The sequence below is a fragment of the Pituophis catenifer genome, unplaced genomic scaffold, assembly GCF_029215685.1.
Source record: "Pituophis catenifer annectens isolate HBS135680 unplaced genomic scaffold, rPitCat1.0.hap2 SCAF_6, whole genome shotgun sequence".
NCBI lineage: Eukaryota > Metazoa > Chordata > Lepidosauria > Squamata > Colubridae > Pituophis > Pituophis catenifer.
The window spans coordinates 35889826-36033511 of NW_027256886.1; the positions used below are offsets into that span (position 1 = coordinate 35889826).

At 36.7% G+C, this 143686-nt stretch overlaps 9 protein-coding genes across 15 annotated transcripts in view; 4 read left to right on the forward strand and 5 right to left on the reverse strand.

Moving 5' to 3' along the window:
- Positions 1–7001: 7001 nt before the first annotated feature.
- On the reverse strand, positions 7002–40615 carry UBXN7 (UBX domain protein 7). Its single transcript, XM_070945102.1, has 11 exons — positions 40538–40615; positions 32950–33097; positions 31028–31095; positions 25531–25596; positions 20614–20726; positions 14082–14228; positions 13788–13878; positions 13218–13345; positions 12686–13076; positions 9810–9889; positions 7002–7928 (listed from the first exon to the last, which is right to left on the reverse strand). Exons 1-11 carry the CDS (start codon positions 40608–40610, stop codon positions 7767–7769), a joined length of 1467 nt encoding a protein of 488 aa, XP_070801203.1. The 5' UTR covers positions 40611–40615; the 3' UTR covers positions 7002–7766.
- A 1644-nt stretch (positions 40616–42259) lies between these two features.
- On the reverse strand, positions 42260–50208 carry RNF168 (ring finger protein 168). The gene is made up of 7 exons (XM_070945101.1): positions 50064–50208; positions 48821–49191; positions 48220–48296; positions 47818–47994; positions 45860–45969; positions 44057–44144; positions 42260–43776 (listed from the first exon to the last, which is right to left on the reverse strand). The coding sequence occupies exons 2-7, from the start codon at positions 49119–49121 to the stop codon at positions 42751–42753; spliced, it is 1779 nt and encodes a 592-aa protein (XP_070801202.1). The 5' UTR covers positions 49122–49191; positions 50064–50208; the 3' UTR covers positions 42260–42750.
- Positions 50209–52537: 2329 nt separating this feature from the next.
- SMCO1 (single-pass membrane protein with coiled-coil domains 1) lies at positions 52538–55330 on the reverse strand. The gene is made up of 3 exons (XM_070945552.1): positions 55251–55330; positions 54117–54254; positions 52538–53362 (listed from the first exon to the last, which is right to left on the reverse strand). The coding sequence occupies exons 1-3, from the start codon at positions 55298–55300 to the stop codon at positions 52978–52980; spliced, it is 573 nt and encodes a 190-aa protein (XP_070801653.1). The 5' UTR covers positions 55301–55330; the 3' UTR covers positions 52538–52977.
- A 57-nt stretch (positions 55331–55387) lies between these two features.
- On the reverse strand, positions 55388–61685 carry WDR53 (WD repeat domain 53). The gene is made up of 4 exons (XM_070945549.1): positions 61626–61685; positions 60805–61300; positions 58940–59514; positions 55388–55423 (listed from the first exon to the last, which is right to left on the reverse strand). The coding sequence occupies exons 2-3, from the start codon at positions 61285–61287 to the stop codon at positions 58957–58959; spliced, it is 1041 nt and encodes a 346-aa protein (XP_070801650.1). The 5' UTR covers positions 61288–61300; positions 61626–61685; the 3' UTR covers positions 55388–55423; positions 58940–58956.
- Positions 61686–62140: 455 nt separating this feature from the next.
- On the forward strand, positions 62141–65809 carry FBXO45 (F-box protein 45). The gene is made up of 4 exons (XM_070945391.1): positions 62141–62438; positions 64116–64472; positions 65160–65306; positions 65382–65809. The coding sequence occupies exons 1-4, from the start codon at positions 62169–62171 to the stop codon at positions 65490–65492; spliced, it is 885 nt and encodes a 294-aa protein (XP_070801492.1). The 5' UTR covers positions 62141–62168; the 3' UTR covers positions 65493–65809.
- An 8505-nt stretch (positions 65810–74314) lies between these two features.
- On the forward strand, positions 74315–83876 carry NRROS (negative regulator of reactive oxygen species). Of its 3 annotated transcripts, none has more exons than XM_070945670.1 (3): positions 74315–74340; positions 77075–77147; positions 81513–83876. In XM_070945670.1, the coding sequence occupies exons 2-3, from the start codon at positions 77112–77114 to the stop codon at positions 83466–83468; spliced, it is 1992 nt and encodes a 663-aa protein (XP_070801771.1). In that variant the 5' UTR covers positions 74315–74340; positions 77075–77111; the 3' UTR covers positions 83469–83876. The 3 variants fall into 3 exon arrangements, with proteins under 3 accessions (XP_070801771.1, XP_070801769.1, XP_070801770.1); XM_070945668.1 differs by lacking the exon at positions 74315–74340 and adding an exon at positions 79604–79712; XM_070945669.1 differs by lacking the exons at positions 74315–74340; positions 77075–77147 and adding exons at positions 79395–79439; positions 79604–79712.
- Positions 83877–90748: 6872 nt separating this feature from the next.
- Positions 90749–92558, reverse strand: CEP19 (centrosomal protein 19). Its single transcript, XM_070945067.1, has 2 exons — positions 91860–92558; positions 90749–91205 (listed from the first exon to the last, which is right to left on the reverse strand). The coding sequence occupies exons 1-2, from the start codon at positions 91987–91989 to the stop codon at positions 90844–90846; spliced, it is 492 nt and encodes a 163-aa protein (XP_070801168.1). The 5' UTR covers positions 91990–92558; the 3' UTR covers positions 90749–90843.
- Positions 92478–103415, forward strand: PIGX (phosphatidylinositol glycan anchor biosynthesis class X). Of its 2 annotated transcripts, XM_070945065.1 has the most exons (7): positions 92478–92633; positions 96886–96989; positions 97472–97529; positions 98537–98678; positions 101757–101970; positions 102164–102264; positions 102524–103415. In XM_070945065.1, the coding sequence occupies exons 2-7, from the start codon at positions 96917–96919 to the stop codon at positions 102671–102673; spliced, it is 738 nt and encodes a 245-aa protein (XP_070801166.1). In that variant the 5' UTR covers positions 92478–92633; positions 96886–96916; the 3' UTR covers positions 102674–103415. The 2 variants fall into 2 exon arrangements, with proteins under 2 accessions (XP_070801166.1, XP_070801167.1); XM_070945066.1 differs by lacking the exon at positions 96886–96989.
- A 3535-nt stretch (positions 103416–106950) lies between these two features.
- The window catches only part of PAK2 (p21 (RAC1) activated kinase 2), a 39402-nt gene continuing 2666 nt past the window's right edge, over positions 106951–143686 (forward strand). Inside the window, exons 1-15 of one of the 4 annotated variants that reach the window (XM_070944862.1) lie at positions 106951–107079; positions 119152–119359; positions 123417–123517; positions 123826–123976; positions 125421–125452; positions 126572–126673; positions 128285–128411; positions 129853–129916; positions 130466–130514; positions 131163–131275; positions 134520–134637; positions 138215–138314; positions 140491–140687; positions 141940–142077; positions 143045–143686. The exon at positions 143045–143686 is cut by the window's right edge and continues 2666 nt beyond it. In XM_070944862.1, the coding sequence (XP_070800963.1) occupies positions 119173–119359; positions 123417–123517; positions 123826–123976; positions 125421–125452; positions 126572–126673; positions 128285–128411; positions 129853–129916; positions 130466–130514; positions 131163–131275; positions 134520–134637; positions 138215–138314; positions 140491–140687; positions 141940–142077; positions 143045–143131 (1566 nt within the window). In that variant the 5' untranslated portion in view covers positions 106951–107079; positions 119152–119172 and the 3' untranslated portion in view covers positions 143132–143686. Of the gene's footprint in view, positions 107080–107721; positions 107767–119151; positions 119360–123416; positions 123518–123825; positions 123977–125420; positions 125453–126571; positions 126674–128284; positions 128412–129852; positions 129917–130465; positions 130515–131162; positions 131276–134519; positions 134638–138214; positions 138315–140490; positions 140688–141939; positions 142078–143044 lie in introns of those variants that run through there. The other 3 variants (XM_070944864.1, XM_070944865.1, XM_070944863.1) reach the window with 3 other exon arrangements.

A 143686-nucleotide genomic window follows, 5' to 3' on the forward strand; every position in this document is an offset into this window, starting at 1 on the left:
TCTTGGTTAATTACATTGTTAAAGGCTTATGCAATCTATTATTAAAGTAGACTTCCCAAGCAAGATTTGTATTAAGAACATGTTTAAGGATTTTCTTACATGCTGTAAAACCGATTACATATTTATTACTAATGATATGCTCATCTGATATAACTCATGTTTTTGTTTAATAAATTTATAGCTTCCATTTTTGTATACAAACACTAAAAAAACTTTAGTCCACTCTGCCCCATCCATGGTCATTGTTCTTCTAAGAGTCCTCAGTCTCATTGAAGATCTCTAGCTGACTTGCTAGAAAATAAAATTAGACAGCTGCCATTATACATATGAAAAATTTAACCATCATCGCAACTCACTAGAAAATCTGGAGAAAAGAAAATGGAGCTGAGCAAAAAGCACAAGTGCAGCTTCAAACACAAATATCATTAGTTCCATCTAGGTTCATGGTTATTCAGTATCCCTAAAACTTTTGCTGCACAAGTTTCTCCTAGTTCACTCATATGGAGTGTCCAAAGCTTTCAATGCAAAATGTGCTGGGTTCAGAGCTTAGAATCTCAGAGTTAGGGGCTGGAAAAGCTCTTGCCAGATACTCAAGAGAATTGAATTTCTCTCATTGATAACACATGATCAATACTGATCACAAATCAGTATAGAGAAGAATAGTCAACCTGCTGAAGGTTTAGAACAATTTGACTCTTTTAGCTCTCTTCCCAGCTGAGTGTGTGGTCAACCAACCAGTGCAAGAGATATTGGGAGAGTGGAAGATGAAACATTTGGTTTTTTTCTGAAAAGAGGCAAAACAGTCCACATGTCAGAAATATGGGAAGAAAGTGTGTTCTGACCCAGCCTTAGCAGAAACAAGAAGCAAGACTCCTTTTTGAAAAACCCCTCTTTATTTGCTTTTTGTGAATTAATTGCATTCACCCACCGAAAAGTCCAGGCAATAGTCCTTCAAGGTTTTGGTGAAATTCAGCAGGTTCTGACAGGTTCTGGAGTACTAGTAGCGGAAATTTTGAGTAGTTCGGAGAACCAGCAAATACCACCTCTGGCTGGCCCCCGAGTGGGGTGGGAATGGAGATTTTGCAGTATCTTTCCCCTGGAGTGGAGTGGGAATGGAGATTTTGCAGTATCCTTCCCTTGCCATGCCCACCAAGCCATGCCCACCAAGCCATAATATGCCCACCAAGCCACACCCACAGAACCTATAGTAAAAAAAATTGAATTTCACCATTGCTTCAAGGAGTTAACCACAGTACAGACCTTATCAGTTCTTTGCAATAATTGCAAGGCTGTGAGCTCCCAGCCGAAAGGCTGCAAATTAAGTTCTGGCAAGCAGTCTTTGTGGCACGAAACACAATTAACAAAATCTTCAGAAATACGAACTGTTGTCTCCTAAGACAGCCACTCCCCTTTCCTTCTATTTATTCCCTAGCCAGGGAGGGGCCATTCAGCGTCCACGTGTGCTTTGCTTCCCGAGTCGACTCTTTGTCCTCCATTGCTCACCTCTTCTAACTGCTCTGCCCATATGTACACCTGGAACAGGTCCCAGCTGTTCTTCCTCCTCACTCATATCAGTCTCCAAAGGCAGCTGCCTCTCTGGTGGCTGGGAAATGTTGGACAGCCCTGGCTCTATCTCTGCGTCGGATGCAGAGCATCCATCAGAGTCTTCCCCAGACTCCAGCACTGGCCCAAGTTCCTCCACAACCTCCTCATTGTCCGAATCTGCAGCTAGCTCTGCTGGTGGCTGGTGGGCCACAACAAAGTGTTTCAAAGAGACTCACTATAATTGAGACTGGGATTTTATTAAAGGTTTTCAATATTCTATTGTTAGCCAGGATTATCGTAGCTTCAAGAAAACTGTGTAATTCCTGCTACATTTATTTTGCCAGCTACCTAGGACTTGGCACCGCTGAAAAGTTTAAAATATCCAGATTAGCTTGGAGAGTCCACACAGAAGTACTGCGGATATAAAGTGTGTCAAGCAGGGAAACCCCAAATTTATTTTGAGAAAATTTCCTTACATTATAAGTTGTAATGCTTTAACCAGGGGACTCTTCAGATGACCATACTTTAGTTCTCAAAATTCTGAGCGTTTATTTATTGGAACCTATCCAATTCAGGGAAGTTGGCATTTGGTCTCAGCAGCTAGTAGGTAATAATTGCCTTCCAAACCACTATGTTTTTCCTAACCTATACCTTCACTAATGTTCAACAAAGAGTTCACAAAACTATTCTTTCCTGCTCCACCTAGAAGCAAAAGAAATCCATTTTTCAAAATTTTGAGTAGCATTCCTCCTATAGTATTATATCTTCTTTCAGAGTCTATAAATAATTCTTTTGATTCAGAGCTTGAAAATTCTTTCATCTGAAAGATCATGGACAAATTAACCCAGACTTCCACAATGTAACTCTCAAATGTGCTGACTTCAGCGACAATAATTCCCAGTGGCTGGGAATTTGGAAGCTCCTTAAAATATGAGGAACAGATTTTATATGACCAAAAAATTATATAAATGAGTTGTTTCTGGAAAAGTAGTGGGTGGTAACTAGTTGTGTTCTTCACACAAGTCTGCTGACATAATAAGTCATGTAAATATTGCACAAGAATGACAATTATAATTAGTCTTTGAATCGGTGCTTTGTTACAGTTTTAGTGTTCATCATGGTGACTCTTTAAACCCAACTAGCAAATTTTAAGCTTATGATAGGAAAATCTGAAAACCTTTAACTTTCAAACCAAAATGATGAATGAGTGATACATAACAGTTTCAATTTTGGATTGGCCTATTTGTTATATACCATTCTCACAAGTATGGCACAATGAAGAGAAATTACCCATTAATCTGAGTCCAATTTTTACTTTTGTAGTAATACAAAGTAATTACTGTAGTAATACAAAGTAATTTTACTTTGTGCCAGAGGATTAATAGAAGTCTAAGATACATTATGTGTTTCCTGGTTTGAATTTTAGTGAGATTTGTGACAAGAGAAGAGCCATTATTACAACAACATTCAACATAATACTGAGAATAGCTGTTTTGTAAAAAAATATATACTTTGGGTGGCTAGGTAGTAATTTTTTCATGGAAAATGCTCCTTTGCCCTACATCTCCCTTAAAAAAAGGTTTTATTAAATTTTGTTAATAGGGCAGATGATACTGTAAATATAATCCTATCAAGAATTACAGATGCAATTATGAATTAGCATAAGTGAAATGCTTATGCTACATAGATTTTAAGTTTTTATATCTAAACGTAACCAAGTGAATACAATATTTATTTGGCATTGTGCACTAATTATATACTCACTAGCATCTGATTAAGAAATACCTTAAGATGACTGTGCTGAAATCACAATTATTTCTTAATCTAATGTGTAAAAGAGATTTCATTTTGTGTAATATCTTGATTTTATTGATTTTACAAACCTCCCCCTCCATTCCAAAGCCTTCCTTCCTTCCTCCCCCATTCCACACACACCAAACAGGCTAAAAACTAGTGAAAATGTCTGATTTATTTTCAGGATCAAAATATTACATTAGGAAGGACATTTACACATATTTATAAAAATGCAGCAGTTGTACATATAGATCAGAGGTTGCCTTGAGTTTGATCATTCTCATCACAGCAAGTGAAATCTCTTCCCCCACTCATTTTAAAATTATATCAGAATTAAAAGAAATGGCTTCTATTACTGGTAAAAGGGTAGACAACAGTTTTACATAGCTCAAGCTATAACAATATAAAGCTAGCAATCCAACTTTAAAAAGTTAATGTTTTGAAGGAACCATAATTTTATCAGAATCCAAATCACATCATCCAAAGTTAAATATTATTAATATCTCAATTTCTCCAAACAGATAAAACTTTCATTAAAAGACTTTGGAATGCCTTTTGAATTCATCTTCTAATATTACACCTGCAGCAATGCCACATATTTAAAAGTGAAACAATGAAAATGAAGAGCTTATTTCAAATGATTTTGCAGATGGCAGGCTTGTCAATTATATCAAACATAATTGTTGTTTAGATTGTTTAGATACACCCTAAACTCCAACTGCTGGGAATGAGTTATCATTTAGTTATGTGTGTGGACAGGGGTGTTAGTCCTCCAAAGATCCTTTCAAAGTTCTCTGTGACCACTAATCTGCTTCAATAGTAAACTGAAATAGGACTAAAATACTAGAACCCCCAGTGGGTTCTATTTGTGTTTGCTAAAATTGTTTTTGAAATAACAATATAAAAATTATTTTACTTAAATGGAATGATGTTTAGGTCTAGAGACAAAAGAGGACAATCTAGAATCAGGCATGGATCTTTTACATAATCCGTATCCATATTCCTTGAACAGTAATCTTTAAAACAAAAACCTGTAAAAATGCTAGTAACAATAACTTTTAAATTATCCAATTATAATAATGTTGTTCCTAAGATTTATGTGCTGCTTTCCCGCTTGGAAAGCAGCACAATAATCTTAGGAACAAGAACTCTTAGAGAGAGTTCTCACTTTCTCAAGAGTATCTTAGAACCACCATTCATAAGGCCTTCAGCTGCTCTGCTAAACTGTTTTAAGGATATTCTGCTAAACTATTTTTCTTCAGACTGAAGAAGCTACTTAGATAAGCAGCGAAAGGTTTCAAACCAAAAAGAAGCCCAGTTGCCATGATTTAACTTCCAGACTATTTTAAGGATAAGAATAAAACCCAATAAAAGGAAGATATGTAAGATAAAGTTATAAAAAAGTAACTAAATGTTGAGTAAATGAAAATTTTTGCAGTTATCCTGGTTTCTGTGCTTGAATCAATTCCACTCCAAACGCAATTTCCACTTTTTACAGATTTTGTTAAGGGAAGTATGAGACATGCACAAACAGGTTTGCTGCTTACCTAATCTCTAGCATACACAGCAGTTTCTAGGGCAGAAATCTTGTGGGTTGTATTATAGGAGAGTCTATAGGGGTCTGCATTGGGCAGAAGTCAGGGTCCATATTCAGGGGAAGTGGGGGCTGGCTAAAGCTCGCAGTTGGCAAGGCAATGCAAAAAAGCAAATCACCCAAGTGGGCAGGCTGCAATTTCTAGGGTACATCTACTATTAATCCTGGTATTAAGCTTATGCAAACATTCTGTTTGCCTCATGGACAACAACGGGTATGAAATCTGAACTCTATAATGATCAGCAATGTGCTACCAAAATTTGCTGGTACAATTTCAGGGAATTTTGAGAACTGCTCCAAATATGAACGAAAATACTTTCCATTAAAGCAATGCCAGCATTAAGTGCAAGAATTCTAAGAAAAGTCCTGATCTTCTTATACTGCTATAAGAGTGCTATAAGAGTAAAACAAAGTGATTCAAAAGAGCCACAATGGCGCAGTGGTTAGAGTGCAGTACTGCAGGCTACTTCTGCTGATTACTGGCTGCCAGCAGTTTGGGAGATTGAATCTCACCAAGCTCAAGGTTGACTCAGCCTTTCATCCTTCCGAGGTTGGTAAAATGAGGACCCAGATTGTTGGGGACAATATGCTGACTCTGTAAACCGTTTAGAGAGGGCTGTAAAAGCACTGTGGTATATAAGTGGTATATAAGTCTAAGTAACATATAAGCTATTGCTATATGTTTATGATTAGGTGCAGGAGAAGGTAAATCACAAGGTGTCTCTTTTTATAGTAACTGTAGAAATCCTTCTCCAGAAAAGCTCAACTGGCATAAATACTGTTACATCCTTATGCTCAGCAGTGGGGAATAAAAGTTTGAATATGAGGCCCTGATATAATTTGCTAAGTAATACCTACATGGATTTGGGGTGGGAGGTGGGCTGGGCTAAATTGGTATAAACTAGTGAACAAGGAAAACAAATTTATTTTGAGTTGAGAGATTTAAAAAATACAGTTTAATGATTTATGGATATTACCACTGCCATTCTTCCAATAGTTTATAAATTGCTAATGAGTTTAGCAATCTGATTAAAGTCAAGGATTGTACTGTACTGTAGAAACTTCACATAGCTCATAGACAGATAGGAGCAGCTTTTTGGAGCAGACCAAGAACTTTAAAAGATTTCTGAAAGGTAAGGCAGGAAAGGTCACAACAAAATTGAAGGAAAAATGAAGGATGAAAGATGATTTTTTAAAAAGGTAAAGCAACAAGAGATAGTATTTGATACAAATGTTTAGATAAATTTTAACAGACTACTACCTACAGTATCAACCTTCACTGTTCTTTTTACCTATACCTCAAATGTTTGTAGGCATCAATTTTCAAAAACATTTCATATTTAAAGCTAGATCCGTTACTGAGCATATTGCTGGGTCTCCATTAATTTAGGAATGTAATAGCTGCATGGTTTTCAACATAAAAGCAATTGTGGCCTATGTATAAAACACTTATTAATCCATGCTACATTTGTCTTATATCTGTTACTAGTATCTGTACAGGAAAAAAAATAAATAGGGAAATGTTTTCATTCTACAATGCAGTATAAGTATCTTTAATCCTTAAGTTCACATACATGAATTAATCAAATGTAATGTCAATACAACCCATCCTACTACAGTTTAACGCCAAATATTATCAGATCCAAATGATCCAACACTCAGTTGCCATTGTATAAAATCTGGAGCACATCTATAATTTTTTGGCCACTTAGAAAAAATGATGGCAAGCAGCTATTTCTTATTTTTTTCAAATCATATTTATTGTTGGGAAACCATGTTTACTGGTTTGTACTTTTAATTAAATTTTATTAACTTAATTAAATTCAATTGTTACTCAAAAATATTTCAAAATTTCTGAAAAAAAGATGCTTGCTTGGGGCCCAGAATCTGCACACGTTCACTAAATGTCAATGGGAGAAACATCCAAATGGCAGAATAGTGAACGAAAACATTAAGAACATTACATTCAACCTCTATGAATGTTTCATTTCTGCTAACATTTTGAAGAAAAAAAGAGATAAATCAATTCCCTTTCTATAATTTTAATTGTGAAAAGGAAGAAGCCTGCAGTTCTGGGTTACACAAAGCAATTTTATATTACTAAGTACATCTATCATTTTTCTTTATTACCACATTCCTCTCTAACAAAAGCAATACATACAAATCAATTTAAAATAGACTCTTTCATGTTCCATATTCTACAGCCCCTTTTGCAAGATCACTGATTTATGAAACTGGGCAATGAATCTAGCACATCATTTGTTTTTTTCTTGACTTGTAGCCAAAACACAGAATCTCTTCACGTAGTCATTAAAGCCTGTGCACCATAAATGTGTGACAATTTATTACATGCAACCAGCAGCAGTATATGGTAGGAAGCATTCTGATTTCAAAACATGTGGAACCCAAGGAAAAAGAACACATGCTGAAAACCAAACAATGCACATGTCAATTGGAAACACAAAAACTCTTCCATGTAAATAGATGACACATATTGACATGGTTGTCTGAAGAATTCCTTAATACCTGGTTATATGACCTTTGAAAAATGAATGTATTAAAGAAAAGGTTTCTTTTCTTAGGGGAAGAAAATTATTCTTGCTCTCGGTGTTCTCTTCTGCAACATGCTGGATGTATAGGCAACTTTATTTTGAAACAGCAACAAACTACTGAACACATAAGCCTTCTTCCAGCATCAATGAACTTTTTCTGCCAATTTCACTTCGTTCACTTGTTAAGAATAGCATAAAGAATGGGAGAGAAATGGCTGCCTGCTTTCAATTCTGTATATGTACTGAGTTAGTACTGTAGGTGGAGATGACAAAGGGGAAAATTAATTCCTTTCCTGAACAAATACAGTTTCTTGTGGACAAAGACCAGCTTCCTGTAATGTGATGTTGTAGTCCAAATGGGAAAGTTTCCTCCGGGGAAAGTTGGTGAGGAGTTCAAAACGTTCATTGGGGTATCCTTTTGACTGTACGTGTCTGATAAGAGCCTGCAGAGAAAGGGGAGAGAACTATTTTGATCACAGAACACAACACATAATGGGGTATTAAAACAATACAGTATTTGTTACTGGACGATATATCAGCACAAACTATTTATATACTACAGGCATATGAAGTTAAAGAAATTGGGAAAGACTTGCAGGGCCTTCAATTAAGTAATAGAAAAACTATTGTATATAATGTTGTTTGTATACAATTGTTGTTGATTCTTTGTTTGAAATAGCAAATGAAATATTTAGGCTGATTTTCAAAAGACTTTGGTAAATCAGCACATCAGTAATTGAATCCCTGCAGTTCTATTCTGTAAATATTTTTAGCAAATATACAGAATTTATTCTTCCCTTTTATGTTCATGACCAATACTACAGATAGGCAATAGTTTGGGATCTATGTACACCATGCAAAAGGCACTGGAGAAAGTGCAGTCTGAGAGATACAAACAAATTACACTTTTTTTTTTTTTACTTTCTATCCCTTGGCTGATTACAAAAGCAACAAATATAAAGAAGTTTCATCAACTACCCAGAGGTTCATACAAGACAAGCATGTTTTTATGAACACATATATTCCATATGAGGACACGGTGGCTCAGTAGCTAAGATGCTGAGCTTGTCAATCAGAAAGGTCGGCAGTTCGGCAGTTCGAATCCCTATCACCATGTAACAGAGTGAGCTCCCATTACTTGCCCCAGCTTCTGCCAACCTAGCAGTTCGAAAGCACATAAAAATGCAAGTAGAAAAATAGGGACCACTTCGGTGGGAAGGTAACAGCGCTCCATGCGCCTTCGGTGTTTAGTCATGCCGGCCACATGACCACAGAATCGTCATCAGACAGTGCTGGCTCTTCAGCTTAGAAACGATGAGCACTGCCCCCTAGAGTTGGGAACGACTAGCACATATGTACGAGGGGAACCTTTACTTTATATTCTTCATCTTTCCTTCATAGATTCCTATAATACTTCCTATCCAGGAATGGGATTGAGCAATCTTTCTGCAGGAAGTCTGCAGTTTTACTTTCTAATTTTGAGGTGGGTTAGTGGTGGTGGCGGCTAGGGGAGACAGGTGGCAGAAGAAATGCAAGTGAAAGGACATGGATGAAGTTTTGGGTTAACATAGGGATTCTGTGGGACACTTACAACCCAAAATGGGAAGCTTAATATACTGTTTTCATTGTTGTTTTAAAAAAAGTAAAAATCACCTATTTAGCTGCTGAATAGAAATGCAAAATAGTCCACGCATGAAGGTAGTTATATTTTTGCAAGATGTGATACTGGCTATCAGCTTGGTTGACTTCATAAAGGGTTGGATCAATTCATGGAACTCTTGAGGATCAATGGCTACTAGCCTTAAGGAGAGTGTAACTCCTCCAATTGCTGCACTTCATTGTGCAAGTTGGTTTTCCACTGTGAGAACAGACTGCTAGATTAGATGGGCCAGAATTGGGCCAGAAGACCCGATGGCCTAGAGGTGGAGCTCTTGCCTCACAATCAGGAAGTTGTGAGTTCGATCCTAGGTAGAGGCAGATGTAGGGTTTCCTGCTTGGGCATGGAGTTGGACTCGATGACTTGCAAGGTCCCTTCCAACTCTGTTAATCTGTTACAGGGCACTGTTTATAGTCTTATTTTTTTGCATTTTTAAAATTTGAATTTTATTTTCACTTTATATTAAGATAAACAAGAATACAAGGTGACATCCAAATATAGCAAATCTTGAAATTCAATCATAGTTCCCATATATTGTTAGATTCAACAAAATTAGAGTTTAATAAACTGAAGCATACATATTTAATACTTATACACAAAGGTGAGAAATGGTAAGTACTAAAACAAGAATTATATCTATCTTGAAGTTTTCATTATGTCTACATACCAGAAGCTTAGCTTGTTCAGGTAATGAAATCTGTTCCCTCTTCCCATCTGGATATCTTAGCATTAGTTGTGCTTTTGGTCCTGGTAAAAAAAGTTAAATGCCAAATACAACTGCATTTAGTTTTTGCATTTATTACTTTGATAATGAAACAACCACCATATAAGATTTAGTAGGTTTAAAACTAAAGGTTTAAAACTAAAAAATTATTTCCAAAATGTCAGATTTAGAGCGGTGATTAGTGATCAGTCCTCAAATCTGGAAAGATTATTGTATAATGAAAAAAAAATCTAAATAATCAACTGGAAAATACTTTTTGGCTTATTAAAACAGGGGTTCCCAACCCCTGGGTCATGGCCTGGTACTAGACTGCAGCCCATTCAGAACCAGGCTGCGCAAGTGACAGGCGCACACGCTTGCGCATGCAGCTCCATTTGCACGAGTGGTGGGCACTCGGGCACACATGAAGTTCCATTTCTCACTAAACAAATGCAATTAAACTCTCCCTTCACTACAAAGTCATGCTTGTTTTGGTTTTGAAAGGCGTTGTGCATGTTTTTTTTTTTTTTTTTTTTTTTTAATTTGATTTATATGCCGCCCTTCTCCGGAGACTCAGGGCGGCTTACAATGCTTTAAGCAATAGCCTTCATTCTTTTGTATATTTTATACAAAGTCAGCTTATTGCCCCCACAAACTGGGTCCTCATTTCACCTACCTTAGAAAGGATGGAAGGCTGAGTCAACCTTGAGCCTTGGAGAGATTCGAACCAGCAGAAATTGCAGGCAGCTGTGTTAATAACAGGGTGCACTAAACCCTTGTACTATCAAGGCTCTTTTCCCCTTGATTGCACAGGCAGTAGCAAAGACCAACAAGAGTATGTATAATTTTTATTTCTTTTTCTGCTTTTCTGCTTCCTGTTTTAAGTGGAAATGGATTTTTTTACCCTTCAATTATTGTATTCCAGTTTAGTATACCTATTAAAGCAGTTGTTTAAATATATCGTTTAAAACAGAGCTCACTAAAAACTCAACAACGGATTGTTCTTTTTCATACTGAGAGTATGTAGACAATGAAGGCCATAATCTTTTTGAGCCGTTGTTCTAATTTGTATCTACTGGTTAAAAGGCACCACAGGTACCTACTCTCCATAAAATTCAATTTAAGCCCCACTGTAACAATAGCAATAGCACTTTACAGCCCTCTCTAAGCATATTACCCCCATCAATCTGGGTCCTCATTTTACCGAGCTTGGAAGGATAGAAGGCTGAGTCCACTTTGAGCCTGGTGGGATTTGAACTGCCAAATTGCTGGCAATCAGCAGTCAACAGAATTAGTCTGCCATACTGCATTCTAACCACTGCATCCACCATGGCTCTATAATCACGTTCACCATATTTTAACCAAATGTATGTTACTTGTTCTTGTGATGTGCACAATATTTTTAGTCAAGTTTATATGAATGTAGCAATTCTTATAATAGGATTTGTCATCACATATATTAGCAGGAAGAGATCACTGTCAGTGGACCTTATAATCCTTGGGATTTGCTGTCATATCCTTTATATTAATTCACAGACTGGACGCTTGGCATGTCAATAGCTACAACCAGCATATATTAGTTTTGATGCTCAATTATTCTGATTCTTCTTTTTGTTTTTTAATGAGACACAACCACATTCTTTATTCCTTTAAGAAACTATCATCCTATCTCTCAATATGAAGTATCTCTTATTCTTCCCCTCAATGTTCAGAGTTCGTTTTATCTTCAAGAATGTGAAAAGTGAGTTTTAACAGCTTCTATATCACTTGATTATGATTGTTATTTCCATACACTGGGCTTCTTCCTCCATTTGACTATCTTCCTCGGAGTTGTTTCCACGGTTAGTTTAAGTGATACCGCCTCCATTCTTTAAAAGGAAACCTAAATTCTTTCTCATTAGATAAAATGTGTCTCTTTCACAATAGTTGTGCAAATATGCTACTAGTGGGGGGGGGGGGTTTCTTCAAGGACTGCTATAAGCTTTATTTGCTGTAAACATATATCTCATTATTTTTAGGTAGAAAGACAAATGTAGCACAAACATCGAGCTCCCAAGTGCAGACTTCTCTTTGTACTCCCTAGGTTACTACCAATTGAAAAGCTTTTATTTATTTAGTGAAATTTAGAAGACACCTGACTCCTAACAACCAGGGAGGAAGGGATGTTACAATTTAGAAACTAAAAAAAATCAGAAAAGAATTCATGAGCTGCCTAAAGTAATACATGAAGAAATTTGCCATCTAAGACAGACTCAACTTTCCTCTTTCCAAAAAAGCACATCTTCATTAGCTTCATAATATATAATATATCCTTCCAATATTTTAACAATGTACTATGGTTGATAAATGTATTATGGTGGAAAAAAATATTTTGTATTATAATACTCTCCTGACAAAGAAACAATTATGTGAAGTTATGGAAATTAAAAAAAAAACCTATTCCCTATAAAGAAATCCTTCAGCTGAATTGATTCAGTATTGTAGAGTCACATAAAATTATACATTTTAGCATGCACAACACTTTTATCAAATTGTTATACTAATCAAGATATATTATATATAATGTTTTGATTGAACAATACGTATTGCCAATTCCCAGCAGATCCAGCTAGTTGCATTTCAGAAGATGCTGGAAGTTATAGTTTACCAACTTCCACAAAAGAACAAAATTTTAATCCCTCATGTAGATTATGAACTGTTTAGCCAGATTTATACTTTTTTACTACTTCGGTTCATTCAATTAAATGCAGCAGAAAGAAAGAAATACTCTTTGGTGATGATTTCTTGATGAGTCTTTTGTAACGCTCTGAAGTTGACTAAATGACAGGAACCATACTTACCATTGATGCTCGGTTCTTTCTGTAAATCATCTAGTTTAGTTCCAGTTTCTTCTAGCACTCCTGAATCTACAGAAGATAGTCCTCTGTGGTTTATTATCATCTCAGGTTCAGTTCTTGATGTTGGTTCAGGTTGAGGTTTTCTGCCTTCCTCTTTTCTACAACCCAAATCCTTGTGTGGAGATTTTCTAGATTTGGCAGAACTTTCTGGCTCATCATCATCAGAACCACAAACAGAAATAAATTCCTCACTTCCAGAGAAAAGCTCCGATTCAGACTCTTCATCTGATCTGCTTTCCTGCTTTATTTGTTCAGAGTCAAAATGTGTTTCCTGTAATGATGCCCTGATTGCAGCTTCCAACTGGCTATCTTCACTCGCATCAATTAAGCTCTCCTAATCAACCATAACACAAAAGAAAAAGATAAGTTACTTTAAAACACATATTTGAGAAGGTGAGAGGGGAAGAGAAAGGCTGCAGATACTTTTATTTCTTATTAAGAATAAAAAATATACCATTTTTGTCATTATACTTACTGAGCGAGTACGTTTCTGGGGAGGGCTGGTGGAATGTCCATCCAGTTGTCCATGTTCACCTAGGAACCCAGTCACTTGGTCCAAAAAAGAAGTTACATCTAACTGATGCCATTCCACTAGTTTCTGCCCTGTTAAAAATAACAATAAATTGTACTTCAGTAATTGAAATCTTAGATCATCAGTATCAACACAGATGTTATTTTAAATTTTTAATGATTCTGTAGAGGCAAGAAGCATTGTGAACAAGTCAGAAGAAATGAATGGCTAACTTGAAGTTTTTAATCCTAAGAATCACAATTGCCAACTACATTAAAATGGATTTAAAACAACATAGGCAAAGCAAATGTGAACATTTAATTTAAAATTAAATGTAAACATTAAATCTATTATATTTGATCAAGTTCATCTGATATAGACTAGAAGTATGACTAATTAGCCAGTTCCAGCAATCTTGCTGGCAAATATGGAAACTATAGTCCTTCCCTTGTTAAACCAATGAGATTATTTATTGTGTTATATAAGAATACAATTCAGAGTTAATATGCCTTCAGCATTTTTTCCTCTTCTTACCTGTCCTGGGGTCCAGGATAGAAACATAAGGGAAATCTCCCAATTTATAGAATTGTATATATCTTTGTCCTTCCTCACTATCGTGGTATACCTGTACAATAGTCAAGAAGGTTAGTTTCAAATGCTCAAAAACATTTGAATATTAAAGCAATTTAACACTTGTTAATAAAATTTGATACTGAAGCACAATGTAACTAGTTAATATAGCTCTACAAAATGTGACATGAATATGGCCAGAGTAAATAAATATTGGCTGTTTCTAATTTTTTAGCTAAACTGAAAATGCCTTCATACCTGCCAAAAAATGAAGTGTTCCCGGATAATATTTTTTACAGCATCATTGCTCCAAACATCACGATTGAGACACTGACAGGCAAAATCCTGCACATTCTGAATATTAATCATGAGCCACTTGTTCTGCATTTGACCACACTCTTTGGCCTGAAGACAAAAAGAACAGTAAGAGCATTAGCCAAAAAAGAAAAGTTTTCAAGGAACAATGCCAGCAATGATGGCTTCTATTTATTGTTCTAGGCTTTTATAAAACCCTTTTCATTTGTTAAGTTCTATCAGCACTCAACAATTTAATACACAAACAAGCATGACAAGCAGCGTGCAGGGTTAGAAGTCTCTGCAGGTCAACTTGTCGTATCAAGATTACACATTGGTAATCTCAGACTGGTGAGTGTTAACATGCCAAAGAGAGAGAGAGTTAGGAAAATAACTTTAATTTCAAAACTGACTGAAAAAAGGGAAATAAACGAACAAAACATTTAGAAGAAAATATGGAATGAGCTGCATTGATCCGATTACAAAGCAGATTATCTGATTCAACAGTCAAAATTTGGCAGATTAGGATTAAGATCTTGATAGATTTGCAGTTTGTTGTTCGACTATTCATTTCCTCTAATTTACCATTCATTCATATATGTTATATTGTAGTATTATTGGTGAACTTTTTGTTGACCAGATTGCAAGTGGGGGAGGTGGCAGGGTTTGAAGTTGCAGGAAGAGATCTTACTGGTTTGAGTCTCAAAGCTGGCATTGCCTGATTGGTTGGTTGCAAGTTAATGTAGGAGTTTGATCAAGAATGTAATTCTGATCGCTGAATTGTCATACCTGTTGAAAAAAAGAGTGCTATATCAAAAATTGGAATGGTCATATTTCCTAAATAACCAGGACAAAAATATGTGGGATTTCCTTAAAGGAAATTTACTCATGAGTTTATTTATTTATGAAAAGAAACACAGATTCATGAGTACCCCTTTTTGACTTTGCATCTTGGAAAATGAGATTTCACTTTTAAAAAGTGAAATGTCTGATCCATTGGCCATTGAATAAGCAACACAATGGACACAGAAGCACTCACCTATATTGGAATAAAGCAATATAGAACATAGTTTTCACTAGGATTTTCTAGCAAAACATCTTTCTCAGGTCAACCACTAAAACAATATTATAGTGGAGACATTTCGGTGCCAAATAAATATAAATAGGTTGATTTATTATTGGAGGAAAAGATAATTTGAATAGCCATTTTGATTGAAAGACAAAATTTATATAATCTTATAATAATCTTATAATTGCTTTTGAAAAATTTACAAGTAAATATTATAAATTGTATGTACACTCCCAGTTCAAATTTCATTTTGTAATTATATTCTGTAATATCTTTGCAAGACCCAAACACCAATGAGATCCTTTCTTTCACTCATGGAAAAATGTGCACAAAAATAAGCCTGGAATTTTGAAAGTAGGGTTTTCAGTTTTATACTTGATCTTTTAGGTTAAAATATTAAAAACCAAGTATTTATTAGTTTAACAATTTTTTGTTTATTAATTTAATTAATATAGATTTTTTTATGTTGACAACTAATTAAGCATTTAAATATAATTTATAAATAGCAAGATATACCATAAATTAAATAGAAACAAGTATTACTGTGACAGTTACTGTGTTTTTATTGTAATTTTAGTAATTATTTAAATTTCTGTTGATATGTAAATTAGTATTCTAATTTATCTTATTTTTTTGGTGATGGAAAAATGACCATTCTACAGTTAAAGTTACGTTAAAAAACTCTTTTCTTGAATTAAAATGGAAATATTTCTTCTCGTAATTTTATTCTGTATTGGAGATTAAGAGATATTCCTTTTCAGGCACTAATAACTGCTACGACAATTAAAATGCCAACATGCCAAAAACCACTTGAACATCTGAAGAAATATTTTAAGACAATTGCCTCTGAACAGATAATTGTATCAGGATTACAATATAACATATTGATCCAGGATGTTAATCAACTGACCAAGTACTGGAGTAAACCAACACCATAATAGTAAAAGGTTTGATCTTCTCCATTAGTTAAAAGAATGAAATGTATGGTAAATGCATTACTATAATATAACCATAACAAAATCTAGAAAATCTCAAAAAATGCATATATCAACTAAAATAATCTGTACTTTTATGACTTGTCTTAAAATTATAAAACTTAGTTGATTTAGTAAATACAGTGATTCCCGATGCTGACTTTTTCTCAACATGCTTAATATGGCTGATTCTTTTTTTAATGTATTTGAATTTGACATATGAATTCAGGATAAACAAATCTTGCTTATAAATTGAAGAAGCTTCTTGGATGAGAAATGAAATGTCTTCAAGGAAAAATAAAGAAAGTCCAATTGCCTTTTGAAAAAGCATCTTTGGTACTTGCTTATAAAATTTATAGTGAAGTAAGTTATGAGCATGACATAAAAATGGAATTAAAATATGTTTTATGTTTATCAGAAATAGCTGTAGCATTCAGAGAATTGAATGTACATTTTATTGGTTTCTCCCATGCAATGGAAATAATGCAGAGAAGACGCTTCAGAATGTGCAGTGGAACAAATATAGTACTGGCTCCAACTCTTAAAGCAACTGCACCTCTTACTGGGATTGTGCAACAGCTGCATAGTCCTATTTTCTGCTCCAGAAAAGGAAACTAAATAAACAAATGCCTTTTATATCTAGCTTGTTTCTGCAGTGCAATATTATTTATATAGTTTCACTTATATGGCGTTATTACATTCATAAAACTATGTATAAATTTGTCAAATAAGTTAAATATTTTTAGAAGAAACAGAAGGCTTAATAAATAAGTAGCGATAATAAACAAATATCAATATGCTAAAGCAATTGAAGAATTTAACACAAACCTGACAGTTGTGTTAAATCTGTTTATAGCTTAATTAAAATATTTAACTCAGAAGATAAATGAAGATTCTATTTTTTCACACTGGTTAAAAGAAACTAAATTATGTGCCATGGATGTAATTTTAATAAAACTCTTATACAGTTACATTTCCACATGAGTTGAACTTTTAATTGCATATAGAATAACAATAATGAACAGATATACCATGTTTCCCCGAAAATAAGACAGGGTCTTATTTTCTTTTGGCCACCCCCCCAAATAAGGGCTTGGCCTTATTATCGGGGGGTCTTATTATTTCAGGGGTGCAGGAGGCGGTGGCCTCTCCTCGTTCTTCACACCGGCCAAGCAGCCCAACACATCCCACCCCACCCCAATGGCAACAGCTGCTTTCCTTCCCCACCGTCTCTTGGCTCCCCTTGCCGTCTCTTCTCCCACCCTCGCCGGGCATGACAAGGCTCCTGCCCCTTGCTTAGCCACCTGCCCCCTTTAGGGATGCAATTTGGGGGTGCCAGGTGGGACGGGCGAGAAGCGGGATGCAGGTCTTACCTTTCAAACTCTGTCGCTTTCCTCAACATTGTGTCCAGGGAAACACGCTGTAAAAGAAGACCTTCTCGCGATTTTGAGAAGTTTGATTGGCTAAGCAAGGGGCAGGCGGGTGGCTAAGCAAGGGGTAGGAGCCCTGTCATGCCCGGCGAGGATGGGAGAAGAGATGGCAAGGGGAGTCATGTCTCGGTCCACGCATCTTGCTTTTCCCCCACCCCCCCACCTCTCTCGATGAAGAAATGGTGGGGAAGGGAAGCAGCCAGGTTGCTGTTGCCATTGGGGTGGGGTGAGACATGTTGGGCTGCTCGGCTGTCATTGGGGTGGGGTGGGAAATGTTGGGCCGCTCGGCAGGGAGAGGAGGGCACGTCCTTGCCTTTCCCCTCCCTCTGGCCTCATCTCCTAAACTCATTTTGGTTGCGTAGCAAGCAACCAGAGGAAATGGCAGGACCAGCTGCGCATGCATGTAAGTAGTGGGGGGGGGGGCTTATTTTGCAGGGGTGGCTTATATTATCGCATGCACTGAAAAGCCCAATTGGGCTTATTATCCGGACATGTCTTATTTTCGGGGAAACACAGTATATTGATCAAACTTAAAATCTGAACCACCCCCACCCCCAGAAAAAAATTCTTGAAAGCTTAATATGGAACACTAGTGTAGTGACTGCTGATATATATTTAAATCAGACTATAAAGCACAAAACCTTTATAGTCTTAAGACACAATTTATGGCTTCTCAAAACTGTTCATGCACTCTAACATACAACAAACTCATCATAATGGTTTACCTGTGTGAGAAGCTTTGTTAGAGAAGTGAATGTCTGTAAAAATACAACTTCTAGTATGCAGTAACATTATTTTTCAATAATGAAGAAAGAGCAAATATTTGAGAGGAAAGACTGAAAAGGGAATGTATTAATCTCTGTACAGATGTGGAAGCTAGGATAGCTGGCAACAATAAATATTAGAAGGAGATATATGATTCCTTCCCTTTTCACTTAACTTCTGTTATTTTGTTTGCTACTTTCTACTTTTTTTCTGCACTTTCCACAATGTTCCTTAATATGGAAGGGAACAGAGTGATGACGAGGCATGTATGTGTGTATGGGGAGAAAAAGGTCTATTTGGTAAGTTCCTATATCTAACTTGATTAATGATAAACTACAGTACAAAATTGTTAAAGACTGCATATTATTAAATAAATGAAGAAGCTTCTTAAATATATGGTCAATTCCATTTTATGAAAATTCAAAGTATAAAGTAAATGGATTGAAAATATAGTGCTTAAACTAAAACTCGATGTTATGATATAAACCAAACAAAAACCACCAGATTTTGCCTTAAGGTACTAAAAACTAAGAAGGTGATAAAATATTAATACTAGAGATAATGCAGAATAGAGACATTTAAATTAAACAAAGCACAGTAGAGTTAGTTATAATAAATTGAGGAATGTGAGCCTCTAATATATATGGATATATATTTACTAAGAAAAGAAAGAAGTAACATAGAGGTAGTGAGAGAGATTTAGATTTTTCTAATACTTCATTGAAAAAGATTGAGGAAAAAAACAACTCTACTCTGGATTTAGTATATGCTTACAGGCAAATAGTACACTGCGTCTAAGGCAATCAGTCAAGTCTTGATAGGAAAAATAACTCTGAAAGTGACTTCAAATGCAAATAAAAGATATAAAAAGAAGCTGATATTATTTTCACATATAAATGCTGCACAAAATGTATTACTTTTGAATAAACTTATTTCCATTTCCCCCTTGATGCAACAAGAAAACTGTTGCAAGGGGGTGGGTTAGGAAATCAGGTATTTCATCAGGAATGGTTTAAAGATTAGTAATTTAGCAAACTACTGATCTTCAATCTGGAAAGTCCAAATCTGTAGTTCCAAGTTTACTAACCAAACAGTAAACAATAAAAAATTCAAGATTCTGTTTTATACTGATTATTATACAGATCATTGGCTATTCTTGTCCACTAATGTTTAGTTTGGTCATACTTTTCTCCAGTAAAAATCTTTCTCAATCATGTCATACTAGAGCAGTGGTTCTCAACCTGTGGGTCGGGACCCCTTTGGGGGTCGAACGACCCTTTCACAGGGGTCGCCTAAGACCATCGGAAAACACATATTTTCAATGGTTTTAGGAATGATTTTATGGTTGGGGGTCACCACAACATGAGGAACTGTATTAAAGGGTCGCAGCATTAGGAAGGTTGAGAACCACTGTACTAGAGATATTAATTTTTAATGTAAAGGAGACAATGTGGTATATTTTTGAATTATAATTTGAATTATATTAGTATAATATACAACAATATAGTAAATACAATAATATAATATTGAATTATAATTCTTTCTACAAGAATTATAGGAAATGTAAAGGAAATGATTGATTGCAGATTTTTAAACTCAGAGATAGAAAAAGACCAATCTTTAGTTTATGTATATAGCAGTGATGGCGAACCTTTTTCGGACTGAGTGCCCAAAGCGTGCTCGCCCAAACCCCCCAAATGCAATGCACGTGCAGCACCTGCGCATGTGGGCCCCTGCACGACCCCGCCCCTGCGTGCATGCCCCCCGCATGTGCCCCGCCCCATCTGTGCTTGCGCCCCTCGCACACGTCCTGCCTCTCGCGCATGCGTGGCAAAGACCCGATGACCAGGTGACGGGTGGGAGGCGCGGGCACACATGGAGCTGAACTGGGGTGATGGCTCACGTGCCCGCAGAGAGGATGCTGTATGCCACCTGTGGCACACGTTCCATAGGTTCACCATCACTGGTAAATAGCTTGTCATTAGAAAATCATCATTTAATGCATATTATTCAAATCTATTTCTTAATCACTAACTTCTACTTGAATACTTCTTAATGAGGGAACACAGTAATGGACTAATAGATATAATCAAAAGCTATTTCCTCAAATGATGTTATTAATTAGAAGTAACTTCGTATGCTGCACTAATAAAAAGGCAGATTGCTGGAATTATTTATACACATTATCATGACACGGTTGTTTACACATGCACATGCACATCTATACCAAAGCAAATCCAAAATTCAATGTGACCTACTGTTTCAAAGCTTCCTTTATGCATCAAATCAATTGGCGGCCTGAAGAGATCTGCAAGGGTAGTGAGCTTCTTATCTATGGCTCCTCCATTTCTCAATTCTTGCTCCTGCCGAACTGTACAGCCCCAAAAGAAAAACAAAGAAGACAAAATATTCACAAGAGCAGATTCAGTTACTTTCATCAAGTGCAATGTGATTCTACTAACGTGATTAGCCTAAATCAGCTTTCTACAAAATATCTTTTAGTAACAGCCATTACATGTTTATACATTTTTGGCATCAAAGCTGACAGCATGACAATCTGGCTCTAGGCCAGTCACTCTCTCTCAGTCCAACCTACCTCACAGAATTGTTGTGTGGAAAACAGAAGACCAGAATATTAGGTATGTTCATCATCTTTGGCTGGTTATCTACCTACCTACCTACCTACCTACCTACCTACCTACCTACCTACCTATACAAAACCATCACCACCATCACCTTCATTAATAGATATCCTAAATTTGTGATTTAAATTCACAAAATATTTACCGGTAAATATTACAGAATTATAGTTTTTTGCTTCCTGGCAAAGACTGTTTTGTTCTCTTCATTTAATATCAAAGCAATGTGTTAATAATCAACCAGCTTTTTAAAAATATATAGTAATTAAAATCTTGATTTCTAAAAACTGAGATATAACAGAAAATCTCTATAGTATCCAGTTTTTACTCCTTTCATCCAATTTTTACAATACTTCATATGCCCCTTTAATCTATTTATAAGATCCAGAATGGACTTGGGATGGTTTAGCCCAATGATGGCGAACATTTTTGGCACCGAGTGCTAAAAAGGGAGCACTTTGTGCATGCTCGTAAGGGCCGTGACAAGGAAGAGGAGCTGTCCAGGGGACATGTGCAAGCCAGATAAAGTACTTCCAGTTTCTGATGCGCGCATGCACGCCGGCCAGCAAGTCTTCTGGTTACTGCCACGCATGCATACGCGCCAGTCAGCTGGCGGGCTGCATGCTCACACGCATGTGTGTCTGGCCAGATGCTTCCAGCCCCAGTGGAGAAATCAGCAGTTCTGCATTGGGGGGAGGAAGTGTTTATCTCAGACTTTTGAGATGGGAGACGCCAGAATGAGGGGCATCAACAATGAGAATTCTCCCTGCTTGAACATCATCTGTCTCTGAGAAGAGTCCTTTGGGACTTCACCTGAAGGAGGGGAGACAGTTCTGCGGGGAGAGAAAAGCGGAGAAAGTGGGAGGGCCTGAATAACCACTTTGGGCTTCTTCTCTGCGCGGAACTCTCTCCTCCAGTGGATGAAGTCAAGGGAGACTCTGCCCAGAGCCGATGACGCTGCAGAAGGGAGAATTCCCAGGGGTCCTCCTTTCTGGACACTCCCAATTCTGAAGTTTGAGGAAGCCCCATTCCTGGCTCACAGAGCAGCTCTTCCAGTTTCCAGCATTGCCGCATGCACGAAGGCCAGCTGATCAGCACATGTGCGGTAGAAACCTGGAAGAGAAATGGGTGATGCCGCGCATGCCAGGCGACATGGCTCCGTTTGCCACTTTGGGCACCATAGGTTCGCAATCATGGGTTTAGCCCATTCACTGTGCAGATGTTCCTATATACAATGCCAGCTACTTGGTTGTGCTATACAGTATATAGTGTTTCTGCTTGTATCTGATATTCTGCCATTATATGTTAAGATTGTGTCTGAAGCTTTCTACATAACCTGCATCTCAAGATTTGGTATACCACTGCTTCTATGGAACTGGTACTTAGTGCCTATTCTTGTTCTTGTGCAGCTATGATCAATGCCTCATTGTCGTCTTTAATACAGCCCTTTCTAGCCATTGGTAGAATTACCCAATGTCTGTCACCTCAGTTATTTGTCTATAGCAGGTCTGTCAAACTCACTTCCCACAGGCCAGATGCGTCATGTGCTGCCATGCCCAATTTAGTGAAAGGGAAAAAAGTCCTGATACGTCACGTGACACCCGCCGTGACGATGTGAGTTTGACAGCCCTAGTCTATAGTATATCCTATGCAGGCTCTTATCTTACTATGGCACTTCCTCTCCTTGATCTTCCTTCCATGTTTGCTGTTGCTGCCTCATTTTCTCAGCAGCTGATCTTTGGGTGCCATCTTAGTGATGTTCTACTGGATGCCCTGAGTTTCATCCAGGACAGTGGTTTTCTCATTCACCAGACCCCACCTGTTCTTTTTCCAAATAGTGTACATTCCTTGGGTATTGGACTTGGGAGTGGAAGCCTCCATACATTGAGAAGAGCTTCTAGGTATTCACATCAGCAATCTCCATATCTTCCTTTGGCCAACTTACTATATTGGCAGGGCATGCACGTTGATGGCATGGATCTTAGTCTTTCCAGTAAACTGGCTCTTTAAGACCTGTCTAATCCTTTGGTGGTATTTGGATGCTGCTATCTTCCTTGCTTCCTCATTGTGGTTCCCAAGTGACTGCAGGATACTAAGGTACTTGTAGCTAGTCTCTATCTGCTATGTGATTCACTGAGAGTTCCATCTCATCAGTCTATGACTGCAATTGGAATTGGAAATCTAATCATTAGTTGTGACCTTTTTTGCAGTGGTCATTAGCATGAAATTGGCAAAAAATGCCAGAAAGCAACAAAATACATAATCAATCTCAGTCATGTGGAATGCTATGACCTGTTCTAAAGGTCACAATCATTTGATGGCCAGAGGTGCTTTACAGGTTGAATCTTATCCTTAATGTTCACACCTTTTTGTATTTCCATCAACTGACTAATCTCTCACCAAATTGCTTTGAATATAGCCTCTAATCTCATTTTCCAGAGGTGCAGGCATGATTCTCCTTAATTGTGTAGCTAAGTATCTCAATGATTACAGTAGTAAATTGTAGTAAATAGTAGTAAATACTAGTTTATTGATTTTAGTTATGATGATAACAGAAATTGTTGTGAGGGAGTCTTCTAGCATACTAATGGTACTTCTCCATTGAGCCTTGGTAACCAGTCTCAAGGGTTGATTATAGTTACTTTATCATGATCTTATGCCTCATATTAGCTGTTGTACTCTATAATGGAGGGAGTGGCAGTGATGATCCAACTTCAGGTGTTGGCTGCACATCCATTTGTTCTTCCAGTTCTTAAGTCTGGGTTGTAACATGTAGTTGATCTACCTCAAGTTATGAGAGCAGTTTCCTCATTGCTATGTTGAAACACTGGGTAACTAGCCATTTCTCAATTAGTGTGGATGGATGGATCTTTTGTACATCCATAATTCCCTTATATTTCATATATCCTTTCTCATTAGGTCTACTGTTGCTCTAGCATTCAATCAATTCCAGGTTATATAATACCATACCATAACTATGACTGCACGTTTCCTACTGTAATGATTATTATTTGTGAACTTGCTGTAATTATCCAAAATTGTTACTATTCCTTCCATCACTTAATTACATTCTCAATTGTTTTAATAGTAATAGCAAAAAATCCAAAATACTATTACAGATGTTGAATGCTGGTAATACTGAACATTATATAGAGAAAAATCAGAAAATTTTTCAAATACGTTAAAATGAAGTTTCTATGCATATGATTGACTGTAAAAAAAAATCGGCATTTAGTGAACAAAACCATTTTTCACAGACATAACTTATTTTATATGCATGGAATAATTGATGATTTGATTCTTCCTTTACACTGAATCCAAGGTACACATTTTTTCTATTAATGAAAAGGGGGGTAAATGTGCCACTCAACATTAGAAAATTAATATATTTTTGTATATAACAGAAATCGTAAAATTATCTTTTAATTTAAATAAAATTAACCAAGTTTATTCCAAAATTATTCATAATTACATATAAATGTGCTCATATCAATTTAATGACTCTTTTGAGTTCATATCTATGTAGTAAAACCTTTGAAAGAACTGGATTAAAGTTTCTGGTCATTACTGAATTAAATTCTCAGTTTATTCTTGCTCGTTAATATTTAATACAAGGCCCCAACTGACAATCTAATATAAAAATCAAATTGCAGTTTGGCTTATTAGTTTGTGAAAGTGCTTCAGATTAATGAAGCAAAAGGCATTCATATTATTCTTGGCTTCATGTGGGATACGCAGCACCTGGTCAGGATTATTACTGGCAAGGAATGTGTATCAGATTTCTTCTGGTAATAGCTAAACCAGGTAATTAGTCTTTCAAGTTTGGTTAGCAATATTTATTGGAATGCAGGTGAATTGTTGATTTTCAAAAATATATAGCAGTAAACCCAATGCTGATATATTTGTGCTGTTGCAATGAAAGTGGATGGAAAGGTTGCTGGAAGCATGTTGTTTTTGTAATGAAGGTGGTATGCATCAATAGCTCCAGCCCTTTTATCAATCTGAGAAATGATTCTCCCAATGTGGAATCCCATGAATACGTTAGTTACTGCAATTAAACTGGTTCTCAAATCCTAGTCATAATAAAAACTAAAGTAAGAGAAATGGCTCAATATCTGGTGATTTCACCCAGTTTTCTGACCATAATATCAAATTGGCTTGCCAATGCTATTTTTTTTTACTTGCCATTCTAGCTTTTAATTCCTGAAATGAAATGGTACGTAACCAGATTTTTCTGACTGTACCTACATTTTCTTAAGCTGACGAAGAGATTATTCTTAGTTATAACTTGCTTGGAAAACAATGTCTTGTACGTATGGAAATATAAAGCATTTACTGTGTGAATAAAGCAATCACTTTAAATTTTTAAAAAATTTTCCTTGCTAGTATTGCAAATTTCTTATAATGCAGAATGAAATTGTTTGAACTCTACAGTAGCACCATTACTACATGTTCTAAGGAGCCTATACTGTTACCCTTGGACATAAACCATAAAAGAAAAAAAAGTTATGAATATAATTATCCACAGATACCTACTAGTTTCTGTCTGGAAATCCCGAAAGCCATCAAATATTGAACGAGCTGGTCTACGTCTTTTTGGTGCTTAATAGGAACAGAATTTAATAAAGAGATTAATAATAAAATCTTACCATATAGCCACATTGTGGATTTGTGGTAAATACCTATAGTAAAGGATGTATACAAATTCCAGGACATCAATAATGCATCATACTAGATTCATACATGAATTCATTAGTTCTTAGGTTTCCAGGTTCTGTATGCCTATCTTGATGCATATTTGAAGACAAAATATTTACAGGTTGCTATTCTATCTCAATGCTTTTAAAGCAAATTAAATTTGCCCCTCCCCCCACTGAAAAAGTTTAAAATCAGAAAGACTGGAGCAGCAATATCCATTGGCATAATACAATGGCAAGCCAAAAGTGAAATTAAAGGGCAATTAAAGTAAATCAATTGTTACAACTGAATCAAAAGTCTGCAATGTGCAGGCCATATAAGTATAAGGAAGGTAGTAGGAACTGCTGGTTTGTGATGTAATTATAACTTACAAATACCCTGTTTCCCTGAAAATAAGACATCCCCTGATAATAAACCCAATTGGGCTTTTGAGTGCATGCCCTAAAATAAGCCCTCCCCAAAAATATTTAAACGCATGCACAGCCGGTCCCTGCCATTTCCTCTGGTTTCCTCCACGCGCCCTAAAATAATAAGACCTCCCTGAAAATAAGGCCAATAAGGGGTAAAAAAAAAAAAAAAAGAAGAAGAAGACGACAGGGTTTTATTTTCAGGGAAACATGGTAAACTATCTGACCCATGATTACTTTTGTTCTCTTCTATCCCATCAGCCTGTGCTATCAAAAGCAATCCTGCTTAAATTTCTCAGTGAAATGCTATTATCTTTAATTTATTCCAAGTCAGTGGAAGAGTGCATTTCTACAGTCTTTGCTGCAGGAATATGCCAGAGCTTGAGAACAAATTTTGGGATAGTTTCACTATTCATTTTATCAATGGCAGAAATTATTTATATTAATACCATTATAACATGCTTACTAATGCATAATTACCCTAGAAAAACAGTCAGCATCACAGAAAAATAGCTCCTTGATAGCCATATAAAAGTTGAAAGAAAATCTATTTATAACTTTCTCAGATTTGGTCCAGAAATATTTCTTCATTTCAATCCACTTGCCCTTGTAGTTATAAACAGGTTTTACATTCTAAATGTATGTATGCCTAAATGGCTCACTAGCCATTAAATTGTATACCTGTTGATTCAGAAATAAGCGTCATTAATGCTACTGAAACTTTATAGTATAAATTCAAATGATAGATATTGTAAAGACCCATTAACATAGGAAGATGATATTTAGCTCTCTTAAACTACACAAAAATGATTCAGCTGAAGCTATCTATTTAGACTTTTCAAAACTTCCTAATAAAGTAGAATACTGAGTAAACTCAGATGTTCTCAGGGCTCAGAAACTGCCCCAAAATATGAAATAGTTGGACTAAATAGTCAATTTTCAAGTTAGGCAAATATTTAGTGGGATCCCATAGGGATCAGATCTGGTGAAGTATTTTTACATTTATCTGTGGGCAATCAGGAGTTAGCAATGAACAGAAAGGTAGCCAAGTTTTCTTATAATGTTAAGTGATCAGGTTGGTAAAAACAATAGGTTAATGAAGAGCTTCAAATGAATCTTTACACTTGTTTAATATTTTAATGTGGCTCAAAATGAGAAAGTACAAAAGGTGCATTCTGGCACAAAAATACAAATTTCACTTATGGAGTTACCTAGGGCAGTAACTGATCAGAAAAGAGTAGTACAAAGGAAACATCTAAATAGTAGCTACTGTAAAAATGGCAACATCTGTGTCTGAAATGATAATGAAAATAATCAGATAATATACTACTGCTTTTATAGAAATGCACAGTGAGACCATGCCACAGACAAAAGTGGATTAAAATAAACATTTTGGCCAATTGGCAAGACAAAAGAACAGTGTTCTTAACTAGTCTCTTACAGACTAGATTTTGCAGTCATTTTTTAGATTCAAGTCTGATGGAAAAGCAATATGTGTAGCAATATAATTCCCATCATTCTCACCAGTACTAATGTAAGTTGCAGAAAGGCAATTTGTGAAGACTTTTAGAATGAATAGGTACAGCATATTCAGAAGTATTCAGACTCCTTGGGATACGTTCCCAAGGAGTTCAGTATATATTGGAAAACAACAGTGTGGAAAAAGCCGCAATTGGGAACGATCCATTTGTATTGAAGTAAATGAATAATAAGTTATTCTTTTATAAAGGTATTTTAATGTATTAAAAAGCTATGTTGCAAACTGACCACAAATTGTAATTAGTAGAGACAACGTGTCATACTTGCTAAAAGCTCCCTTGGAGACAGGAACCTACGCCTTGGGCAAAACCATTATCAGTAAAGAGGAACATCTGCCCAAGGTGAAGTTAAAAGTAAACATGGTAAGATAGTTGTTGTTAGGCAGGAAATGTCAAGATGACCCTTTAAAGTGTAAAACAACTTGGAGAATGACTTAGGAGAATAAAGGGGAGTTGGGAGGGATTCTTAGGCGTGGGGTGCATTGTGTAGGAATATAAAATGTGTAGCTTGAAAACTGCTTTTTGGCACTCCTTGAACTCAATCCATTTGGGAAGGGTCTAAGAGGCCGCGCTTGCAACCGCTTTTTATTTTTCTTCATTTTATCTCCCATAAACCTTTGATTTTGTGAACCAGACTTGTTTATGAATTGTGAGGATTAAAATATTAGGGTCTTATATCTCACAGTATGCTGGTATTCTGATTTTTGAATGGAAGATTTGGTTAAATCTTCCATTCAAAACTGGAAATTACCTCAGAATCCAAATCAACCATACAGCAAACCAGAGACAGCACTGACCCTCAGCCAATCCAGGCAATTCCACCTCCCCCCAGTTCACCTCCCAACAATCCTGATCTGTGGTAATATCCTTATCACAAGACCCATCACAAGACTCACTGATGTCTCACAACTGACCCATCACAAGACCTGTCACAAGACCCTCACCTGACACACCCATACCTGAAGCCCTTATAAACAGAACACTGACATCCCATAAACTCCACTGAAGATGTTACCTAGCGTGGTAACAAAATGTTCAGAAACCAACCCACAAGCTTGAAGAATGAACCTTTACTCTCAAAGTCTGGTTAGTTGGAGTTTGCTTCTGAATTCAGCCAAACGAATGCCTAAAGCCTACTACATTGATTCCTCATTGGAGCTGCTACACTGAGTTCTATGTTCAATGTTGTGGCTCACATTACCATTTCACTGATCTTCTGGATTTGAAGCAACATAGCACATGGATGACTTCATCTAAAAGTTAAATCTGTCTTGCACAGTGAAGCACTCTGCATTTTGTTGTGAAATTACTGTTCCTAGAAAAAATAAAGATGTGGCCATCCTTGGAATTTCAAAATCATCCCAAGTGTAGAAGAACAGCAGCCACAATAATGTTCTTATAGCTTTTAAACTGTGAATGGTGGACATTCTGCCAATACTTCTACTCTGGGGATCCAGAAGATGAAATACAGACTGCTGCATGGCTGCACTTAGGTTGGAATAAAGAAAAAACATTATGCCATATTAAGGAGACCAGAAATGGAGGGGGCTAGAGAGTTCTTGGTTTTATAAAAGGCCTTGGGTTCATTACTGACAACTCTGGAGCATTATGGGGCCTAGTAATGGAGAGGCTCTTACAAGAGTCATCACCGTGCCAACTAAAACACAAATAACTCAAATGGGGTGAGCTATGGATTCTGAACAAAGCTATCTCTAGCTGGGAGACAAGACTGGCAGTAGAAAGGCTCCTAGCTGTTATGTAAGAATAGGTACAGGACAGCTTTGCTGCTCTGAGAATGTACTCAACTGTGGGAAGCCCTATGGGCTGGAATTGATGTTGGAAAGATGAGAGGTAGTTGCAACTGGGGACTGAAGGAGGATTGCTTGTAATAGCAACACTATACTTCTGACCTTGGGTTTGGTTAGTAAGTTGGTCATTGCAGATATTATTGAAAATTAATGATTACAGCTGTTGGATAGCATTACTTGGTCTGTTGTGTGGATGTCTGGATGGTTTAGGTGTGGGGAATTTATGGTGGATGGGAGTATGTTTGGGGATTGTTATGTGAGTTGGACCTGGTCTTTGGGTGTTAAGTGAATTTCGTTTTATGGGTATACTGTGTATACACGTACAATGACAATAAAGTTGTTGTTATTATTAATTATTAATTATTATTAATTATTAGACACTGGGTGACCGTATTTGTATCCCATCTGTAATTATTTGAAAGAGGGGGAAATCAGTTGGACTGTTACAGGATAAAGGAAGTTATCAGTAACAAACATATCTTCTTATAGAGTAATTGTGAATCCAGGTGCCATGCAGTTGGGAAGAGCTCCCCAGGCACCAAACAGACTGTACATTGGAAAAATCCCTATTTTGTCTCTGTGGCCAACTAACAAACATAATTTATGACAGTTTGAGATTAGAACCCATTCTTACACAAAGAATATTCTTTCTTTAATCTGAGGCTCATCATGAGGCAATTAAGTGACTGCATGAAGATTCCGTTACGACCTAATTGTTTGATACAGAAGACAGGACTCCTTAAACAAACAAACAAATCGTATCTATATACTTAAGAGTGGTGATGGTGGAGGAAATATGTATAAGCAACAACCAATGGTGAGCATGACTGAATGAGGCATAATGAATTTGTGATACTTTTGAAAAAGAAGAATGTATCATCATTCTATCTGACTTGCTATTACCATGCACTCCTGAAAAGAGTAAACCAAAGATATGTGCCTCTTTCCTACACACTCTGGTGGAAAGATGCCAGCAAAGACTTTTTATCCACATGCTTTCTGTATTAATAGAGTACTGCATGTGTCATAGATTATACATATCAGGAGATACATGTTCAAAACATATAATTATAAAATCCATTCTATTATGACATGCTATTTTGTGTCTGACTGCATGATGGTATAACCTACTGCTTTGTTAGGTCATAATCTAGTGTAGCATAATCAGAAATATATTTTTAAAAAAATCTAAGACCCACTTATGATAATAAACACAAAGACTCCCAAATTTTCCAGGCTGAATTACCATACTTTCAGGATATATACATTGTTATTTACAAATCTAGAGAAAAATCTACTGTACATAACTAAACAGAAATATATAACTTCTTAAAAAGAATCTTATTAGGAATTACTACTACAGTGATATTAATACTCCTCTACCTCAGTTTCTTATTTACAAAATAAAAACAGTAACAGTAATGAACTAATAAAAATCTCACTATCTTAGTGGGTATTAAAAAAAGTTGCCTGTTATACATATTTTTCAGTATATAAGATCTTACTATCTCCATTGTAAGGATAATATAGAATTTCTGTTCATTCTCTGAAGACCAAATGTAAACATAAAAAAGAAGCTTACCACCAAATAAGGGCTCGGGTTCTACCAGAATTTCTTGTTTTTGAGGAATAGGTGCCCTCACTTCATCTCTACGAAGACAAAAAGCACATAGTAGCTTGAAAATGTCAGTATTACTTGGGCAAGAGAAAAGTCTGTTCTTCATACCTATATTGGAAGCATGCATTGGAGTTAACTATTACCATTACCACTAATTATTACCAGGAACAAGAAAAGAATGTTTGGAAGTTGCTCTTGTGATTACACAGAAGGAAAAAGTGCTCAAATGCCTGGATTTAGTCTTTACCATTTTATGTCAGGAACAAGACAAAATTCCTGCACATTTTCATTTTAATAAATCTTTAATAAAAAGGTATGGGAAGAATCAACCTGGCTACAATTACTTGCAAAATATTAAAATTACCGTATTTTTCAGAGTATAAGATGCACTTCCCCCCCAAAAGAGCCATTTTTGGCCTCTTGAAGCCCCGCTCCGCTCATCCCATTTTTGTGAAAAATGGGGCCCTTTTTGCGAAAAACGGGGCCTGCAGAGAGTTTGGGAGGCCTGCAGAGTGCTCCTGGGGGCTGGGGAGAGCAACAAGTAATTGTTAGTGATGTCAGCTTTATTTCTACAGTTCTCAACTAAAACAATTTTTCAATGTTCTAGACTGGATGTATGGGGGTGTGATGCTCAGCGGTTAAAGACACTGAAAAGCTGACAGCTGGGGTTCAAGACCAGAGCACAGTGTGACAGGATGAGCTGCCATTACTTGCCCCAGCTATCTGGACATCGCTGGCACCCTCGGCTAAGAAATGGAGATGAGCTCTGAGCTCTGCCCCCTAGAGTCAAACCCGACTGGAAAGGGGAAAATTTTACACTTTACCTTTAGACTGGATGCAAGAGCATTTTGTATCTAACTATTTACAGGTACTATGCAGTTGACTATTGTTTAATAAAGCAACTAAGGGTAAATTTTATGGAAACAAAATAATCCAAATAAAAGGAGACAAAATATCAATTGCAGATGGAAGTGCAGTTACTGGGCAAATGGAATATTGGAATGTTATTATACAAAATACAGATGAACTACAATCAACTGCAATGACATTGAAGGTCTAATTTCAAGACTGGCATTCGTGCAAAGGGAAACATTGCCAATGTTTCAATACAGGTATGAAGAACATAACATCATAAATAAGCCAAGCACAAATTAGCAAGAAAAAAAAAGGAAATTTATATAGAATGTAATTCCCTAATTAAGTTTTTGATTTGTACTTCACCAGCAATTTCATAAAAAATTATTTGAATAAGAAAATATTAAATAAACTATTTAGTATTCCATGCCTTGTTTTGAAGCCCTCCCACCCAAAAAAGACCCAATAAAATCTATTTCCTATAAGAATTTGTGAAACTGAAGCTTTAGCACTTTCTCCTAAACTTTCCCAAGAGAGGGGAACATTGGAGTTCAGCCAGTAGCTGTATCACACAACTGGATCAAGAAATGGTCATTTTAGAAGGGGACATACTACTGCTTCCTTCAGATTGCTAAAGGCAGCAATCTTGTCTGCAGTAAAGTATCATCTACCTCTCAGATCCACCCACACATATCCCACATAAATCGGTCAAGTGGGGAATAGCAGAATTTATGCTGCAGATTTATTTTGTGCTTTAGTTTCTGGAAATTGAAAAGAATCCAGATAAACTAGATAGGTGTTGCCTGAATCATGCTAGAATAATTATACTGCTCTCTGTTAATTTTGTTAATTGGTAGTGGTAATACAAGTCTCACAAAGGATCTGTGCTTTAAAAGTTTTGATGATTAAATAGCTACCCAGAGCAACAAGCAGCTGCATAAGAAAAACTAAGAAGGTAAAAGCAAAAATATCTGAAATATACGTACAAATTTCAAAGATAATTTAATTATCCTCTTTACAACACTACGTACTCTGTATGTGGTCGCAGATTTGATACACTTGCAGAACTAGTGCTGGGTTCTTCAGCAATTCCTCCACCATCAAGGAACATAGTGACAGCCATTTCTAGATTATTGTTGCATGCTTCAAGCATATGTTTGCCTGCACTTTCACTGGCACCTATGACACAATAAAAACAGTATTAACAAAAGCTTTAAAAGAGAAAAAAATATTAATTTAATAAAGTGAATGTAATGTATTTTTACAAGAGACTAAATATTTTTTATATATTAAAAATCAACATAATCCAGTCATGTAAATACTTTATTCTGATTTGTTACTTTTGTATTCCTAATGATTTCTGGAGAGATCCTACAATTTTCTTGGCAATAATATTGAGGTGGTTTGGCTATCTTTTTCTGGGAAGTTTTTCAACTAGGGCTGAGAGACAGTGACTCACCTAAGGTCACTTACTAGTTTCTGTGTCTGAGTTCAGTCTAGAACATGGGCCTTCTCAATTCTATAATTTTCCCTTTTCTGCATGACGAAGTGTGTGTGTGTATAAAGTTTACCAATAATAAAACCATTTCAATACAATTTTCTTTGCCAGATTTTAGTATATTCTGTTACTATCTCCTCTCACACATCCTTTGTTAACTACAGAGGATTCAATGGCGTATTCCTATAAAATTTAGTGCAAGGACAACAATCTAATCCTTTCAACCTGGAAGTACTTCTGCACTTCCAACACAACTGCAGGAGTAGTTACAGACCTTTTACTGAAATGGAGGACTCTGGAGTATATGCATGTCTCATATTATCTGAACTCTAAAGCAACCAGAAATACACAAGAAGTTTGAGGAGTTTCCATCTGCTTCAAAGTTTGACAAGGCTTAAGCTCCATACCATATTATTAAAGAATGAAAAAAAGGTCTCAGTACAATTAAACAATCAATAATAACTATAGATAATAGCTTTGGGGGAAAAGTGTTAAAACCGTTGACTATAATCCTTTGATCCAACTACCAAAGTTGGATCCCTTTGGTATATGGTACCCTTCAGTTGGTGGACTACACATCTCATAATCACTTGCCATGAACTATGCTGGCTTTGACTGATGGGAATTGTAGTATAAAACACATGAAAAACTTTGTATTTTCATTTTTTTTTTGTTTAAAAAAGCCTTCTTTCTTTCTCAACAAAATATCACCAGAACAATTAGAAATTATTAGAAATAATTTCTAATTAGAATTATTAGAAATTATTGGAAAACAATATACAAAGACCTTTACAGCTATATTAAATTATATCTGAAAGATTAAGGATTTAACTTAATGTTCTTTCCTTTTGCACAAACTACTGCAGTTCAATGTAGTGCAGTACATTTTTCTCAGAAAAAAACAGGATAATAGTAATAAATAGAAAAAAGATTTAAACCGGAACCGAGGTAAATGCAACAGAAATAAAATAAAATGAAAGCTTCTAAAACAAAAAACTTCTTTTCTGGGAATATGTTTTACAGTGCCAATAAAACTGTCCATATACAGGTAGTTGACTTACAACAGTTCATTTAATGACTGAAGTTACAACGGCACTGAAAAAAATAACTTAAGATTGTTTTCCACACTTACAACCATTACAAGCATCCCAATGGTCACGTGATCAAAATTCAGAAGTTGGCAACTGACTCATATTTATGACAGTTAAAGTGTCTGATCCCCTTTTGCAACCTTCTGATAAGCAGTCAATAGAGAAGCCAGATTCACTTAACTGTGTTACTTACTTAACAACTGCAGTGATTAACTTAACAATTGTGTCAAGAAGGATTGTAAAATGGGGCAAAATTCACTTCACAGATGTCTCACTTAACAGAAATTTTGAGCTCAATTATGGTCGTAAACCAAGGACTACCTGTATTCTTCACAGAGCACGCTAATTCATGCTAATTCAATAATAGGTCCTACCAAGCCTAATGGAATTTCAGCTAAGTATAGATATCATTCCAGCTTTCAGTTAGTTCAGAAAGGCTTATATGAATGGAACTTTCTACATTTACTAATAACACATAAAACTCTGAATAGGAAGAATTAGAAGTCATATATTTATATCAAAATGATTTTGAAAACTAAGAGCAGGATCAGTACATATTTTCTTCCATAATGTATAATCAGTGCTGTGGAGTCGGAGTCGGAGTCGGAGTCGAGGAGTCGGAGTCGGAGGAAATTTTGGGTACCTGGAGTCGGAGTCGGAGTCGGCAAACAATGCACCGACTCCGACTCCTACTAAATTTAGATTGGAATTTTAAAAAAAGCAAGTTTAAATGTCCCAATTCACAAAAAGTTATAATTAATGACTTCTCTACTGTAAGAATAAAGACCAATGCATGCAGTGCCTCACGTAACCGCAAAATGAACACGTTAAGTGACCGTGAAGAAGCATGCTTTTCATGTGCTTCACTATAAGGCACGCAACGCACAATTAGGAGTGGCAATACTTATACTTTCCATAGTGTTGTGTTCTGCTGTTACAGGGAACGCAGCGCCCATGGGTAACCTAGCCTCTCACTGATAAGGGATTAAGTAAATATGTTTTTTGCAGGACTAGAGACACTTGCATAAGTGAAGGGAATGGAGGGTCAATAGTTCAAGACTGAAGCTGTAAACCATTGGAAAAACTGCTGTCATTCAGCTAAGGCTATAAAAACTTGTAACTCTGATTGTTAGCTTAAACTTTAAACATGACTAAACACTGTTTAAATTTATGAACCGGCCAAATACTCTGTTCAAAGAAAATACATTGTATGTTTGTATGTGTGTTTCTAATTATTGTTATTTATTCATATTTGTTCTCTTTTATTCTTTAAAGTTTAACAATTCATTCTTTATCTTAATATCTTTATATTTGTTTGGGGTTGGCTTTCTTCCCTTTCATCTTTTTTATTGTACAGCAATCTTTCTCCTCAAACCTACCACCTCTCTCTTTTCTTTCCTTCTTACTTTCTCTTCCTCACCCTCTTCTTCTCCTCCCTACTTCCTCTTCCTTTCTCCTTCTCCTCCTCTCTTCCTCCCTCTCTTACCCTCACTCCTACTCTAATTTCCCTTCCCTTCCTTCATCCCTCTCTATTGCTGTATCCTTTTATGTATATGGACTACTCAGAGGGCTGAAAAAGTTATTTCTGACTGGTCCTCTCCCTTTTGACCAGTCCTCGAACTTACGACTGTCCTCACATTTTACGTTTTTGCCCTATCTTGTCACCATGGTGAAGAGAAGCAGTTGTGAAATGAGTGACATGGTTGTTAAAAATGCTGCACGGGCATAAATGTGAGGATGGTCATAAGTGTGAGGACCAGTCAAAAGTGCGAGGACCTGTCAGAAATGACTTTTTTCAGCCCTCTATACACATAGCCATGGCCACCCGGTCACATGACCAGCTAGCCACACCCACCCAGTCACATAACCTCCAAGCCATGCCCACAAAATAAGCCACGCCCACAGAACCGGTAGTAAAAAAATTTAGAACCCACCCCTGGTTGGGGGTCACCACAACATGAGGAACTGTATTAAAGGGTCGCGGCATTAGGAAGGTTGAGAACCACTGGCTTAGAAGAACTTGGTGGAACAGCTTCTTGGATTCAACTGTAAGTGTTTATATTGTATAGGACAAATCATGTCTAGGTTTAGTGCTGGGATATATAGCTTATTTGTTTGTATAAAGCCATGTACGTACAACTTACAAGACTGTGTATGTTGATATTAAAAATCTAATTATATGCCAGTTAGTATAACATATTTTATATTTTAGGGAAAGAGGCATCCTAAACAATGGCAAAAAGACTGCTAACAACAAACACAACAAAGTCTACTGTTTATGAGCACTTTGCATTATCAAGTGATGGAAAACATTACGTGTGCCAATGTATTAGAAAAGATGATGATGGTGAAAAACAATGTGATGCAAAAATTAGCAGTTTCAGTGGGCCTGATAAAAATGCACCTACAAGAGCATCAAATTTGAAAAGACACTTACAGCGTTTTCATCCCAAAGTGTTAGAAGCCGTGAATGAGAAAGATAGCAATGAAAACATTGCATCTACTTCTGTGACAAAAAACGTTCAGAAATCTACTGGAGAACAATCACAAATAAGAAAATTCTTTATATCTGACAAAGTTACCATAAGGATGACACCAGAAAAATTCAAACACCACATTATTGAAATGGTAGTAAAGAATAGTGTACCACTATCCTTCTTTTCACAGACAGCCTTTTTAGGCCTAAATGGAGAAATGGCAAAAAAACTTGGTGTTTCTCTGGAAAGAGAAAGTATAAGGAAACTTATAATTGAGGAGGCCAAATGTAAAAAGGAAGAACTACAGAAAGTTATGAAAGGACGTTTTGTCTTCCTTAAAATGGATGCATGCACACGTCACAGAGTCAATTATTTCGCTATTAATGTTAGATTTGTGGATGAAAATAACAAAACAATAACACGGACCCTCGGAGTAAAGGACACTCAGGCACATCACACCAGTGATTACCTTCAGAAGTTAGTGGAGGGTGTTCTAGAAGATTTTGAAATTAAAAAGGAACAGATTTTATGTGTTGTGACAGATAACGCTTCTAACATGTTGAGCACAATTGAGAAGATGAAGGCAGATGAAGAAGGTATCAAACAGATATTAGACTTAGAGGAAGACAGCTCTGCAAGTATTAGAGAAAGTTTAGAAACTGAAGAGAATGCTGACATTTTTTTAGACAACTTTGTTGAAGAAGCATTGAAGCTTGCTACTATTCATCATATGCGATGTGCTGTTCATACACTGCAACTTGCCATAAGAGATGGATTAAAAGATCGCCATGCAGCTACATTAATTGGCAAATTACGGCAAGTAACTGTTGCAGCCAGGGCCCCAAAAACAGATGCAATTTTGAAAAGACGTGCAGGAAAAGGAGCCATTTTGGATCAAACAACTCGCTGGGGAAGCACTTATTTAATGGTGAAGCGTTTGCTTGAACTTAAAGACTTCATAGAAGAAATGGACAATGAAAATCTTGCATTAACTGCAAGCCAGTGGACACAAACAAAAGAGCTGGAGAACCTTCTTTCTCACCCCTTCACTGTCACCAAGAGGTTGCAATGTGATGATCTAACCCCGGGTAAATTCCTCTTGGAATGGAAGAGCCTGTTATATCGCCTGAACAAAAATGGAGGGTTAATAGCTGAGGGCATTGCATCTTCAATGATGAAAAGAGAGAGTCTTTTGCTGGAAAATGAAATCTTGTTAGCGGCTATTTATGTCAACCCAATGAGCCGACTTTTATTGAACAGTAAACAGATTGCTACTGGGAAAAAGGCCCTCTATGATGTAGCAGTTCGCATGAAGGGATTACGACCTGAAATACCTCCACAGGAGGATGGAGTTCTTTTAAGCAATAGTGGTAACTCAGAATCATCTTCTTCAAACGAAGAATTAGACTTTGATTCCTTCTTAGACAAAATGGAAGTTGCTAAAGGAAAGCGACGTCGCATAAGCGTTACAGAACCAGTAAATGTCCAAATAAAAAAATTCCAACAGGAGTTTTATAAAGCACTAAAAGAAGTTGAAAAGTATGATCGCTCATCAAAACTTACTGTTGAAGAAGCCATCCTTGTTTATCCAGAGATCGTTAGTGATGTGGCCAGAATAGTTACTGCAATGCCACCCACCCAAGTCAGTGTCGAAAGATTATTTTCAGCCCTAAAAATAATAAAGTCTGACTTAAGAGCCTCTATGAAAGAGGATCTGGCAGAGGCAATTCTCTTCCTTAGAACTCTACATTGAATTGATTTGCATTTGCTAAGCCTATAACTACATTTCAAGATTAATATAAACCATTTCTAGGTTTTACAGATTTTGTTTTTGGTTCATATAGATAAGCTTTGTTTTTGTTCTAAAACAACCAAATAATGTGGTTTGTATTTTTGAACTGGTAAAGTTCCTGTTCCTGATGTTTATGCCTGCTGCTACTATCCAGCAACTTGATTAATTAAATTAATAAAAAAAAATTAATAAAACTTTGTTGTTTTCATTGTGTTTGTCTTTTGCTTAAACTGTTCAATACAGTAGACTGTTGGCTTCCCAGCCAGTAGTCCTGTGGTAATGACATGTATGTTGCCTTTCTTTCCTTCAAGGAATGTATAAAATACATTCGCATATTAATACAGAGGAGTCGGAGTCGGGGAGTCGGAGTCGGAGTCGGAGTCGGAAGTACAAAAAACTGAGGAGTCGGAGTCGGAGTCGGAACATTTATCTCCCGACTCCACAGCTCTGTGTATAATTAATGTTAATGAAATTCAATGGCTTTTGTTTATTTTATTTTATTTTATTCATTTCCCGCCTTTATTATTTTTACAAATAACTCAAGGCGGCGAATACACACAATACTCCTTCCTCCTATTTTCCACAACAACACTGACTACTAGTTCTCCAGCATTTCACCAAATATTTTTTTCTATTCCAACAAAGATATTAGGCACTGAATCTAGAAATTCTGCATGCACTCCAATCCTAAACCAAGCTCCTTTCTGAAATCTGCTGACTGAAGCGTTTGAGCATCACTTACACTCAAGAATTCAGTCAAGAAAATATGTTTCTGGCAAGCATCATACCGCATTTTTAATAAACTGAATAGGCTTTTAAAAAGATTAGGTATCTCCCTGGAGCATTTCTCCATGCTGGACTTGTAATCCTTACTGGATGAAGCCTCTTTTTTCAGAGGCACCACCTTTTGATTAAAAGATCAAACAAGAAAGGACAATCAGTCCTATTCTGCTTTTGATTCTAGAACGGATTAGACATTTGGCATGGATCAGTTGCTGTTCGAAACAGAATATTAGGTATTATTGATCCTCCTTCATCCCTCAAGCCAACTGTTTCTCCCCACTCCCAACCGTTGTTTTCTAATATTCATACTTTGGGACCTTCATATAGTCAGAACGGAGGTTAAATAGAAACGCAAAAATACCTCGGGAATATTTTACTTTTACAATACTGACGCTGGAGGCCAGAAGGTTCCCAACGGCCCTTTAAAATGGAATTTGGCCCGACTTCTTTATTACCTCTGCTGATCACTATTTTTCCCGACTTTACATTTACATTACAGACACCCAGGTAAGGCGGATGACGATCCTTTTTTTGTCTCACGCAGTTTGAGAATGAAATAGGCTGGTATTTCGAGGGACGGAACTACCATCCGTCTCCTCGTCTACCATAAACACAGCCAGCAAACCGCAAGTCTGGTTCTTCCCGGAAAATGTCACACTGCGGTCCCCGAAGCGAAGGAAAGAGCTGCTCTTATTTCACCCTCGCCTCCACAAAAGAATCTCCGTACAATTCCTTCCAAGCATTCCCTCCTCGAAGTTCTCTCTTTTTCGGTTCGCTCCATTGCGTTTCTTTTTCGGTGCCGCCTTCGGCTTCTTCTCCCCCATCCCCGCGCCGGCCTACCGGAGTCCCTTCCCCTTTATCTCCCGCCAACTCCCTTGAAGACAACGTTTCGGACCCGGGGCCACCTTGCCCCTTCCCCCATTTAGCTGCACCGGACTCAAATCACTTAAACCTATTCCGTGTTTTCGCGCGCCTCACCCGTGATGGCGGTGAATTGCTGAATTAACCCTTTCATCACTGAGGCGGCAGCAGAGCCCCCGGGCGCCGCCATCTTGCCGCCTCTATCACCGAACAACACTCGCCACCTGCCGGTCCTAGTGCGCAGGCGCAGATTTACCGCGCCCCAATTCCCTTGCGCGCTTTCAATTTCAATATCAAACGTAATGAACGGCATGACGTAAAGAAGGAAAAGGCGCGTCGTCCTTCTCGAAATGGTATCGGAGACTTCAATTGCTGCCCTCTAGTGGCCGGAGGAATTCCGTTCTAGCGCTTGACAATTGTTTCAAGCCTGCTCTCAAAAGAAGTCCTTCCCCTTGTCCCAAAGGGATTTCCCCTTTACCTTAAGGCAGTGTTTCTCAACCTTGGCAGTTTTAAGACTTGTGGACTTCAACTCCCAGAATTCTCCAGCCAGCATAGCTCCCATAGCTGGCTGGAGAATTCTGGGAGTTAAAGTCCACAAGTCTTAAAGCTGACAAGTTTGAAGACTCTGCCTTAACAGGCAGTCGCTACAAATGCAATAAACCTAAACCGAAGAAACCCAAGTGTGTAGCGTCGGGGTCTTCCCAACTGCATCATTCCGTTTGATGGCGAGATGTGAACTGGAGCGCAAATACGAGAACTTACTCGTGAAGCTACATAGAATTCTAATGCAAGAAACAGTAGTTTGCCAGCAGGAAAACCTGGAGAATACCAGGCTTACAAATAACTATTTGAAACAACTGGATCAACAACTACTACAAAAGCAAGAGGAATTAAGAATATATCCTACTATTAGTGTAAAATGAATGAGCTGCCTGAGAGTGCATTTAACTCATCCAATCTATGGGAGAGAAAGCACTTAAACCACTTCAGATTAAATATTTGACATATACTCCATCAATTACATCTTCTAGACCAGGGCTGTCAAACTCAAGGCCCCAAGGCGGATCTGGCCTGGGAGATACAGATCTGGCCCCCGAGGCCACCCTGGAAACAGTGTAGGAGTGGCCCGCAGTGCTTTTGCCAGTGAAAATGGGCTCCTGAGCTCTATTTTTGGCTGCCCCGGCCTCCTGCAACCCTCTGCCAGTGAAAATGGAGCTCGGGAGCCCATTTTCACTGGCAGAGTGCTTGGGCCACCACCGATGCCAACAGGTGTGATGTCAAGCTGGCCATGCCCACCCTGGCCACGCCCACCTCCCCCAAGGTCAAACACAACCCTGCTGTGGCCTTCAATTAAATAGAATTTGACACCCGTTCTAGACTGTTTAAGATTCTTGTATTTTGACTTATGTATTTCCATACTGTAAGAATCTCTGGAAGCTACTTTTGCCTTGTAAAATGATCATCTCAACATCCTGAAATTATCATTGGTAGTAATTGTGACTTTTACACTTTTCAAAAGTATCAGTCTCTTCTGAGTAAAAATGTGATTTCATGCTGAGAACATTATAAATTCAGACTAAGGCTTTTATCCATAACTATATTCATTCTAAGAATTAAAAATATCTACATGAACATGCCATGATGTATGCAAGTGTTTTAAATACGATTTTAGTTTTTAAAAGATGACCAAGAGGTTTCAGACAAATTGACCAAAAACCAGAGGATTTTGAAATATACCCGAATCTTAACTTGAAAATCAACACAATCCATTTTTTCTCCAGAATGCAATAATGGCAATAGAGAACAATTCAAAAAATGAAAACCCAAAGATACTAAATGTAATGTTTGAAAAATAATTATTTTATTCACTTATTGTAGTGTCACTTTTAAGTAAATCCTTCAGAATATATATCTTTGTCCGATTAATTTGTTGAACCCAGCTACAAGAATTACCATTTTTATAAAGCTGAACAAAAAACAAATGGGATGGAGATTTCTAAAGGAAGGCACAATTGATTGCAACAGTAAACATCAGTACTTCAGCCTGTATCTTTTTGTTGCTATACCCTTTCTAAATGTTTTGAATGCTGAGATATCTTACCAAAGTTTTCAAGAACGAGGAAAACAATTCTATTTAGCCATATATATAAACCTTACATAGGCTGTAATCATGACCCTAAATTAACCTTCCTCTCTTATCAGAGTGTTAAGTAACACATTAACTGTTAATTCTGGGAACAGCTAATACCAGAAGAGATAAATATTTGCCAGTTTTTCAGAATATCTTTTTCAAAATTTTCTATTAATCTACAATGGTTTTGGTGAATGTGTCAATTTGTTGCAGATTTCTTAAACATCTGGATAATCGTCCTTTGTTTGATTGGCAGCAACTCTACATCCTTTAAATCAGAGTTGAGGACACAATTCAGAACATTCCCATTTTTTTCAGATGGTTTTGTCTGGCGTTTGCTAGAGGTCCTCTCATTCTCACTGTGGGAACGTCGGTGTGTTTTGGGTTGCTTTATTTCTGTCTGTCTGTTTGAAGCCTTTAAGAGTTTGCAATGTTTCCCAACAGTTGGGGATTTCCCAACTGCCGTAGATGTTGTAGGGCGCAAATGATACTCATCAGGGGAGCCTTTTTTGCGATTTAGTATTTTTTGTTCTCTGTCCATTTCCTTCTGAATTTTCAAAGCCAGACACCTATCTTCTTCTTCCTGTTTATATCGTTTATAAAGCTGCTCCTCCATATGTATCTGCTTTTGTATATCGTTTAACTCTTTCTCTTCTGTTTGTACAAAGGTTCTTCTTCTTTTGTCATTCAAATATGAATCCCCTGTCCATTCAGTGGGAGATTCTTGAGATTTTCTCTTTGGAATCTCTTTAGTGATCAATGAGCAACTCTGGTTTTTATCTTCAATTGGATAGTTTCTCATTACCTTTGTTTCTTCACAGGTTATATCTTTGCTGTCCAACTGACTACTAGATTTCAAAGAAATAAGGATTTCTTCAGTGCTGTCATTTTTGTGACGTTTTAGTAAGCATGTACTTTCTGTAAAATTTTTATTTCCAAAGTCATTGTTACTGGAGCCACTACTCATTGAGAAAAAATCAGTTTCATCGTCCTCTCTATTAGTAACCCGTTCCTCTATTGGTTCATTTAACCGACTCCTGGAAAAAGATGACAATTCAGGGCCATGACAGTTGAACTCAGATGTATTTAAACAAGAACCCATTGATTCTAAAGGAAAATCTTTAGTCATTTTTCCTTCTCCGGTTGTCTCTGAAGATTGCATGGTTATATCATCTTTTATTTCTTCATCTTCCAAGATAAAGTGAGTTTTAGCTCTAATGCTTTCCTGGAAAAAAAACAAAGGTCAAAATATCCATCATGCACTTTTTTGTATAGGAAAAAACTGAATTTTTTTGATGACTATGGCTCATGAAACATTGGTTCATGTTTTACTGTAATTTTATATATAGTATATCGAAATTATATAATATCTATATAGTATTATATAAATCTATATAGTATTATAATTATAATACTATAATATAGTAATATATTCTATATTCTATACAATATATAATTTCTATAATTATATAGTACTATATAGAAATGCTAATACATATGCATACCTCAGAAAGAGTGTCAATGTTTTCTTCTTTTAATTCTCCAAATAGCAACTTTGGAGGAAAGAAACCACAAGACTTTGGAGATAAATACCTTAAAAACAACACAAAAGAAAAAGAAACTTTTATATATACATTATATTTACATTTGAATATAACTTAACATAGGTCTTACTTCATTTCTCAGAAAAGTTGATATAATATAACCCTAAGACTCTATTTCTTTTCAATGGGCTAGTGCTGAATTTCTATATATGTAGTTTGGAACTATGTCTTGTTCCTGCTTTGCTCTCAAAAAGTTATCCAGATACAATTTAGACTTATTTTTAGTATTTTATTTCTATAATTGTTCAAACATCGTTTTGTTTTTTTATTGTTAGCTGTCTAAGGATCATTCTTGGATGAAATGATAGGATAGAAATTGAATAAATATGACAAAAGGAATAAAGATGTTTCCAAAGTGAGTTCAAGGTTATCCTAAGGTTATGCTAAACATTTTGCTTCTCATTGGTCAGTAGTACTAATTCAGACCTTATCAAACCAAGCATATAGTTGCAATGATTATAAACAAGTTCTAGCACAATACTGTTTCCTAGGGTATAAAAGCTCAACTTTCTAATTATTATTCATATAATTTATATCTTGTTTTTCTCTTATGGCAGCTAAGGAAAAAAAAGGAACTCTGATAAAAACATCTGAAATCAATTATCTAATTCAAATACAGCTGCCTAAGAGGAAATGCTTGACCCCTTTCTTATTAGCAAGTAATGATGGCTTAGTACAAGTCACGAAGAAGTACATTTCACTAGCATATGAATAATGCTACACTTCAGTGTTTTAGATGTTATGTCATTTATTTATTTCTAGAGATATATATGACTGCCCATCTCAAATGTTAGCATCACTGTGTAGCTAACATCAATAAAATAGCTAATTTAATAGTGAAAGACAATTTGACCTAGTGATTAAGGCATAGAACTAGAAGTAGGGAGGCCTATTAGTCCTATCTTAGGCTCAGAACCCACATGGGTAACTTTGGGACAGTCCCTCTATCAGGCCTAGAAAAACTGTGATGGCAAACCCCAAGAGTTAAAATTAAATTTGTTGCTAAGAGTTAAAATTGACTCAACAATGATTGCAGTCCTAAATTATGATTTAATGTTACACAAACAAGCTTGTCAGCAACTCTTTTCCATTTTCTTCCAGCAGAACTGCAATAAAACCAGCAGCTGATACTATAATCACAGTGTAATGTTATATCTAAACTTGAACTGTAACTAATAGTGTAAACTATCATAATCAAATAGTTCTTTGCTTTATGAACATGATTTGCCTAGTAAATTAGGTTCTATCTTCCCAAATGACGTTTTATTAGAACTTAATTATATGGATAATTAGAACATCTATGGAAATTCCCAGTCATCCAGGTCATGGTTGTCCCAAAGATTATTTTTCAAACGGCAACTGAACTTTGTTTTTCTTAAGAAAAACAAAGTCCAATTGCCTTTTCAAAAATCACCTTTGGGATATCCGGAACGTATTTTATACTATATCACCTCATAATCCAAGGGATTTTTTTTTAGAAAATGTTTAAAGTATGTATTGAAATGAGAGAATTTGCTGCCTGCCAAAGATTAATACATCTTTCTGAACTTTTTTCAAAAACGTTTTCAAAAAACTGAAATATCAGTTGTCAAAATGAAATATCTATAAACTCTTATTATGACAAATTTCTCTCCTATTTATTCTATAGAAATTTGCATATACTCTACTAATCTAAATTTGACTATGTAACTGGATTTTACTTACTTCTTAATGTCTCCATAACTGCTTGATTTGGTTTTTGAAGTTTTGCAGCAATCAGAAGGGGACGGGCCAGGCACTGGACTGCTTTTAACAGACTCTTCAGCAGAACTGTTCTTCAGTGCCAAGAAAAAACAAAACACCAGATAAAAAGCATGCCTATTGTTATTTTCCTGCTCTTTTAATATATAATTCAAGGCAGTGAATATACCTGATACTTCTATCAATTTTTTCCACAACAAGCCTGTGAAGTTGGGTGGGCTGAGAATGGGACCCGCCCAAAGTCACCAGCTGATTTTAAAACCATATTAAGCTGCTTTATCAACAAAAAAATAAAATACTCCAGTGGTGATGTGCACAATTCATCCTACATTTTTAGAAACTGATACATATGCATTCATGTTCAACACAGAAAATTTTTTGTTTGTATCAACAGTGCTTTCCTGTCTACTGTACCAGAATACTATCACAGTGGCATCATCCACCAATTTATGTGATAGATTGTCAATTGGAAATTATATTGGCTTTTATATAACTTAATCCAGGTTTAAGGAAGGAGGATATTTGTTGTACAGCAGACTATTTATCTGCCTTTGTCTGAGTGTTCATATTTTTTCTTTTATATCATAATTACTTCTGGAATGGGGTGTTCTAAGTGAGCTGTAACGGTCAGATATTGGATTGACACCCGGGAGACTAGGCTGTAATCCACCTTCAGTACAGATCCTCAGTGGGTAAATCTGGACCACTCACTCTTTCCAAGCTCCCAAAATGCTGCTGTGGGGAAAAAATAGGTGAGAGGACTTTATATGTCAATGTGCGCTCCTAAATGAAAGGCAAGATAGAAATCTAATCGATAAATAAATCTGCTACAGATATAGCAAAATACATCATTTAACAATCTGATAGCATTTTTTACATTTATCTTGATTACAGAAGAAAAGTGAAAAAGTTTCCAATTAAGTATACAGTAGAACCGTGATGGCAAACCTATGGCACGCGTGCCACAGGTGGCATGTGGAGCCATATCGATGGGCACATGAGCTCAGCTCTGGCACACATGCGTGCGCTGGCCAGCTGATTATTGGGCTTTCCGGTCCCATTGGAAGTCAGCAAACGGGCCATTTCCGGCTTCCGGAGGGCCTCTGGGAGGGTGGGGAAGGCCATTTTTGCCCTCCCCAAGCTCCTAGAAAACCTCTGGAGCCTGGGAAGGGCAAAAAAAACGGGCCTACTGGGCCAACTGGGCCATCGCGTGCCAAAAGCGTGGCGAGTGCGGGAGGGGGGTGTCACATGTGCATGTGCACATAGAATTATGGGTGTGGGCACATGCACACGCGACCATCCCACGCTCCCCCCGCTTTTGGCACGCAATGGCAAAAAGGTTAGCCATCACTGCAGTAGAACCTCTGGTTACAACCATAATTCGTTCCATAACTTTGGTCGCAATCCAATTTGGTCATGACCCAAACGTAATTTTGGAAAGAGCCAAGGTGGCGCAGTGGTTAGAGTGCAGTATTGCAGCTACTTCAGCTGACTGCTAGTTCAGCAGATCAGCAGATCAAATCTCACCAGCTCAAGGTTAACTCAGCCTTCCATCCTTCCAAGGTGGGTAAAATGAGGACCCAGATTGTTAGGTGGCAATATGCTATTTAGAATACTGTCTTTGGTGTAAGCCGCCCAGAGTCCTTGGAGAGTGGGCGGCATAGAAATATGACTAATAAAATAAATAATAAATAATAAAATAATAAATTTGATGCTTACCAAAAAAAAATGGTACGGAAGAGAAAATTGGCCGTGAAAAAAAAAAGTGAATTTTTTGGTTGGAACCCGATTTGGTCAGAAGTGTTCGTGACCAGAGGTTCTATTGTATTAAGTACTGTTTCAATGCTAATATTAAAAATGCCATTTAAGAAAATATGAAGATTTAACTAAGCCTATTTAGCTGTCATTTCAGTTAAACTTACCAAATTTAAACTCAGTTCTCGTGCCAACACTTCATCTAATAGCAACTGGTCTGCTATCTTTTTTTTCCTTTCTTCTGTTAACTTTTGCTCTTCTTCCTCTTCTGCTAGTAGTCTTTGAATATATTCTTCACTTGCTCTGCTCTCTTCTTGCTCAAAAGCCTGGCGTTCTGCTTCCACCTAACCCCAAAATTTATCATTATTTTTAACATTTTTTTTATTTTATAGATTGAGAATTTTCATTTTTTTAATTTCAATACTTCTTAAGGAAGACTATTTATATTTTGGCTTGGCTTAATGTATAGGCCTTTAGTGCCCACAAACAATCTCAAACCTGGTCAGGATTTTATGATCCCTTGCAAAACTGCTTATTATGCAAAATCACCATTCAACTTTCTATTTTACCTTAGTGATCTCAGCTTCATATTCTTTCTTTAATTCTCCAGGCTTACTTAAACAGTGTATTGGTTGAGGCAGGTGCACTAGTCCAAAAAACAAAGCAGTGATGAGACAAAATATGATTATTATGATCCAATTAAAGATACAAGTTACAAATTAATATGAATACACACATACACACATCCATGCACTTAAATGCAATATTTTCTATCAACCTGGGGGGTTGCAATTTAGTACACCTAATATATAATAAATAAATAAAAATGTAGCCTCACTGGATATTTATCCAGGAAAAACAAAAGATTTGACCTTTAACAATGGTGACTTATATTTGTATTACTGAATTATTTTAGTTTAACAAATAATTCAACAAATCTAATAACTTATATTGCACTAATCTATTTGCCCATACTTCACAAAGAGCAATCTATGACCTTGGAAATGTATCACTCTTATCAATTAGATATATTCTTAGTTAAAAGAGACCACCAAGTGAATTATTAAATATCAAATTTCTCACTTTTTTTTCTTTAAAATTTTACAATAAACTTCTGAACACTAAAGGCAAGCATATATGTGAACCAAGCTAGTGCAATGCTTTACTTACAACAATTTTCTAGGTCCTGTCCATTAATTCTGCGTTGGCACTCTTCTGGAAAATGTTTCTTAATTTTTTCCCATAACTCCAAGTTAATAAGAGTGTTATTGCGAGAATTATATCGTGCCCAAGATGAGACACGCCGACGGCAAAAAGGGCAACACAAACTTGCTTTTTCCACAGTAAGTTGAAAACAGGCATTACAAAGAGTATGGTGGCATGGCAGTGTGACTGGTTCCACAAAAATATCCATGCAAATATTACAATGGCAGTCAGCCAAGGAGAGTGGGGTCTCTGATTCTTTTGGCATGTTCAGTCCAGGAAGGAAAATGATTCCCTTAATACATCATCAGCATTTACAAAAATACGTAGCACATTATCTGTTTAAGATCAGTAAAAAGGCAGCATTAAAATTGTGTCCGTTAGATCATTTTTCACACGATCTATGAATGTTACCTGATACCTAATCTTTATCACTAAAAATATAGTACAATACTATTCTATGGTAAAAGCATAAAAACAAATGTATGAATTATGAGTAAGGAATGTTCTCACATATTACATTATTACTAGGCAGTACTAAAGAAGGCAAATACATTGTTTCCCAATGCAAACATACTTCCTATTCTCCTGAAGTATTTCTGGATAGATACTTAAAAGCTACAGAAGTTAAAAAATATTGCTTCACAATTATGTAACATAGAAATTCAATTGTATCAACTTTTTTTTTTTTTTTAGAAAAAGACAGTTACCCGATTATTTCCATATAGTCTTTTTAAAAGCAGTTTTGCCAGTGTGGACAGTACTGTATTATAAATTGAACTAAAGTCATGTGAGGCTAATATCATTTTCAGAAAATGAACTGTTATGTGGGCAGAGCTAAATTTTTAGGCAGAAATTGTGATTCATGACCGTAATTCTCATACATTCTGTTTATCTTAAAGTTATCTTCATAACTTGAAGCTCATGTTATACACATCTAATTTCTTGGTTCAACGCTTCCTTAAGAGGTACAAGGGCAGATAAACATGGCGGCATGCAGAAAGTTTAGATACATTAATTTCTTTTTTGGTGCCACCTTGGCTTCTTCTCCCTCATCCCCGCGCCGGCCTACCGGAGCCCCTTCCCCTTTTATCTCCCGCCAACTCCCTTGAAGACAACGTTTCGGACCCCGCGCCACCTGCCCCTTCCCCCATTTAGCTGCACCGGACTCAAGCCTCTTAAGATTATTCTGTGTTTTCGCGCGCCTCACCCGTGATAAGGATTAACCCCCTTCAATATTTCAACACTGAGGCGGCAGCAGAGGTCCTGGGCGCCGCCATCTTGCCGCCTCTATCATGTCAATAACACTCGCGACCTGCCAGTCCTACAACGCCGGCGTAATTTACCGCGCCACAATTCTCTTGCGTGCTTTCAATTTCAATATCAAGCGTAATTACGTAAAGAAGGGAAAGGTGTGACGTCCTTCTCGAAATGGTATCGGAGACTTCAATTGCTGCCCTCTAGTGGCCGGAGGAATTCCGTTTTAGCGCTTGACAATTGTCTCAAGCCTGCTCTCAAAAAAAGTTCTTCCCCTTGTCCCAAAGGGATTTCCCCTTTACCTTAAAGCAGCGTTTCTCAACCTTGGTAGCTTGAAGATGGGTGGACTTCAACTCCCAGAATCCCCCAGCCAGCAGTGCTGGCTGGGGGATTCTGGGAGTTGAAGTCCACCCATCTTCAAGCTACCAAGGTTGAGAAACATTGCCTTAAGGGGCAGTCGCTACAAATGCAATAAACCTAAATCGAAGAAACCCAAGTGTTTAGCGTCGGGGGTCTTCCCAACTGCGTCATTCCGTTTGATGGCAAGAGGTGAAAAACACTGAATAAATTACAGAATTTATGCGAAGCTACATGGAATTCTACTAATGTGGAAAACAGCAGTTTAAAAAAGGAGATATCGTCCGGCCTAACTATCCTGGGCAACACAGGAAAACGATCTGTATTTGAAACAACCGGACCAAGAACTGCTACAAAAGCAAGAGGAATCAAGAACTTATCCTACTGTTAGTGTAAACGTTTATGGCCAGTGAATGAGCTGCTTGAGAGTATTTAACTCCTAATCTGTGGGAGAGAGCCAAAATACTTAACCGCTTCTGATTAAATACTTGACATATATACTCCACCAATTACACAGACTGTTTAAGATTCTTGTATTTTGACTTATGTATTTCCATACTGTAAGAATCTCTGGAAGCTACTTTTGCTTTGCAAAATGATCATCGCAACATCCTGAAATTACCATTGGTAGAACTTTTTGATAACAATTGCAACTTCAAGTGTTTCAAAAATATCAGTCCCTCCTGAGTAAAAATAATTTCATGCTGAGAACATTATAGATAAATTCAGACGATGGCTTTTATCCATAACTATATTCAATCAAAGAATTAAAAATACACAGGCACAAGCCATGATGTATGCAAGTATTTCAAGTGTTTTAGTTCTAAAAAGATGACCGAAGAAATTCAGACAAATTGACCAAAAACTAGAGGATTTCGAGAAATACATCCGAACATTAGCTTGAAAATCAACCCAAGCACCTAATGACAATCCATTTTTCTCCAGAATGCAATAATGGCAATAGAGAACAATTCAAAAAATGAAAACCCAAAAAAGATAGAATACTAAATGTAATGTTTGAAAAATAATTATTTTATTCACTTATTGTACTGTCACTTTTAGGTAAATCCTTCAGATTATATATCTTTCTCTGAATGATTTATTGAACCCAGCTACAAGAATTACCATTTTTATAAAGCTGAACAAAAAACAAATGGGGTGGAGATTTCTAAAGGAAGGCACAATTGAGTGCAACAGTAAACATCTGTACTTCAACCTGCATCTTTTTGTTGCTATATCCTTTCTAAACATTCTGAATGCTGAGATATCTTACCAAAGTTTTCAAGAAATTGGAAAACAATAAAAAAAAAAACCATGTATACCAGTGGTGAAATCCAAATTTTTTTACTATCGGTTCTGTGGGCATGGCTTGGTGGGTGTGGTGTGGCTTGGTGGGCGTGGCAGTGCAAAATCTCCATTCCTACCCCACTCCAGGGGAAGGATACTGCAAAATCCCCATTCCCTCCCCACTCTGGGGCCAGTCAGAGGTGGTATTTGCCGGTTCTCTGAACCACTCAAAATTTCTGCTACTGGTTCTCCAGAACCTGCTGAATTTCACCCCTGATGTATAGCCTATAAACAGCTGAGGATTTTCCAACTGGTTTAGATGTTGTAGAGTGTAAATGATAATCAGGGGAGCCTTTTTTGCGATTTAGTGTTTTCTGTTCACTGTCCATTTCCTTCTGAATTTTCAAAGCCTATCTTCTTTCTATTTATATCATTCATAAAGCTGCTCATCCAAAAAGAACTGCTTTTGTATATCGTTCGTCTCTTCCGTTTGCACAAAAGTTCTTTTTTTGTCATTCAAATATGAAACGACTGTCAATTCAGTGGGAGATTTTGGAGATTTTCTCTTTGGAATTTCTTTAGTGATCAGAGAGCAATTCTGGTTTTTATTTCTAATTGGATAGTTTTCCATCACCTTTGGGACACACTCCTAATTTCTCAGTCATCTACGTACCAAGTATGGACATTTGATAGTGATATTTCTGTTGTATGTACAATAATGTTGAACATTTGGCAGCATGCTACATCAGATAGAAACTCATACATTTGTGCCACAAAATGTTACATGTTATATATTATAAGTAATAGCCTAAATCCACACAACTAGGTTTTAGGTATCAATAAATAATAAATTCCATCTGCTATTCAGGGATTAGACATATTTAACCCGGGAAACAACAAAATGAAATACATAATAGCTGCAATCCACTGCCTCTGCTGAAATAACTAACGGAAGGATTTTAAAAGATGTTATACACAAAATGGAAATGTCTAGCACTTACATTGTGCTTTCTGGTGTTCAGACTTCACAAACATTATCTATGTAATCTGTTCCACAACTTTGTAAAGCAGGCCAATATTGCTTCTCCCAATTATACATAAACTGATAAGTTTTGCATCTTTCAGTCAATTTGAATTAAATATTTTCCCTTATAGGAGAATGTTTCATGTATTTCTGGAGGAAAAGTATTGTTTCAGAATATATTTGCAGCTTAAATATATCTTCAAACTTTCTTATTTTCCACTACATTAATAGCACATAACAGACTATGATGAAGGACTTGATTATTCACCACTTTGTTTACAACAGATTGGATGTCTTGGGTATAATCTTGCCTTAGTTTATCAGGAAAGTAGTTTGCGTCCTGGCTGTAGGTAATGAAAAATGTACAGAATACTTTAACATCTTCTTCCTGGAGTCCCAATACCTCCAGTGCCGATTCCCATGCTGACTTAATTCTTTTGTTTTTATCTTTCCTCCTCAGAACAGATGATAGTGTAGGCAATACTCTGGCGAGATCAGGAATACTTTCTACCACTTGAGAATGTAGGTACTGAATAGTTTCATAGATATAGCTATAGAAGAGGTTTATCTCCACAGAATTAAACCTGCAAAAAGATGTTTAAAAAAATAATTTACCTTTACTGCTTATATCAATAGGCACACAAATTATTTCCATTTGAGAAGCAGCCATGTTGCAAAATTCTATTGGTCTCCATTTTAAAGTAAGCACCATTAATTTAAATTAAAATTATTTCCAAAAATGTCTTTAGGGTTGCTGCCTAAACCTGTAATATTTCTATTTAACAAGTGTATGGTATATCAAAGTGGAACTCAACCACACATCTACAGTTCTATTAATTCAATACAATTCCCAACATTCCATTTCAATGCCCACATAAAATTTAAAGCAATATTTATTTAGAATATGCATGTAAAATTCAATTTTCTTTTCAATATTTGGTTAATGCTCCATAACTGAACTATTTGGAATAAACATTTCATAATGGAAACAAAGTCTTTGTTTTAAAGCCATTTTGTTAAATCTTAAAGCTAGCATTATTCATACCCTTATTTATTCTAGATGTTTTAGATTACAACTCTGAGAGCTTCCACTTAGTATGAAAAGTCCCAGATGTTGACCATGTTTCCAAGAGAGTTTGAAGTTATAGTCCAGCACATTGAAGGACACAAAGTTGGAAAAAGGTACTTAATAATCTATTCATTTGTTAATAGTCTATTAAGCCTATCAAAGTATTGTTACATTTTTATTAACCCCAAAAAACACTTGTGATACCATTACCAGACAGCCATTATATTACTCCCAAAGTTTTTAATAACCTATATTTTCATTTTTCTTACCTGTCTTCTAGCAGTGATGTCCACATCTCATCTTGCTCTAGAACCGTATTCCAAAAGTCAAATTTCTCTGATAATTTCTGAATGCCAGAATCTAATACAACATATTGTGACTTTATAGTTTGTAGCTTATTCTCAGTTCTGGTAAGATTCAAAAGCCAAAGGAAATTAGAATCAAGACCCTCCCATTCTAAAGAAAGTTTTCAAGTTTGACTAAAGAGCTCTCATATAATAGATGATTTACACTTGAAAGACTGCTATATGAGTTTGTAACTTAGATTCTTAAGCTTCTATCCATATGGTCTATATATGATGTTGTCATAATGCTGCATTTTACTTGCAATCTTTTCCTCATGTAGAACCAACAATCTAGTCTACTTCATTGTTTCTTTTGGAATTTTTTTTTAAAAAAATTATACAAATAATGAAGTGGGGGTTTTTTGAAAATTTTAGTAACGCTTTGGGAAGGTCAATTTCTTTTATGTAGTAAAATGATGTCTTGGTACATTTATTTTCCTAAAATATAGTGAATAAAATGTAATTGATATTGATTGACCAGTTGTATAAACATATAGTTTAACTAAATCACAAGCAAATCAATTCTTTTTCTCCAGTGTTCATTATAGAAATAACTATCCTACTCTATGGAATTGCCACAATGTACAAACAGGTTATACAATCACAAATGCACAATCATTTCAGTTATTTATAATGTTCCATGTTTAACATTGCTGTCCCGAAATGCTAAATTACAGAGCAGCTGTCTATTTTTAAAAATCCTTCTCCAGAAAAAAGATGAAACAAGTGAAATGCTGCTAATTAGTTTGTTTTCAATTATTTTGGTATTTCTGAAGAAATAAAACAATGCATAATAATAGAAACATTCAATTTTTATTTTAAAGTAGGCATTTTCCATCATCCATCCTGGTCCCTGATCCTTTGTAAGTCACCATTTTTAAAAAAAGAATAATTTCAAGTACAATATTATATTTCTTTTATCTGAGACATTATGGAGATTTATGAAGCAGAACAGGTCAGAAAAAAATATTCAGAAGATATATTTAAGATATGAAATGCAGTTCCAAGACCCTTCCCAACACAAACTTTCCCAGCAAAAGTCAACTTCCCCCTTGTGACCTGTTTAATGTCTTGTTCAGGACACACAGAGATAAAGGCTCTTTGGCCATCTTCAGGAATAAGAAACGTATGTTTCCACAGTCTCTTGACTTCTGTTTTGCAATAGACAGCAGTGATATATCCAGTAATCCAACTGGTGCTGAAGGTCACTTTTCTCTTAAAGCTTTTTATAGCTAAGAAATCCAAATATAGAATATTAACACATACTGTACTCACAAGCACATTGTTTATTAAACTACAGCGTGGTAATTACAGTATATTTTTCTTCTTAGTTTCATGCAAACATAACTTAAGTCTACAAACATCATATGGTTCCATGAAAGGAAATCATAACGAATTCTATCACATATAGGATCACATATAGGATTGCTATAATCAACCATTAATTTTAAATTCATATCAATCTATAATATAGTAACTTTATTTCTTAAATTTCTAGCCGTTTGAAACTTTTGGCAGCGCAGAAGTTGCTGAATTGCAAACCCTAGCAATACTCACTTAGTGGTATGCTGACTGGGATTTCTGGGGAATAGTTCAGCAATAATTGGAGATCAGGGTTCTTTTGTCTTTTTGTACCAATACATTATCAATGGTGTTAAACATAAGCTCTTCTCATTAGGTTATTTTGTAGTATTGTATTCAGATCTAATGAATCTGAATCTGGATCTTAACAGTGGTGCTTAAAAGTTTTTGTACCCTTTTAGGTTTTCAATATTTCTGCATAAATGTCACCTAAAAATGATTGTTTTCTATACAAGCCCTAAAACTAGATAAAGAGCATCCAATTAAACAAATGGGTTATTTGTCTCATAGGTCTCATCCAATGTATATAGTGTAAGTCCAACTTGCCTGCACAAAATCCAGCAATTCAAACATTGCTGGACTCAGTTTCCAATGTAAGCTGATAGTAAGGGACTCTGAAAGATGTAGTTCAGCAACACTTGAAAGGTCACTGTATATCCATGTAAAACATGCCTTAGTAGGAGGTGGAAAAACAGCACAATACAGAAATAATAATTATAAATGGAGGCATCTTTGATATTTAGTACGTATTATACCTTTTATGCCTAATATTGTATTAAATTGGCTGTTTTCATTAGTCGCCTGCTTCGAATAAAACAAATGTTTACTTTTTGGTAGAGGAATCAGACAACCAAACTATGTTCCCAGGAATAGGAAAACTATTTTAGAACCCAGGGGTGGGTTCTAATTTTTTTACTAACGGTTCTGTGGGCGTGGCTTATTTTGTGGGCATGGTTTGATGGTCCTGTGACAAACAATTCTTTAGGATTTAGCAGAAGTACTGGCTTTTAACTGCTTGCAGAGCTGTACCGGTCTACCCATTTGTTTTTGGAGCGTTCTGGTCTACCACCACACTGCCTTTTATCGCTGATCAGCTGTAGGACGGCCCTTTGAAACGCTGCGGCAAGAGTTTAAACTGTTTTTTGCTGCTCTGCCACCACCAAGAGCATCGGAAACCACTTTCAGGCAGCTTGGCCTCAATTGCCAATCTACCACCACCGAGCGGTTTACAAGGAGCGGATCAGTTCTAGCCGATCAGTTGGGAAGCTTCTTGGCTTCTCAATTTAAAGCTAAGGTGTCTTGTTTTTTCTCTCTCTCTCTTCTTTGTCAAGTGAGCCCTGATTTTTTCCTTCTAGCCGATCAGCTGGGACTCGGGAGGCAGCGAATAGATTGGGGTGTGGCAAGGCAGAGATGGCATTTACCGGTTCTCCGAACTACTCAAAATTTCAACTACCGGTTCGCAAGAATCGGGGAGAACTGGTAGCAACCCACCACTGCCTACACCACATTACAAAATTTGCTAAGGATTCCATTAGAATATATTTTTAAAGTTTTTTTCATTATATATTTTTCCTTTTTTAAAATTATTTTTTCACTTATTTTCAGTTTGCACAGATGATTTTAATTCTTAGCATTGTATATGTTCTAAGCATTTATGAGCAGGGGAAACAACTATTCCTTAGAGGCAGGAAATGTTTAAAATTAAACAACTAAAGTCTTCCTCAAAATTATCATGTCATGGTTAATATTTATTTTCACATAAGTACTATTTAAAGCACATGCTAGTTTTTAGACTATGTCCTAACAAAATAATTTACAAAAGGTTAATTTCTTATGGATATATAGATGTATTGTTCGTCCCACACTCAGCAAGATATTCAGGCTGTATTTGGCACTTTTATCTACTTAAATATCTACTGGAATAGACAGGTGTGGATGTTTTATGCTGTTAGAGGTATCATCACAGAATCACAGAATTACATCGCAGAATGTAAGCTGTTCTGCATAGAGTTGCTTTTTGCAATTGACTAATGGTGAATTTCTCAATACCAATTGTGTTTGAGTGGCGTTCCAGTTGTTTTGGGATTGCACCAAAGGCATCTAATATTTGTGTATGTGTGTGTGTAATTGAATTCTTTTAAATAAAATATAGTTTTCTACTTTATAAATTGTTTAAGAAAAAATACACTTCATTTTCATTGTTTTTCTTTAAACAATAACAATTCTCCATATATACCAGAGATATAAAGTTGTTGAGCATTAATGATCCTGAATAGACCTGGTCAGCTATTTGTATAGCAAAGCAAATATCAGATCCCATATACTACACTTTTTGATAAAAACAACTTATCAACATTTGAAAGAGCCAGGTTCCATGAATACTGCAATAGAAATTTTATTCTGGACTGAACAACCCACGGCTGCCTGAATTTGCTGCTGATCCTCCAAAACAGTAATGGGAGATATTTACAGAATTTGTTCAAGGTCCTTCATTTATCGCCTCAGTTTTTATTTTTTAACCAAAAGAATGCAGAGAAGAACAAAAAGGTGATTAGGGACCTGGAGGGTAAAACATATGAAGAACGGTTGTAGGAATTGGGTATGGCTAGTCTAATGAAAAGAAGGACTAGGGAGTGACATGATAGCAGTGTTTAAATATCTGAGAGACTGCCACAAAGAGGGAGTTGACCTATTTTCCAAAACACCAGAAGGCAAGACAAGAAACATGAATGGAAGCTAATCAAGGAGAGAAGCAACCTAGAACTAAGGGAAAATTTCCTAACAGTGAGAACAATTAACCAGTAGAACGGCTTTCCTTCAGAAGTTGTGGGTGTTTCAACACAGGAGGCTTTTAAGAAGAGACTGGACAGCCACTTGTTTGAAATAGTATAGGGTTTTCTGCTTGAGCGAAGGGTTGGACTAGAAGACCTCTAAGTCCCTTCCAACTCTGTTATTCTGTTATTTTAAAAGTCTATTTCGCCAGTAGAATTTATAAAAATGTATATTAAAACAGACATCTCTATTTTTATTTTGTTTTAAAACCCAGTTCTTTATTCACATATACCCTGTTTCCCTCAAAGTAAGACATCTCCTGATAATAAGCCCAATCGGGCTTTTGAGTGCATGGCAATAAGGCCAAGCACTTATTTCAGGGTTCAAAAAATATAGGACAGGGTCTTATTTTCGGGGAAACACAGTACATAACTTTTATTGCAAGCTTACCAGTAAGGTCATAGCAATTAGTTATTCCAAAAGTAGTACTATATATGTACTACCAAAATAATTTTTAGCAGTACACAGAATTGGCTTAATTATGGGAGGTAGTAGGAATAATGCATCAAAAAATTAGTAGATTCAAAATACTGCACCAGAGATTGACTGCTTACCTAAATATATGAAGGGTTCAAGAAATAGGATACACGGATATATCGTTACTTTGGTCAGCAACAAATATTTTCTTAGAACCATTAATTGACACATATGAAATCCAGTTCACTTTCTCTCCATGTTCAATGATTAGTTTGGGTGAAATGGATAGGCATTCATTTGTGTATTCTGCGTTCATTTTGTCAGCTTTCTTGGTGGCATTTTTCTTTTTGTGAATTGACTTGTTTGGACTTTTCAATTTTCCAATTTCACTGCTAACATCCCACAACAATACTTTTCTATCATTTCCCCCTGTAAAAAAGCAATACGTTTCAGGCAGAAAGAAAATCTGTGACACTCCTAATGAATGACCTTTAAATGCTACTTGCTGTTCAAATTTGGCACCTGTTACTCGAAAGATTCTGATTTTACCATCTTCAGCTCCACAGCCAAAGACATTGCCACAAGTAGAAACAGACAATGAATGAACCAATGGTGGGTTAAAGAGTTGGCCAATCCCTTGCTCAACTGGTTCTTCTTCTTGCAAGTTCATAATCCATTGTGGGCGAGTTTTTTGCAAGTTCCACATTATAATCTGTAAACAAAACAAATAATAATTAAGATTTCTTAATTCAGAAGTCATGTAAATGTAAACTTTCATTTATATTATCATGCTTCCCAGAATACAAAAGTGATGGACCTGAAATAAATTATGCTTTAGGTTATAGATCAAAAGCATCTGTTGACTTAAATTATATCTAATATAGAATTACTATCATTTCATTATTTTTGAAACTTATAAACTGCTTCAATTTCAGGGACTCTTAAATTTTTTTAAAAATATTAATTTTATAGCAAAATATGTTTTTACTGTATTCACTACATCTATACTATATCTGCCAAGTTGATTAAGCTATTTTATGCTGAAATTATAGGTTTCCAGCACAGCAGTTACACCTAAGCTATGAAAATGTTTAAAACCCATGGGACAGAGACTTGTAGATGCTGTTTTTCAGGGGCACCATGTGTGTTACAGAATAGACTCTACCAGAAATTAGGTTGGCTTCTATAGTTTTGTTCTGGAAAATTTATTTTAGAGGGCTTATGATAATTGGAAGGTTTCTTGGTAGTATAGTATAGTTTATTTTGGGTTTTATGGTTGTATTATCTGCTCTTAATTGTTGTAATCACCAAAAGTCTAAATTGAGATAGGTGCAATTATGATAAATGAAAATTAAACTGCTATTCTGTAGAACTCAGTCTTCTATAGTATATTATTTAGAAAGCCAAATATATAAAAATTATTTTTATTAGAGATACAAGTACTATGGTGGAAAATAAGTATTAACTGAATAATTTTTACATCAACTTTATTACAGATGGTTCTTGATAAGATCTAATCTAAATCTAATACTAACTTAGTTGATTTTTATTCATTTATTCATTTGGAGTTTTCCATTCTCTGCACTCTGCAGAAATCTATATCTGTTCCAAAGGATAAAGCCAAAAGTAATCTCATCTGGCAACAACGTCTGTTTTCTTGGCAATAATTTATCATTGTGTATAAATCCTTTTCTTTCCTTATCTTCCATCCTTAATCAATTTTCTATCTTCTGCATCAATCAAAGTAAGGTTGCAGTTGGAAAACAATGCTGATATCGCACTACTTCTGCATTAGATTTAATTGTAAAGCTGATGTTGAAATTCTGAGCAAGTTAACTTTCAGAAAGGATTTTTTAAAATCTGATTCAGTTGTTCTATACCTCTATAGAAAACAATCTACTTTTGAACGATTATAGCAATTGACAATTGCTACATATCTTTGTACACATATAAACCTATCAAATAAGTGATATTTAGTAAGCTTTCAACTATTGCTGATCACCTTCATATCCAGGCCACATGAAAGAAGGCTTTGTGGCCTCTGGGGTCGAAATGCAGTAGATGCACAAATATTTGAATGTCGTTGCAGGCAGCGACTCAACTTCTTGCTTTTTAAGTCAATTATCTTTATGGCTCCAGAATCATCTGCAGCAGCCAAGAAGCTGTCTGTTTCGTTTATTGAAAGGCAATTGATCTCTTCCTCATTTACATGGAAACATTCAACTGGCTCCTTGAGACACCTAGTATCCAGCATGCTAATAATTTCCCCATGAGAAGCATAGAGTGTTCTAGAACAAGTGGGAGAAAATATAACGCTAGTGACATCATCTGCTTTTTGAAGTCGTACACATTCCAGTGGATTTCCTTCAGCATTCCAAATTGTGAGCTCCCCTCCTCCTGCTCCTGAAGCCAACAGACCATCTTTGCTCACGTTTAAGCTTAGTACTGAAGAAGAATGTCCATTGGTCCACTTCTTTGCCATCATATCTCAAGGCAGACTGGAAAAAAAAAATAAACAGCAGGGTAACATTTTGTTTTGATATATACTGAGGAATCAAAAGGTGATTGTATTGTGTTCTTTTTTAGATTAACTTACTCAAGTAAAGCACCTACTGGTTTAAACACTTAAACATCTAAATTCCAGTATATTGAAACTTAAATATTGCAATAGCCTTGCAATCATTTTTCAATGTAAACTTAATCCTTAGGCACAATGCCTGTTTGAGATAGGATAGGACGCCATTGAATAAATACATATAGTCTTCCAAATAAGTGACCTTAACCCAGCCACTACTTTCCTAGTTCACTCGATACTTGCATTACCTCAAAGCAAAGAACCAATTTCTCCCGATCCCAAACTCTCTTCCGGCAAAGAAAAACTGCTGGGTCCGTTTAGCATTCTCCCTTGACAGGTGAAGTTTTTGCGCATGCGTTTACGACAGCATCCTCTTTCTCAGGCTCAGCAATGCCCTCAACCAAAATGGCCGGCCCACGTTCAAGGCCCTGCTCCATACAGCATGACATTAAAATAAAATAAGTAAAAGGTGCGTTGTCCGAGAAGCCCGCTTCAACAGAGGCCCCTCGATTGTTCTGGCCTCTGCCGTACTCGGACACGTAAGATCAGGAGCAGCCTCCGTACAACGAGCTCCATATCAAACAAAAGCGTTCATTTCCGCCTCTCCTTGCCGGCAACAGGCGAGGAGTTCGTTGGCAGGGTAGCACCTCCTACTTTTGCACGCGCCGGATTGGCTCTCTGGTTAGCGGGTAGGCTCGCGGTTTCTAGCCGCCTTCGCCTGGGCCGGGCCGGTCGGTTTGGAAGGCGTGCGCGCGCAGGACGCGAAGGCCGGTGGTCAATCGCCTGAGGGTATGGCGGCAGCGGCTGCCGGCAGCGGTGGAGCGCCGAACTCAGCCGCCGCTGCGGGGGGTTGGCGGCTTCCCGGTAGGGTACTCGAGTTCGTCTTCTCCTACTTGGACCTCCGGGAGCTACGGAGCTGCGCGTTGGTGTGTAAGCTGTGGTACCGCGTTTTGCACGGCGACGAGAACAGCGAGGTGTGGCGCAGCCTGGCGGCTCGCAGCCTCGCCGAGGAGGCGCTACGCACCGATATCCTCTGCAACGTGCCCACCTACAAGGGCAAGGTCAGGCGAGCCTGTAGGGCGACGCTTCAGCGCGCTCCGTTCCGTGTTCGTGCGCAGGCACACTGAAGGTGGGGGAAAAGAGGTGGGGGGCGAGGGGAGGTGGGGGGCCGAAGAGGCAGCTTCTCTTACCAAGCGGCTCTCTTGTCAAGTCCGGTGCGGCTTCCCGGCTCCCATTTCTAGCCTTTGGGATGCTGAGGATGGGGAGACAAACGCGCCTCGGTTGTTTGGGGGGGGGGGGGGGGGCTGGCTAAGCTTATGGGACTGTTGGTAAGGCAGCAGCAGCAGGAGGCGGAGATTCCCTCGCTTGCTCAGAGATACTCTGATAGGCTGCTTTGTTCGACCCCGAGAGTGGCCGCGGATTCCAGAGTTGTCATATATACTTTCACCGGCTTTCGTTTTTTGCTGAGCGTTGCATCGCAGTAGTGAGGTAACCATTCCTTATCCACATGTTGTGTAGATGTGCCCTAGGTGTCTTTTGTATTATACCAGTGTTTCTCAACCTTGGTAGCTTGAAGATGGGTGGACTTCAACTCCCAGAATCCCTCAGCCAGCAGCGCTGGCTGGGGGATTCTGGGAGTTGAAGTCCACCCATCTTCAAGCTACCAAGGTTGAGAAACACTATTAGACACTGTGGCGCTGCCTTAAGCTTAGGCAGCAAATTCCATCCTACCGAAGCAGGAGGAGTTTATGGAAGAACTGGAACTTTTGAGCCCTTTCTCCTCTTGTGGTCCTCCAGCTTTGTGAGAATTTGTCATTTTAAACCCTTTGTAGGTTTGCTCCTTATCATCTTTCATAAGTCCTATACCTTTATGACTTTACGCATACCTTTAGACGCATATCTTTCGTAGGTCATATACCTGCAAAAAGACATTGCCTCCTTTTAATATTATATAAACCACTTTGGCAAGCTGTTTCTGAAGAACCAACTACAAATGTTGTAAATAATTAAAATAAATGTACTGATGTAAAGAATAATAGGAAAATGAGCCAGGTATTGCCTCATATGGAAAAGTCATCCACTAGCAGAAATGGAAAGGAGAGCCACTGAAAAAACAATTCCTGTTGTCTCCTTTCTCTGCTTAACTTTCTGAAAGGCTGAGTCAGGCACCTGCACCTCTTCATCTGGTTAGACTGAGGATGTGGAATGGTGACACATACTGAATTTTGTTTTATTGTCTTTTACAGAGTAGTTATGGAGTAAAACACATCTTTTAAGTTTTCCAGACTTCACTGAGAACTATTTGATGCACGTGTTCTGGTGCTGATGAATTTTTAGTTACTCTCCTTTCAGAGTGACACTGCAAATTTATAAGTGGCTCATTACAATTTAAAATCTATTTCTAATGTACTCTGCATTGATTAGGCTATTTGTGCCAATGCTGCATATGCAAACACGAAATACAATATTATCACCAAGTATAAACGTTTAAACAATTTAGTCTTTTTTTGTGGAGATGGTTTCTAATTTCTTATCTCACATCTGCAACTTGTGGTTCAGAATGTTTTCTCTTTCTTGTGACCATAGTTTTGAAGTGTTAAGTCTTGGTCTCTATTGCAGTGATACAAAAATAAAATATTTATTCAAGAATGAATATAAGCATTTGAATAATTAACAGTCTTACTTAGTTTGAAAGATCTTCTCAACTTCCCTTTATTTTTTAAAACTTTTTTTTTTAGGTACGTGCCTTTCAGCATGCTTTCAGCACCAATGATTGTTCCAGAAATGTTTATATTAAGAAGAATGGATTTACTTTGCACCGGAATCCCATTGCTCAGAGTACTGATGGAGCAAGGACCAAGATTGGCTTCAGTGAAGGCCGTCATGCTTGGGAAGTCTGGTGGGAAGGTCCTCTTGGTACAGTGGCAGTGATTGGAATTGCTACAAAAAGAGCTCCCATGCAGTGTCAAGGTTATGTAGCCCTCCTGGGGAGTGATGACCAGAGCTGGGGCTGGAATTTAGTGGACAATAATTTATTACATAATGGAGAAGTCAATGGCAGTTTTCCACAGTGCAACAATGCCCCAAAATATCAAGTAAGTGAAATCCGATGTTTTTTGAAAGGGCTACATCAGTGTTATGACATAGTATTTCTTCTGCAATTAACTTCATTTTTCCTATTCTGTCATGCTTAATTCCATATTTTCTCATGCTCCATTCCCTTGCATGCTGAAGATCTGCTTTAAGGGATACCTTAACTTTGGAAAAGATTCGGAGGGTCTGTGTAAACATAGAAAGAGGCAAAAAGAATCCTTTCCCCTGACAAGCATTGCTTGCACAACAGAAATGCACTGTTGGAAATTGGAAGCTACCCAGAGTTAATTAGAAGATGAACAGCTATCTCGTTAAATAAATATAAATAAACAAATAAAAATAAGTCTTAATAAACCAAACATTTTGCTGAAATTTTGATGAGCTGATCCTTCAGGAATTCTTAGGCTATGTTTTGAATGAATTTTGTTTTAAGTTAAAATTTTCTGAATATGTATATATTTCAGTCCCTCTTCAGTGAAATTTATTCTAAAAAAAATATCTACAGTTAAGCCAGTGTAATCATTTAAAGCACTATGTATTATATAAAAATGGCTGTATCTTAGTTTACTATTAACGTTTAAAATGTATCCTCAAAGTATCTATCTGTATTTATTTATGTTGTTCGTTTATGTTGTTTTTTCCTCTAGACATTTGCCATCTTTCTCAATCTTTCCTCTGTTTGTTTACAGATAGGTGAGAGAATTCGTGTTATCCTGGATATGGAAGACAAGACCTTGGCTTTTGAGAGAGGCTATGAGTTCTTAGGAGTTGCATTTCGAGGACTGCCAAAGACATGTCTGTATCCAGCAGTGTCTGCTGTATATGGCAACACTGAGGTGACGTTAGTTTATCTAGGAAAACCTTTAGATGGATGATATTTTTGTGTTTTTACTTTGTTTTTGTTTTTTTAGCAAGAACATGAAAATCAAGTTGACAATGTGGAGAAACCTGCATATTGGTTAACAGGACAGCATGAGGAAAATACATGGATGTGTGCTCAAGAAACCAAAACTTTTGATTAAAAAGACCAACTGTTCTTAACAGAGTGCACTGACATTTCCTTTTTCTGCCGGACCAGAAAAATTCCTCAGGGGCGGGGGGGTTTACAGTTAAACAGGCAGTTAACCACAAGCATGTTGCATTGGATTTTGTACCAAGAGTGGCAATATGGAATCCTGTATATACGTAAGGAATTGTTTCATAGAAGTAATTGCGGAAGTTATCTAATATGTGAGAGTAACGTGTTCTGTGGAAAATGTTTCCATTTTGAAAGCAATTTGTTCTTTTCCAACCTTTAATCCAGTGTGTTTTACCAAAGGTAATAAACTTGGATTTTATTTAATATATTTTGGTTGTGCTTGGAGCACTGATTCTGGAGATCAGTTTTCCAGAGCTATATTGTGCAGCTATACTGAAGTGTATTTTAAAAATTGTACAGAAGCTAAAAATCGAATGATAGAAAGGTTTGCTAACCAGTATGTAATTTCTCAAATGGAAAAACCACTACATGTCAAATGTCAATCTTTTGTCTAGGAATTGGACAAAATATATACAGGTGCATTTCTGTTTTGTTGTGCCACATCTCTTTTGGCAAAAGGAGCAATGTATGCTTATTAAATAATGGTTGAGATTGATCAATAGAATAGTATATATGTGGAAGGGTAAAATTTATTTCTAATGTATTTTGAAAAATTAGGTTTCCAAAGTATTTCCAAATAGCAGTCATTTCAAAATATTCAATTCCTTAAATTAAATCAACTGAAATTTAAACAGGAATTCCATCCCTGATAGACAAATTTCAGTATGGGTAGCTTTAATTTTGTTAACATTTATTACAAAAACTGAAAATAATTTGTAAAAAGTTAATGAATTTTATGTGATGGAAGTACTTGTGGATGATAGAATGGTTGTCCTTTCTCACATTAGTTTTCCCCCAGATTACCCTATATCTTTGCCATTCCCTGGTATCCATTGCCTGCACAATTTATCTTTTAACTTTGTAATTCCACAGGCCAGCTGTTGGTACTAAATGTTATTTTGTTTATAAATCTATTTATTTAAAGATATTGATAAAACACTTTCAGTGCAATCCTATGCATATTTCTTTCAAAAGCATATCAGATGATATTCGAACAGTTTTTTCCACATATGCATAGAATTGTGTCATTTGGGAGGAAATAAATATTGTTTACATTATTTTCTACATAATCTGAAATACATGGTCTTGCAGTCATCAGATAATTCCTTAAATATGTAAAAGAAAACATTAAAGATATTTTTTTATTTTTGTTCAAGCCGGGAAATGCTGATTGAGTTCTATGAGTGCTGCTAAATACATGTTTTATATATTTTTTAAAAGGCTTCTAACCTATGGCTGGAAAGTACATTTACTCCACAAAAAGTTTGGAATGGTAGTATTTAAGCCAGCATTTGATCCCCAATACTTGGCAGTAGCTATAGACATGTTTGTCTTTTTCATTTCTATTGTTTTTCTTGGCTTTACCAGCTTGCTATCTGTCCTTCACTTTGGCAAATAAGGCTCTGTGACAAAAAGAAGTTGGTTAATTGTTCTGGAATATGTCTTTTTTTTTATCAGCCTTTTTTTTTTATAAAGACACAAGATATTGATGGTGATAGCATTAGGCAATTAAGAAGAGACTCCCCATTATAAGATACTGGCAATTTAAGAAAAACCAGAAAAGGAAATTTTAAAAGAAGAAAAGAGAAAAACTTTACTAAGAGAATTCAGTGTTTGCATGTTCTGTACTATTTGGGTTTGGCTCCCTTCCGGATTTATCCATTCATGCTCAGATACCACTAAGCTGTGTTTGAAAGCAGCATGTGTGGATTGATGTTCTTAAAATGTTTGTTCTATATATGTAGTATTTCGCTGAATAGAACAAGTTCATTCCTGGCATGTTTCTACAGCAAAGTCAGAACAAGGCTATGAAATGACTTTTAACATGTGGTACTAAGAAGTCATGAATAAAGTGGGAATAATGTGAGATTTCAAGAAACAGTTTATTTATACAGTGCTGTAAAATGCATCACTACGGTAAGTAAAACTCTGGCATGGGCTGATATAAAAGTAAAACTTTCATTAAATTAGCTGTCTCTGTGCAATCTTGGATAGATTTTTTTTCTGTTTTTCTATACAATCTATCCTGTATAAGGTTTCAGGGGATGTGCAAAATTCATAAATTTGGTAACATTTGAATGCCAGAATGATCTATTCCCCTCCAGATTGTGTCCTTTTGGAGGTGTTAAAAGTTCTCTGGAACTTTCTATTCCAAATCGTTGAGTTTTGTAGATTCTTAGAAGAAACTTCTTCCCTGTTAATATAGAATGCCTTTCCTTCTTTCTAATACATGTGCATAACCCTTTTGCAAATTGTTCCCATCTGTCTCAAGGAATTATTAATCAACCTATGTATATAGAATTCTTATAACTTATTACCTGAAGACCAATTTCAAGCTGTACAAAATACTGAAATAAATTGCTAAAATATGAACATATTACTTTTGTGTATTGTGTTTTATAGTTGAGTAGATAAATATACCAAGTCCATGATGTTTGGTATATTATGTATTTATTAGATTTTTATCCTGCTTTTATTACATATAAATAACTCAAAGCTTGCATACTTTATCTCTACAGGTACCTACTTTGAGTTATGACCACAACTGAGACTAGAATTTCATTTGCTAAGCAAGGAGATTGTTGAGTGAGTCATGCTCAAATTTATGACCTTTTTGCCATGGCTGTTAAGTGAATCACTGCAGTTAATTGAATTGTGGTTGTTAGTTGAATCTGGTTCCCCTCATTGACTTTGCTTGTTGGAAGCCATCTTGAAAGGTCACAGCTATCTTGTGACAACTGTAACTGTCATAAAGCATACATCCTGCTTGCCAAGTGCCCAAATTTTAATTACATGACAGTGGGGAAGCTGTGACGGTTATAAATATGAGGAATGACCGAGTGGCACTATAACTTTGAATGGTCACTAAACAAATGGTTGTAAATCATGGACTATCTGCACCTGTTTTGCTCCAGAGACTTATCAGCTAGACCAGGGGTGTCAAACTGGATTTCTTCAAGGCCTGGATCAGCATTGTGGTTCTCTTCCACAGGCCAGCTGGAGGGGAGGTGGGGGAGACAGCCTGGACGGCCCCCTGCAGCACTTTATGGGCCAAAATGGGGAGCGCCCCATTTTGGCTGCCAGAGGTACCGCAAGCCAGTCCTTTGCTATTTCCAGGCCAGCCCTGCGGACCAGATTTAAGCATGAGCTGGATCTGGCCCACGGGCCTTGAGTTTGACACTCCTGAGCTAGACCGTATCACTTGCTAAAGCTGCATAAGCAGATGCATTCATGAATTCTTAGTTATTACTGATACTGATTTCATATGTTGCCTTACCCACCTATGCTTTTGATCTGTTTCATAAGACCCACAAGACTGGCTACCTAAAAAAGATTTGTGCATGCATGATTTGATAAAGGTATAGGTGATCTTTTTTAGTCTGGAAACTATGACAACCCATAGGGGAGTAGGTATTGACACTGACATAAATGAAGTAGGCGGTATTGAAAATTTCAGACATATTTTTTAATGATGGTTGGGATTTTGGGGGGTATTTTAAAGAATTTTATGACGGCTTTGCATTGCTTAAGACACCTATTTTGTCTGAAACTCATGCCCATTTTCTGGAGATACAATCTGTGCACAGGTTGCCCATTCTGATCTAAAATAATATTGTTTCCTTAGTAGAAATAAATGACAGTAAATGTAATTCATCTGGGAACTGTTCTGTTTTTGGAATATCTATACAATATTCCAATTATAATAGAAATATTATATAAAATATTTAATAAAATTAAAATGTTACCCAAGTAACATTCTAACATTCTTCAGTTTAATGGTACAAGTTAGAAAAATACTTTAAAAAGTGGGTGCAGAATGTAGGTTGGCAGAGGCTTTTTTGATTAATGGTGGATGTATCAGCTTACTGGAAGGTCTTATTCTCAGTATGCTAAGATTGTTTATTTGAAAATAAATTAAGCAATCTTTCATCAAAGAAAACTGAATAGACTATTTCTGAAGCTTTGGAATCCAAGAAAGTAACAATACAAAGATAGAAACTAGCTATTGAACAAGAAGATTTTATTAAAATTGTGATCCTTTGTATGCTGCTAAGAGAATAATTATTTGTAACATCTCTTTACACTCGAATTGCTTTTTTTTCTGATCTGAATACTGTGTAGAAGTCCTCTTAAATTTCTAACAGCAGGGGACAGCAGTATTTCACAGAAAAGCCAACATAAGTCACAAATATAGAACAATATAGTGTAGGTACAGCAAATGCTTTCTGATAACACGGGAAGTGGTATCTTCTAGCAAATTTTTAATGGGAAATGGTTAAAAACCAAGCTTGTGCCAAATGTACTTAATTATCACCAATTTTGAAATAACAATTGCTAAGGTTCTGCACTATTCCAAAATGATTTAGAAGTATTTCAGACTTTTCAGAAGAACAAGCGCAGCATCTTTTCAATAGTATATATCAGTGATAGCTAACCTTTTCTGGACTGAGTGCCCAAAGTGAGCACACGTGCCTGAACCCCCAAAATGCAATGTGCGCGCATGCCCCACACACATGTGTGGCCTACATGTATGCATCCCACCCACTGCATGCGCGGCAGAGACCCAACCAGGTGGCCGACGGGAGGCACGTGTGCACGTGTGGCAGAGCTGAACTGGGGCGACGGCTCACATGCCCACAGAGGGTGCTGCGTACCACCTGTGGCACGCGTGCCATAGGTTTGCCATCACGGGTATATATGTAGCTCAGGATTAAACTATGGAATCCTTGGGGCTGTATGAACTTGGTTGCTTGCTTTCAGTCATTTCATTATCCAACTAGATAATATCAGTACTAGAAAGTGTGGAATCTGCTCCCTGTAGATGCAGGAGCTTACTATATACAGTATATATAGTAGTATAGTATATAGCAGTGGTCCCCAACCCCCGGTCCGCAGACCGGTGCCGGGCCGTGGAGTACCTGGCACTGGGCCGCGCAGCGGCCGGGGGACATAAACGCTGCAGCGCAAAGGCTCCTGGGCCGTGCGCAATGGGCCGTGCGCAAAAGCTCCTGGGCCGTGCCCCCACCCCTGCGCGCGCTCAGCGGGCCGCGGCGATAAAAAGGTTGGGGATCACTGGTATATAGTATATACATAGCTTACAATAGCTCTCAGAAGTCACAACAAAAACTCAATCTTACAACTCATGGACTCTCACCATAGTTTCAGCTGGGAAAAAGCATTCTAGACCAAACCAAATCCCCAAAAGCTATGGAATTCCTGGAAACTTAGCATTCAGACAAATAACCCATTAATTTGCAGAGATAAACATGCTTATACACCATTCAAAAGAGAATAAATAAGTTAAGAACAAAACAAAAAGAGAAAAAAAAACATCCTTACCAGCAGCCAGCAAACGAAGGACAGTTGGGAAGGTAGCAGATAATGATGATATGACCCTGGGACATTGCAACCATCAAAAATTGATGCTGGTTGTCAAGCATCCAAATTTTGATGATGTCTCTCTAGGGATGCTACAAGGGTCCTAAGTGTGAGGATAAGTAATTCAGAAGTTTTTTTACTTTAATTTTTTTTTAAACATACAATATTAGATCAAAATAAACTTCATTAAATAAAACATTCCACTAATACCTTAATTAACAAATAAAATCTGTTTCCAGACAGAACCTAATCAGTACCTAAATACCCTGTTTCCACCAAAATAAGACATCCCCTGATAATAAGCACAATCAGGCTTTTGAGCGCATGGCAATAAGGCCAAGCGCTTATTTCAGGGTTCAAAAAAATATAAGACAGGGTCTTATTTTCGGGGAAACATGGTATTACCTCTGGAAAAAATAGTCTTCACAACCTTCCAGAAGGCAATCACCATGGGGGCCAGCCTAACTTCTAAATCAAATCAAATCTTTATTGTCAATGCACAATGTGTGTACAATGAAATTGAATAAAGGGAGAGTATTCCTAAGTAAAATAGCCATGATTGAAAAATAAGCATTTTCTGGCTCTCATCTCCCATCAAGAGAGATAACTTTGTTTTTGGGGGAAGAGGAATAACAAACAGTTTCTCCCAAAAGAATGTAGCACATTATTTAATGAAAAAGGTCTTTGCGTAGTACAGTTGTTTCAGTGAGAAAGGCAAAGGAATGAGAAAGTTGATCCTTAAATCACAGAAAGGCAAACCATGGGTTAGAAAGTGGCAGGAAAAATGGAGGAACTTTTTAATAAGTGATCCAATGTTCAGCTATAGAAGTAGGCAGAAACATAAAGACCCTTGCTACAACAAAGACATTTAAAAATCTGGGGACTTCCTGCGATAGCAAAGAGTGAAAATATACTAGGTGGAGAAACTATATACACATATATACACACCATACAAACACACTTATGCTAAGGAACATTGCACAATTTCCACCTTATTTGGGAAAGAAGGATAAAATCGAACCATTCTGAACTGAAAAGAGAAGCAGGTGCTGGGAGAGAATCAGCTATTATTTGCAGCTTGTGCACAGAGTTCTTGTCCTTGAAGATCAGTGTTGGATTGTTGACAATTTGGAAGGGAGAGAAGATTCCTATCTATAACTGTTTTTTCAGTGCTGTTTGTTCTGAGTACCAAGCAAAAAATCAAAGTTGTCTAACATATCGATAGTGAGAAATTGCATGCCTCCTTCCCAGAAATACCATACTGAGAAAGGATTCTAGAAGACTGAAAGGTAAAATGCATATTAGGGATTATATATTTCAGTGGATATACTGTATTTTAGTATTCTCCTTTCAAATTTATGATTAATCTATTTCTACATCTGCTCAGTTTCATTTTTTAAATTTGCTTTGACAGTATTTAGGATATTCATTAATATCAAAATCTTACTATATACTGGTAAATGTGGAGGCTCCTGAAAGTTCACTATTGTAACTTGAGGAAAGGAGGATAGTAATCAGTTCTCAGCTCTATATAATAATATTGCAATTTCTTAATACCTAGATACATATCTAGAAACTTATATTCTCTGATTACTGCCTACACTTTGAAAACCAGAAAATGACAGTTACAAATATTTGGGTTCTGATGCTATAGGTAGGAGATCACCAGGCTGAACTGGAGGGAAGGATCAAACAGATGATCAGTCTCAAGGCCCTTCACACCCACAAGAGATCTAAGTCCAGATCGCCATGAATTCCATTGATTTTCATCTACTGCCAATTTGCTTTGACCATTAGTAGCTCAGATTCTTGTAGAGAACTTAAACTTGCAACGAACCTTTATATAGGTAGTCCTCAACTTATAACAGTTCATTTAGTGACCATTCAAAGTTACAACGGCACTGAAAAAGTGACTTATGACTGTTTTTCACATGTACGACCGTTGCACCATCCCCATGGTCACATGATCAAAATTCAGATATTTGACAACTGGTTCATATTTATGACGTTTGCAGTGTCCTGGGGTCATGTGATCAGCTTTTGCAACCTCCTGACAAGCAAAGTGAATGGGGAATCCATATTCACTTAACAACCATGTTACTAACTTAACAAATGCAATGATTCACTTAAAACGGTGGCAAAAAAAGTCATAAAATTGGGCAAAACTCACTTAACAAATGTTTCACTTAGCAATGTAAATTTTGGCCTCAATTGTGGTTGTAACTTGAGGACTACCTGTATTAATTTGAACTGCCTGGACTTCCTGATTTCCTGCCCTTGGTAGATGGATTTTAAGAGAGGAAATGAGAGTCTTTTATTTCTATCCTTATTTCTGAAGGAAAAAAAAGGAGGAAATCATACTATAAAATTTAATGTCCCATTACTGGGATGAATGCAACCCATGGGCTGCCCATTCAAGTAATCCTAAACTATAATTAAATTGTGATCAGAATTTAAACAACTCTAAATAAGCAATTTTGGCCCTTTTATGATGAATGTTATACTATATATATAATGGAAAAGTCCATATTTCCCCAAGTTTCTTTTGGTTCTATTTTTGTTTTAAACTTCCTGTTTTAATTGTTTTTGAAACAATTTTCAACTGTTCTTTTCACTAGAAAATTTAAGAGGAACAAAACTGTTGCAGGAAATTTCAGTAATTGTCTTTACATTATCAGGACTAAAAAAAAAAGTTAAGGTTAATTTAAGTTTGTTATCTCAGATCAGGTTTTTCCCCAGGATATACTTATTTGATTAGAAATCTCATTTACAATAGAAAGTTGGGTGATTGATGGAAAATAACCCAAAACTTGTGGTATTTAGGGGGTGTATAATAGCCTGTTAAGGATAATGTGGCTGCCTGGAATCTGAAGAGGAGTACTACTTATTCAAAGATCAGAATAAACCGCAAAACTTTGTTGTAGAACTATTTGCTAAACTTTCTTCTCTGTGCTGTGGCTCAGTCTTAGAATGGGCCCTTAGATACAGAATTTTTCCTTCAATTAAGTAAACATAGTAACTTTTAAAAGACTAGCCCCACTATGTCGCAGAATGACTTTGGAAAGGGTGAGGATTAGAATCAGGTTTTCTTCATATGGGCTTTCTTGTTTCTTACAGGAACCAGATTTCCAATGACTCTCCCTGAGCCAGATTGCTCGCTGAAAGGATTGCTTTGTCTAGTACCTTGCTCTTGGGTATTGAGCATCAGATGGTCAGATGCTCTGCTACCTTACCCAACCGAGCAAGGACCAAGCCCTGGGACCAGGGTGCACCCAAGAGAAATGCAGGAGTGGGAAAGCTGTCCATTTGCCACATGTGACACAGATACTTTTCTTTAAGGGATCTCTTTGACAGTGAGTTCTCTTGAGCTAACTCTGGGCTAGGATGTAAGTCTTGCTTGGCATCACAGCATGGGAAAATAGGGAGTTCAAGTGCTGCAGCTGGGGATCATATGAGGCCTTGTCAGTTAAGGGATAAATTATTGCTCCCTTATATCTAAGCTGGAGAGTCCACACCAAGTGTGCATAGTTTGCTGGCTTGCTATTTTTTGTGCCGAAAAGCTACAGTGTGCTGTTTTGCATGTACAGAATGCCTGGGTTTTTTTCCCCCCCACGGAAGGCTTTTATTCTTCATCTGCACCTGTTCAAATGTTATGGTTAACATGAGATTTATTTTACCAGTCAGAATGCTGTAGTTCCAGTTCAGAGCTGGTCATAAAGCTTATTTGCTTTGATGGGCGAGGAAGGAAAAGGCAATTGCTGAGAGCCAATAACCATTTAGAATTCTCTCCATAAAAACCTGGGTGTGGTAATTTGAGATATATGGGCTGCTTTGGGGGAAAAAGAATCAAATATAACATAGAACTGAAAAAAAGTGTTGCTTACTATTTTAAAAGCACCAGTGTAGTTCTTGGTTTGTCTAGAAGACTACTTGTTCTCTTTAAACATATACTGTACATGAATTTCAAGTCTTACAGCGCTTACGTGAGTGATATTCAGGAAATTATGCTGCATAGTAATTTTGGGCTTATAATTGCCAAATTCCCAATAGCATAAATTGGTTGGAGTTTAGTGAAGTTGGTAGTCAAACACATCTGAAGGATAATATCTGGTAATATATGTTGACTGAGAAATATTAGGGTTCACACAGTGGTTAACAATTAAAAACTGTTTTTATTTGGCAAAACCAGCAGATGCAGCACTTGAAAATATATTTTTTTAGTGGAAAAAGAGATTAAAAAATCTATTTGTATGATTCTCAATAGAAATTCTCAGCTTCACTTGGTCCAGTAATGTAGTGGCATACCCATTTTTGGGCACATTGAGGCTTGCCCAGGTTACATCACTATTGCATGAGTTGCATTGGTTTCCAATACGCTTTTGAGTGCAATTCAAGGTGCTGTTATAACTTCTGAAGCCCTGTATAATACTAGTTTACTTGTTGGACCGCCTATCTCCAAGGTTCTTGCCAATCTCACCAGATCTGACAAAACAAATTTGTAACTATGTAATCTTGTGGGACTGAAAAATCACAAAGCTTGTGCTATGGAACAACACACACACACGCCTCTCTATGCAAAATTCTGAAGCTTCCCCCCCCCCAACTCTTTGGTTTTCTGCAAGGTTGTGAAGACCTGGCTTACCCCCCCAACCCCCAACCCACCCCCCCGGATGATGGGCCAGGATGGTAGATGAGCTTAATATTGATGTTGTTTGTTATATGGTGCCTTAGTTAATGTATAATGATTTTTAAAATTTCACCTTTCTGTTTGGTTTATAGAGGTTTTATTATATTGGATCATTGTTAGCTGTCCAGAGTTTGTATGTAAGATAGGTATGTGGGAAAGCATATTCATTTTTTAAATAAAATAAAACCAATAAAATCAGTGTGACTCGGAGACAATATTTTGATAAAATTAGTTTTCATAAAAACAATGATTTTTTTAGTTCTGGCTTTACAAAAAAAACAATCTTAATTTTTCACTTGGTTTTAATTAATATATTACGCTATCCAGTTATTTTGGTGTCTAAGCCACAGTTTATGGTTTAATATGATTGTGCAGCTAATTGAGCAAATTGTGGCTTAATGCAGCATGCAAATACAGCCACTGAAAAATAAGGAATGATATATGGGCTTAGAGAAAGAGACAGACAGATCAAATAGCTATTACATTGCTAGATGGTATTATCAAAAGAATGTGATTATAAGCAGTTCCTTTTGTGCTAAAGTACAGCAATCTCCTGAAAATACCATCTAATAAGTTTCTTGGAACTGTAACAAAATTTCACCCTGATCATAATTTTCAGAAATTGATTCTGAATCAAATGGAAATAGCAGTGCCTTACGGTCATTTATAAAATGGTACGAGATGTTATTTCCCATCAGTTAATTATCACAAATGTATTATTCATATGAACCTTCTACTAAGACTAGAATCTTCTGGCCTTTCTTGAACTTAATTGCCTTTCTTGTGTTCTCCAGAATTTTGTGCTAATCAATCCCAGCCAGCATAGTTATCTCCGTTGGAAGATGACAAATAACTTTAATCTAATTTATCTGATAAGTAATCAATGCATCTGTAGGCTGATATATCTAGAGGGAATTCTGTAATTGTAGTTGACATATTTGAAGTACAGATTTGTAATCTAACATTGCTTTAGTTTGCAGAAAGCGGTAGCAGTCCAATAGTATGAAACTAGAAATAGTCGATAATGTTATTTCTTAATATTAATTTATTAATCTTTAGGTTGCACCAGGAATCTTCACTGTTGTTGAGATTAAAAAAAAAAAAACCTCTGAGCTCTGACGTGACTAGAATCAGTGAAATTCAAGTAATAGCTTCAAATTTACCCTGTACAATTTCCTTCCTTTCATTTCCCTTCTTCTTAGCTCCTTCTCATTTTCAAGTGACTTGCATACGCACAAACTTTCCATATGCAACTGCTGAGCTTGGGTGGGGGAGGTTGAGTGAAGCAAATTGCAACTTGCTTTGGGATCCATGTGACCGTATTTCCTTCCGCAAAAACTATATTAATCTGATCTTAAGTGAGTGCAAACAGCTAATTGTATTATCATTATCTTTTTGAGAAATACTCTGAGGTAACAAGACAAGTGTTGGTACAGAATGAACCTCCCAGAATTGAATACGTTGCTCCAAACGGTGAGTTAATCCTGCATAATTTATCTTAACTTTTCATTTTACATAGGGCTTTTCAATAACAATTAAAAACAACGTGCTACATTATGATACATTCTAAAGTATTGAACTATACTGCTATCATTTGCAGTCAGAAAAAAGTCAGATTGTGATCATGATGAACATTTCTCTAGTTGCTGTTAATTCATTCCTAATATCTACTCTACAAATTATGTATTCTGTTTCATGATAAATTTGTATTTACTGAGAATAATCATTGATATATATAATTTTGTCATAAAAAGTTGTTCTGTAGGTTACTTAGATGGGTCCCTGAATTGTTCTTGAGAATCGAGAAAGTCAGATTTATTCTAAAGTGGGATATGTTGGCTTCTCTGAGTAATTTACAAGAATCAAATGTAGAAGAATTAATTGAGGAAGGCAGGACGCATGGCAGTTAAAGTCTGAGGTAAAAACCTTGAGCCAGTCACTTACTTTCAACCCAACCTATCTCACAACATCATTGGATAGAAAAACAGAAAGAGGAAGCACAATGAACATTTCCTTGAACGCCTAAATGAAAGATGAGAATATAATTCAAACAAACAAACAAACAAACAAACAAACAAACAAACAAACAAACAAACACAATAGCTAAGAATGAAAGCATTAAACAAGCAGGATGGGAGTTTACTGGCAATTAGTAGAAAGAAAAAGAGAAACCCAGCACCAGCCTAGAAAAAGGATAGTTCGTAGCATCTTGTGAAGACACAGGTGTCACTCTAACAAACTGATGATATATAATTGGTCATGCCCTTTGCAGAAGCCATTTTGTGAATGGATAGGGTTTTTCAGGAGTCTTTTTATGAAAAAATGATCACATGTTCTCAACATTTCAATGTTCTGTAGCTGAAAAAGATAGGAGAAAAAGATAGCAGGCCATCATGTCATGTCCAAGAAATCATGGTTGTGAAAACCTTAATTTAACATCAAGTATGATTGCAGTGAGTTCCTTCAGCCAATGTTCAATGTGACCTGATTGTGTTCTTATAATTTTCCCACTTTATGGCTAAAAATAACTTAAGGAATAGGGGAGTTTTGATTCAGAAATGGCAGAGAAAAATTGTTTATTTCCCCCCTGCCTCCTCCAGCAAACAAAGCTCTGTCTCTACAGAGATCTTCCAATGAAAAGAACAAATTTAGTTTCATTATAAATCTCTGGCACCACATATATTTTGGTTAAAAATGTCATGCAGAGGCAGATTTTTTAAAGTTATTACTATAAGTGTATATTCCACACTTTTACTTTCAGCAAAAAGATTTTGCAAATCTGTTTCATCAGAAATGATAATAACATAAAATAAGCAAGTACAGATAGTCCCCATCTTACAACCACAATTGAGCCCCAAATTTCACAGACAGTTGTTAAGTGAGTTTTGCTCCACTTTACAACCTTTTTGCTATAGTTGTTAAATAAATCACTGCAGTTGTTAAGTTAGTAACATAGCTGTTAAGTGAATCTAGCTTCCCCATTGACTTCGCTTGTCAGAAGATATCAAAAGGTGATCATATGATCCTGGGATACTGCAACCATCATAAATACATGCCAATTGCCAAGCGTCCAGATTTTAATCAGTGACCATCGGAATGCTGCAATGGTCGTAAGTGTGAAAAATGGTCATAAGTCCCATTTTTTCAGTGCCATTGTAATTTCCAGCAGTCACTAAATGAATGGCAGTAAATTGAGAACTACCTGTATGTAGACCAGCCATCCACAGATATATAAACTTCAACACTCAGAAACATGAGCAATGAGTGACAGTGGCTACAGAGTTCTGGAAGTTAAAGTCCACCCATAAGGACATTGCCTATATTAGGGAAGTCTTATGCCGATCCATATTGAAAAGGAGAGACTCTTTCAAATCTCCTTTAATTGTTAAAACTCATAAAGAGCTAGTTTGATGTAGTGGTTAAGAAGCTTGATTAGAAACCAGGAGACTGCAAATTCTAAGGCACAGAAGCTACTGTGGTTGGGTGATCTGGGGCAGTCACTGTCTCTTAGTCCAGGGTACCTTACTGGGTTGCCTTTGTGGGAAAAATAGGAGGGAGCATCATGTATGCTACTTTAAGTTCTACAAAAAAGAAGGGATATAAATCAAATAAATGAATAGATCCTCACATTTTACATTATATGTCTTTTATGTGTACCCCAAATGTGATTGCAATCTGAAGCAGAATTTTAGAGGTGTCTATGGGAGCTTACATCTATTTTGCAAAGAAAAAAAAATATTCACAATGAAAACCTAAGAAATATTTGTAAGTAAACAGATATGAATATGAATATTCCTTTTGTCTGAATATATTTTAATGAAGTTTGGAACTGATGCTTTCTAATGGGCAACCCAAAACTCTATAAATAAGAAAAGACAATCCAAGTCTCCTAATTTTATTATATTATTTTCATTTTTCTCTCTTTGCAGGAGTCCTGTTGAAATGGCATTAATTGCTGTGATTATCTCCATATGCATAGCTTTTCTGGATACAGGATGGGCAACAAAACCCACAACCTATCATAGTATTTGCAAACTAGTGAGTCTTTTGCAAACATGAAATAACTTTGGGATTTCTTGAAAAAAATGGGAAGAAGAGAGGTCATTTATTTAAATGGTAGTGTCTGCAACAGCATATTAGTTCCAAGGGTTTGATCCAAATGCCAACAAGAATCCAAAAATTAACCTAACATATTAGAATGTTCAACTGTCTTATTTATCTTTTCATTTTGAAGATGTTCTTTAAAAATACAATTAGTTTCTTTATGATTTGAATTTTATATTTTTAGGGTAGGGTACCGAGAAGGGAAAGATGATTTAAAGTAGGGATTTTAACAAAAATCTGAAAGGCATCTGGTTCCCTATTTCTTTTAGTTACATAGATCCATCATTATCTATGGATATTCTCAGTCATCTCGGTCATGGTTGTCCCAAAGGTGCTTTTTCAAAAGGCAATTGGACTTTGTTTTTCCTGAAGGGTGCATCTAGTCAATGACTTGTGGACGCATTTTGTATGGAATCCACACAAAAATGTCACATAGAACATAATACTAACAACAATATGGTAATACAGATACCGGTAGTTCTTGTTTAGCAATCACAGTTGGGGCCAGAAACTCAACTGTTAAGTGAAACTGTGACTGTGCTTATGATCTTATTTCAGCTTTCCTTTGCTTTTAAGACTTTTAAAGGTTGTAAATGAGAGGATTGTTTTCAAAGTGAAATTTTTCATCACCATTGTAACTAAGAATGATCATTGTACAAGGCAGTTGCTAAATGAGAACTACCTGTAGAAGCAAAAGGCCAGGAAGTGTTTCTGGATAGCAAGTTCCCCATGAGATAAATTTATTATTTATAAATTTTATATAGATATATATTATAAATAATAAATTTATCTCATGGGGAACTTGCTATCCAGAAACACTTCCTGGCCTTTTGCTTCTACAGGTAGTCGTCATTTAGCATATATACATCACCTTATTATTTTATATATATAATATTTTATGAAAGTAACTCAAGATGGGCAAACATAGCTAGTACCTCCCCCCCAATAACTACCTTGTGACATAGGTTAGGCTAAGACAGAGTGACTTACCCAAAGTCATCCATCTGGTTTTCACATCTAAGGCTGAAATAGAACTCAGTCTCCTGGTTTCCATCCTACTGCCTTAACCGTAGACCAAACTGGTGCTCTAATATAAAAAATGATGCTGATGATAATAATAATAAAATATATTATCATTATTATTAATAATAATATCTATAATAATAATACAGTAATTTTTCCAAATTTTTCAAGATTGTTGGCTGTTCAAAATATAGTTTACAGTTTACAATAAGGGGTAATATTACCCCTTATTGTAAACTGTAAACTATATTTTGAACAGCTAAGCAACGTTGAACAATGTGGAAAAATTACTGTATCATTATTATTATAGATATGTAGGGACTCAACAGATGAGATCAAATTAAATATATTTTCCTCTAAATTTAATTCTACTTAAGTATGTATATAGCATTGTAGCAGGGGTGAAATCCAGCAGTTCCAACAGGTTCTGGAGAATCGGTAGCAGAAATTTTAAGTAGTTCAGAGAACTGGCAAATACCACCTCTGGCTGGCCCCAGAGTGGGGTGGGAATGGAGATTTTGCAATATCCTTCCCCCAGGAGGGGTGGGAATGGAGATTTTGCAGTATCCTTCCCCTGCCACACCCACCAAGCCACACCCACAGAACCGGTAGGGAAAAATTTTGGATTTCACCCCTGCATTGTAGTATGGTGTAATATAGCATGTCTTTAGTATCGGAACCTCATCATTTCCTATATGTTTCTTGCTACAGAAAAAGAGAAGTGCAGATTGCAATGGGAGGCGGCTGAGTTCTGTCCTAAAAGACTTGCCTGCTGGAATAGAGGAACTCTTCCTGGATGCCAACGTTCTACAAACTCTTTCAAATGCATCTTTCATACAGTATCATGTCCTACAGAACCTCAGTCTGCATGCAAATGGGTTGGAACTCATTGAACCTGGGGCATTTCTTGGCGTTAGGAATCTTAGTCTGCTAACTGTGTCAGACAATTTCCTCTCCCTCAATTATTCTGTAACAGCATCTGCTTTATGGACTTTGACTTACCTGAGGAAACTGGACCTCTCTGGAAACCAGCTTACTGAGCTTATGATGGGCAAATTGATCCAGCATTTGTCTTCTCTAGAATCCTTGTCTTTAGCAAGGAATGCCATTTTGAGGTTAGATGACTCTCACTTCAGAAACCTGCCCAATCTGCAACGTCTGGATTTACAGCAGAACTATATCTTTGAAATTGAGGCTGGGGCATTTGAAAACATGCCAGCTCTGCAACAGCTTAATCTGGCCTACAACAACATACCTTGCATTGTGCAATTTGATCTGATCCAACTTCAGATGTTAAATGTTAGCAATAATCACATTGAATGGTTCTTGTCTGCAGACAATAATGCTTCTTTTGAACTGGAAACACTAGATCTTTCCTACAACCAGCTTCTGTTCTTCCCACTACTGCCCAAGTTAAATAAATTGCAGACTCTGCTGCTGACACACAACCACATGAATTTCTATGGCAAATTTTTCAATAATTCAAACAGCTCAGTTCAGCTACTGTTCCTAGATGGCAATATCATTAACATTACCACTCAAGAACTTTGGGAAGAAAACAATCATGGCAATTTCTCTTCCTTAACATTTCTGGATATGAGCTGGAATGAGTTCTCTTATTTTCCAGATTATTTTTTTAAGGGGTTAATTTCCCTTCTTTATCTGAACCTCAGTCACAACTGCTTAAAGATACTGAACATAGAGGACAGGGAAATGCTAAATACTCTCATTGATTTGGATCTCAGCCACAACCTGCTTTCAAAGCTACAGATCAATTTGGGTTCTGAAGGCAGCTTAACCAACCTCAGAAAGTTTAATCTTAGCACCAACAATCTACATGGCTTGCCACATCAATTCTTTATCCATGTAAGAAAAATCACTACAATTGACATCAGTAAAAACCCAATCCACATCTGTTATCCATATAGTGCTACAAGCCCTGATTGTGTAACTTTTACTTATGCTAATTCCTTAAGGAACCTTTTATTGTCTGGCTGTAACCTAAGCATGTTGTCCTGCCATTTCTTTAAGGGAACTTCCCTCACATATTTAGACCTTTCTAATAATCCTAGGTTGCTTATTAGTGGCTTGGGAACTTTGAAAGATATCACTTCATCCATACAGGTACTCTATCTTAGAAATACTGGCCTCTCTGCTGCAGGCACAAAGATGGACTTTTCTGCATTTCAGAAACTGATAAATTTGGATCTGTCTGGAAACAGTTTGGCATACTTCCCAGAATCCTTAATATACCTTAAACTTTATACTCTAGATCTCAGGATGAATTTCTACCATAGCCTACCTCAATACTTCATGGAAAAGCAACTTGGAAAGAGTTTGCGTGTGATCTACCTCAGTGAGAATCCTTATGACTGCTGCAAAATGGGTTGGTGGGATACTCTGCAAAGCCATGGAACCCTACGCATTGGAGACATGACTGACATCACTTGTAATTACTCCTCCAGATTCATCAGTGCAACAAATATACCTGAATCAGTTCACCATGATTGTAGGTGGCTAACAATGAATATGGCTTTGTTGTATCTGGTGCTTATTCTTCCCACCTGTTTGACCCTGCTGTTTACTTTTATCATCGTCTTTTTAATTTACAAGGAAAAAATTCTTCAGATGCTAAAGAGCAGACATAAGAAACCCAGCCCATACTGAAAATTGGTGGCAGAAAGAAGCAGTCTAATCTAATAGCACTTAATAATATGCTTAGAAAGTTACATTTGCAGTCACAGATTTAGTTATAATAAGCCGTAACTTGTAGTAATGGTTTACATGTCTAAAAATGACCAAATTTTATATCTAAGCACATAATTGGCAGACAGTAAAAACCATAAAATTGTAGTATGGGTTAAATTAATCCTAGGAAGAAAAGTCTTTATGGTCAAAAGTAATGTATATAAGAGATTTATATTGTGAATAAGTCACAATTTTTGAATAAATCCAATTCTACAGCTTCTTGGGCAAATTTTGGAACTTTACAATACTCTAATCTTCTTCAGATGTTGTGGCCAAGTTTTATTCTTCGGTTGTTTATAAATTTATAAATAAATTTTTGAAAAATTATTGCTATCTTCAGTGTTTTGATTAGACAATGTATTTTTTTTCTGAGAATGAGAAGATAGTTAAATGATTTTCTCTCTCAGATTAAATCACAATTCAAGACATAAGTGTACAGTCTTATTGTTGAATGATATATTAAGAATATGTATCTGATAGCATATATCCTGAAGAAAATATGTTGATGATATCGGCTTTCTATCTCCATTCCAGATTGTCTGAATGATGCACGGAGGTTCTGTCTCAGTGCAAGGAGGATGTGAGGTGCTATAGATTTCTGTTATACCTAAGCAAGTCTGTGTGGCTCAGGGGTTTTGGATCTCCTGGTTACAGGGATCTTCCATTTTTGGTTCTATGGGGTGGTGTTGCCCTAGACAGACTCAGTGCACAATTTTTTTTTTTTTGCTTTAATTTATATGCCACCCTTCTCCGGAGACTCAGGGCAGCTTACAATGTGTTAAGCAATAGCCTTCATACTTTTGTATATTTATACAAAGTCAGTTTATTGCCCCTCACAATCTGGGTCCTCATTTTACCTACCTTGAAAGGATGGCTGAGTCAACCTTGAGCCTGGTGAGATTTGAACTTGCAATAATTGCAAGCAGCAGATGTTAATAACAGTGCTTTAGCCCACTGTACTACCAAGGCGCTTAGTAGTAAATTCTTGGTAATCTGGGGGTCTTCTTGGATTCACAGCTCTCTTGAAGAGCAGCTGGCAGCTGTGGATAGGAGGGCCTTTGCGTTGCTTTGGGGTGTGAGTCAGTTGTGCCTATTTTTGGATTGAAGAATCCTGCTCATGATTATTCATGCCCTCATGCTCTCCGGACTGGATTACAGGTAGTCCTTAACTTACAACCATTATTGAGCCCAAAATTTCTATTCCTAAGCAATATAGTTGTTAAGTGAGTTCTGCCTTCTTTTATAATCTTTCCTGCCACAGTTAAGTGAGTCACTTGTTAAGTTAGTAACACAGTTGTTAATTGAATCTGTCTTCCTTATTTAATTTGCTTGTTAGAAGGTGAGCACGTTACCTTAAGACACTGCAACTGTCATAAATACATGCCAATTGCCAAGTGTTTAAATTCTGATTATGTAACCATGAGGATGCTACAATGGCCATACAAATGAAAAATGGTCAAAAGTCACTTATTTCAGTGCTGTCAAAACTTCAAACAGTCACTAAACAAATGGTTGTAAGTCAAGGACTATCTGTATTGCAATGTGCTCTAGCTGGAGTTGCCCTTGAAGATCATTTGGAAGCTTTGGCCGGTGTAAAATGTGGCAGTGTAGACAGTCAATGATGTCATTTTTTCAGTGTGTGATATCATGACTCAGTAAGATAAATTGGTTCCTAGTGTGTTTTCAGGTGCAGTTCAAGATACAGGTAGTCCTCAATTTATGACCACAACTGAGCCCAAAATTTATGTTGTAAAAATTTGTTAAGTGAGTTTTGCACAATTTTATGACTTTCCTTGCCACATTTGTTAAGTGAATCACTGCAGTTGTTAAATTAGTAACACAGGTGTTAAGTGAATCTGGTTTCCCCATTGACTTTGCTTGTTGCAAAAGGTGATCATATGTTCCCAGGACATTGCAATAGTCATAAATATGAGTCAGTTGCCAAGCATCTGAATATAAATCATGTGACCATGGGGATGCTGCAATGGTCATAAGTGTGAAAATGGTCATAAGTCATTTCAGTGCTGTTGTAACTTTGAATGGTCACTAAGCAAGCTGTTTTAAGTCGAGGACTACCTGTACTGTTAATCTACTTTACATTCTTTCATGATTTGGTACCAAGCAACCTGTGGGATTGTCTCATCCCAATTGCTTCTACCTATTCCACCTAGTATCGCAGAAGGGTATGCTAAGGAGTGTCAGCTGGGGGGTTTAGGAAGAGAGCATTTTCTACCATGGCATATACAATTTGAAAAAAAGTTCCCTTTGAGATTAGGTTAGACCCAACCCTGACTTTCACAAAGCTCTGAAAACTTGGTTTTGGGCCTGGGCTTGAGCCTGGAGCCCAGGTATACAATAGAGATATTCTATTGACTTTGTTGGTGACCTTTTTGTGATGCTTGGCTGCTATGTGTTTTTATTTTTATATTATGTGTTTTATCTATTTTATTGTCAGCTGCCTAGATTCATATATATGATTTAGGAGGTTACATAAAATAAATAAATAAATATGACTGCAGCAACTGAACTACAAGGTAGTCAAGAAAAATACGACAGAACTGCTATAGTAAGGTTTGTCCCTGCTGAAAAATACTGTCATCTATATAGCCAAAAGGATTCATTTGGGTGACCTGAATTCTGACTGACAAAACAGCAATTTTCAAAGAAGTGCGAAGTTTGCCTTATGAAGATTATAAAATGAAGAACAGATAGATTTACAGTATACAGTACATGTTTTCTGTGAGACTTTTCCTATTGTGCTGCAATGCTAGCAGTTGGTGTTGTGGCAAAGAATTAAACTGCCATTGTCTGAGGAAAGCAAATAAGCTTTCGGTAAACGTGGATCTATGTTGCCTCTTTGAGGCCTTCCTGTGGTGGAGATTTCCTTGCAGGAAAACCACATGCTGAGTAAACCTCAACTCTTATTCTGATAAATACACATCCTGAAGATGCGTAGATGTATTTTAGTTCATCTTTTCTTTCTGAAATCTGAGGTCATGTTTCTCATTACTAAGAAATAAGTCCCAGTATAAGGAAAAGAGAACAATTTATTATATTTTTTCTTGACCCATTTCTTAGTAACTGTGAAATAATGCAACTGAAAAGTAATGATTTTTCTTCAGAAGAATAATAATACTGTTTTTTTTTCTTGTAAAACAGATGTGCAAATTTGTTATGCCATATATAGGAACAAGAAAGATTAACTGGTTGCTTTTGGTTTGAGTAAAATCAACTTTAGTTCTGAGTATTGGAGAAGACTATTACAAAGCTAATGGTGTGATAGGGCAATTGAGGAGTGGGATATTACAGAAATTATATTTTCTTAATAAGAATATTATAAAATCAAGGGTGGTGGGCAAAGAATGGTGGGATAGTATTATATGCCTTCTGCAAACATATCTATAATGTAATATTACACTTTTGCTAACCCAATTCGCTTTTTAAAGTCTTAGATTACTATTATTGGAAACTGTACTTATAGAAGTGTGCTATTGTTGGAAGGAATGTCCATCTGGGTTCAGTTCCAAGTGTGAAGAAAGACACTGGAAACATGGAGACTGCTTGGAAATATGGTTTAATGGTGGACAGGACCACATGGTTTGAAGTCCTGGGCAAAAAGACCACGTGGATGAGAGAGATTTATACCCTCTCTTGTGCCCCACCTTGGATCTTCCGGTTCTTGTGTAAGAAATGTATTCTGATTGATTGTCAGACTCCCATGGGGCTATACAGGGGTAACTTTGTAGGTTGTCTTGAGTCCCAGGTTGAATCTTGCTGGGTGATGATGTAATGAAGGGGCTTTGGGCAATTCCTATTATGGCTTAATGGCTTTTTCCTGGTTTGGATCTTGAGTGAAGGCTAATTCTATCATGTCCTGAGGGCCATGTCTTTTGTTTTATAGATAAGCTGGTTCAGCCTTTGTCTTGTAGATAGGTTGGCACCAAAATATCTGCTGGGGGGAGGGTGGAGTAGCAGGGAGCGGAGGCTCTGAGTTTATGTCTTTAGAAACATGTTTCTCCTTTAGGGAAAATATAATATTCTGCCTTTTTAATATTTTTCTAGGAGAGGGATAAGTGCTAACTTCCTACACTATAGTACAATTAATTCTATTAAATATATTCCATGAAGTCTCTATAGCCTATTTGCAGCAGTGAGCAGAGGATACTTCACAAGAAACAATAGTTGTATTTAATGGAACAGAACATCACTTAGATTTCAAATTCTTCACAAACCTGTACAAAAAACATAGCGTTCACCACAATCATTACGACTTTGTGAGCATTCACATACTTCCTACCCAGCCCACTTGTGGTGAAAATAAAGGCTTCTTATTGCAGAGATGGGATGGGTTTATTTGCATTATCACATTTGAGTCATATCATTTGAATCTTATGCATTAATGCCTAACACTATTAACACTTTATATCCCTTGACTTTTGCCACAGTTTTTTAGTTTCAAGAACAAACTATACCGGTACATAACTGTTCAAGTGTGTTTTTCACAGAGATAACATTCACCAAATTAAACTTGCCCTTTTTGCATTTGGCTAATCTCAAAGGGCTGTTTCCAGTATCCAGATTTCAACAGTTATTTTGTTCTCACTGGCTTTTGTCTTTGGTCTTTCTTAAATGCTGTAGCTGCTTTCTACCAGTGTTACTATGGTTTTATGTATTGCATTTCTAGAATATCTGAGAGTCCGGTACTAAGGAAGAGAAACATATAATAATGTGGTTGGATTTAACTCTGCATTACATCATAAATTGATTTGTTTGGATGTTGGCTTAATTTACCCAGTCACTGTAGTTTGCAAATTATGTGCAAAACATTCAGTTGTGGCTTATTCAATGAAACATAATTAAACAAAGTATGACTTTACATGATTGCATGTAGACATTTTGAGTGTTTCAAAGATAGTAGTGTTATAAAATTAAACTTTTAAGCACTTAAAAGCAGGACCAAATTGGCATAATTCCCATTAAATTTACCCTGAATAAAGTTGTAGTTTTCTTCAAACAACTTAATTTTTTTCCCAGTAATCTATGTATTATAATTATTGCTATATTTTAAGACTCCTGTTTACAAGTTTACAATAAACCATCAGAATCAATGACACATGTACCTAGCACAAATATGATTGATAAAACTATATATTGAAACACCCATTGTCCAGCAACAATCTTTACAATTAATTAAAAGTTCTGCAAAAAAGTGCTGTCTTAACAACTTCAATGAAAGCTGTCTAAGAGGGGACCATTTAGAGAGGGTACTGTATGGAGTTATAGCTCTGATTATCATCACCATATATCAAATATCTCACTTGGAACCAATATACGCATTGTCCAGGGCTTCATGTAGATAATAATAATAAAAAATAGTGTTAAATCTTGCTTTATTCCAAATGGGAGAAAATGTAGTCAAATCTGCAGGGAAAAAAAATTAAGTTAAATTTCAGTTGAAGATTAAAGCATATGCTTTATTGGAGATCCATTTTGTAAAAGATGTTTTATTATCCAGATTTCTTGCCCTAAACTGATTATATTTTTATATAATTTTAAAATTACATTTTGCAATATCAGGAATTGCTGATATTCCTTAGAAAAAATCTTTTGTCAGACCAAGAAAATGTTACTAAAATGTTTTTATTTTTATTTTTTTAGACATTGGAATATATAATTCTTATGGATAAAACAACCTACTCCCAAATTACTCTATATCGCAAACTGTTTTGATAAGTAACATAGAAATTCTTTTTAAGTGCAAAAATTAGCCCCAAACAAATTTTTAAATGAGAAAACACTGCCCTCTGGTGAACAAATGCTGGATTTTTTTTTTTAAAAAAAATCTTGAATACATATAATTACTGACAAGACATTTGCTAAATATCTACATTAATAACCTGCAAAGATACTGTATATATTTATATACATATGCCCTTAAATCCCAATTCTTTTCTTAAATAGGATCCATTCAGTTACAACAAGTCATTAAAAACTGTTAACATGTAAGATGGCTGAGAATTCTATGGATCAAATTTTTGGTACTTAAAATTCGTTTCTTCCATCTAAGTACAATATTTTTAATCCCAATATAAATTATTTGAGAATAAAAAGCACCTGCTTTTTCCAACACAAAATTGTTTGTGCATATACACTATAGTTTCCTTGTGTCATAATGAGTATCTCTGACCATCTAGCAGCTAGCCTCAAAGTATTCACATGACAGAAGGAAATTGGTGGATGTGTTCACTTCATTTCTGCCAACTTAGGGAACTGCTAGGGCAAACAACTAAAAATGTTTTTTTCCTTCCAGCTGACATGAATATAATTTTAGTAATGGAAACTGCTTCTACAACATCAAAACAATCCTTCAAAAAGTTGGCATTGGGGTCCAATAATGCTTTAATGAGATCTTCTTTCTCTATGTGAAAATTCTAATTCAAGAATCCTATATGTCCTGAAATGTGTTGCTTCTTCTTAACTTAAGGTATGGATGAGGAATTGGAATCTGCCCAAAACTTACTGAATATCAATGTCAGAAATGAAATTTCAACATCTGAAAAGCAAAAGTTTATGTGTGAGGTCGAATAATTCAGTTTAAGAATGAACTATTTTTTAAAACTGATTTTAGTTCTTCTGAATATTTATTTAGACATTTCCTTTATTTAGAAAATTCCTGGTTGAGGAAGCCTTTTTATATCTGGAGTTCTCACAATAGATCTTGCCAAATAAGTTCTACCCCATTGATGCAATTCATACACTTTTGCAAACCTATCTATTTTGAATATGAATGCTTGCAGATGTGCTTTCATGTACAGTTGGCTCTCTAGTGACACATCTTTTGTTTTCAGCAATTTTGCTTAGTTTCTGGGTTAAACAAGGTTCTATTTCAGAAATATTGTGTTGGATCATGCACTATGCCAATTCACAAGTATAGTAGATGCCATTTTGTGGTCGTGCAATGGACAAAATGGCAGCTGCTGTTCTGGCACCTCTGTCTGCAAAAAAGGTTATTTAAGTCAATGCTTACTTAATGGATATTTCCCATACCAATACAAGAACCAATACAATTTTTCTACTCAACACATTCATGGTCTATACACACATTTTTGCATATAATTTTAATATGAATATTTCAGAATATTTTTAAATGCCAAGCAAAGAAAAACATGTCAATCATTTTGACAGTACACAATGCTACTGTCATTGATAACTTTAGTTAAATATTGTTACTAAAACAGAAAGTATATATAATTTATAAACAGTCCCTGAAAATCCCCATAAGCTTAGTTTTGCATTAAAATTCATCCTCTGTTTCTGTATCCCACTCACAAGCTTCAAGCTCCTTATCTTGTGGAAATTCCACCTCTACATTGTAGGTAAAATCTGGGTCCTCTTTTCTTTTTCTGTTCTTTTCAAACAATTCGTCCATAATTCTTTTCCTTTGGGCTAGCTCTTCATCATTCAGTTTATTTAGGTCCTCTTCTGGATCAACTGTTTCATTCTGCTCAACTTGTTTCAAACTCTGGCTCAGAGTTTGTCCTTGCAGATGGCATCTCAACAAATTATGTAACTTTTTTAGCTGCTCCAAGGATACCCCTTCTAAATATGTTTTGTGCCGAGGATTATTCTTTAGCTGCTCTGCCGCTCTGCCGCAATCTGTATGAAAGGCCAAAATAAAGATTATACTTTTAAAAATCTCTAAAGAAATTATGGAAACGTGCATTAGAAAGGTTTTAAATAAAACAAACTTGAAACCTATTTCCGTCTCACCATTTATGTTTACAAGATATAACACATGGCCATAGTTTAAGATCTACTTTGATACAACATAACTTTGGCGGAGTTCTGGAATTATTTAAATGTTTTGTAAATACCCAATGTTTTGTAAAGCAAAGATGTTAAAATTGAAGCTGTTACAGCAACAGCCATGCAGCTTTGAAAAGATTTGACACAGCAAAATCTTGAGCAACAAATTCAGACAGTGGTTCCATGAATGACCTTTCTAAATGGTTCCCAAATCTTTAGAATTAATGGCCCAAATGTATTGAGAACAAGCTAGGTCAGTCCCGATGCTCTACGAATTTAAACGGCTAATTTCTTTTAGAAATGGGGTCATACTATGTACATTCATATTGTCTTAATATACCGGTCTGTTATAAATATAGATAATAAAATCAAATTTATAAAATGAAGTATGGGAAGTCAATGAAACAATTCCATTCCCAAATAAATGCAGAAAAAAATAAGCACCGAACACTACACGGGCATGAGAAAATACCAGTGATAAGTTTGAAATATATTATATTGTACCTGAGAATTTGGTAAAATTCCGGATAGGTATGATGCGCTCGCGCAGATTCTTCTTATCCTGATCTTCATAGATCAAAACGATAGAGGGAGGCTGTAACTGGATGCCACACTTTTTGGCGACATAAGACATCCCAGCTTCTGCTGTAAAGCTCAGCAAGGACAGATCCCAGCCATTTAGTTTTTTTTTTTTTTTCGGAGAAAACTATACTCGGGACAGGGCAGTGCTGCATTTAAAAGGAACACCGCGGGATTTTTGGCGGTTTACTGGAGCGTTCCGCGTAGCGTCGTTCGTCGGGAAGTTAAGGGGCCAGGCCGGCAAGCAGAGGACTTCCCGCGGGGTCCTCCTCATCCAGCGCTGCTCGAAGTTGCATTTTTTTCTGCCGTATGGTTATTAATTAAAAATCCGGCCTGCTCTTTTTCTGTAGTGACGAGGAAGAGCGAGCGCGCGGCCCAGGGGCGCAAGAAAGGAGAAGGTAGGCTAGGATGCCTCGCAGCGAGGAGGAGAGGCTGCTGTCAGGCCAGCCAGATCTCCGCAGGACGCAGGGCGGTTGCCTACCCGAAAGAAGGCGCTGTTCAAGGCGGATGAAAGCAGCGCTTTCCACTCTTGGCTTGGTAAACTATCGGATCCTGCCGTCGTTCAGCCGGGCTTCCGCTACAGCCGTCCCTGCGGATTGAAATCTCTCGCTCTGCTTTCTGAAACCGTTTAGGGACCAAGAATCGCGGCTGGGAGGAGCAAACGACGACCATTTGGTCGCGGCAGGAATTCATTTGCAGGTGCTTGGAGGCACGCAAGCGTTCATTTTCACGTTAACGAACCACAGTTCCGCGTTTGGGCGGAGGAGTCTAACTTTGAGACTCGAGTCGCGAACCTTTAGGAGCCCAAATGATAGTCGTTTCCGGGCACTTTACTGCGGATCACCTACATGGTGTGAAAGAGCGCGCAGGTTTTTTAAACTCCAGAACTCCTCAGACACAGAAGAGATTCTGTAATGTTCAAAAAGCTTGTATATCATTAGCAGTTTGTGCCCTTTGGGTTGATCCTAATAGCGCTATGCAGCTGTATATTTGTTTTTTAAAAAAATAGATTGACAGAACTGTAATTTGTATTGCATTCAATAGCTGGGTTAAGTCAAAGTAGCAGAATCTGCTAGCCTTTAAAACAGTGTTTCTCAACCTTAGTAGCTTGAAGATGGGTGGACTTCAACTCCCAGACTCCCCCAGCCAGCAGCGCTGGCTGGGGGATTCTGGGAGTAGAAGTCCACCCATCTTCAAGCTACCAAGGTGGTGGTGGTGGTGGTGGTGGTTGTTGTTGTTGTTGTTGTTGTTATTTATTGAATTTCTATTCCGAAGGACTCAGGGCGGTGAACAGAATAAGATTTCATAACATATAATTTTTTTTTTTATAAACAGTAAATAATAAATTGAGTCAACTTAGTGTATCTGCTAAGACCTTGGCATAGAATTTAGATATTTATGCTAGCCCTGCTTGTTGAAACAGAAAGGTCTTCAGGGCACGTCGGAAAGTGCGAAGATCTGGGATTATTCGTATTCCAGGGGGTATTTTGTTCCAAAGAGTAGGTGCCCCCACAGAGAAGGCTCTCTCCCTTGGAACTACTAGACGACATTGTTTTAATGATGGTACTATGAGTAGGCCTACTCTGTGAGAGCGAATTGGTTGGTGGGAGGTTATCGGTTGCAGCAGGTGGTCTCGTAAGTACTCGTAAGTAAGCCTTAAAAGATGCAGCAGTTATCTCATCCCACGGCACATCGCTTTAAATGCAGCAGGGCGTAACTATCACATCTGGTCCTTGGCATTGCTGTCTAAGAACTGGCCTGTAACGAAGGGAAACTTGCAAAGATTTGTGACGCCACCGGGATTCTTCTTTACAAGCCGCTTTTGCCTTTTTCAGTTCTCCGGGGGTTACTTAGGTAGTGGGAAACAAACGTTACCGCAGATATTACTTTATCTGCGGTATGTTTTTCAGTCTGGCGGAGGCGGGACAGTCCTTAAGGAGGCGACTTAGTTGTAAACAGAAGGGAGAGCGCCAGTAAGAAGTAGGGAGGATTGTACAGTAATGTCGAGGTTGTGTTATTATTCTTTTGTTGAAAAGGAAACGGTAGATAAAGTGCTTTCCCTCCGCTGCCTCTTCCCTCACTTGTCGGAGGGACTAAAGAGCACAAGCTGAGCAGCTACCTTAGACACGACAGGTTAGTCGGGAATTTGTGCAGACTAATAAATTAGGTGCCTGTTTTGATACTGTACTGTGCTTGTGGCAATTATTCGCCGTGGGTTTAGTCGCATTTCAGACTTTCCCCTGGTTAATTTTGTCATGGATTAGCAATTAACTTGACTTAGTTTACTGAGCCATAAAGTTCGCATTTGATAGGTTCACACAGCAGCGTGCCTGGTATACTGTTGCACTGTCACCAGGAGGACCAGATTCTAGTGCACTCTGCCATAGAAACTAAGTGACTTTTGGCCAGTCTTACAGCAACAGGGACAGAGTTGGAAGGGACCTTGGAGGTCATCTAGTCCAACCCCCAGCTCACGCAGGGGACCTATACTAGGGATTTGAACTACCGACCTTTCCGATCGACAACAGCGTCTTAGCCACCAAGCCACCTAGGGAGCTGCACCTAGGGAGTCAGACTTTTGTACTTCATAGTTATTGTTGTGAAGTTTGGTTGTTTGCTTGCAGATGTTTCAGTATCCAAATGCATAACATCAGTGCTAGTCAGTGTGGGGTTTGTTCCTTCTTTATAAAGTAGCTTGTCCTGCCCTGGTTGGTGGATATGTTCTGGTCTTTTTTGTTTCCTTCTGTGTTGTCTCTTTTTAATGATGTGTAAATTGGATTATTTCTATGTCAAAAGACACATGAAAACTTCTTAATCTCATGTACACACTCGGCCACGGTTTCAACTGGGAAACTCTGAGCATCTTAGACCAAGCCAAATCCAAAAATGCTAGGGTATTTCTGGAAGCTTGGCTTTCAGACAAATTGGCCATCAATAGACACATCCCTGCCAGTACCCAGATAAGCAGGAATCTGTGCCAGATAAACATTCAAGCAGAAAACAATACCCTAATCAAGAAACTAGCAAGGAGAAAACCACACCCCCAACAACACTATCAGGACAAGCTATTACATACAAAAGGAGCAAACTTCACACTGACTAGCACTGATGTTTCTAGTTTGGTAATAAAACATCTGCAAGCAAACAACCAAGCTCAGAGAGCACCAAGGACTCCACAGTTGAACTCTGAGCTACAAATATTTTCTTCTATAAGAATTATTGTTATAGGAAAAATAGGAAGAGCTGTTGAGAGCTGTTGGGATGCACATCTAGCTAAAACCCAATAAATGAAAGATAGTTGCCTGGTTTATGCTTCATAGCACATTAACTCAGTTTTTCTTAAAGAGTTCTCTCAGTATTAACAAATGTCCTGATGTTTGCAACTGTAGCTTTTCAGATTCTCAAGTAGGAACTTTTCTGCTGGGCAATAACAGTATTCATAGTTTCAGTGTGATTATTTGATGTGCATATAAATCAGTGGTGAAATCTGAACCGGTTTACTACCGGTTTGCTGGCTGCGCATGTACAGTGTGCACCATGCACCAAATGTGAGGTGCGCATGTGCAGTGCACACCAAAAGGAGGCATGCGGTGAGTAGAACAGCGCACGAGGGGGGGGGGGTGATCAGCTGTGGTGCGTAATGTTTTTTACTTTTAAAAGCATTGCTTTTAAAAGTAAAAAAAAAAAAAGCCTCTGACGATTGCACTGCTCAGCTGGACATGGGGGGAGGGGCAGGGATTTTTGCTACCGGTTCTTTGAACCCACCACCAGATCATCAGATGATCTGGTCCGAATGGGGAGCATTTCAGCCCTGATATAAATATTTGGGAAAATAATCTATGGAAGGATGCATGACCATTCTTTCTTCGGACAATATGTACTAATAAAAGCTCACCTTGAGTTTGCCTTCTGGTAACATGGACATATTTATGTTGTTTTGGCAGCATTATTTATTAAGCAGATTTATATGGCCGCTCAGCTCACACGATTACTGTGTATAGATGAGTTATCATTGCCTTTTGGGATTTTAAAAAAACTTCTGGTATAGTCTAATCTGGGATCCTTGGTGTTTTCTCACCCAAGTACTAACTAAGCCTTGTCCCGGTATTGCCCACATATTTGATTTTTCAAATACAGTCAGTGTTGATTAGACACAACCAACTTTTATGACAAGTCTATTTTATTGATAAAAATGTCCTTAGCAGAATAAGTTTATTTTTCATAAACTTTTGATTTCAATGGATTTTGTACTGCTGAAACATTATGAGAGTTATACCAGTGTTTTTAAGATACAAGTCAAAGTCTCCAAATTCAAAATCATTTCTTTTACTGCATATATACAAATGAAGAGCACGTGATTGAATTGTGATGTTTTTTTGTTTTTTGTTTTTAATTTGATTTATATGCCACCCTTCTCCGGAGACTCAGGGCGGCTTACAATATGTTAAGCAATAGCCTTCATACTTTTGTATATTTATACAAAGTCAGCTTATTGCCCCCACAAACTGAGTCCTCAATTTACCTACCTTAGAAAGGATGGAAGGCTGAGTCAACCTTGAGCCTGGTGAGATTCAGTCTTACTTTAATTGCAGACAGCTGATGTTAAATTACAGAGCTCTGTCTGTTGAGCTATCCAGGCTCCCCTGGATAGGGGAGCCTGGATCATTTACACATAAATGATTTCATATACAGTGTGAGTTGCCATAAATGTATGTATGATGAGATGCACACAAGCAGTTTATAACTTTAAAATCCTATCACCAAAGAGTGCCTCTACTGGACATTTTTTAAGTTTTATAAGGCCAGTAGACAGGAAGAGCTATAGAATTTAAGAATTTACCTTAACATGGAATTAATTCTTATTGTCACTTGCATAGTTATGTAACAAAATAATCTCTGCTATAAAAATATTCTGTACATTTGTTATAATATGATTTTTTTTGTCTTGCAGGTTTAACTTGAAATGTACCAGTGGAAGAAAAATGTATTCTTTTAATTGGGATATTCTCTCCTTCATGAAATTTTTTAGTCTATGTATAATGCCAGAGTTTTTATGTAAGTTACAATTTGAATAAGAATAGCTACCTCAACAATGGAGACCTCTAAGTATCTCTCCTGTTTTGTGGCAGTCCCAGGCTTGTTAGCAAACCAGGTCTTGAGGGCCTTCTACAATATTGAAAGGAAGAGTTTTTCTTGTTGTGGGAAGCATGTGGCAATGCAGCCAGAAAACTTCTAATTTATACTGGAAATTGGGGCTGCTGGAAATTTGGGGATAAGATATTTTTGCATTCTACAGTAGGCTGGACTAAAACAATTTGCAACCACTAAGTTAAAGAACTCTTATCTGCCATTACTTCAAGAAAGAAGTATTTTTATATTTATCATAATATCAATAATTTCATTTCTGTTCTGGATTAAGGACATAAGAATATTGAAATTTTGAAATTGTTATAATTCTGTATTACGCTCTTTACAAATGACCATCTATTGTTGAAAACAGTAAAGATTTTTCTGGTTTTCATTTCTGGTTTTAATAGATGCACAGAACATGTGTCCTGAGATAACGCAACAGTTTTTGAAAGATGGCTTTCATAGGTAAGTTATGACAATTAAATATTGATCAGTGTCTTTTAACACTGTTTCAGTAAGATCTGAATCCATCACTTTTGCATTTTTCTAATTATATCTGATAAGCAAATACATTTTTTAAATTTCTTAAATTATTTTTATACCACAATATAACAATACAAGACATACAACATTTATAAACGCACTCTCTTTACAGCTATTGCATGGTGATCTTCTTTGTTATTCACAATTTCCCCTTCTTTCTCTTTGTATTATTCCAATTTACTACTTGTCCCCGACATTTTAATTACTATATATACATTTCTCTCATTCATATCTATTTCCTATTTTTTATACTTTAACATATCCTTTCTGTCTTTTTTAACATTTCTATCTTTCCCCCCTAATTTTCTTCTTCATTTTTCCTTCCCTCCAAGCATTTATACCACTTGTGCCAAGTCCTATAGTATTCTGTATCCTCTTTTTCTTTAAGTTCTTTTGTCAGTTTGTCCACCTCGGCACATTCCAAGATTTTTTTTATTGACTCGTCTTCAGATGGTACATTTTCTTTTTTCCAATTCTGGGCATAGACTATACGAACGGCAGTTAAAATATGTAATATTTTCTGTGAATATCCCTAGTAGGAACATCTCAGGTTTTCCATTTATCGGTTGTTGTATTATTTTCTCTAGCCACTTTTTTATTTTGGCGCAACATTTTTTTTAGGTCCAGTCATTTACATTAAGTTCTGTGATGTGAGGTTAGATGATAATGAATGAAAGCTTTGCTTAAGCATTATTAAATTTATATGCCACCCATCTAGCCAAAGGTGACTTGAGGCTGCTTACATTAAAAACATTAAAACAAGAAATAGAAAAATAGAAAAAAAAACCTGGTGATTAAATTTACACTCGCAGATTTACAATATTTAAAACTTTTATACAGAGAGGTATATAACTGGTATGCTTGGAGATGCTTTGTATTCTCTGCAAGTCTATTAAAATCCTTTTTCTTTGTTTTCTTCTTTATGGTAGAGATCTCTTAATTAGGGTAGATTTTGGTATAGCTGATGAAGGCCTAGAAAGTTGCAGGCTGGCAATTAGAGTACATCTTCCAAGAGGATTATATGTGGATCCCTATGAATTGAAATCTTTACAACAGCATAATCTCACTGAGGTATGATTTTTGGTTGATATCAAGATCAATTTTGCATTGGATACAGCACAAAACAATTAGCAATAAACATGTAATATTTCTGGAAATGTTGAAAGGTAGAACGAAATGTTATTTTTTATGCTTTTTATGGAGTTTGGGAAAAAATTAAATATATTTTCAGCACTCTTCTTTTACTTTCTACATTCTTTTTTCTAATGCATAAAAAATATTTTATATTATTTTGTGGCTCCTATACCCATCATGTTGATCAACAATGTAGTACGTAGGATAGCTTTATCAGAAAAAAATCAGATTAGGAAGAATTCAATTATAAATCTGAAAATATATTGAAGGTAAAGTTCTAAATAAAAAACAATATAGTGAAATGGGCATTTTAAAATTACTTTTAATCATTTTTTAAAAAAGAAAAAAGCAAGCAAAAAGAATAAATAAGTGATGCAAAAATATAATGTCAATAAGTGGGCAAAGAATTTATAGAAGATGTACAATTAGCACTATATATATATAAAACTGATGAAAAATTAAAGAAAATTTATTTCCTTTAAAGTTATTTTTAGTAAGAAAAAGAATTTTAAAGATCTTTTTCACTCTCTGGACCAACTGTACGGGTTCCACTACCGGTATTTTGTTAATTCCATAAAAAAGGAGAGAGAATAAAAGAAATAAAAGATTGTTGCCTTATCTAAGAAAGGCAACAATCAAGAAATGTATCAAATTACATTAAATCAAGAGAGATCTTAAAACATATAAAAACTGTTTTGGTTAGGATCAAATGCATCTATTAAGATTAATTAATTATCCAACATAAACTACGTGTTTCAAATGATGCCAATTCTGATACCAGAAAAAGCTTTATAAAAATGGCAAACAGTCAATTTATATAAATGGAAAGAACTTAAGAGTAAAATTCTAACTTTAACGAGACTCAAAACAGAGAGTTATGAATCTCTTTCAAACTTCAAGCTATATTAGTGGGTAACCTATAATGGCTAATAGAATGGATTAAATCCCCAAACAGAACATTAATACTGTATAGGAAGTTGCCAGTGGTGGGTTGCTACCGGTTTGCCCCGGATCAGGTGAACCGGCAGCGGCGGCAGAAGGCTCTGCCCACCCGCCCGGATGCTTCTGTGCATGTGCAGAACTGTTGCGCGCGCATGCAAGCGCGCACCCACGAGTGAACCGGTAGCGACGGATTTTGAAACTCGCCCCTGGAAGTTGCTGATCTAGCTAATGGGCTTCATAGATAATCATGTTACACAGTTACTGGGATACAAAAAGGAGAAAAACTGAAAAGGACACTGTATAAAATGAAACATGATAAAAGTACAACCTTATGAGAAAAACAGCCTTAGGCATGACCCCAGTTGTGTGACTTTGGGCCAGTCACTTTCTCTCATCTCTAGGAAGGAGGCAATGGCAAACTATTTTTGAAAAATTTTGCCAAGAAAACTGCAGGGACTAATCCAGGCAGTCAATAATTGAGTTGAAGGCATCAAATAAATAGTTCCATAATGACAGAACAAATAAAAACCTGAATTATAAAATAGATGCAAAATTTCAAAGAAACAGTCACAATGCATCAATGGGAACTATAGAACAAATATGTAAAATTACCTCATAATTTAAAAGAAAACTGGTGTGAAGTGTTTTATAAATGGTATAAAACTTCATTAATAATTGCCAAGATAAATTATATTATAATTAATGCTGGAAATGCCATGTGACAAGGAACATTTTACCATATATGATAGACATGTACAGAACCTCAAAATACTAGAAAGAAATACATAGTACTATTCAGGAAATTTTAGAAATCAAACTTGAATTAAAACCACTTTTTCCCCACCCTACGGGTAGGCAAAATTTCAAGATACCCCCCCCCCCAAAAAGTGGGGGGGGGGAATCACAATTTACTGAGATACACATTCATGTTGCAAGGATAAACTTAACACAATACTAGAAAAGATATATATTACCAATGGTACAGGGCTGGGAATTTAACCTCAGAGAATATGCAGTAATGGCAAAATTAACAGCATATACTGGTATTCATAACAGAAGGTTGACCAAATTTATAAGGGAATGGTGTCCATATGTATTACATTTCACGCAGCACAGCAAATTTAAGCATTTAGAGTATGATTTTTAAGGGGAAACAGAATTGACCAAAAAACTGAAATCAGAAATGCATAAAATTAATGTCTGAAAGATCTATATCCTGACTCTTTTGAGAAGAAAAAGAATTTCATTTAAAAAGTGGTACAGTATCCATATCTTAATAGTAGTAATTCCTGTCTGGTATTATTGGAACTGGGATTAAAGAATTTATTGCTTATAACAAAAGACCATCACAAATATTCAGTACAGGTAGTCCTTGACTTACAGTTCTTTTAGTGACTGTTCAAAGTTACAATGGCACTGAAAAAGTGACTTATGGCTGTTTTTCACACCATTGTAGCAGAATCTCCATGATCACATGATCAAAATTCAGACACTTGGCAACTGACTCATATTTATGACAGTTGCTGGGGTCCTGTGATTACATTTTGCAACCTTCTGACAAGCAAAGTCTGCTCAAAGTTACAAAGGCACTGAAAAGTGTCTTATGACCGTTTTTCACACCTAGCAGCATCCTCATACTCAGTTGATCAGAATTTGGGCACTTGGCAATTCTTGTATTTATGACTACATGTGATTATTTATTTATTTATTTATTTATTTAATTTTTATACCGCCCTTCTCCTCAGATGATGATGATCATCATCCTCAGCTACCTTCCAACAGGCAAAGTCGTCAATGGGGGAAGCCAGACTTGCTTAATGATTGCATGATTCACTTAACAATTGGATTGGTTCACTTAACTGTGGCAAAAAAGGTCCTAAAATGGGGCAAAATTCAACTGCCTTGCTTAGCAATGGAAATTTTTGCTCAATAGTGGGACTACCTGTATAGGAATAATAGGGTTAACTTTGAGACTTTTCAGTAAGATGGTACCATTCCATAAATAGGATTCTAATATAAAGTAGACATTATAAATTATGTCATTTTCATTATACACCTGTTCTTTTTCCATAGGCACTGATAATTGCAGATGAAGTAGATTTGGAAGTTCCTGAGTATTTAGCAACTGATTCTTCTGTCCTCATTTACATGAGACCTGATCCTAAGTGCACTACCTGTTTTAAAGCATTATTACCACTGCACTGCCGTTATTACCGACTTTCAGAAAGTAATGGAAAAATCCCTGTTGTCTTGCAGAATCCAGAAATAATGATCCATTGCCAAAAATGTACGTGATTATTATTGAAAAGGAATTTAAAAGTGGCAGTGTTGATTCAAAAAAAAAAAAAACTTGGGGAGAAACTGATACATATTAAAGGAAGCATTAGGGATAGACCTAAAGTAAAGTAATACTTACAGTCCAAGAATAATATGTTCTCTGAGTGCTGCATTTAAACTATCTTTTGTTTTTGTTCTCTTAGCTTTTTTTTCAGTGAACTGTCTGAAAGAAACTGAAATAGAAGCTCCATGTTCCCAGAATAATCTAGATGTATGCTATTGGAAGAGCATGAAATATAAAATGGTACATTCATATTTCTATGCTTTGGTTTTTCTTCAAATATATACTTCTATAACTATTTTAAAATGTTTATTTTATTCTAATGCCATTCCATACGTAGTTCTAGCTGATTAAAAAAAGTTGCTTATAAATCTAAATTTTACTAAACTTTAGTGGGTATTTAAGTACACTTCACAATAAATGTGATAAAGTTATGTGTTATATATTTTGAACAAAAAAGTTATCTTTCTGATCTTCTAATTTGCAATTCTCTTTTTTTAAGCTAAGTAAAGAATTGGAACTACAGGTACCAGTTGGACTCAAAGATCACCTTGCCTTGGTTTGTGCAATAACACTTATTACCACAGGACTATGTTCCAGTTTTATCCTTTCAGCTTTATGCAGATATGGGCCCATTCATTGCTCAATGTGATATTAAACAAGTTTTTATTATTGAAATCATGGAAAGACTGTCAAACTGTAATAAGAAAGATAATTATAGATAAGAAAAGATCAAGCTTGATCATGTACCAAAAGCTGGAATTGATGTTTGGCGACACATAACCTGCCCCTTTTCAGGATGAGTTATTCCCAACTTGGCCTTTTGGCTCTCTCGAGAGCTCATTCATCACTACTGTAGTCAAGTTCTGCTCTTTGCTTCTATTTTTTCCAACTTTATGGACAAAGTTTAGTTTCAATAAATATGACCAAATTATAATTTGAGTGTGGTCATTTGAGCCTGGCTGATTTATTCTATGATCTATTCATTTGTTCCTTGGCTGTACATGTAGTCTTAACAACTGTGGCAAGGAAGGTTGTAAAATGGGATAAAACTCACTTAACAAGTCTCACTTAGCAACAGAAATTTGGGGCTCAGTTGTGGTTGTAAGTCGATGACTACTTGATTTTTGAAGAATTTTGTCAAACAAAATTCTTTCCTGCTTCTTTAAAGTCCAGCTTTTGCTTCCATAGAGTGTTATAGGAAATGCTTCCATAGTTGTAATGTCTGACTATAGACAGGAATATTTTTTTCAAGCATTGAAAAAATGCTAAATATAAGCCATTAGCTCTGTAAATGCAATGAAATAGAAACTTGCTGCATTCCTGGAAAAATTAAGCAGTTTCAAATGTTGTTTTTCTCTCCATATCACTAGAGATACTGCCATTTGTATGTGCCATTTGTAAGAATGATAGAAAATACTGAATATTTATAATTTTTTATGCAGAAGAGTATGTCTTCAAATGTTCTTGCAAATACTACTTCAGTTTTCAATCTAAATTCATGTAATTTAATTGCTTTTCACATGTATTAATCTGTCTAAAATGAGTCCCCTCTAAAACATTATTTTTAAAAAACCTTGTCATGTGATATTTTTCATCACTGGATGACAAATTGCTTGAACATTGAGTCTTTTGTTCTCTCTACAACATGCTATGTGATAACTGAGGCAAAGCTACAGCTATTGCACTACTTCAAGATCTATTTGAACAATGTTCTGTATTCGCTTGGAGTGTTTTTTTGTCACCAAATTAACTACTTATAAGAAGTTAATAAGAGGCATTTAATGAAACATCAGCTGTAAATCTGTTTATATTATCTATGGATCCAAAATCTTTTAGGATTTTATTAGCTGAAGTCTGCTGGAAATGAATATAACAATTTGGTCTTACTAGAAAATGAATCTTCCTCTAATTGTAAATATACAATTATAAATAATTCTTCTGTACAACACTTAGGCTGCATTCACAGGCACTCTGCCAATATATCAATATTGTATGTTCTTATGCTTCTTTTTTAGAGTTGGCATGCACAATAATTAGGGAAAGGTATATGTACAACCTCAGTTTCATAGAGAATTCAGTTTCAGTTTATGTCCTCATAAATCAGCAGGTCTGGTGATAAAGTCTAATGAACCATTCTTGAAAAGAACATTTTTTCTTACATTTGTTTTATACTGACACAAGAACTATTCATTATTAATCACTGCAGACATATTTCTAATAAAACCACATAGTTTTAAAGAAATGGGCTAAACCCATTTGACTCAAAAGTTTTGCTTGTGGTGATGTGATTAAGAATGATTTACTTAGCACTAGGCAAACTATCTCCCCACAACTTACCATGTTACTTTGGTAAATGACAGCATGCACATTTCTTTACCTCATAATATCCATCCCACTCAGAGGTATGGGGGAATAACAAAGATAGTGGTTGTACTCAGAGTCACAGATCTAGCATTTCACAATATTGGGTCCTTAAAAAAGATGAGGTTAGGTACACTAATGAACTGGGGATTTTGCTGTAATGCTCAAAACATTAATCTATGTATTTTAAACTGCAGCTAAGAGAAAAAGTAGACAAAAAGTACCAGACCAGGGACATCAGGTCTAGAAGCTGCTTGACATCTAAACTGTTATTTCAAAAACCTAAAATTGTTCTATGTAATGCAAGAGGAAATAGCCTGGTGGCAGGTGCTACTTGGTTTAAATTCTCAAAAGCAGAAAGAGGCAGAAATAACCCTATAACTGTTAGCAATACTGAATGTTTTGTTTCATAACAATCAAATTTTTGGATTGGCTACAGTATTGGGGATGGACATGTTATTTTTATGGTCAATCCAATAAAAGTTAACATGGAGGATGAGATTTTAGGTGACTGGTTTTTTTTTCTAAATATTTCTTTTGTCCTTGTTTTGGCTTGGTGTGCTGGTTATTTCTCTTTTCATTTGATGATTCATTTTCAGGTTTTTATCTTTGCTTTATTATTCATTTCAGTTTGCATACCCACTAATGGTGATAGCGAACCTATGGCATGTATGCCGGAAGTAGCACACAGAGCCATCTCTCTCTGGGCATGCCAGCTGTTGCCTGTTGCTCTCCCGGGTTCTGGTGTGCATCTTCATGTGTGTGGGAGCGCCGGAAACCAGAAGAGCAGCTCCCCGGCGTGCATGCGTGCTGGCCAGCTGGTCTTTGCGCATGCATGCATGCATGCCAGAAACTGGAAGACCAGGTGACTGACACGCATGCTGGAAACCAGAAGCTCAGCTTCCCGGCGCACATGAACTGCTCTTCTGGTTTCCGGCGCTCCTGCACGTGTGCACCAGTGACCACTCGTTCACCGAAAAGGTTCGCCAACAGAGTTAGCGTATATTTAGAAATTAATACACTGATATTTATACAGGTAGTCCTCAACTTACAACCATTTATTTAGTGATTGTTCAAAGTTACAATGGTACTGAAAAGTGACTTTTGACTTTTCACACTTACCATTGCAGTATTCACATGGTCACATGACCAGAATTCGGGGGGTGGGGTGGGGAATCATTGGCAACAGGCATGTATTTATAACCGCTGCACTGTGGTGGGGGGGAAGGGGGAATCCTTGTGATCCAACCTTCCCAGCTGGCTTCCGATTAAGCAGTCAATGGGGGAAGCCAGATTCATTTAATGACCTGATTCACTTAACTGCAGTGATTCACTTAATAACTATGGCAAAAAGATAAAATGGGACAAAACTCATTTAACAACTGACTTGCTTAGCAACAGAAATTTTGGACTCAATTGTGATCGTAAGTTAAGGAGTTACCTGTATTCATTTTGTAGCAATATTTTCTAGCTAGTAGCTATAAAAAACCTGTGATTATTTATTGTCAGTGACAACCATACTGCTAAACCTGATGCTTACTATTCTAATCATAATTTGGGTTAAATCAGCATATCACCAACTATATACAACAAAATGAAATTTACTAAGAATTAGGTGATTCAATCAGAAGCCTTCTAGAATAATTCCAGTGAAGGGACGAAGAACAGGAGGAAAAAAGTCATAATTTAGTTAGCTGGGAAAAATAAGTGGGCTTTTAACTGTTTCTGTTTGAGATGCTACATTTCAGTAGCAATACTACGTTTTTTAAAAAATAAATTGCCACTACCAAATCATTTAAAAAAATAGGCATATATTTTTTGAAAATAATTGGGTAATACATCAATGTCTTTTAGATTACTTGTTAACGTTCTGTTTTGTAAAATGCATTTTGTTTTTCATTTTTATATTGATACTTTTAAATTTCTGTATTTTTTAAATTTCTTACAACTTGGCTGGCTCTGGAAAGAAAAGCATTATAGAACGACCGGTAGAAACAAACACATACCAATAAAAGCACACACAAAAACATCACTTGTTTTACTTGAGCAATAATTAAACCCAGAAATATTTTTATAATCCATAATAAAGCTAAGTTCAAAACGACAAACAAGTAATTCAGAAATTAAAACTGCATACAGACAGTAGATTTAACACAGCGAACAGAAGAATCTTTGCATTCTTGATCATAGGATCTCAGGATCTCGACGTTCCCCGTGTTATTTGTGCAGTTTACCCAATAATTTTCCTTCACGCCAATAACAGTCTTTACAGATACCTTGTTGTGGGAAATGCAGTACACCGCTGTCCCTCCACATGCAACAATAGGACCGCTAAGTCTCAGTAACTGTGCTGCATCACGCCTCTCCCTCCCTCCCTCCCTCCCTCCTTTCTGTCTGTCTGTCTGTCTGTCTGTGGCGTTGAGCTCAGCGCCCGAAGCCGCCTAGCCGGCTCCGCCTCTTCCTTTCCCGGGCTGTGACCACGCGCGGCGATTCCGCTTACTCCCTTGGCCGCCCGGTGGGCCCTCCCCGCCATTGTAGGAGGCCGCGCCCTGCCCCAAGCGGTCAGGCCGGTAGCGAGAAGCTTGGCTCCCGTCCGGTGAGTCTGAGCGGCGTGGTGGCTGCGGGTTCTTCCTGGAGGAGCGGAGACCTGGCTGGCGCGCAGGAAGGGCAGGGGGATCGCAGCTTCCTCTTCGGGTAGGGGAAAAAAAAACACACACACACACATACACACACTAAGCAACATTCAGGCCCGGAGGCTGGGTTTCGCGGAGTCTCTCCCTCTACTCGCGCCAGGGAGGAAGTTGGGTTGTGGGCCCGCTGAAGGGGGAGGGGGCTGTCGCTGCTTTTCCCTGGAGGGCGGGCAGGTGGGCGAGAAAGCGGCGGGGGGGGGGGGAAGAGGTTGGGGGGGGGGTCTGCATGAGTTACTCAGCCGGCCCCCCTCGCGGCTGCTCCCTCCTCTCGAAAACTGAAAGGCTCGGGCTGGTGTACTTTTCCTACTTCTTGCGCATTTTACCAACAGACCGTGTAGTAGGCGAATAGTTAGTTCCTACTTATAAGGAGCTGCTCATAAAACTTGCGTGTCTCTTTTTCTCATTCTTTAAATCCCTGGAAGCAAACGGAAAACCTTCGTTGCCTTTGGAGGCTGCTCCTCTGGTTAAGGGCTTTGGGGGCAAAGATGGTCCCGAACCAGGCCGGTTGGGCGGCTTAGGTTCTTTCTCTCCCTTGTCCCCGGAAGCAGGTGGCGCTGAGTAGTTGTAGCTCGCGGGCAAAATGAGCGCTATTGTAATGGTACTGTAAGGAAGAGCCGCCGCTTCGTGTCGCTTACCTGCCCTTTTGCGATGGGGGAATAGGTCGGCTTCCTTATCTGGAGGCCGAATGCAGGTAAAGCTGCAAAGTTTCTTGTTTCTTCCTGCTCTGCTCTTTGTTGTCAGATTTTTGAGGAAGTGTAAGAACCCCTGGCAAGTTGGAGGTATCGGGAAGAATGGTCCTCTCCATATCTGTTCCTGTGGAACAATGGAAATCTCTTGATTTTCTCATAGATGATCTCTGAAACAAAATGTGGATGATCTTTGAAACAAAATGTAGAATTATTTGATCCAGTAGAGTACAGGTAGTTCTAAGTTCTTAAGAATTGGAAGGCAGTGACCTTCAGTCTTTTTTCCCCCCCACACCTGATCTTAGAATATTTCTGAACATACTTAAAATGGGAGTGTCATAGTTGTACTCATTCTTTCAGGGTTTACCTTGGGTATGGTGTTTTTAGATCCTGATCACCCTAGAGGAGGGTGTGTTGGAATGAGAAAAAGACTTCATCTATCTTCTTCCTCTTTTTTTGGTTAGCTGACAGGGAGAGCAAGATGTTGAAATAAATTTAAGGATGATATGTCATTATTTGTTCAAAGAGAGGAGCAAATATTTGCATGTGTAATTCCATCCTGATATCTTAAAATATTTATTTAAAGCTTAGTTGATAATATGTTAATTTAGCTGTTATTTAACCTTTAGTATTTAATTTTTAGAATACTGTTAAAAATTAAACAATGAACACTTTACTGAAAATTCGTTTTTAGTTGCAAACAATTTTACTTAAAATTACAAATACAATATATTATAGAAGTCTTTTGTCCTTTGTAAGCTAGCTAAATAAGGTAGATAATTATTTGCATATCAATAGAACATTTTGACTGACAGATGATAGACCAGAACTCAGTCTTTCCTAGCCCTGCGGTACAATAATAACCTGTTTTACTACTGCAGCTTTTTGACTTGGAAAGTTCCTGCAGCAAATGCTATAGAAATGGATTCCTATATGGGCTGGACTATGTGGTCTCCTATGTTTCCTCTAGTTACTTTTGATTCCTGAATGTTATGATTTGATATTGTACAGAGGTGTTTTGCCAAATGATTGCTTATACATTATATAGAATCACTATTTAAATCATAATTGGCTAGGCTCATATAACATGCATTCTACTGCATGAGTGAGTGATGAGTGGTGTATTAATTAAATAATTGCACTTTTAATGTTTTGTGATCATTAGATTTATGCAGTATATTTATGCAGTCTTTGGGTGTTAAGTGAATTTCCTTGTATGGGTATACTGTGCATACACATACAATGACAATAAAATTATTATTATTATACTACTGCAACGCTCTCTACATGGGGCTCCCCCTGGGGTGCACCCGGAGGCTCCAGCTGGTCCAGAACGCGGCCCGCGCGGGGGATCATGGGGGCGACGAGGCGCTCCCACGTGACACCTCTCCTGCGCGAGCTGCACTGGCTCCCGGTGGTCTTCCGGGTGCGCTTCAAGGTGTTGGTGACCACCTTTAAAGCGCTCCATGGCTTAGGGCCGGGGTATTTACGAGACCGCCTTCTGCCACCAATAGCCTCCCACCGGCCAGTACGCTCACACAGAGTGGGCCTCCTCAGGGTGCCGTCCGCCAGGCAATGTCGGCTGGCGACCCCCAGGGGGAGAGCCTTCTCTGTGGTGGCGCCTACCCTCTGGAACACCCTCCCCCCAGAATTACGCATAATAACAGACCTCCGGATTTTTCGTCGGGCCCTAAAAACCTATTTATTCCAACAAGCTGGGCTGGCTTGACCAAATTTTTTAATTTTTAAATTGATTTTAAATTGGAAATGGTTTTAATTCGGCCAAAACATTTAATTATTTTAAATAGTTTTTTTTTTAGATTCACCATGTTTGTATATATGTCTTGTTTTTACCTTGGCTGTGCACCGCCCTGAGTCCTATTTTGGAGAAGGGCGGTATAAAAATTTAATTAAATAAATAATAAATAAATAATAAATATTATTATTACTATATTACACCATAACGTGGTTTATTTGGTTTTGAGGATGAGGTGGTTAGATAGTATCATTGATACAGTGGGCAGACTCCAGGAGACAGTGGAATGGGAGGGAGCTACGGCGTGCTGTGGTCCATGGGGTCTCAAACAGTCAGATACGACTTAGCAACTGAACAACAAGCATGTTATTTAAATCCAGCCATTACAAATTATTCAATAAACCATAGTCAGACAAACATAATATATGAATTGGACCTGTGAGCATGTATGCATAAATGTTAGAGAGGACATACAGTATGTATGAAAGGACTAAATGGCAGAATTTTAGAGTATTGAAGCACAACTGAAAACCAGTTTGCATGGCTACTATTTTAAAAAATGGGTCAACTTTGTTTTGCTATGCACTTATATTTTTCATATCTGTATCTATCACAAAGGTGTTTTTCAGTTGCCTTTTGAAAAGCGCCTTTATGACAATCACAACCTGGATAATTGTGATTCTCCGTAGACATATCTGTATCTGTTACATGATGTCATCATTGTTGTATGATGTGGCTCAGACCTAGACCTAGAAAGACAAAACGATTCTTTAGATTCTGTGCAACTACTCAGCATGAAAATCTATGTGAATAAAGATATATGTGGATTAGAAGAAAAATGAATTTAATTTCTGACTGCATTACTTTTGGTTTTTTATATCTGAATATTTGTAGAAGTATAAAACTGAAAACCACAGTTATATATTTGCATGGTTAGCCAATATAATAACAATGTAAGTAATAATGTTGACCACAAATTTTTGAAAACTTTATTTTGTGTAAAATTTTAATGTATAATTGAATGCAATTTGTTCCCTTGGAATGTATTATTCAGCTCTAAGTAGGGTACTCAAATTCTAAATAATCCTTATAGGATTACTTATTGTGGCTTTGTTCATGTTTGTATTGCTTCTGTATTTATACCTTAATGTTATGCCTACAACACTATATAAGCATTTATAGCTTGTAGATCTCAGGAAAAGTAGTTGCTTTTCAAACATTGATGAATAGTTGTATCTTTGCAAATAACTTTAGTATTTATATGCCACTCAGAGTTGATTTGAATAGTGAGATGGACAACATATAAATTTAATGAATTAACTTCCTTTCATCATCTTTAGTGTGTTATTTATTGCCATAAGCCAGCAATTTTGGGTAACATAAGATTTGTATTCTCTTCAGAGGGTTTTGTAGCTAGGTCAAAAAGAGCTGAATGACTCTGATGAATATATTAAGTATTTTGTAGAGGAAAACATTACCTTCAAATTGTCCCAAATATTTGTTGCAAAAGAAAGAATGAAACTAATCATGATACTGAAGATTTTTGAGGGTTAAGGTGCTGATCTAGAAATCATGAGAATAACTGAATTATAATAAACTGAAAAAATTAATTATAACATTTTGGAATATTTTATAATATTCTATCCCAGTACAATAAATGGGGCCTAACTGACATTACTTAACTTACCAGTTGCCATTTTTCCAGAGATGAGTATAGTTATAGCATGTAAGTCCAAATCAATTTGACAGTTTATGGTGGCTATTTTTTTTTTTAAAATCCAGTAGCCAAATAACAGTGGAAGATAAAGGGAAAATTAGAGTTAAACAAATGGAATAGTTTTCTATTTGCTATTTAAAATATTTTTTTAAAAAAATCTACTTTGGAATAAGTATACAAGCTACATTATATACAATTAATTGTTGCAAATTGGGCTTCTCTATATTGTCATGCATACATATTTACTTTTGTTTGCAATTAAATGGAACATAATTCAAATGGTTTTAATCAATTGTCATAAGTATTTAAAAGTAAAGGAAACCATGGCTGTGAGAAAAATCAAGAAAGTTATTTCACAGCTGTACTTCCTCCTAAAAATAGCTAATAATATTTAGCCCTGTGTGGATAATTTATTTGCTTTTAACTACTAGCATACTATACAGTAATGTTGAACTGATTAAAATGTAAGGTACTTAATGTTGATTATTAATTAACTGATTAATGATGGATTCCATGTTTGCAAATTAGCCTCCTTGCTAAAATTTACTTCTCAAACCTCCCTCCCCCCCATTTTCAGATTTGTGGAGAGAGATGAAATTTTTTTGTCACCCAACATGCATGTTCCCAGCCACGATTGAACAAGATGCCTTCTTGTTTCCTTCTTCCTTCTCATACTATAAACAAGTGTCCTTTTTGTGGTCCATTTGGCATTACATTTTTGCATTTTTTTGCTGAAATATATATTAAGTAAGGTGTCTTTAAACAGGAAACCCAAAACTAAGTTATATATTGATTAGTTGAGGGGTCCTTGGTGCTCTCTGAACTTGCTTGTTTTTTTGCACATGTTTCATTACCCAAACCAGCACAGATGATGTTATCTAGTTTGGGTAATGAAACATCTGCAAGAAAACAAGCAAGCTCAGAGAGCACCAAGGAGCTCTCATCAACCCTGAGCTACAAATATTCTCCTTTATATTGATTACCATATTTTTCGGTGTTTCAGGCGCACCGGAGTATAAGACACACCTTAATTTTGGGGGAGGAAATCAAGAAAACAAGAATTCTACCTCTGCCTACCAGCATTTTGGAATGGTCTGGGGGGAATCTGCCTGGCAGCTTCGGGGAACAAAGCAGGTGCCATGATTTGCGGCAGGTCACCCCTCTGGCCGCCCAGCAGGCAGCTTAGGGCAGGCAATGGCCACAATGACTTCACTCCCCTGCAATGTAGGAGCTGCTGCCTAAGCCCTCTGCGCCCAGGAGCTGAGTGAGCCGAACGAGAGCTCCTAAAGAAAAACGCCCCTCCTTTCCAGCCACCGCTGCCCGGATTCCCCAACGCAATAATCAGAGCCGAGTTTTAGGCGGCGGATGGCCAGTTCCTCTGCAATGTGCAGCGGGGAACTGGGAACCATTTTGGATTTGGGGAGGGGATTGCAGCGCTTCCGCTTGAAAGTGCTTTTCTTCCCGTTGGGAAGTATAAGACGCACCCAGATTTTCACCCCCTTTTTGGGGGTAAAAAAAAAGTGCGTCTTATACACCGAAAAATACGGTAGTTTATAAAAATGATGAATCCAGAGCCATCTGGGAACCTAACCTTATATTTCCCTTAGGAGCAATGGTTCAGTATTTGCTAATTCAGTGTTTGAGGTGTTTTTATAGTATAAAACTATCATGAATATTGGGAATTGTTGGAAATTAAGGAATCTGTTTGGAACAGAAGACAAAACCAGTCGGATAGAGCTAAACTATACCCCTGAAACCTCCATCAGTGATTTGTAGTTCAGCAATGTGTGGAGAGCCGTGAGTTCTCATCGTTGCAGTAGGTCACTTTTTTACATTCTAAATTGCACCTGGATGATGATAGAATGTCCAAGGTGTAATTACTAACAACTAGTTCTGTTAGAAGCCAAGCCATAATTTTTTGCAGTGTTTAGATTTCCCAAATAGCTAGTCTCAGAACTCTAAATAAAGGAGATAATTGCTTCATCTAAAATACATTTTTGTCATTCATTTCTGACCTGTACCTAGAGGGGAAAGACCCAGAACATATTTGGTGATTTGCTTACAATACCCTTTGTTGGCTCTGAGTCAGGAGAGGAGCATTTATTGGAGTTTCAAATGCCAGGAGGAAATAGTTGATATGCTGCTTCACCAATTAGAACTTGCCATAATTCTGTAACCTTTAATTTACACATTGAGTATAATGAGCAAAGTTTGATCAATGGGAAAAAACACGAGGATTTAATTTCAGATGGATTATTTACATCATTTTCTTTGATCCAAATAGTTAAGATAAAGTAGATTTTGTGAATAATATTAGAAACCTTTGTAAAGTTAAATTCTCTTGTGGTGGTACCTTGCTAAGAAAAAACAGTTGGAGTTTTTTTGAACCACTGAGAAAAAACAGCTTCCTTTATATAGCTGATGTTTTATAGTGTAAGTAGTTCCTTGCCTCACTCAAGTTTGAAAGCTTTACCTTGGCACTCTTCCTGAAGAATGTTCTTGATTTTTTGGCAGTAACAATGTATGTGTGAGGGTGTGGAATTACTATCCTTTTCCATTGCTCTGCTGGGTTGTTTTTTTTGCTATGTGGAGGCAATGTTTCCCTTTGTTTGAAACACTTGTATAACAAGCCATCAGCTTTATGATAGTGTACCTAGGTTAAGTACTAATTATCTACTGTCTGGAGCCATTATAACTAGCTCATATTTATCTTCGGTCTTCTAAAAATATTGTCTTTTCAAACATGAGCAAGAAAATCCTTGGTTTTAGATTTAACTGTAATTTTATCAAAATAAAAGACCCAATTCCAAGGCACGTAATAAGAATACTATTCAGTAGGAAAACTAAGTTAATTAATTATCAGATCATTTATTTCCTACTTGGGAATATTAGTAAAGAATTTATGGTATTTTTGAAGGGTTCTGAACTTTTTTTATTGTTTACTACATTAAATGTTGAACTTATTTTAAACTTTCCTTAAAATGAGTGGTAGTGGGATTAGGGATGTCCATTGTATTGGCTCCAAAGCTGAAAAAGGGGCTTGCTTGCTTAGGGCCCATAGTAACCCAGCTGGCTTTCATGCCTAAGGTGGAACTAGAACTCATGGTCTCCAGCTTTCTTGATATGAGGATGGGTGCATATGCCATATGGTTTAGTGTGGGTGTCTGCAACCTGTGACTCTGGAGCCACATGCGGCTCTTTGATTCCCCTGCTGTGGCTCCCTATCCGCTGAACCCACCACTGGCTGGCCCCACCCCTTGCCCTCCCCTCCCAGTCACTCCTTGCCTGGCCTGAGAAGGTAAGGGTGACGGCGGGGGATGGACACTTGCTTCATATTCCAGAGCGGGAGCAAAGCACCCATGTACTTGCCATATCTTTCAGGTGCTTCTTCCAGCCCTTGTTGGTGCTGTGCACACCTCGGTCGCTCGGGGAGATGCGCGACTTGCTCTCCGCCCCGAGACACTGGCCTAGCCTGGTTGCAGCCGATGCTCTGCATTGTAATGGGCTCCAGGAGGAGGAGGGGACATTGTCTCCCTCACTGTGAAGCACGCTAAATTTAACTGTGCTGCGCAAGGTGCTGTGAGAGCAGTGGGTAGGCTATGGAGGTGGCAACAGCAGCAGCATCGGCCAAGCCAGTGTCTCAGAGCAGAGAGCAAGTCACGTGTCTCCCTGAGCGACCAAGGTTTGCGCAGCACCAACAAGGGCTGGAAGAAGCGCCTGCAAGATATGGCAAGTACAGGGGCGCTTTGATTGTGCTCTGGAATATGGAGCGAGTCTCCATTGCCTGCCGTCGCCCTTACCTTCTCAGGCCAGGCAAGGAGTGACTGGGAGGGTGAGGGGTCGGGCCAGCCAGTGGTGGGTTCAGCTGACAGGTAGCCACAGTAGGGGGACGAAAAAGGTTCATTTATCTGGGAACCTGAAATGACTCCTGATTTAAATATGGTAAAAAGCACCCAAAGAAGAAGAAAGAACAACATCAGCAAAAAAAACCCCAACCCACCAACCCTCGCCTGTTTTTGGAAATGGTTTAAGAGAAAACACACACACACACACACACACACACAAGACACAGAGAGAGAAACAGAGAGAGAGAGGGGGGAGAGAGAGAAATACCTGTTTCCTACAGAAAACACCAGGAGCCACAAAACCTGGGTAAGCATGGCTGGGTGGGGGGGGTGTCATGTGTCTGGGTGGGAGTGAGTGACATCAAGTTGGCCATGCCCACCCAGGTTTTGTGGCTCCTGGTGATTTCTTTTCTGTGGGAAATGGGTCCAAATGACTCTGAATGTTTAAGGTTGCAGACTCCTGGTTTAGTGCCTTCATTAGTAACATTTGCCTTTTCCTAGATTGCATGGTAGTTGTATGATCTCAGGAAATACTCATTTGTATTAAGGAAATACCAACAGAGACTAATTCTAAAGCACCTTGTCTGATCCAGTCTACTACACCTTTTCCTCCGAACTCTAGCCTTTCTTGAAAAACCAGAAAAATGGATTTTCTTTAACAGGACTGATATATGTGTCTATACCCCCCTGAAGCACTTTGGCTCTAAAGTACAGAAATGTAAGTAAGATGTATTCTTATAATGATTTGAAAGAAGTATTTATTCCTTACATTTCTGTCTTGGTTTTTCACCAGTAGCTGAAGGCTGTGTAGATAGCATTTCCTTCACCAATTTTCTAGGAAAATTTTGAAATACAGAAGTGTAAAGAGCTTGTATATTTATTTAATTTATATGCCACCCATTTCACCAATAAGGCAATTCTAAGCGATTTACAAACAGTGCATATCTGAAGTAATTCCAGTAACAATTAAGCATGGTTATTCCTATGGTTGGCTATGGTAAAGACATTATTTAGGAAATTGTGGCTTTTCTTTTTTTTTTCATTACTATCTGATATAAGGATAGGATAAGTTAGATGTGCAATTTTACAGTTTCCTCTGCTAAATCAGGAAAAGAAAACCTTTTATAATATATTGGCTAATTAAGTTTATTCATCTCATCCACTCCTCCAAGGTGTCCATTTATTTAGAAAATTAATTGGCTGTTTATCTTAAGTAATTCTGGATATCTATCACACAGTACATTTTAAAATGTACTTTAATTAAAAACCAATATAAGAAAACATAGAATACAGTTAAACACAACAAAATGCTACAATTAAGGTTTCCATAAAGAACTCACAATACCAAACACATATATCAGGCTGCACTCTTATGCTAGCTCTAATGCTCGAAGGAAGAGTTAATGACTTTCCTGAAGGTGTATATGGTAATAGAAAATATATTAAATTTCATTTTAGATATGTTTATATAAACTTGATCATTTTTAAGTAGGATTTGTTATGTCACCATATTTGGCTCACATTTAATATGCAACATGAACAACACTTCAAGCTGGATTTAATTAAAACATGTTTGACTTTAATATTTTCATAAATTTGTATAAATTGTATGTGTTGTGTTGAGCTATTTATATCTTTGAAGATTAAACTATTTTTTACACTAAAATTAATATGCCCAATGTTAGGTGAATGTGTTATTTATAATCGGAAATCATATTGCTTATTGGGCTTTGAAAGGACCAATTCAAATGAGTCAGCTTTTCTTTATGAGGAATAAAAATGATTTCATTTTGATTGTATGTTGATTTTTTATTTAAAATATGTTTTAATTTTTAAAAATATCTAACTTATAAAAATTCCACTACAGATAAATAACACTAGTTTTCTAAGTTTGTGTTAGTATGTGGGGAAACTTGGCCAGAGAAACCAACAGAAGGAAAGCAGCTGTGGGGAACAAGAGGATTTCTACAAGTCATGAATCAAACAAATAAGGTAGAACAAGCAGGGTAGTGGGCATTGTCATCTTGAATAATTTTCCTCAAAGCAAGCAAGCTCCCCCTATTCCAATTTGATTTGTATACTTCTTCCCTTACTATCATGCACATTTGAAGCTACAGTAATAAATGGTTACTAGTCTTTCTGTGAAATGTAAAATTTCTTCTGGAGTCTGGAAACTAAAAAATTACCTGGATTCTCCTCCTCTGGAATGCTAACTTTAGTTGGAATTTCCCTGATGGAAATGCACTGGAGGCTGGAGACTTTGTTGTCCTTACAACAGAGTTGTAACTGGTACAAGGAGACACAGTTACAGCTGACTCAGAGAATCACTGTGCTTAGTTTAAGATTTTCATAAAGTTAATGCTTATTGATAATGACATAATTTAATAACAGAGGGGAATTATGTAGTTATGCCCTTGACATAATTTACAAGGCTGAGTATAGTCTGTATATCTGAAAAAGGCTGCTTTCCCCTGAAAAATTCTGGAATATTGCTGAGTGTAGACTTAAGATATTGATTTGTGGCATGCCTGGTCTTAATGAGGCAGCTCCTGATTGTGTAGGGCCTTCTTCCTGAAACTGTACCTGCTTCTTGCTGAAATTTCATGCAGTCTTCTCATAATATTGTGGAAGGCAGGCACATGAAAGAAGTCTCTAACCGCACCTGTGTAAAAGAAGGACCCTCCTACTTACATACCAATACAGATGGGGCCTTCTTTTGCACATCTGCTTTTTTCAAGGTAAGCATGTGAAAAAAGGCCCTGGCTGCACCACTCCTACAAAAGACGGACCCTTCTTGCTGGGTCTTTCTGTTGTAAAGAAAGACCTGGCTAGCACACAGAAACCTTGGACAGGGTGTGAATGGAGGCCCTGTCTGGAATGCAAGCGAAATATCGGCACCAACAGAAGGAAAGCAATGTGAAGAAGCCCCAGCTGAAACAGTAGTGCACCAGGTAGCAGTGGGCAGGGCTGGGTGATGGGGGTACCTGATATCAGTAAGTAGGGGAGCAGCAAGGAAGCTGTTATAAATGTGGGTGGGCCGAGTGGACCTGAATTTCATTCATATGACTGCAGGTGGGCTGTAACTGCTGAAACTTTGAGGATTGGTCGTAAATCCCTTGCTTCCAATGTCACAATTTTGAACAGTTGCTGAAGAAATAGGCATTTAGCAAGGACAACCCGTACCTATTATATTTTGTATAAGTTTAATGAAATTACAATATTAACTTTCTGATATTGGAAATGCAAAGTGAAAGTTGTATCAAGTTGAAATTGCTGAACAGTCACTTGAACTGTAAAAAGTTTTTAAATTTTGTGCTTTTCTTCTTAAAGAATTGTTACCACTTTGTATTTTTTTAAAAAAGTCTCACCAGCCTTAATAACAAAGGAACATCTTTTCAGATTGAAACCAAAATGCCTTTTACTCTTAAGTACTTCAAACTCTATTAATTGACTTTGATCTTGTTCATTTGCAGATTGGTGAGGGATGAGATTGCTAAATGGACTTAACTTTTTTTTTTAATTGAAAAGCCTCCTTTCCAGATACGTTAAAAGCAATGGTATTGGGGGTGGGTGGGGGGCGCGAGAATTGTTAGTTTACTTGATTAGATTTCAGCAAGGTGGGCTTTTCATTTGATATATATATAGAACTTTCCTGGAATTGATCTCTTGCTCCTGATGTAAATATTTTGCAGTATTTGTTTATTCATTTATTTGGAGAGCTTTTGTGATGCTTCAATCATTAGTCATTGCATTTCTGATTTTGAAAAATCTAGCTATCTTTCTTGAGTTCCACTTGCTTACCTGGAAAATGTAAGAATGTTTTCTTTTGTTTTTACATGTAATATTTCTGTTAATTGCTGTTTTGCGGAATTATCCATTTTCTAGTTATAATATTGGACAGTAAAAATGTATATAGCCAAACTGAATTATTTATCATGGCATTGGAATGTATGATTCAATAGTAATAAATATTAAGTCTGTTCAGTAATTTTTTAAAATTAATATGGGATAGGAATAAACATTCGAATGCACTAAGGAATCTGGTGACAAAGTTTTTGCTGTTTAATTTCAGAGCAGTGTCTAGTCATTAATTATGTCTGACAACGGAGAGCTCGAAGACAAGCCACCAGCTCCACCTGTTCGGATGAGCAGTACTATCTTCAGTTCAGGAGGAAAAGATCCTTTATCTGCTAATCATAGCTTGAAACCTCTGCCTTCGGTACCAGAAGAAAGAAAGCCTAGGAACAAAATCATCTCCATTTTCTCTAGCACTGAAAAAGGTAAAATGTTGCAATTGTTTGATTGTATAATAATATTCCATTTGAATTTCATTGCATCATTGTACTTCTGGGAGACACAAATACAACAAATAAACTACTGTAGTGCATTCTGGATCTTTTTAAAATTACTTATGATACATATATTCACGGAGGTGAATGTATGGGTTCATAATACACTGTTTAAGTATTTAACAGGAAAACAGTCGTTTTATGAAGTTTAAAAATAGATTTAAATTAGCAGGGCAGATAAACAGAGTGAGAATTCATTTATCTTTGCTTTGCTAGCTAATGTGAAGTGTGGTGGCTCAGTGGCTTAATGACGATGGAGACAGTCTATACTCCAGTTTGAGTACTCCTAGCACTGCATGACAGTGAACGTCCGTTACTTATCTCAGCTTCTGACAACTAGCAATTCAAAAGCAAGTTACATACAAGTAAATAAATTGGTACCACTTCAGTAGGAAAAAACGGTGCTTTGAGTGGCAACTCAAATAAAACTGATGCCTAACCTGCCCAAATGTGAGGTGATACTGGTGGTGTGCATTCTGGATAGTGCATGAACTAAAAGGATTAGCAATCAGCAGCAGCCAAACAACTACTTTATATTAACGCTGTAGCCTCCTGACTAATGTAACAACTCCATACGTTAAATAAATTATGCTGATTAATGCTTCCTCAAAACAAAGGGAAGAATTTCCTTTTCCAAATATTAAAAAGTAAAAAAGGGAAAGTTGCCATTACAGGTAGTCCTTGAGTTATGACTCTAGTGAGACTTGCCTATTACAGTTGCAAGTTGTGATGGTCATTAAGCGAGGCACGCACATGATCACTTCGGTAAATGACCCCCACCTCTGCTCACCCTGATGATGATGTTAAGTAGAGCATGGGGAGCCTTGTGTAGGGGAGGTCCTGGATGCCTAGTGCAGGCTTGAGGCTCCTGTGAATGGCTGTGTGGGAAGCAACTCCAAGCCTGCAAATTGCAATAGATTTGGGTGCACTGCAGCCAGCCTGAAGCTCCCCTGAGGAGCTGGGTGGGAAGCAGGCCCAAGGCCTATGTGAAGCTGGCAGAACGGGATTGGTTGGAGAAATCAGTTGTGGGGGCTGCTGCAGTTTCCCTGTAATCTATTATAAGCGTGAATGATTGCAGGGGCATTGCAGCAGCCATAACTTTAAAACTAGGTCGTAAGTAGCTTTTGGAGAGGGGGTGTCTGTCATAACTTTGAATGGTCACTAAGCAGGGGTGAAATGCTCCTGGTTCGGACTGGCTCGGGTGAGTAGGTAGCGATGATGGCCGGTGGTTCGGAGAACCGGTAGCAATGGCAGCTGGAGGCTCCGCCCACCTGCCCCATTCCCCGGAGTCAGGGAATGCACCATTCCCGGACTCCTACTGCTCACCTTTCTCCCGCAGCTGGCTGTCAGGGAAGGCAAGTGCCCGAAAGGTAGTGGAGTCGCTCACTCCTTCTTGAATGAGCCGCTCTGGTCCAGGTTAGGTGCTGCTGAATTAAATAAACGATGTGCGCTTGAATGAGTCGCTTGAATGAGCCGCTCTGGTCCACGTGCCGGCTGCGCAAGTGCACATCATTTATTTAATTCAGCGGCAGGTTGGGTGTGCGCTTGTGCAGCCGGCGTGTGGACCAGAGCGGCTCATTCAAGAAGGAGAGTGAGCGACTCCACTACCTTTTGGGCGCTTGCCTTCCCTGACAGCCAGCGGTGGGAGAAAGGTGAGCAGTAGGAGTCTGGGAATTGTGCATTCCCTGACTCCAGGGAATGAGGCAGGTGGGCGGAGACGCATGGCGGAGGGCGAACAGGCAGCGGCTCTGTGGCAAGGCCGGAGTTGAGGAATAGTGCATTCTCTGACTCCTACTGCTCACCTTTCTCCCCCGGCTGGCTGTCAGGGAAGGCAAATGCCCGAAAGGTACCAGAATCACTCACTCTCCTTCTTGAATGAGCCGCTTTGGTTCATGCCGGCGCGGCTGTGAGTGACATCGAGTTGGCCACGCCCACTCAGTCACAGGACACCCCCCCCAAGCCACGCCCACAGAACCGATAGGGAAAAATTTTAGATTTCACCCCTGTCACTAAGTGACTGATGATAAGTTGAAGATTACCTGTAATATTATATTAGTGAAATAGTTGATGTTTGGTTTTTTCGAAGAGAAAAACTGAAAGGAAAATTGCATTTTACTCCAAAAATAATACTTATTTTTGTTATACAGAAATGAGCAATTCTGTATTTTGTGTATCGGTTTCTATCAGCCTTGTTTTTTAGATTTTGTTAGAGTGATAATGAATAATGAATTTGTAATTTAAAAGTACATAAATATGTCTCAGTTGTCTCCTGGTACATTTTGGTAGAATGGATCCATTTCAGATCCTCTTTCAGATCATGTTGCAGGACTATGGAAACATGTCTTTTTTGTCACTGCCCCAGTCTCTGGAGTAGCTCAGCTTCTTCAGTTGTTTTTTATAGGCTAGTTTCTAGTCCCCTATCATTGTTCTTGCCCATCTCTTAATCCTTTTTAAGGGTTAAGCCTAACTAGACTCTATATTTAGAGAATATGATAAATGCAAAATAAAGTGGAACTATCCATGATTTGGAAACTCTCTTTCTGTTGATGGAGCCCAAAATACTTTATGTATTTATGTAGGAAATGTATATGACTGCCGATTTAATATAGAAAGTCTAGAATGCTCATAACAATCCACAAAATAAATATAATGAAATCTTCATCAACAAAACAATAGAAGTGTGTAGAGAATGAAGATAATAAATTGATAAACATCATCAGCAGAGCTGTGGAGTCGGGAGATAAATGTTCCGACTCCGACTCCTCAGTTTTTTGTACTTCTGACTCCAGGTACCCAAAATTTCCTCCGACTCCTCGACTCTGACTCCGACTCCACAGCACTGATCATCAGTAGATCATTTGAAATAGATAGAAATTCTTTCAGTAGTGTTAAATCAGATGACAGCTTCATGGCAAATTTGTTAAAAGCCTCATGTTCTCCCAAGGTTTTCTAATCTTTTGCAAACAGGAATCCTTGAAGCCCTCATATAAATTGCTTCATTTGCCAATAAGGATTCCCAAGTCATGTGGCTGGAAGGGGTTGAATTTGCCTTGGTAAGGCGCTTTGTTGATACAGACTGAATACTTAATGTACATGATTGTTTTGTGAGTATACTATTGTCCATGGATTTTTTCCCTAGTCTGAGTTTAGCTGTCTCTCAGCAATGGCTATTTGGAATATTGGAAGTCTTCTTATTAATGTTATTAGTAATATCTGATGAAGAGCAATAAGGGCCAGTAAACTATTCACATGGCAGTTCTGTTTTCTTTGATGTCGCTGCCCTGTTCATCAAGAGTTTATGGCATTACAGCCCTGGGGGAAAAAAAACCTCAGTAATTCTTGACCATTTCTGAGATTTAACAGACACTTCAACATCTTTAATTATTGGGCATAACCAGTTTTGTTTTGTTTGTAGCCAGTGAGCATCACTGTTTTAATAATGGAGACTTTTCTTTCATCACTCAGTTTGTAAATAGCTTTCAGTAAGTGCCTGGAGAAGTTTTACAAAGAGAGAGCTGTTGCTTTCTAGGTTTGCTAAACCTGGAGCTATCTATTACATGACCAAACTTCTCCATTGCCATCTGTCTGTCTCTCTCAGATTTCACTCAACAAACTAATAGCTTCTATCAGGATTTCAGGTGACATTGGTTGCTTTTTTAATGCTAGTTTTGTTTTTTGCCTTTCTTTTTAATAAAATACAGAAAAAATTATGGTTCCACAAGCAAATTCATTTATATTTTTGAAGCAAAAAGTTTTGATTCATAGATATTAGAATTAAAAGTGTGTTCATTTATGACAGCTGAAATTTGATTTGATGTCTAGTTCAAGACTTTCTGAATATTAGGATAGTGGAGCAGTTCTAGATTTAGCGATTTTCTGTATATAATGTTTTAAATGTTAATAGCAGGTTTATTAAAACTTCAAAATAATTGAACTTCAGAAAGGATGACTCCATTCTGAAACTAAATGTGCTTTCTTTTCTTTATAGGGAGTAGGAAAAAGGAAAAAGAGAGACCTGAAATCTCTCCTCCATCAGATTTTGAACATACTATTCATGTTGGTTTTGATGCAGTTACTGGGGAATTCACTGTAAGTATATTAAACTTGTCTCCTTGCAGTGTGCATTGGGATACTGCCAGTGTGAAATTAATGCTTAGAACGTCTTACCTTTTTTGTTACAAGAGTTTTCATACATTTCAGAACTAAAACATTTCAGTAAATACTTCTTCCCCTTACCCAAAGATTAGTCATGTACTTGGTACCTTTAAGCAAGTAGAATATTCTAAGGAGATTTATCTTTTGAGAGGATATGATATAATAAATTCTGTGAGAGGATATGATATAATAAATTCTGTACTTCAGTGTTAAAATACATGCATTTGTATTTTTCCCCCCAGGGAATGCCAGAGCAGTGGGCTAGGCTGCTACAGACGTCAAACATCACAAAATTAGAACAGAAAAAAAATCCGCAGGCTGTATTAGATGTTTTGAAGTTCTATGATTCTAAAGACACAGCAAAACAGAAATATTTGAGTTTTTCTGCTCCAGGTATGTCTTTGGGCTAACTCATGGGGCACTTTAAACTCATTATTAGGTATAAATGAGCAAATCTATATGTAACAGAGCTTTCTAGCATTTTGGAAATAATTAGGAAGTGAGTGTTTCAAAAAATGAACGTGGCATATGTCTGCAATTTTTTAATTTAGCTGTATCTTTTGCCAGAACTGTGCAGCTGTTTTGGAGAGATGATTTTAGTAATTGGCATATGAATTATTACCCATTTAAAGAATTGGAAGGGCATTTGAGAAAGAAGAGACCAATTGCTGATGTGAGTTTGCTTTTATTTAAAGTAGGGATCTCTGCCCATCTAAAAACTAAAGTTACTAGCTCCATGCATGGTTTAAGGATGCGTTAACTCTATTAGATTTGTGATAGAATCTTAGAATTGTAATGGATTTTAGACATCATCTAGACTAGTTTCCTGCTCAGTGTACATTCCACTAGATGGTTCACTGACTATCCAGGCTTTGAATATCTCTTATGAAGGAGACTATTTCATGCTGCAACTTGTACGGTCAGGAAATGTCTTTAAAGATCTAACCCGAACCTTCTTTCTTGGAATTTTAATCTATTAGTTCTGGTCTGATTCTGATTCTAGGGCAATGGAGAATAGTTTTCTTTCTTTTTTTGGGTAATAGCTCCTCAGTTATTTGAAGACTGCTATCATACCTCTGTTCAGCCCTTTATTCTGTAGACTAAACATACTCAGATCTAACTTTTAGAAACAGCACATGATTTGCAGATCAAGTTTCTTCTTTCAATTAATGAAGGTAGGGCAGCCCAAAATGCACTTCATTAAATATAAACTTGATTTGAAGTACAATTAAGATTTACTTTTTTAATTGTACATAACTATGAAATACTTTTAATTTCCTTGGAGACTAAAGGGAATAGTACCGGTATCATGAAATGGAAAGAGTATGAATTTGTGTTTGATTTCTTCAGGTAACAGTTTGATAGATACAGTAGAACCTCTGGTCACGACCATAATTCGTTCCATAACTTTGGTCGTGACCTGAACCTAATTTTGGAAATTTAGTGCTTACAAAAAAAATGGTGTGGAAGGGGAAATTGGCTATGAAAAAAAAATTATGAATTTTTTTTGTCGGAACCTGATTTGGTCATGGTCAGAAGCGTTCGTGACAAGAGATTCTTCTGTACTTTATTGTAATAGTGCAGGAGAGAAAATATGGGTTTCATTCCTCATCTTTTGCTTCTTTAGAAAATAGTTGAATCAAGTAGGGCTTCTTTTTTTTAACTGCAAGCATATTATACTGGAATAAAACTAAAAGCTAGACTTGTCTCCTTATTTCAATTTGTTCAGAACTCTCTTTGGAACAAGGTGTGTATCATCTCACTACATTTTATGAGTGTTATCATTACTGCATTAATAGTTTAATTTTTTTGTTCATGTTAAATATTTTTTTTCTAGATAAGGATGGATTTCTTTCAGGAGCAATAGCAGTAAGTACATTTACATTGTTTCCTTTCATGTCATTGAAATCCTGTTGCACAGTAATTTTAATTGGCTTCAGATATTCTGTGTTTCAACCTATTCAGTTATCAGAGAGATAATTTCATTCATTTTAATTAGAAGTTCAGTTCATCAATAGTGCTTTCAAGATCTTTTAATGGGAAACTATTTTTTTTATATGTTAACGTTTCACAAATTAATTCAACTAAAGCAAAAGAAAAGTGGGAACTCTTCTATAGGTTAGATGGTTTCTTGATAGGTGGCAATATCAGCTTTTAGCTTCTGCAAAAACAAAAGCCCAGTATAATGATTTAAATCCATTTACCCTAATTTCCTCTTTCAGATTTCAGTTGCCATTCATGTTTTGAAGTTCAATTTCTATGGCAGCTTATATATATAGTACTCCTTCGTTCACAAGTCCTTATTGGATAAATTATGCACATTAGATTTTTGATATATAGATTGCATAGTTTGGATATATGTATCTTGAGTTCTGTATTCTCTCTACCCAGGCATGAAATGGAACAATAATACTGTGCCTTTGGTTATAAACATTTCATATGGGAATAATAAATGATATATTGCACTGTAATATAAAGGTAGACCTTGACTTACATTCATTTATAAACCGTTCAGAGTTATAGCAGTACTGAAAAATCTGACTTATGACTAGTCCTTATACATATGACCATGACATCATCACAGGTCATGTGATCAGAATTCAGGGACTTGGCAAACTGCACATATTTATGACAGTTGCAGAGTCCTGAGACCAAGTGATCACCATTTGTGATCTTCCCAGACGGCTTGTGAGAAAGTTAATGGGGGAAGTTGGATTCGCATAATGAGCTCATGATTCGTTTAACAACTGCTGTGATTCGCTTAACAGTGGCAAAAAAGCAGTAAATTTGGACATGACTCATTAACAGCCACTTTGCTTAGCAACCAAAATTGTGGTTATAAGTTGAGGACTACATGCAGTGTTTTCAACTACATATACTTTTTATAATGAACAAATATTTAAATAGGCCTCATAAATAAATAAATCTTTTATAGTTCAGTTCACTTATTTTCCACATTTGTTTTTTTTTTAAATCTCTAATTTATAGCCTAATGCAAAAAGGTCAGAGCCCTCAACAGCAACTGAAGAGGAAGAGGAAGATGAAGTGGCTCCTCCAGTTATTGCTCCAAGACCAGATCATACAAAATCGGTGAGAAGTTTTATTTCATTTTTACTACTTAATGCATAGCAGAGCTTTTTGAAGTTTTTCTACAATCTGAGGAAGTATAGCTCAAGTCTCCCTTAAACCAAATGGTCTTGGTTACTTAGATCTTTTTGTAATGTTATTGTTCACTGTAATATTTATTTATTTACTATATTTTTCGTACTATAAAACGCACCGGGGTATAAGACACACCAAGATTTCAAAAAGGTAAACAAGAAAAAAAAGTTTTTGCCCTGCCCGGTCCCCAGGAGCATTCTGCAGGCCTCCCAAACCCTCTACGTGTCCTGTTTTTGCAAAAAACAGGCCTGTTTTTCACAAAAACTGACTGCGCAGAGGGTTTGGTAGGCCTGCAGAGTGCTCCTGGGGGCTGGGGAGGGCAAAAATGTAACGCATGAGGGGCTTAGGAGGCAAAAAACGGGGTGTGCACAGGGCTTGGGAGGCCTGGGGAGTGGTCCTGAGGGCTGGGGAGGACAAAAACGTGATACATGAGGGTTTGGGAAGCCAAAAATGGGCCCATTTATTGCGAAAACAGGGCGCGCAAAAGGTTTGGGAGGCCTGCAGAGTGGTCCTAGGGGCTGGGGAGGGCAAAACCGCCCCCATTTTTGTGAAAAATGGGCCAGTTTTCAGTCTCCCTAAACCCCCCCCATGCGTCGCGTTTTTGCCACATGTTTTTGAAAAGTGATTTCATTTTAGTTTGTTAGTGTGTTTGGCTGCTAAGGGCAAAGCACGACTTGAATAATTGCCTCCATATTTATAGAGGATGATAGTTTATAGATCGAAATATGCAAAAGACGAGAATTTTCAACCTACAACCATTTCTTTAATGACAGTCCAGAGTTACAGCAGCCTCGGGAAAAGTGATTATTGAACCGTCCTTGACGTTATGACCACGAGGTGTGGTAACATGATTGTAATTCAAGCATTTGACAATTCGCTCACATTTACAATGGTTGCAGTGTCTTGTAGTCATATAATTGTGATTTGTAACCTTCCCAGCCAGTTCCCGAAAAGCAAAGTCAATTAGGGAAGCTGAATTTGCTTAACAACCATGGGATTCACTTAACGACAGCTGTAAAAATGATTATAAAATCAGGTCCAGTCATGTAATGATTCATTTAATGACTTCATTGCCAAGTGACCAAAATTTCAATCCCAGTTGTAAGTTGAGGACTATGTATAGTAATGTTACAGTACACCAGATAATATAGACCAATCCTTTATTCTCATAAAGGTAAAGACATATTAGAATCAAGCTGAACTCATGGTCACTGTGTGGAGAAATCCATGCAGCTTTCTTGCCAACAGCGTAGAAGTGATTTGGTCTTCTGGGATAGTTGTCAACTTCCTAGTTTAATAGTTGCCTTATTTTTATCTTTCATATATAGTAGAATCTTGGAGCACATTTAGAGACTAAAATCTGTCTGGATTAAATTACATGTTACTTTCTTGGGAAAAAAATTAAGGCTCCATTTTTATAATCATTATAGACCAAACTTTAATGTTAATCAGCAAATTCAAATAGTTACATAGTTGAACTTGAAAAGAAATCAGATGTTAAAATACTATGAGATTACAACCATGATCTTGTTTGTTAAGGTTTATACACGATCAGTAATAGATCCCATCCCAGCACCATCTGGCGATCTAAGTGACAATGCTAAATTAGCTGATAAACAGAAAAGGAAAAACAAGATGTCAGATGAAGAGATCACAGAAAGATTACGTAAGTAGGAATTTGATAGTCATAAAATAAGACATTAATTATCTCAAAACCATATATGCTGCATAGTCTTTATGAGTCTGATTTATTCCTAGTAACTACATGAATACATCCATGTAATTTTCTGAGCAATTTTGTTGGCACTGTCTCCTTCTAAGAACCCCAGACAGTACTTAGTTTTTTTGAGATCAAATAACAGTGTTTGGGTGCTGCCAACTAATGAGTTAACCTTTTATATATGTTTGGATTTGACTTCTTGTACAAATACCAAGTGGATTTTCTTGTGCAGACACACTGTGGGAATGTTGTATGAATTGGTATTAGAATAATAAATTGAAGAACAGCTTTAAAATTCAGAATCTGAAGTCCTAACAAGGCCTCTTTGGATAGAAAGAAAGTTGCTTTAGCAAATAGTATTAAATATATTGTGCTGTATCTGATGAATATTGAAAGGTCCTGAAGAAAATGATCATCACCTGTTCAAAAATCAAACAGTGACAACAATAAACTTAATTTTGTGAGAATAGTTATTTCCTTAGCGTATACGTCTCCCCTCATTGTCAATTGTATTGTATGCACCAAGACAAATTCCTTGTGTGTCCAATCACACTTGGCCAATAAAGAATTCTATTCTATTCTATTGTAGATAAAACCTGTTTTTGGAATATTGCATATTTTAAAAAAAATATATTTGTAAAACCACAAAGTCCAGGCAATGCTTGAATTGGGAGCTGCGCTGGACTTCATAAAATTTGCTAAACAATATAAAGTAGGCAGTGCATATGCCCAGATGGCTTTGCTTTTGCATATTGAAATAATAGAGAAGAAAGACCTTTTTTCCTTAATCCATCTCATGGCAATCTGGTTTCAGAACGTCATTGTTAGAAATGGCAAATTGATAATCTTAATTAGAGTTACTTGGCACTGTAGAATTTTATTTCCCTTTATTTCCCAGTGACTACCCGTCCTCCCAAGATAATTTTTCTCAGTGAAATGAACACTGGAAAAATTGTGATCTGTTTCCTGAGATACAGTTGTTCATTAAATGAGATAAGGAATGGCTTTGTAATGCTTTGCAGAAAAATATGTGAGACTGCAGATAATCTGTAACAGGTTGTCTGCATACATTATAAGGGATGAATTCAATAACCACTGTATTGAGAGAGAGGAATTAGTGCTAATAAAGGAGGTTGTCCTGCCTTTGAACTACCTTTGTGTTCTGGAGATAAAGAGCTGCATTGATACAATTTAGAAATAGTGCTTTATGTGAAACAGGAATGTTGATAGAAATATATCCTTCCTCTTTTCATTAAACAGAGAAATGTTGAATCCAAACAATACAAGAGAAAATATTGACTTCTAATTACGTCAGTATTGTTTGTGTTACTGCTTTGGATCTGATACTATTTTTTAGTTTACCTATAGTGTTATAATTTCCTTTTAGGAACAATTGTTAGTATAGGAGACCCCAAGAAAAAATATACCAGATATGAAAAAATAGGACAGGGGTAAGTATTCATAAATAACCTATGCATAATTAAATTAAATTAAATTAAATTTTGTTATCTTAGCATATATATCTGTTGGTATGAGTGTATTTCAAAATATAAATCAAACCAGACATCTAACAAAATATAAACCATAAAACAATTACTAATGTGCTGTACTATTAACAATTAATGTAATGAAAAAGGAAATTGTGAACAAGAATTCCAAGCAGTTTACCATTTCTTTCCTGATTAACTTCAGAATGAGCTTTTTCGCCCTCCTTTGGAAGAGAATAGAGAGTGAGTTTATTCTAAGGCCAAATATACAGGCTATAAATTTTGTCCAGATGATTTTATTATTTCTTTCTTATGTAAAATTAAAGATTTAGTTTTTTCTGTTATTTTGTGTAACTATTGACCTTATTGTAGGTTAGTTTATGATTTAATCCCACCCCATTTGTCTTTAAAATACAATGACATGTTCCAGAAAATACAAAGCTTTGCCTTTTCATGCACATGCATGTTAAATACCTGAAATGTTACAACTAATTGCATATTTGGTTTTCTTAGGGCTTCTGGTACCGTTTTCATTGCAATAGATGTTGCGACAGGACAGGAGGTAAGAACAGAATATCAAAGCTGATATTCATTTGGATATGCTGTGGAACTCATTGGTGAAAATTTATAAAATAAATATAAAATAAAATTAAGTTTAACAAGATAGAATGGGATGTACTGCTAAATTACTGGCTTATTTAAAATAGCTAACGGAGACTCCAGTTCTGGTTCAGCAACAGTAATTAGGAGTAAATTATATTGCATTAAATTATTATTATATCTTAATAATTATGAGAAGGATTTAGATCATCATGTTTCATAGCTCATGAGAAAAAGTTGGTAACTAGTTCTAGCTCCAACTGGTGGATCTCAGGGTTCTATTTCTGTTCTGACATTGTAATCTCATTATTGGTCGATTTACTTATCTAGAATCAAGGCACAATCACTGACTTCAAGATGAGAAGTTTATGTATCAAGAACAAAAACACACCTTCTGTTGCTAATGATTTATTTTGGTTGTATTTATATGCCTATAAGGGGTAATTTTCAGTTTATTTGGTCTATCCTCAGGATGGAACCAAATGGTTATGGTATTTAACTTGGTCTAGATTTTCCCCATTAATTTAACTTAAACATGCAGAAACCACAGATTGTATACAAATTGCCTCTATTTGAATAACAGCTTCTGATTTCTTTCTTTACTTTTCAGGTTGCTATAAAACAAATAAATCTACAGAAACAACCCAAAAAGGAGTTGATTATCAATGAAATTTTGGTAATGAAAGAGCTGAAGAACCCAAACATAGTCAATTTTCTAGACAGGTAATTAAGTACAACATGTAGCTGATGGAAAGTTAAATTTAAGCCATGATCAAAACAAAGCTTTGGCCATGTCTTATTTTGTCTGTTCTTGCATTCTTGTAAGACCAATATGTTGTGTTTCTTAAAGAAATTATAAGCATACTAAAAAATTAGTACATAACTTTGTAATTCTAAATAAGAAACATTTTACTTGTGTAGTTAGTACTATTTTGCAATTATACTTTTATTTTAAAATAAATCACTCTAGTAAAAGAGAACAATTTTTGATAATACCGTAGAAGATTTTCATGCAGTAATCATTGCTTACTTTCTAGAAAAGGCTATTATTGCTACTTATTAATGTAATATAATTATTTGTGTCCTATATTTTAGGATCACAGTTCTTCTAAAGTTGATTACAAAGAATATAACCCACTGCAAAAAACAATATAATAAATGTTTTAAATTATAATCTTCCTGGGCTGTTGGTGATAATGATTAGTGGACAGGGAAGAATCCAGCTGAGCACACTTTTGTGGTGATTCTTACTTGCCTTCATTTCTGTCTTTTTCTTTGATAACTTTTATGTAAAGGAATTACTTCATAATAATAAAATTGTGGGTATATATCAGGGGTGAAATGTTCCTGGTTCGGACCGGATCACCCGATCCGGTAGTGATGGCGGGTGGTTCGGAGAACTGGTAGCAAAAATCCCTGCCCCTCCCCATGCCCAGCTGAGCCGTGCGATCATCAGAGCAACCTCTTCGGCCGAAAAAATGCTTTTAAAAGTAAAAAAAAAAAAAAAGGCTCTGATGATCGTGCGGCCCAGCTGGGATCGTCAGATGCTTTAAAAAAAAAAAAAAAGCCTCTGACAATCAGGCAACTCAACTGGGATCGTCAGAGGCTTTTAAAAGCATTTTTTAAACAACCTCTTCGGCTGAAGAGGTTGTAGAAAAAATGGTTTTAAAAGTTAAAAAAAAAAGTTGGCCACACCCACTCAGTCACAATATCCCCCACCAAGCCACGCCCACAGAACCAGTAGTAACAAATTTTACATTTCACCATTGGTATATATGCAAGAGCATTAACACTAGATATGTGACTGATAATCAGGCAACGGCTGAATGATCTGGGTAGTTAACTGCCTTGACAAAAGGTACTGTGAGGGTTGAAGTTTCCAAGACGTAGTAAAAATATCTGAGACCAGACAAGATCATCTTCAAAAGGTGATGTGGTGCCTTCCACATTAATGGCTAGGAAACATTAAGAAGTCTGTTATGATGTAAAAGAAAGACCCAAGATACTTTGTGACTGATTGACTGACTGACTAATTAACTGACAAATAGATAGATAATAGCATGATATGTATACTTCTTTCTCTCACTCTGAATGTCAGAAACTGACAGTAGAAGAGTCATTCTGGAAAGCGGATACAAAAATAGTCCATATGCTGCTAGACTGTGTCCGCGTGATACAAGTACAATTGTATTTATTGCCATATTTTACTATACTAAGGATTTTATGCGGATACTAAAATTCCCTCTTATCTGAAACCTCCTGTATACAAAAACTATTTTTTGGATTAAAGGGGCTTCTATCTTCCTATATTGCCAAACTGTGTTATGATGTCAACATGATAAGATCCAAGATGACTAGCTACCACATTCTTTAATATAGTGCAACTTGGCTAATCCTTGATTAACACTGAATTACACACAGAATTGTCTGTCTTAGAATTTTATTTCCATATTTTAGTTTTAAACAAATGACACTCTGTTTTTTATCTCTAGAGGAATAAGTTATACTGGTAATAGTGGTAATAATATTCTGTTCCAATTCTTTAGCTTTTGTATCTAACTTTCCCCTTTTGTTTTCAAACAGTTTCTTGATTGTTTTGTTCTATACTGGTCTTTGACTGAAATTTATTTATTTATTTATTTATTTAATTTGTGTAATTTGTATCCCACCTTTATTATTTTTGCAAATGATTCAAGGCAGCAAATGTATCCAACAAACCTTTCTCCTCCTATTTATTGGGCTGAGAAAGAGTGACTGGCTCCAAGTCACCTGGCTGGCTTTCACGGCTAAGGCAGGACTTGAACTCACAGTCTCCTGCTTTCTAGTCTGGTGCCTTAGCCATTAGACCAATCAAAGTTCTCTCAAAAGGAACTTTGAATTGTAGAACAATCAAGGTAATTTCTTGCATAGATAACTTGCTTTTATTGTAGCCGCAAGAAGCTTTAATTTAAAAAAATAAGCTACTTGAAGATGATAGGTAGATTCTAGCTGTAGACAGGATCTTGCTCCTTTTGTCAGTGTTGCCCTGCAAGATCTACCCTTTTCATACATGGATATGTTGTCATGATACACAAACAGAAAGGGTGAACTTGCATTGTGAAGGTGTAATCATGTTTTTGTTATTCTTTTTACCACCTCCCCATTGTCAAGGATGGTGTTGATTCCAGTAATCCAGCCCACTCTGTGTATCAGACCCAGGGTTTTCTCCACCTTTTTCTCCACCTTTATGCGATAATGGACTTTTTGTTGATTTCCCCCCCCAGCCAAGGATAGATAAATGCCCTGTCTGGTCTAGTGCAGATTCAGCCTTGATAGTCATGGGAAGAGATGGCCAAAGGAAGAGAATACTGCTACCTAGTTATAAAAAAGCATTCCAATACCTAATCTCCCATATTTAATTCTTTTGTTCTATTGCTATTTTAAATTTCTACAAACTTGCAGACATATGAAAAGTATTCATAACACAAACATAATAAAAAATAATCATAGCAACTAATTAAATTACCTTAAAATGGGAGCATGTAAGCAATTATGCATTGCCCCAGAAGAGCTTCAACTTATTTTCAAAGACCAATAGTATCAGAGCTAGCCTAATTTCTGGTCGAAACTATTCCACAAGCACTGGGCCATAATGGAAAGCATGTATTGCTCCTAGTCTTGGCCCTAAGTTTCCCAGTAGTGAGGGAACCCTCAGTGTTTTCCAAGTTGCTTATGTTGGACAGGAACATTGTGGTTGAAGGAGGCAGTCTTCATATCTCTTTATACTAAGCCAAAAGGTTTTATAGGTTAAAACTAGCATTTTAAACTATATTCAGAAGCCAGTTAGTAACTAATGCAGGGCTTGCACAATATATAACTCCAGTACTAATGAATTTGTATTGTTTATTTACTTTAGCTTCTTTTCCCAATCTAACTTCAAACAGTTGTTTCATTGTGTTGAAATTTAATGTTGATTTTCTGTCTTTAGTTACCTGGTTGGAGATGAACTTTTTGTTGTAATGGAGTATCTGGCTGGTGGATCCCTTACAGATGTAGTTACAGAGACTTGTATGGATGAGGCGCAGATTGCTGCTGTCTGCAGAGAGGTGGGTGATTAAGGGAAATTACAACTTTGGGAAATATAAATTATTTATATGATAGATATTGATTGATTTCCTCATTGTAAGTAGCATTTAGACTTATATACGACTTCATAGTGTTAAGATATACTTAAATATTTACAAAATGTGAGGGGGTATACTCACTTCTGTGATATACTGTTCATGGGGAGGTAGTTATAGCAATAGCAATAGCTGTTAGATTTAAATACTGCTTCACAGTGCTTTACAGCACTCTCTAAGCAGTTTACAGAGTCTGCATATTGCCCCCTTAAATTTGGGTCCCCATTTAATGGACGTTGGAAGGATGGAAGGCTAAGTCAAGCTTGAGCCTGATGAGATTTGATCTACCAAATTGCAGTCAGTCGGCAGTCAATAGAAGTAGCCTCCAGTACTGCATTCTAACCACTGCGCCACTGTGGTTCATGCTGAGGAAACACATCTTGGATAAAAAATAACTTCTGAATCTAGAAACTCTAGCTATAAACTCCATGTTAATGGGAGTAAATAATAGTGTGGATTAGTCTCTTGGACTCAAATTTGCATTGAAGTTGTTTATTCATGCTACAGAGAGCTCTGAACCATCTTTGCCTATGATACTGGTTGAATATATAGGAAATATTTGACTAAAAATCTAAGTAGGAAAGAAAAACTTGTTAAACATTCTTTCCATATTTTCATCTAATTTATTAATAAACATGTTAATGATTAGAAAGCCAGGAAATCAACCATTTGGTAGCACTTTAGTAGCTCACCAACAACAATTTTTTAAAACTAGCTATGTATCTATTTAATTGTCTTATATAACTAGCACACATTAACCAGAATGTCATGGAGTACTTTGTCAAAATGTTTGCTGAAAGCAAGATTTATTATCTCTAGAACTCTCCCAAAATTTAGTTAGAAAGTTACCTCATTTAAAAAACGAGGAAAGGTTAATCTGGCAAGATTGTTGAGGACAAATTCATAGTACTGGTAATTATTGCATTGTATTCAAGGTGCTTACAGTTTGCACTTTTTATGAACTGTTCGGGAATCTTATAATTTTAATAATATCCAGCTCATTTGCCCTTAGAGTATTAAACTATTTACAGAAATAGATACTCCACGACTATGTTTCTGCCGGTCTCAAACTTCATTCTTGCTTCTTCATTCTGCTCTTCACAGTTGCCTAATGAAATCTACTGTTTTGTTGGAGAAGATTGAGTCAAATCAAGTGTTGAATTGCTCTTCTTTTCACCTGTTGGCATATCATCATCTTTATTGAGCAAGCAATCCTCACATCTTTTCCATAATTCTCACTTAACAATCGTAATTGCAACGAGAATTTGGTTGCTAGACAATGTGGTTGTAAAGCATAATATCACTTTGGCCAGATTTAAAACACCCCAATTATAAAACCAATTTATAAGTAATTAAAAAGGGAGGTTAGGCCAGACCAACCTGCTGGAATAAGAATGTTTTGAGGGCGCGGCGGAAAGTGCGCAGATCTGGGATCCTCCGTATCTCCAGGGGGAGCTCGTTCCAGATGGCGGGTGCCCCCACAGAGAAGGCTCTCCCTCTGGGGGCCGCCAGTCAACATTGTTTGACCGACGGCACTCTGAGAAGACCCTCTCTATGGGAGCATATTGGTCGGTGAGAGGCTATTGGTGGCAGAAGGTGGTCTCGTAGGTACCCCGGTCCTAAGCCATGGAGCGCTCTAAAGGTGGTAACCAGAACCTTGAAGCGCACCTGGAAGACCACCGGGAGCCAGTGCAGCTCGCGCAGGAGGGGAGTCACATTATGATTGCATGATTGCATTTGATGCTGCAACTGTCATAAATGCAAGGGCCATTTGTAAGTATCACTTCTTCAGTGCCATGCATTGTATAGCATAGCCACATTCAGTCATTCCAACTTTTTAGTGAGTGTGGATGCTTTTAAGATGTGTAATTTCTCCTTTAAAACAAATTGTGTCCTTTAATATATTCTAGTTATAAATTATTCCATCAAGTCTTTACAAACTTCATTCAAACATTTAATAGTTTTATACTTGTGTTTTCATATGGATAATATAAGTCTTGAAATGGGAGGAAAGTATTTCACTAAAGCAAAGAAACAACTGAATGGCAAAATATTGCTCATCAGTTTTCATAATTGGCAATTCATGTAATAGATTTCATATGATGATAGGTATATGCATATATACACTCTGCAGTACAAAATTCTTCTGAAATATTTATTTTTCTCTTTGGGTCTGGAAGTCTCTTTTATGAAAATTAATGATAGCTTGTTAGGTTAAAGATTTGGTTTGTTGCAAAATTAATTGTGAAGATGAATCAGAATATTTAAATTAATACTATGCATGAAGAGTGGCATAACTGTACTCCATATACATAGACAGTAATTTTAGATGAAGAAATGTTTATGGTTGAATATAAATACAACCATAAACATTCAACCGTTATAGTTGAATAAATATGTAGATAAATTCTTAGATAGAAAGTACTTCTGCGATTAAAATTTATTTATTTAAAGCAAATATAATTTAAAATGATATGTCAATAAATGGACCAATAGAATTACTAATGTTATGCAATTAATGTATAATATTAATAAAATATTGATCATATCAGACAAAGTACATTGAGATTTTATGATATGGAAAAGAATATAAATCTTTGAGCTTAGTGCCAAAATTTCACTTTTATTGCTATTTGTAAATGCTAAAACAAAGAAGGAAATTAAGGAAAAAATAGTACAGACAAGTATTTGGTTTCTGACTTCCCCTTTTATACTCCAACTAATTTACAGTATTTATGGTTTCTAAACTGCATGTTATATATTTATACAGTATTCTAAATGTTTGTATTTCCCCTGCTGCATGATATATATATTATATAGGGAAGCCATTCCTACTTAAATTTAGTTAAACTTCTGTAATGTATATATTGTGTTAATTTTGTCATTTCTAAATATTCTTTGTTTAAGTTCCCAATCAGGTACTGTATTTTTTATTTATATGTTCTGGGATAATACCTAGCAAAAAGAATTGTGGTTTCATTTCAAATTTAATTTCTAAGACATTATCTAAGAATGTTTGGAAACATGTTTTTTTCTTTACTTAAGTAAATGTGAAATAATTCAAGGCTCTGGAGGATACAGGTAATCCTCAATTAATGACTGCACTGTTTAGCAACCCTTTGAAGTTGCAACCATTGCAGTCTCCCCATGGTCATGTGATTGCATTTATGATCATTGAAACATTTGCAAGCTTCATAGCTGGCTTCTGACAAGCAAAGCAAATGGGGAAGCTGGCAGTAAAATTGGAAGTTGCAGTGACGTCTCAGTGAATAAGGGTAATTCCTTTAATGGCTGCAATGGAACTGCTATAAGTCCGATGTGATTGTGTGATATTTCACTTAATGACCATATTACTTAGCAGTGAAGTTCCAAGTGTCAATTATGGTCTTTAAGTGTGGACTATCTGTACTTAAATCTAGTTTATCTATTGAGATAACTCAGTTAGCCAAATATAAATTTTGAATTTGTTTAGACAATAAACCTTTCAATTATCTTCATGCAGTGTTTGCAGGCACTGGAATTCCTACATGCCAACCAGGTGATTCACAGAGATATTAAAAGTGACAATGTACTTTTGGGAATGGATGGTTCAGTTAAGCTGAGTAAGTACATGATAGCTCCAGCATTCACATTATAAAAGTAATATTAAACTGCATATCACTATTAAGTTTTCATTTTTAAGCCACTAGGTGGCAACCTTGATTAGACTAACAATGAAATTATTTAGCCAGCCAATGTCCTCTGTGGACATTTTCCTCCCTATTTTAAGATGTCACCCGATCTTCAAAAACAAGGAAGTACAAAGCTGAACAGGTTTTGTGTTGAGCACCGTCATTTTAACAAATGCATTGCAATATTAATAAGCAAAAGTAGTATTTAAAACCAGTCTTATTGTTGTAAAATAAAATAAGAATAAAATATATAATTTTGACTCAGAAATTTAAATTGAAGAGAAAAGTTTAGACTATATCTGTTGTCGTGGTTATGGATGGTGTGTTTTCAATTATAAGAATTCTGAACATTTTTAGTATTTTATATTGATGCATCTGAAACAAAACTTGTAGTCCAAATGATTGTAGTGCTGTGTGAAAGATAAACTGCAGGTACATACTGCAGTTATAAAACTTGGAATTTGTAATATCCCTTCTGTTTGCATGCATTTTTAAGATAAATGTTAATGTACTAAAGTTGGTTATATGATTAAAGCATACAGAGTTTCTCTATGCTTTCTATGCTGGTTTTATTTTTATTTTTTAAGGAATTCTTCAGGGACCATACCATTCCATTTAATTAATCAAAATTTGCTTTTCATTCAATTTTAGCTGATGTATAGATTAAGTCATGTGTCAGGCCTGGAGGCCATCTGTTATGTCTGTGCAGGCGTGAGCAGAGACTTTTCTTCTGCCAAGCAGGTGTGGGACATATTTTAATGTTATTGGTTAAAGGCTGATAGTTTTCCTTTAAAAGGGGCTATCAGCCGGAAATTGCATGTTGGTTTTACTCAGCCATTATCTGCAATAAACATTGCAGCTGGAAGTTTGGCAGTAGTAGTAAATGTGGCAGGTCTGAAGGCCTAGTGCAAAAGATGGCTTCCATCTTTTCATCTTCCATCTAATCATTCACTTGACCAGATAAAACTCTGGCAGCCTTGTGTCCACGAAATTTTATCAGGTCAAATCAAATGATTAGCGGTCTGAAGACCTAGTGCAAAAGATGGCTTCCAGGCCTGACATCATGATTAAAACAGACATCCCCACAAACATGAATGAACAAAAAATAATATATTGTGTTGGAATATGTATTGCTTATTAACTTCATCACCACTTTTATATTTTCTAACACTTTTGATGTTCTCAATTGCATAAGGATCTGTCCTTTTCAATTTGCACCTGAAACATAATGTTATAAAGTTCTTTTTTCCTATGGATAAATCAATAGCTTGGTCAAATCTGCTTGGCAAGAATAATGTATATATACATTATGTATATATGTAATGTATTTGGGGTCTTAAATGTGATGTGAGAAAAAATAGAATACTTTTTTTGGAAATTTCTTTCGGAATTTGCCTATCACCTGTCTAAATGAAGTCACCAAACTGTTTTAATATTGGTATATATTTTTTAAATGTGGGTGCTTAAATGTGATGTGCGAAACATTAGGAACATTTTTAATTTCAAATTAATAGTGGGTGTTTTTATAATGGGTCAAGCATAATATTATAGTAAGTGTTGTTCCATCCTAGAGTTTTCAGGGATCTTCACTCTCAAAATTCAGTGTTCGAAGAAGCAATACAGTTAGTCCTCTATTTACAAACATTCATTTAGCAATCATTCAAAGTTACAATGCTGTTGAAAAAGATGACTTATGACAGGATCGTTGCAGCATCCCCACAGCACATAATCAAAATTTGGGGGCTTGATAATCAACATATATTTATGATGGTCACAGCATCCCAGAATTACATGATCACCATTTGTGACCTTCCCAGCTGGCTTCCAACAAGCAAAGTCAATAGGAAGTCTGGATTCACATGACCATGTGATTCATTTTACAACTGTAATGATTTGCTTAACAACCATGGCAAAAAATATAAAATTGGGTGTGATTCAATTAACCACCACCTTGGTTAGGAATAGAAATTCTGAGCCCAATTGTGGTCATAAGTCTACCTGAATGAACATAAAATAGCTCTTTGTTCACGATAATTGGGGTGATGTCAAAGATGACCAGTGATATATTTAAGCCATTTTTGCTCCTCCCCTCCTTTTTCTTCTGCAGCTGACTTTGGGTTTTGTGCTCAGATAACTCCAGAGCAAAGCAAACGTAGTACAATGGTTGGAACACCATATTGGATGGCTCCTGAAGTGGTCACACGGAAGGCTTACGGCCCTAAGGTGGATATCTGGTCTCTAGGTATTATGGCTATTGAAATGGTTGAAGGTGAACCTCCCTATCTCAATGAAAACCCTTTGAGGGTAAGTACTATAGCAAATCTATCCCACAATGCAGCAAAAAGCAAAATAAAAAAAAGCTATATGATCTTTTGCCAGGGGAAAGTTTGCCTATTAAAACAATTGCTAGTAGCAAAGCTTAGGGACATTTAGTATTATAGTCTAACACAAACTAAATAAATGTCAGCCATTATCCGAAACTGCATTCTAATTTATAGCACATCTCAGTCAAATTACATGAAGTTTGCTAAAATATTTTTTTTAAAAAAACTGAAAAAGTTACAAAATAGAGGTGGAACTGTTATTATTCTGATGACCCTCACTATCCTTTAAGAGTGTTTTCTTGTATGAATGGGATAGATTGGACAGAGGCAGAAAATTAAGTGGGATCACCCATTTTATTTCTTGTTTTCTGTTTCCTGATTAAGTTGGTCGTGGAGATGGGTTGACAATTTTTAGAGAAAGTTAAGTTAGACTGAGGTATAGAGATTGCTTGTTATTGTGTCGTGCTATCATAGATTACTAATGAGCTAATAGCTTACAGCCATGCCTCCCCATTACAACAAAGTGGTTGCCGCAGGTAACTCCCAAATAAAAATACATATCACAGTGTCAGACTAATCTATTTAAAAGAACCAAGGGGAGTATACTCTGGATGTGTAAAAGAATTTGTAATGAGTGAATGAAAGAGTTGTGGTATTCCAGGGTGACCTCCAAAATCCAAAATAGGTCCACTAAGAAACCAATAGTGGTGAGGAAAGGAAGCAGTTGAATTCATCCCAAGCATCTCTGTACATAACAGAGTGACATTTATTATTATAGTATATATACAATGTGAGACACATTGTGAGCAAAATAAAAAGCAAAAAGCTTGTCATTGAAATAATGATGAGCAGCATAATAGGCATCTGACAGTCTTTTTTTAGTTTTTCCTTTTTTGGTATTTCTATTCAGCTTTTAAGAAAACCAGGATTTTCTGAAATATACTAAGCATGGAAAATACACCATAGAACAGGGGTCTCCAACCTTGGCCACTTTAAGACTTGTGGACTTCAACTCCCAAAATTCCCCAGCCAGCATACCATAGGTGGCTGGGGAATTCTGGGAATTGAAGTCCACAAGTCTTAAAGTGGCCAGGGTTGGAGACCGCTGCCAGAGAAGACTACCACCAAGACTGAATAATATATTGAATCATATCTCTTCAAATTGTATGTGTACAAAAAATATTTATCAGCTTTTGATTTATTAATGCTCAAGGTTTTTTTTTTCTTTACAGGCATTATATTTAATAGCAACTAATGGCACCCCCGAGCTGCAGAGCCCAGAGAAACTGACTCCAATATTCCGTGACTTTTTAAATAGTTGTTTGGAAATGGATGTAGAGAAAAGAGGGTCAGCCAAAGAACTACTACAGGTAAAGAAACTAAAGTGTTGTAAATTAAGAATAATGTTAAATATAAATAAAATACATTTCAATAAGGGGAAGATCTGAGAAATTTCTCAGTCTGATTTCTTGGGAACAATTGCTGCCTTTTTAAAAATTCTTGGGTATCTAGATAGAATCTTCCTATTCCTCTTGTATGCATCAATATGTACTCTTCTGGAAAGAGAGGAGCTGTATGTGCTTCTACAATGCCATATAGTAAACCAGTTGAAAACAGATGATTACCCTTTCTTTTCTCTTGGCCTACTGCAGAATCCTCACCATTCTGACTTAAGTACTATAAGATTGTAATTGTGTCAGGATGCTCTATACCCCTCTTTTCCACTTCAGCTTAAACTGAAATTAAAAGTCTGTCTTTAACATATAGATGTAGGGTTCGCATTGCTAATACAGGAAAATTGTCATGAAGGGGAGAAAGGAAGACAACTACATGGCCTTCCTAGATGCTTGTAAAAATACAGCTAAGTATAGTCGCTATTGTATATAGAAGGATGACACATCTGCAGTTACATCAGTGGAATTCCTTAGGATAGGAAGAATTTGCAGAGGTCTTAGTTTTGTTCCATTCAAGAAAGATATTGTTAGTGCCATTTAACAAAGTTTAAAAAAGTTTGAAAATTAAGAGCCACAATTTACTGGACTTACTTTCACCTTATTCATAGCATAGTAAGGTAGTTAGAATCATAAATTATTTAAATATTCTGATAAAGAAATGGTGGAACAACATTCATTGTAATAGCCATCTCTGGAGTTATTTCTATGATTTAATGCCTTGAGTACTGAAACTTCCCCAAGGTTGCATGCTTCCCCTTTCTTTTAATGTACTCTTATCATTACCATGTTTGTGTATAATTTCATTTTTGGATTGTTTTCAAAGTGTTTGTTTTGAATTTTGAAATATCTATCCATTAAAACTTCCTGTTTCTCTTTCCATTAGCATCCTTTCTTGAAACTGGCAAAACCTTTGTCAAGTTTGACACCATTGATTCTAGCGGCCAAAGAAGCCATGAAGAGTAATCGCTAGCATTGCTGTTATGGTCTTCATCATTCCTGATTTTGTTTGTTTGTCTGCTTTGTTTTTTGTTTAAATCTTCCTATAATATACAATTTGTTGCTCTTGTTAGAGATGTTGAAAATCTGCAGAAGGGAAAAAATTCACCTCAGCTCTAAGATACAAGAGAAGAAAAATGGTGATAATAGTGAACTTTTCTGCAAGTCTTGAAGAAGTTGTAAACTGAATCACTGGCCTTTTTACCACTTCTATAGACAACTCAATATTTTGCTATGCCAATGAGTTGTTTTTCAGTGACTTTGCTGTACCACTTCCCATCTGTGCTCTTATTTGAACATTTGCAATACTTGAACAATCGATTCAAGCTTTTAGAGGGAGGTATTACTGTAATCTGCTGACCTTTTTTCACCTTAGGTTTCCTTTGCTAGGCAGTAATTCAAAGCATGGGAACGTTTGAGTTACTTAAGACAGATAGAAATGTGAAAGTTCCTCTTTCTCCTTTTAATATGCAGTTAGGTATAACCCTTCTTATGTTAACCATCCAGATACCTGGGGACTGTAATTATT

What these genes read in the sequence shown, in the direction of transcription:
- SMCO1 (XM_070945552.1), bottom strand. Translation starts at nt 55,300, where the DNA reads ATGGCCAAAGAGCCTTTATCTCTGTGTGTCCTGAACAAGACATTAAAC. An exon ending in CTGAACAAGACATTAAACAG is followed by an intron (nt 54,255 to 55,250) that starts GTCACAAGGGGG and finishes GAATCTTACCAG; the next exon opens with AACTGAGAATAAGCTACAAA. An exon ending in ACATCACTGCTAGAAGACAG is followed by an intron (nt 53,363 to 54,116) that starts GTAAGAAAAATG and finishes ATCTTTTTGCAG; the next exon opens with GTTTAATTCTGTGGAGATAA.
- UBXN7 (XM_070945102.1), bottom strand. Translation starts at nt 40,610, where the DNA reads ATGGCGGCGCCCGGGGGCTCTGCTGCCGCCTCAGTGATGAAAGGGTTA. An exon ending in ACCCGAGCCCTTATTTGGTG is followed by an intron (nt 25,597 to 31,027) that starts GTAAGCTTCTTT and finishes GTTCCTATTAAG; the next exon opens with CACCAAAAAGACGTAGACCA. An exon ending in GGATTTCCAGACAGAAACTA is followed by an intron (nt 20,727 to 25,530) that starts GTAGGTATCTGT and finishes GGGGCTGTACAG; the next exon opens with TTCGGCAGGAGCAAGAATTG.
- CEP19 (XM_070945067.1), bottom strand. Translation starts at nt 91,989, where the DNA reads ATGTCTTATGTCGCCAAAAAGTGTGGCATCCAGTTACAGCCTCCCTCT. An exon ending in GAATTTTACCAAATTCTCAG is followed by an intron (nt 91,206 to 91,859) that starts GTACAATATAAT and finishes CCTTTCATACAG; the next exon opens with ATTGCGGCAGAGCGGCAGAG.
- NRROS (XM_070945668.1), top strand. Translation starts at nt 79,617, where the DNA reads ATGGCATTAATTGCTGTGATTATCTCCATATGCATAGCTTTTCTGGAT. An exon ending in ATCATAGTATTTGCAAACTA is followed by an intron (nt 79,713 to 81,512) that starts GTGAGTCTTTTG and finishes TTCTTGCTACAG; the next exon opens with AAAAAGAGAAGTGCAGATTG.
- RNF168 (XM_070945101.1), bottom strand. Translation starts at nt 49,121, where the DNA reads ATGCCAAAAGAATCAGAGACCCCACTCTCCTTGGCTGACTGCCATTGT. An exon ending in ATGAAGCTGAGATCACTAAG is followed by an intron (nt 47,995 to 48,219) that starts GTAAAATAGAAA and finishes TTTTGGGGTTAG; the next exon opens with GTGGAAGCAGAACGCCAGGC. An exon ending in GAGAACTGAGTTTAAATTTG is followed by an intron (nt 45,970 to 47,817) that starts GTAAGTTTAACT and finishes TTGGCACTGAAG; the next exon opens with AACAGTTCTGCTGAAGAGTC.
- FBXO45 (XM_070945391.1), top strand. Translation starts at nt 62,169, where the DNA reads ATGGCGGCAGCGGCTGCCGGCAGCGGTGGAGCGCCGAACTCAGCCGCC. An exon ending in TGCCCACCTACAAGGGCAAG is followed by an intron (nt 62,439 to 64,115) that starts GTCAGGCGAGCC and finishes TTTTTTTTTTAG; the next exon opens with GTACGTGCCTTTCAGCATGC. An exon ending in ACAATGCCCCAAAATATCAA is followed by an intron (nt 64,473 to 65,159) that starts GTAAGTGAAATC and finishes GTTTGTTTACAG; the next exon opens with ATAGGTGAGAGAATTCGTGT.
- WDR53 (XM_070945549.1), bottom strand. Translation starts at nt 61,287, where the DNA reads ATGATGGCAAAGAAGTGGACCAATGGACATTCTTCTTCAGTACTAAGC. An exon ending in CATGTGGCCTGGATATGAAG is followed by an intron (nt 59,515 to 60,804) that starts GTGATCAGCAAT and finishes TTTTGTTTACAG; the next exon opens with ATTATAATGTGGAACTTGCA.
- PIGX (XM_070945065.1), top strand. Translation starts at nt 96,917, where the DNA reads ATGTATTCTTTTAATTGGGATATTCTCTCCTTCATGAAATTTTTTAGT. An exon ending in TATAATGCCAGAGTTTTTAT is followed by an intron (nt 96,990 to 97,471) that starts GTAAGTTACAAT and finishes TGGTTTTAATAG; the next exon opens with ATGCACAGAACATGTGTCCT. An exon ending in AACAGCATAATCTCACTGAG is followed by an intron (nt 98,679 to 101,756) that starts GTATGATTTTTG and finishes CTTTTTCCATAG; the next exon opens with GCACTGATAATTGCAGATGA.